Here is a 144,179-nt window from a genome sequence, read left to right as displayed (position 1 = left end):
CTGGCAACACAGGTCTGCTGGCATTATATTTGTTTCTTACTCCATGTGGTTTTTGCAGGCATCTAATTTGACAGATGCTATAAAATGTTCATTTTTTTTAACATCAGGACATAGCAGATGAGAACAGCAGAAATACTAATTAATATAATATTAACTCAGATACTGTACACTAAGCCACTCAGATATTGTATACTAAGCCACTGGCCATGGTTTCCCAGACATTCTGGATATGGCTACAGTAGTGAGTTTTGTAGACAAAACTGGTGGAAAATCCACACACAAAATGTGTTTTCTTGACAGTATGTTGCAAAAGTGGGCACTTCTTTCTGCCTCTCCCAGATGAGGAAGAGTGCCTTTTGTCAACAAGTTTTGTTGACAAAAAAACTGTGCGCACGTGTATGTGTGTGAGTGGGGGAGGCTTTGCTCAACAGACAGGGCATCCAGAACAATGGACAGCCCTGTCTGCTCTGCCTGTTTTGTCAAGAGAGTGGCTGGGCAGTTTGGCTGCTCTGTCAACAGAGTGGAGCACTATCCCAATTGGTGTTTTCACATGGCTGCACTCTGTCAACAGAAGTTTTGTGGGGAAATCTCTTCCGGCAGTGACTTCTGTTGCCAGATTGCTGTAGTGTAACCATTGCCTCTGAAAATAAACATGAAGTCTGTGTCTACACTGGCCCCCATCTTTGAAGGTGGCATGTTAAAACACATCAGACTTGCCTACACTTGCCCCCAACTTCAAAGGGGGCATATTAATCAGGGTGATGGGAGATTACTAATTAAGTGCTGTGATAAATGTGCAGCACTTAATTAGTAATCTCCTGTTGCTCTGATTAACATGTCCCCCTTCGAAGTTGGGGACAAGTGTAGGCAAGTCCGATGTGTTTTAAAGTAGCAATGTTGGTTTTACCTGTTCTGATATATATCATTCAAGAAAGCTGCAAGTTAAAATTATTCATTATGGGACAGAAGCAGCTTTAGGAAATCTGCTTCCTCGTGGCTCCATACTGTAACTAGCCATGTATTAGACAACATTCTTTCAAAATCTAAAATTTACCCAGGAAGGTTTCTCATGTCAAGGTGGGAATTTCAGGGAGAGATAGAGAAACACATTGACCCCAGAATAGTCACATATTTAGGCAGGGCTGGCCCAAGGAATTTTCATTACCTTGGAAAACTGTGACTTTAGTGCCTCCTCCACATTCAAAATAGAGAAAAATGAGAAATTCTATGCGTGTGATACCATCATAGAAACATAAATGCGCTAAAATTTAATATGTTTAATCATTTCAATGTTCACTTAAAACCATTTAAAAATTTAAAATAGAAGGCCAGAACTTCTATTATTAATGAACATTATTGCAATTAGAACAGTAAGGAATGAATATGTTAAATGGTTTATGTTAACATTAGCCATCAGGTGTTCGAAAATCAGGACTTTACTATTACTTGAACAGTAATAGTCTACAGTAAACACACAAGTTTAATCTTACAAATAGTTGTGATTCTCTTTCACAATCTTGTTAAAACCTCTCACCAAATTTTTCAAGTTCAACACAAATATTCTTCACTGGCACTGTGTCTTCAGGATCATCTCTGGTAATATGTCAGAACAGATGCTGTGGGTCCCTAAGCAGCCTTCACTAAGTTGAGAGCAACATTCACTCTGTATGTCTGGCCAACACCAGGTTACTAAGAATGACTGGACTTCCAGGCCCCACCGAAAGTGATGCTGTTTTAAAGCTATGCCATGACACATTTTCACTCTCTTTACAGACACAGCCATCCTCCCCTATGGCTACGTCTACACTAGCCAAAAACTTTGAAATGGCCATGCAAATGGCCATTTCAAAGTTTACTAATGAAGCGCTGAAATACATAATCAGCACCTCATTAGCATGCGGGAGGCTGCGGTACTTCGAAATTGACGCGGCTCGCCGCCACTCATCTTATCCAGACGGGGCTCCTTTTCGAAAGGACCCCGTCTCCTTCGAAGTCCCCTTATTCTTATGAACAGATAGGAATAAGGGGACTTCGAAGTAGGTGAGGTCCTTTCGAAAAGGAGCCCTATCTGGACGAGCTGCGCGGCGGCGAGCCGCGTCAATTTCGAAGTGCCGCGGCCACCCACATGCTAATGAGGCACTGAATATGTATTTCAGCGCTTCGTTAGGAAACTTTGAAATGGCCATTTGAATGGCCATTTCGAAGTTTTTGGCTAGTGTAGACACGGCCTATGTGAAATAAATAATAAAACTCTACCTCTTACATGGGAAAGAAGTTTGACAAGTTCATTTGTAAGAGATAACATATTTTTAAAAAGAGAAAAAAAATCACTTCCATTAAATCTGGCACCCCTTAAAGCCTGTTACCCTACACAATTGCCTAGTTTGATTTTATGGTCAGGTTGGCCCTCTATTTAGCGTAATCCGAGAGGAACACAGGAAATGCAGATTCAGGTCCTTATACCCAGTTTTCTATATTCCTTATGAGTACTCTGACCACTTTGCTGTCCTCGAATGGCATAAACCAAGACATATCATGTGCTCTTCATTGAAAAGTGATGCAAGATCTTGTTTTTCATTTTGCATCAGAAGAAAAATATATTTTGAAACCTCAGACACTTTTTTAAACGGAAGTCTTTTTTAAGTCTCCTTTGTTTGGCCCCTATATAGCACAGCCTCTACAAATAGAGTAGTTCCTATTTCTTCCTGCATAACCTCCAGGAGATCATTAATCATAATGTTAAACAGCTGGGCTGACAGGATTCCTCTGTAGGGTGTCATTAGTAAATGTATAAAAATTTCACAGAGCTGTCCCTATTCTTTTTTGCATGGTTCTATCATTTATGAAGTTTCTTATTTACCGGGATATTCTTCTTTTTAATTCAGTTGTGATTAGTTTATAGAGTAAGCTTTCTCTCCACTGAATGTCGTACACAAAAGTAGTGATAACTCTGCTCCTCATGGTGGTTGTTTGTTTGTTTGTATTTCTGCTTCCAATCTTAAAAAAAAAGATCAACAGTGCATCTTCCTTTTATGTAATCGTATTGTATACAGTTTATAATATAATTATTTTCCAGGTAATAGGCATCCTTGAGTCTCGAGAGACCATGGATATGCGATGAATATCCCTCATTCATCATTCTTTCTATAACTTTGCCCACACACAACACAAAAGCCTTTTCTACACATGACACTTTTGGAAAAAGTGGAATGCTAATAAATGGCCCGAAAAATGCAAATGCTAATGAGGTGCGGATGTAAATTTCCAGTGCCTCATTAGCATACGGTTACGTGATTTGGAGTCCAACACAGCATGTAGGGAGATCCCCGGGTGCCGCACCTCTACGCACTGTTTTGGAGTCCGGAAGAGCTTCTTCCAGACTCCAAATCATGTGGCGATATGCTAATGAGGAGCCAGACATTTACCTCCACACCAAATTAGCATTTTTGGGCCATTTATTAGCATGTCACTTTTGGAAAAAGTGGCAGTGTAGAAACAGCCAAAGGCAATAGGTCTATTTGCATCACCAGTTGTTCATAGTTTACCATGTTTTCCTATCAACATAATCAACACTTGCTTTCATTATGCTGATGGTATGCCTTTCCCCCACATATTATGTAATTTCAATGTAACTCTTAAAGTACTTCTGAAGCATTGCATTACCTATGTACTCTTTACCTGGGGATGATTTTTTTACTTTTGTCTGTACCTTTTTTGAATTCCTGAATGCTAAACTTTTCATTCACTACATCATGTTTATTTTATACCTAGATATATAAAAGCTCACCATTTTCTTCAGCAACCCTTCTTTCTTTTTTTTTAACCGAGCTCTTTACTTTGTATCACTGCATACTTTTTGGATCTCTTTTTCTAAAATGTTTACTTTATCCTAAGTTAGAACACGCAGCTTCCTCACTTACTGCGAGACCAGACAGAGTAAAAAAAAAAAATCTATCTATCTAGATATATTTATATATACACGTGTGTGTGTGTGTGTGTGCGCACGCGTGTAGGATTGGTAGAGGTTGTTTTAACCTTGTCTGTCACCCTTGGTACCTGAGTGATCCTGAATGAGGGAATTTGCTGGTCCAGGGGAGGTCAGGCTTCCAGGGACACCTGGTGTCCGGGATCCCCTCCTCACCACGGCCCACTTCCTGTCCTCATTCTGCTGGAGCAGAGAATTTCCTCCCCTGGCCAGGCTTCCCACTGCATGGCTGCCGGGGAAGGAGTAGGGCAGCGTTCCCTGCCTGTTGTCCTGGCTCCACTGTGTGGCTGCAGCAGGGGACTCATTGATTTCTGCTTTACTATCCCAGCAGGGCTTTCTGCTGCCAGCTGCAGGGCTGTGGGGCTCCCTGACCCCAGTGGGGCTCCCTACCACAAGCCCACCAGCCCACTAGCAGGGCTTCACTTCCAGCCCACGTAGCACTGCTGGGGCTCTTTGTTCCAGCAACATCTATGGTCTGAATGTTGCCAGACCAGAGAGCTTCAACCTGTATATTATTTATAAAGACTTCATGGGGAAGCATGAAAACTGCTCATTGTATAGCTATAGCAGTAGCCATCTATCTATCCCATTAGTTTTAGTTTGTGTATCTCTGAAATCATGGAATCTTGTTAAGTTTCCCACTATATTTTCTCCAACTGTTTCTTTTCCTTTTTAAGAATTCTTTTTGCCACTGCTTTACTTGTATATAGTTCTGTATGCCACTGCTAGTCATTATATTTCTGCCTGTTAGAATACCTTCTCATTCTTTAATTGCTGTTTTACAGTCTTCATTCCTTCAGGGAACTGGATTTCTGCATTTGAGATAATTCAGTGTCTGGCATATATCTAGTTTGGTTGCTGTTATAACTCCCTTTAGTACGTTATTATGAAATTCATCTAGATTTTCTCTTATGCAAATGGTATTTTGACATTTAGGACATTTACTCTTCAGCATTTGCCTGTTTGCTTTTCTAAGGCTCTAGGCAGGAATTTCTTCAGCAATTTCAACATTACCTTGGCCTTGAAGTACAATTAGCATGTTATGGGAAGTGAACACTTCCCATGCAATTTTCTTTATAGATTTCCCAGCTGCATTTGCTTGCTGTATTGGTTGTTTCAATTCCCATAACTAAACATAAAAATATTCCATCCATTCATTTAAGTAAACCCCAGTATTCAGCAATAACATGTTTTGCACACCCATGAACTGTTGCAGGCATTGTGCATTATGATCACTTTTCATTCCTCCTCATAATTCAGTGTCACAATCAAAGTCTGTATAAATAATATACGAGTCTTTGATACCCTCAACTAACTTTTTTAATTCTAGATTGCCTATTTTTTACATAGACTTTAAATATTATAGACTTTTGAAAAATGCTATTATGATGTGAGGAATCTCAAGAGCAAAACACTAAAACATCAGATTCCATACATCTATATCAGTGCAAGTATGACCTCTTTTATAAATAGAGCTCTGTAAATCTGCACATATCTGCATTATATTCACAGTCAGTTTTTGCATATAACAGATTGGATGTAGATACAAATATTGTATGCATGCAGCGCTCTTATTGGAAATATACCAGTCCCTCTTCTTCTCTGTCACATCTGATTACATCCTCCCCTGAGACTCTAAATATGAGTTTACACTAAATATGTTTGTATAAAATACAATGAATTGTGTCTATCTAAATTCTCCCATATCATGTTTCCTGCCCTGAACAGCATGTTGTCTTATCAGTAGTTCTTTTTTCTCAGCGGCAGGTTCCCCTTTCTCAGCATTCTGCTGTGAATATCTCTTGGTAGGTTATATATGGGATATTTTATTGATAAGAAAATCAAAAATCTCTTTCTCGCTCATTCAGCTGCCACAAGTCTTTGTATGCTGCACTGTGCTTACCCATCAATGCTGCATTCGAGTTTGTTCCTTCCATATTATTCTCATATGAGTGTTTTCCTCCACAGTTACCACACTTAATTTTCCCCTTGCAGACAACCAACACATGCTCAAACCTTTAACATTGATATTGGGCAGCTGGAAGAATAAGTACAAAGGGCCAGCTGAACAAATCCTTTTTGCAATACTCAAAAAGAGAAAACTCGTAGGACTTAATGGCTATGTCTACACTAGCCCCAAACTTTGAAATGGCCATGTAAATGGCCATTTCGAAGTTTACTAATGAAGCACTGAAATACATATTCAGCGCCTCATTAGCATGCAGGCGGCCGCAGCACTTTGAAATTGACACAGCTCGCCGCTGCGCAGCTCGTCCAGACGGGGCTCCTTTTCGAAAGGACCCCGCCTACTTCAAAGTCCCCTTACTCCTGTGAGCAGATGGGAATAAAGGGACTTTGACGTAGGTGGGGTCCTTTCGAAAAGGAGCCCCGTCAGGACGAGCCGCATGGCGGCAAGCTGCATCAATTTTGAAGTGCCGCGGCCGCCCGCATGCTAATGAGGTGCGGAATATGCATTTCAGCGCTTCATTAGTAAACTTCGAAATGGCCATTTTGAAGTTTGGGGCTAGTGTAGACACGGCCAATAAGAGAAAAGACACAAACAGAGCACCACAAGATAGGCAGGAATGGTGGAGTATTATTTTGGCCTAAGCAATGCTTAAGGCATGAGAGGATTCAGAATCCACTGAAAGATCCCAGGTGCTATACAGACATAAATGAATTTAATATCACATTTCGCTGAGAAACACAGGATTCCTGACATTTAGAAGGAGTGTCTTTCTGCCTTCCTTAAAACAGGTTCTCTGTTAGCCTTCCAATTTTGTTAGTACTCTTTCTTAATGATACTTGGTGTGACTCTCAATGAGAATTGCCTCACTTAAATTAACTTCTAAAGAGCTTAAAACACTTTAAAATAAAAAAAGTAAAAGGAGGAAAGGAACATTTTTAAATTAAAGCCACCCTCAATTAAGAAAGGATTTGCCTGGTTTATTTTTTTAATTGCCATTTTAGGGAGTAGTGTGCTCCCTCATAGTGTTATGTTTCCATTTAAAAGCTCATTAGTTTAAGCATAAATTAACTAGGAAACAGTTTATATTAAACTTCTGGGTGAGAGATGCAAAGTATGAATCAAGGAAGAGAAGTGTTCATCAGCCTAACAGAATGACCGTCCAAATATCCATTAGTGAACATATTGGGCTTGTCTACATTACCTCCCTACTTAGAAGGGAGGATGGTAAGTAGGGTGTTGGGAGTTTATTAATGAAGTGCTCCACTGCATATGCAGCACTTCCTAAAGCAAATTCCCCACCCCGCCCCCGTGGCAACTTCAAAAATTTAAACTTTGAAGTGCCGGCTCACATCTATATGCAGCTCATCTGTCAGTACTTCAAAGTGCCCGGGGTACTTTGAAGTCCCTTTACTCCTTAAAATTCAAAGTAGGGAGGTAGTGTAGACACAGCCATTGAGAAGAAAGCATTGCTAATTTCAGGTTTCAGGTTTAGAACTGCTGCAGGTAAGAGGAGCTAAAATGTTCCAGATATAGACTGACTAAGAGCCTAAAGGAAAATGAGCCGAGTCTTGTGGAGATTAGAAATAGTTTGAGATGGGGTATGTATAATTTGGCTTCAGGAAATAAGTTTGGTCATTTCCTGAGTTTCAGAGGTTGATACCCTGTGGGAGGGGAGTTTATAATATTGAGACCATTTCTGCTACTTTCTACAATGAAATCTTTCTCCAAAAGTCCTGTCACCATAAAAGAATGCTTGCATATTCCTTTCTTCCCCAAATAATCAAACCACCATTTCCATTTACCTCCTCAATCCCCCTAAACTAATCTCTATCTTCCACACCACACCTCACAACCACCTGTGTTTGTCTTTGTTCAGTTAACTCCAGGTAGTTCTCCTTCTATTCTTCAGAGCATTATAAGTGGTCACATGCAGACTCTGTGACTTTTGGGTGAGTTGGGGTTAAGTCTCTTTAGTGATGTGTCACAATATTAGTTGAGGAATGGGTCCCATTTGGTTTTTGAAGTAGGAAGAACCTTCCCTACTTGAGACTGGAGGTGGGTACCAGTCTCTCCAATAGTGGTAGCTTGCAGCTGGCTGGTAGGGGTACAGTACACCATGGAGTACAAATGCAGGCATAAGCTGGGAGAAGAGAGGCCTTCACTGGTTACATTACTCACCCTCAGTGTATTCACTGTATTCTCTTGTCTCCTCCTCCTGTGCTGTGTTGCTGCGTGTGTGAGTGACCTATGTGGCCAACCACTTTTACCCTAATAAGGGCTTATGCAATAAGGAATCTTCCCCTGAAGAAGCTACCAAACTTGCAGACATATGAATATAAACAAGCAGAGGCAGCTTTATCATTTTGGTGGGTGTGAAACAGTGCTTTGCCACCTTTGTCATAGCTATAACCAATTTATTTCAATTACTATCATAACCAATGTACATCACACTTGCCTAGACATGTTACTTTATGTTATAAACAAATTTAGTGGAATAATTTTACATTAAGTGTACATCTACACTGGACTGACTTGTCAATAGAAGTTACTGTCAGAAGATATCTTCCTACAAAACTTCCATTGACTGATTCTGGTGACACATGAAAACAGATCATTCTCTTTATCTGCTCTGTCAACAGAGAGCAGCCAGACTGCTCAGTCGCTTTTTCAACAGAATAACCAACTGGAAGCACAGCAGATAGGACTGACTGATGACTAGGAAGACCTGTTTCTCAACAGACGGCCCCCCAGAGCTTCCACATGGCCTTTTTGTTGACCCAATCTGTGAACAAAAGCATTCTGCCTTGTGGCTGTGTTGACGAAAGTGCCAAGTTCTGTCCACATACTATCGACAAAACACATTTTATGTGTGGACTCTCCATGAGTTTTGTTAACAAAACTCTCTACTGTAAACACAACCTCAAAGTGTGATTGTCCCTATGTCTTTAAGTGTTCCCCATCTTCCCATTTTCCTGTCATACATTGCTTTCCATCATTACAACTGATGAACTCTATTTTATGTTTTCAAGGCTGTCATCATAAGGAAATGTATTAGAGATTGATTTGCTATTTTTACATGAAAGCAGAGAATTTTCTTCAGAGCCTTCCTCCTAAATTAACTCCCTTAACATAAAGATATCAAGCCCTATCCAGTTCATCTGTGAGTAAAAAAGCACTAAAGACATGAATGAATTAAACATTTCCTGCAGATTGAGCTACATTTTTAGAGCTTCTCCCCAACAATCCTCAATTCAATTCACGATTCTGAAATATTTTTCAAGTTTACAAAGTTTTACTAACTAAATTCATTTACAATAATTCTCAGTCATTGGAAGCCACAGTATACAATTACATGTCAGTCACTAGACTGTATACGGATTCAATTTTTAAATAACATTGTAGAGGTTTCAAAAAGAAAAATGATTTCGGAAAGGAATCAAAAGAGGCAGGATTATCAAACTCTCTAGATGCAGTATAAAATTTTGAAATGCTACAGAAGGGACTAGTCCCAGCTGGTTAATTTGTTTGGTTTTTAGTAAATTACTTCAGTGACCTAATCTCTGAGTACTGCTGTGGGAAGTATACTGTATTTTATGTGTACTATTTATTTATAAGGGGTCAATATTTCTTGCTAAGCTGCACACTGGGTTCTATATTTCCTTTCTGCTTTCTTCAGTGAGCAAATGCTTTTATTATTTTTATACTGTAATAGTTGACTGCAGCCCAGTAGCCCCTAACCACCTCAATTCCCTGTGCTTCTCAGCGGATATGATTGGAAACCCATATTGCTACAACTTTCACAAATTCACTGGACCCGAAAGACTACAAAAAACATGTTAAATGCCTCAGAAGCATGCTGAGAAACATCTGAAGGTTTTTCAGAAACATAACACTGAATTTGTGATCATACAATGTGCTAAGACAGAAATCAAAACCAAACTCTCAAAGGGTAATAGCAATAACATTGTGCAATAAGTACTGCATAGCTTGTATGTATGGAAATCTAAGGTTACCACAACTCTGCAACAGCTGCAATGGAGAAAATATGTTCTTTGGTTTTCCATCTGAAAGCTCCAGTATTAGAGGTCACTCTCAGATTTTCTCCTCGTTTCTAAATTGGTTCCAGCTCCCTTGGTTTCACTACCACCACTACCCACCCCCACTTATTTATAGCTTTGATTTCTGTTAGTCCAACAAAGTAATGCAAATATGTTGATGAAATGTCCCTTTTTAGGGTTGTATCTGTAGTCTCGGAATAATAAAAATCTTTAATGATGAAGATGATACAGGCTCCCTAGGCAATTTATTCCAGTGCGTAACCCCCCGATGAGAAGAGTAATGTCCAACCTAAACCTCCCTTGCAGCAGTTTGAGCACATTGCTTCTTATATTTTTAAGGAGAATAACTTCTCTCCATCCTCCTTGTAAAATTATTTTAGGTTCTTTGAAAGCTGATATCATGTCCCCTCTCAGCCTTCTCTTTTTCAGACTAAACAAATTGCTCCTTCAATCTTCCCTCAGAAGTCATTGATTCTAGACTTTTAATCATTTTTGTTGTTCTTCTATGGACCTTTTCCAGTTTACACAAATCTTTTGTGTAATATTGAACCCAGAACTGTACACATTACCTCAGCTGAGACTAATCATCGCAGAACAGAGCAGAATAATTATGTGTCTTGCTTACAACCTTCCTGTTAATAGATCCCAGAATGATGTTTGCTGTTTTTGTACCAGTATCACACTGTTGACTCACATGTAGTTCATGGTCCACCATAACCTCTAGCTCCCTTTTCTCAATTATTCCTTCCTAAACAGTCATTTCCCATTTTGTACTTGTACAACTGATTAGTCCTTCTGAAGTGCAATACTTTGCATTTATAAGTATTGAATTTCATCCTGTTTACTTCCCAACCTTCAAAGCATTTGAAACTCCTGCCAGGTTGATATCATTCAGAAACTTTATAATCATACTCTACTTCCTCTGTGGCAATATTCTTAATTTTCTCTTTGAGTGCTGCTCTGTATGCATTCCCTGTTTCTTCCTCTCCTAGTCTCTCCCTGTCTTTTCTTTTCTTAAACTGTGTCTTAAATCTTCTTTTGAGTTTTATCTTGATGTTTGCAGTCACTAGACTGTAGTCCAAGTCTATATGCGCTCCTTGGAAAGTTGAGCACTGCTGTACTGATGTTACCCATCTTCTTCTTATCAAAATCATATCTGTCATGTTCTTGGACTTCCCGTCATTTGATCGCCATGTCCACTTCCTACAGTCCTTTTGGTGGAATCTCATGTTGCAGATCACCATCTCATGCTCTGAAGCAAACTCTAGTAGCTTCTCACCTTGTTCGTGTCTTTCTCCATAGCCAAACCTTCCCATGACTCTCTCCCAACCTTCGTTATCTGTTCCAACCTTCGCATTCCATTCTCCTCCAATGATCAACACACCTTTCTTTGGTATCTTCTCCACCGTCTTTGTCAAGTCTTTAAAGAATAGCCCAATCTCTTTGGGCATACTGTCCAATGTGCATGCATACAGCTGACTAACTGAGATGTTGAATGGTTTTGCGTCAAATCTCGCTACCATCATTCTTGCACTCACAGATTTGTATCCTAATAATTCTCCTCAAGCTATTCTGCTATGAAGGAATCCAACTCCTGCTTCACGCTTTGTTTCATTTCCTGACCAAATGACTTCGCAACTGCACATCTCTCCACAAGCCATTGAAAGCATATCTGCCGGTCCAAGTATGTTGCATTAATATCTCTCCATTTCCTTCCAAAGCAGCTCTAAGTTTCCAGTTGACCACAGTGTTTGGACATTCCATGTTCCAATTGATAGCATATGTGTTAGCTGTAATTTTCTTTTAGTAGCCAACTTATCGACAACCCAATCACCCAATTGGTGTCTCAGACCTTGTTAATCTGGGTGATGTCAAAGCCGGCAACTTTTATCATTTAGCTGGCATCAGATTTCATTTGGATTGTTGTTTCACAGTCAACACATCGACACTCATCTGACTGACCCTCCTCCTTCATCCAGGCTTGGAACTGGCATGGAGCTCATAGTGGCTTCATAGTGGAGTTGCACTATATTTGCCTTTTTCAATCTTCTGCAATCTCCCCTGTGTTTCATGATTTTTCAAAAACAATAGCTAATGGCTAGATATCTCCTCAACCAGCTCCTTAAGTATTCAGCTCTAAGCTGTAGTGTTCTCTAATGGTCAGTAACCATTTTAGAAGTTGGAAATTTAAAAAAAAAAAGAGAGAGAGAGAGAAAAGTGTACAAAAATAGGAGAATTTCCCCTAGCCTGTTCATGGAAAATGGGTCCCTAGTTATTCTATTCACAATCACTTGTTGCTCCGTCTAAAGGTTGGGAGTCTCATAAAGAACAGTGAACCACTAAAGGGCTTTGGCCCAGGCCTTCGTTCACAAATCTTGAGGCTTCTGCTGTCTGGATCCCGAATTCAATATCATAAAGCCTCATGGGTACCGTTTTCTCATGTTATCTGAACTCGTATCTTCCCTTCTCTCCCCACATCTGTAATTCATTTTTCTCTCTTTCCACATTCATTCTTTATTTTAAAGTCATAGAAATTTTAACTGCTTTTGGACACAGTAGCTGTGTCTACACGTGCACGCTACTTCGAAGTAGCAGCACTAACTTAGAAATAGCGCCCGTCACGGCTACATGCGTCGAGCACTATTTCGAAGTTAACTTCGACATTAGGCGGCGAGACGTCGAAGTCGCTAACCCCATGAGGGGATAGGAATAGCGCCCTACTTCAACATTCAACATCGAAGTAGGGATCGTGTAGTCGTTGCGCATCCCGCAACGTCAAAATTGCGGGGTCCTCCATAGCGGCCATCAGCTGAGAGGTTGAGAGACGCTCTCTCCAGCCCCTCAGCTCAATGGTGGCCGCGTGGAGCGGCCCGTTAAAGGTCCCCTCCCCCTCCCTTCCTGTGCAGGAAGCTGAGGGAACGTGCAGGCTGCAGCCCAGACACGCAGCCAGCCTGCACGTCCCTCAGCCAGCACAGCCACCCACCCAGCTGCGATGGCTGCCTGGCAGCACCCCCAGCGCCCCCAGGGGACCCCCCCCAAGGGGAGCCAGGGCAGCCAGCCCAGCCAGGCGGGCAGCCAGGCTGGCAAGCGGCAGCGGGGCCCCTCCTGGACGGAGGCCGAGCTGCGGGACCTGCTGGGGCTCTGGAGTGAGGAGGAGGTGCTCCAGGTAATGGGGAGCAAGAGGCAGAACGCGGATGCGTTCGCTCGGCTGGCCAACGGCCTGGCTGCCCGGGGTCACCCTGCCCGCACTCCTGATCATGTCAGGAGTAAAGTGAAGGAGCTGCGGCAGGGTTACGCCCGGGCCCGGGATGCGGCCAGCCGATCTGGGGCCACCCCCGTCACTTGCCCCTTTTACAGGGAGCTTAGGGACATCCTGGGCCCCCGGCACACCTCCTCCCCTCCGGCCACCCTTGATACTTCGGCCGAGGAGCACCAGCAGGCCCTGCAGCCGGAGTCCGCCCCGGAGGTAAGCCCCGCACCCTGGGGCCCCCCCCCAGAGCCCACCCCTGGGACATTGCGGCAGGAGGAGGAGGAGGAAGAGGAGGGGGGCTCCTCCTCCGCAGAATCCAGGCTGCAGATCCTCCTCCTGCCATCCCGGAGCAGAGGCCAGGCCTCCGCCCCCCCGGGGATCTCCAGACCGTGGGAGTGGACCGACAGGTATGTACCCCCCTCTGGTGTACACCCCTGGGCTTGAGGGGCGGGGGGTAATAGATATGTGTCCAGGACCCCCCACATGCTCACATGGCCATGGCCCCAAGGACAGCAGGGCCATGTCCCTTACAGCAGTGCATCAGCCCCTGCCCCCCACCACCCCGCAAAACAGTGCCATGCCCCATCCCCGGGGCAGGGGGGAGCGGAACCTCGAGGGGCCCCCGGGAGGAGGGGGTGGGACACCCCGCAGCAGCAGCAGCAGCAACAGCAGCAGCATGTGATGGAGTGGGGGGAGTGCAAAAGGGAGACTCAGGCTACATATGAGCAACAAGAGCCGAATAGCTCCCAGGGGCAAAGGATGATCCTGGGGCTACGGCTGGCAGGTGACACCTCTGCCCTGAACAAAGAGGAGGGAGGAGCCGAGCTGGCTTGGAATTGCGGGGGGAGGGTGGGGGCCACAGGTAGAGGCTAGGGGAAGGGAGAGCTGGAAGGTAGCCAGCCTGAGGAGGGGGAAACCTGCATCCCTGAGGGGCACCCTTTGGGGTCTTCTCCCCAGGACGGGTTGGAAGGACTGTCTCTTCCAACAGCTGATGCTGTCACTCCTGGGAGAAACTGGGCATCTGTGGCCTAAGAAACCTCTCCTGCTGTCAGACCCTGAGGAGTGAAGTGAGAGTCGCTCCCACCAGGGGACGGGGTGCAGTGCAGGGGGACCCCTGAACCCCATCCATCACAGCAGCATCTCCTGGGGATGGGGTTGGGGAACCTGCAGCACAGGGCTGGGGAGACAAAGGCCACGGCTCGGGGCCCACACTAACGCCTGTCTCCATTCTTCTTCCCCTCCTCCTCTCCTCTGTCCCGCACCTGCACCATCAGAAGGACCAGAAGAGAGCCCCGGCAAGGCATCAGTGGTCCCAGAGAGCCCTCCGGGACCATCGCTCCAGGCCAGCCCCTCGGCCAAGGACCGACCGGCCCCACGGCGGGCTAGACGGCGGACCCTGCACCACCAACAGCCGACGGCGACGGACCCCCAGCTGCTGGTCATCCACCGTCAGCAGCTGGAGGTCGCAGAGCAGCACCTGCAGCTGCAGGAGCGGGCGCTGGCCTGGCGCCAAGAGGCATGGAGGGCCTACATGGAGACTTTCAATCGCCTGGTGGACTACCAGGCCCCCCATGCCGCGCCGGTCGCCGCAGCACCCGCCGTGCCTGCTCCACCAGCCGCACCACCAGCTGCTCCGCCCATCGCCGTCCCGTCCACCGTCACCCCGCCACCCACCGCCGAGGGCCGGAGCACCAAGGGACCCCTGGAGCCAGCTGAGACTCGCCGGGCATATCTTCCGGTCCGGCCCGCCCCCAGCCAGCCCCGGACAGGGCTGCGCCCGCGGCGGGGCTCCCGGCCGCCCACGCCCAGTGCTGGACTGTAGGGGCAAGGGGCCCGGGACGTGCCCCCCGCCTTGTATATAGTTTGAACTTATTATTTTGTGCCCCCCGTTTGCCCCTTCCCCCCCATGTAAATAGTTCTCCCCTTTATCCTCCCTGGTTTTCTTTTTATTAATGAGGACACTTTTTTCTTACTATTGTTTTATTTGTACATATTACTTTGGTTCCACGTGTTGTATATAGTTTGTTCTTCTTTTATATATTTATAGTTAAAAATAAAAGTTCTCAAAGAAAAAGCAGTTTAAGTTCAGCCACAAGTGCGTGCTGTCATTTGTCCAGGAAAAGTGGGAGGGGGGGTGCGGTTGGGTGCTCCATGGTGTGGGTGTTGGGGCAGGAGTGTGGTGGAGGAAGGGGCGGGCAGTGGGGGGCCTGGCAGAGTTCACCCCGCAACCTCATCATCGAAGTGGGCCCACAGGGCCTCCCGGACACGGGTCCCTTCGGGGTCCACTTGCCGACTGGGGGCAGCGGGTGGCTGCACGTCGGCCCTGCCGGCCTCCACAGCCCAGCCCTGGAAAAAGGCCTCCCCCTTGCTCTCCAACAAATTGTGCAGGGCGCAGCAGGCACCCACAATCAGGGGGATGTTGCTGGGGCCCGCATCCAGGCGGGTCAGGAGACATCTCCAGCGTCCTTTCAGGTGGCCAAATGAGCGCTCCACCACCTGGCGCGCGTGGTTCAGGCACTGGTTGAAGCACTCCTGGCTAGCGGAGAGATGGCCCGTGTATGGGTGCATGAGCCAGGGCCGGAGCGGGTATGCCGCATCTGCGATGACACAGAGGTGCATGGTGGTGTCCCCCAGAGGGATCTCCCGCTGGGGGATGTAGGTCCCCGCCTCCAGCCGGCGGCACAGGCCCGAGTTCCGGAAAACCTGGGCGTCGTGGGTGCTGCCAGGCCAGCCCACATAAATGTCCTGGAAACATCCCCGGCTGTCCACCAAGGCCTGGAGGACCACAGAATGGTAGCCCTTGCGATTCAGGTATCGTCCTCCACTGTGATGCAGGGCGCGGATGGGGATGTGAGTCCCATCCAGAGCCCCAAAGCAGTTGGGGAAGCCCAGGGTGGCAAAGGCCGCGATGGTGGCATCTGGGTCCCCCAGCCTCATGAGCCTGTGCAGGAGCATGGCATTGATGGCATTCACAACCTGCAGAGAAAGCACATGGGACAGCACCAATGAGGGGTGAGCAGGGTGTGCGTGGCCCTGCCCTGCCCTCCCCTGCCCTCCTCTGTCCTGCGCTGCCCTTCTCTGCCCTGCCCTGGCTTCCCCCCGCCCTCCCCTGCCCTGGCCTCCCCTCCCCTCCCCTGCCCTCCTCTGCCCGGGCCCCCCTCCCCTGCCCTGCCCTCCCTCTGTGGGTTCTCTTACCTCCATGAGGACAGCCCCGAGGGTGGCCTTGCTGACACAAAACTGCTGTCCCATGGATCGGTAGCTGTCGGGAGTGGCCAGCTTCCAGACAGCGATGCCGACCCGTTTCTCCACAGGGAGGGCACGCCGCATGGCGGTGTCCTGGTGTCTGAGTGCGGGGGTGAGCCACTGGCACAGCTCCATAAACGTCTGCTGGCTCATTCTGAAGTTCCTGAGCCAGCGGTCGTCGTCCCACTCCCCAAGCACCAGCCGCTCCCCCCATCGGTGCTGGTGGGGTAGCTCCACAGCTGCCGGCGTGTCAGGCGGGGGGGGGGGGCGGGGTGCTGCAGGGTTGGGGGTTGAGCCCAGCTGCCCTGGGGGCAGCTTCTCCTCCGGTGTAGCAAGGAGGTGCTCAGCTGCCTCCCTCATGGCATGGAGCAGGGCAAGCCCTGCTCCTGCCGGGACGGTTGGGTGGACCTCTGGCTGCTGCTGCTGCTGCTGCTGCTGCTGCTGCTGCTGCTGCTGCTGCTGCTGCTGGGGGTCCATGACTGCGTCCCCTGGGGTCTGTGTGTCTATGGCTCCTCAGACCGCGTGCTGTGCAGGCTGAGTGTGTCTGGGACGGGCCCTTTAAGGGAGCGGCTAGCTGTTGCCCCGGAAGCGCTAGTCCGCCCTGTGACCCTGTCTGCAGCTGTGCCTGGCATCCCTATTTCGATGTGTGCTACTTTGGCATGTAGACGTTCCCTCGCTGCACCTATTTCGATGTTGGGCTGCGCAACGTCGAAGTTGAACATCGACGTTGCCAGCCCTGGAGGATGTGTAGACGTTATTCATCGAAATAGCCTATTTCGATGTCGCTACATCGAAATAAGCTATTTTGATGTAGGCTTCACGTGTAGACGTAGCCAGTATGATTCAGAGATTAAACACTAATGCACTACTGCATTATTCTAATTTTATCCTGGTGGGCCATGACTGATTTCAGTGCTCAGTGATGTTTTGTCAATGCAAGCCTGGAGTAACCCAAGATTTCTGTTTTGCCACATTATTCATAAGCACTTCCATATTGCAACAATATGACATGGTTTAGACATCACTGAGAATATTCCTGAAGCTGCAGAGACAAACATTTTAATCTAAAAGCATTATAAGCTCCAGTAAATTGATTTAGAATTTTATCAGACAGTAGTCTAAAATATTCAATACCTTTCTGATTAGGTCACAAAGTGTGGAAATGACTCTTAAATTGGTGTGTAAAATTGTTGCTAATCAATTGTTGTTCAATCTTGTGTGTATAGGTTCCAGAGGTTCCAGGAGTAACTAAAACATCATATTTATTTCCACTCTGATCATTGATTAGTATCAACATACTATAAAGAACAATGTAATCCTTTCATGTAATACTTATAATTCGTAACTGTCAATGATATTTATGTCCAGAGTATTTTTAAAGTCACCATTATAAATTATTTATTAAAGATCTGCAGGTTTTATGAACTATTTCAAGAAGGTGATTCTGTCACATTCTTTTCTCCAAGGTGAGCAGCAACATTACTCTCAGTATATTAGGCCAAGCTAAAACTAAATTGATTCATACTGCAAAGGAGCTAGATTAAGTGCTCTTCCACATCACCTTTTTGACAGGTTAACTGATGAGTTATATTTTCCTGTCGAAATTTAAAAATGTATCTGCGTTTGAAGCACAGATCTCTATAATATCAGTCTTTCAGGGAAGCTGCTTCAGAAACAATATTCACACTTTTGTAGAATTAGGTTTTTTTTACCTACTCTATGTGCACCTTATCTGAACCATTACAAATTATTTTCAAGAACTCATGGAGGATGAATGAGCTCCAAAAATATGGAGGGAACTGGAAACTTAGTGCCAATCTTCAAAAGGGATAAACAAAGAGTACACAGAGATTTATAGACCAGCCAATGTTAATATTAAGACTCAGAAAACCATTGAGGTGAGTTTGTTGAAACCTAGAAGAAACTATGTTGAAAAATAATAACATATATTGAATTGGAATAAATAATTTCAAGCCAATCTAATTTACTTCTTTGATGTGGTAATTGGCCTAGAAGTTAGCTGAGGGTTATAGCTGAAATTAACAAGATGTCTGACACAGTACTACATGAGTTTTTCATTACAAAGCTATTGAAATATGGTCTCAATGAAATTGCTATAAAGGAGGCATGCAACCAGATGAAGAACTGTTCTCAAAGTGCAACTATCAATGATTAATTATAAAAGTTTGGGAATATTTCTATGTAGATATATTTAATGTTATGCCCTTGCCATTATAATACACTTTTGTCTCACTGTGAAATCACTTGGACGTTTACTAAAATGACAACCACTGCTCAGGAATTTAATAAAATACCCCAAATAAATTTAAGAAGTAATGACCAAAAGACACACAATGACACACAACAATGCACCCTTTAGTTACAGTTAAATTTTCTACAATTTTGGAGGTCCAATTTAATGTGATTTTTACTGTCTTTCATGTATATCCTCTTGATTTTTAGCATGTGCATGTTGAAATATCTGTCTCTAGAATTGATAGGTACTGAAATGTGTATTTTCACTCAACTTTCCGAATAGCCATAAACATTCAAGTTGCATAACTGAATAATAAAAATCCAAATACCACAAAAAAAGAATTCCATTTGACATTAGTGAGGTACGATGTAGTATACCTCCACCATGGACTAGAAAAGATCAAAGGCTGGTTAGGCAAATTTCTGTCACTTAGGAAGTCATTTGATAGATAGTTATCAACCAGAGAGGTTGAGACTTAAAAAAGGATCATGTGATACCGCAGACACCTGGACTTTATAAATAGGGTGAGAAAGAGTTCTGTTGGGGTCTGGGGACATCTCACAGGAAAGCCGTGTTGTAGGTGTGAAATACCAGAGGTTTCAGAAAGTCTTAGGTTGGGCTGGACAATTTGCATTCTGAAATGAACTCATTGGATAAAATATTGGACGTGATAGTTTCAGAACACATTCTGTGGGTTTTACTAGCTGGATACCTGAACATTTTGACCACACTTTACAGAAGAGTCTGTAGAGAAAACTATCTAGAAGGTGAGGCACTGAACAGCCCAAGCAAAGGCCTAAATTAAGATTACTTGCAATGAGATCAAACAAGAATTGTATCAAAAAAAGTAGTCAAGTAGCACTTTAAAGACTAACAAAATAATGTATTAGGTGATGAGCTTTCATGGGACAGACCCACTTCTTCAGATCATAGCCATACCAGAACAGACTCAATATTTAAGGCACAATACTATACTCTTTGAGGCAGGGACCGCACACCCATTTGTGTTTGGAAAACACTTAGCTGATTTTGTTGGCTACCAATCTATAAATTAAAAATAAGTAATAATAAAAATAGTTGTCTAAAAGGCATCTTCTTAAAGTTTGTAGAATTTTAAGAAATAAAATTACAGTGACTTGGAAAAGTGGTGTTCTTTATTGTGGGATGTCATGTTGGAGAGGAATACTGCATTAGTACCTCCTATTCTTCATTCGCATCATGTACCTTATAACAATCAATACTCTGTTAGTTCTATTGTATTTTTAAAAATAAATCATAGTGGAAATGCATGAGGGAAAAAAAAGAACAAGCTGTTGCCTCCTGAGAAAACAACACATTTGAAGCTGAGGAGGGATCTGGGAAAGGGAGACAAAGAAAATGACAGGAGAGTGCTGATGTTGTTGAACATGGGTTTGTTCCTTGCCATAAAACAGAATCAAGTATGAGCAAAAGTACTTAAAGTATATCTATATACCTGGGGAATTCTAGTAGGGAACTTAGCCTCACCTTACTTCACAGTAAAATGTTGTCAGCAAATTTCCAGTACTAATCTTGTTGCAGTTCCAGAAGCTAATATAAAACTTAATTTGTTAGATGGTTTGAGTTGCTTCTAAAAAGGCATTTTTCAATCACTAAAAGTCAAGCAGGTATTTTACTGTTATACAAGTAAGATTGTAAGAACACAAAAATAGCCATACCAGGTCAGTTCAACGGTTCATCCTGCCAATATACCATCTTCCTGCTGTGGCCAGTGGCAGATGATTCAGAGGGAATGAACACAGTGACCCTCCTGATTGCTCAGGCTTAGCTTCTCACAGACAAAGATTTATAGAAATTCAGGACATGAGGTTGTTTCCCTGACAGTCAGTCTTTGCTAATTGCTATTGATGGCCCTATCTCCATTAACTTAACTAATTCTTTTTTTTTTTTTGACTCCACTTATACTTTTGGCCTTAACAACATCCCCTGACAATAAATTCCATAGGCTGACTGTGTGTTGTGTGAATAAGACCTTTCTTTGGTTTGTTTTAAATCTTCTGCCTGCTAATTTTATTGGGTAACCCTAGTTCTTGTGTTAGGTGAAGGGTTAAATTATATTTCCTAATGCACTTTATCCATAACATTCCAGATTTTACTGACCTTTATCACATTCCCCTTTAGTCATGTTAAACAGTCCCAGGCTTTTTAGTTTTTCCTGATATGGAAGCTGTTCCATACCCTAATAATTTTAGTTGTCCTTCTCTACAACTTTTTCCAATGCTAATAAATGTTTTTTGAGACGATTGATCAGAATGGTATGCTGCATACAAGGCATACCGTGGATTTTTATAGTGGCATTATTATAATTTCTGTCTTAATATCTATCCCTTTCCTAATGGTTCCCGATATTCTGCTAGATTGTTTGACTGCTGCTGCTTATTGAACAGATGTTTTCACAGAACTACACACAATAACTTAAAAAAAAAGTCTGTTCCTTGATGGTAACAGTTAACATAGACCCCATCAAGGACTTATACTTACACCATATACTAAGTTATAGATCTTTCTCTTTTGAGTATGGTTATAAAATACGGTTTAACTCCTTTAATCTGTACTGAAAGTAGTGACTATGTTAGAAATCATATGAACTTGCATATGGAAATATATTGATACAAAAGAACTTTCGTTGATAGATAAATTGAATTTATGATAGCTTGTCTACTGCACAAAAAATCCAATATTCTGTGTAGACATTTAAGGATAACCGTGACAACCAGTAATTTTTTTAATGTATTTCTCTCTGTTCCCTATTCCTCCTTCATAGTTTGTACTCGCAGCTCCACTGTTTTCAAATAAATTTATTTTCTCTTCCTTAACTTGTTCCACTTAATAATTACTGGCATGATAGAATGGAGTAATATCAGGTACAGTCTACCCCCACCTTACAAGGGTAATTCATTCCTGAAAAACCCCTCTTAGGGTGAATTCTCATAAGTCGAAAATGTAATTACCATTAATTTCAATGGGAAAAAATGTATGTGTTCCTGGGCCTCAAAATGTACACCCATTTATGCTAAAACAACACCAAATCCCATTAAATCTGATACAAGGGAGCAGGCAGGGCACAGCAGTGTACGGGGAGGCAGCCCAGCCTGAGTGCAGTTTAGGTTAAGTGGGGAGGGGGTGCTTCTAGGGGCTGGCCGCTTGGGGAGCTAGGCAGGCACAGGGGGCCTCTGGCTGGCAAGGGGCAATGCCTCTCTTGTGCGGGGCTGAGTGGCGGAGAGGCCCAGCTGGCAGCAGCTGAGGTGGTAGCAGCGGGTGAGCCAGGTGCTAAATGGGAGGGAGCGCCACAGACAGCGAGTGGCACCCGAGGCATAGCTGTGCAGGGCAGGTGGTGGTGGCCCCTTATCTGCCCGGGAGGTGAACAGCAGCAGCGGGGCTGGGATGGGCTGCGTGCCCAGCATCCACATCTTGCAGAGCAGTGTGCTCTACTGCCAGGACTCAGATGAGTCTACCTCCCCGCAGCAGACTGCCGCCCTCTCGCAGGGCGCCACCACCCCTCCGCATGGCCTCTTCGTCAAGACCAACGCAGCCGACTCCATCCCCTCGGTGCTTGCCTACCAGAGCTGCCAGCCTCCAAATTGGTCCTCGTAAATGCAAGGAAATGCCTCGTAAGCTGAAGTAGAGGCATTAAATGAAACTCCTCATAAAGTCAAATTCTCATAACTCAAATGGGTGTACCTTGGGGTATGACTGTATTTATACTTTGATAAGTCCTTGGCATGTTCCCTCTTGTCATATATTATGACATGTTCTCCCTGCAGGTTGACTACAGAAGTGGGGTCTGGCTAGGCCAGGACCTCCTACTGGGGTCAAGCCTAGAAGTAAGTAATGAGAAAAACCCACAACTATGAGTCACATAGGTTGTTTCTACACATGCCACTTTCAGAGAAAGTGGCATGCTAATAAACAGCATGGAATATGTTAATAAGGTGTGGATGTAAATTCCCGAAGCCTCATTTGCATAAGGTCACATGATTCGGAATTCAGAAGATGCTCTTCCGAACTCCAAAATAGCGTGTACAAGCGCAGTTCCCAGGGGGAGGCGGGGTGGGTTCTTTCCCTTTCTTCCTGAAAATTTTCAGGAAGAAGGGGCCTCCGGAAGGAGGACTTCCTTCTGGAAGATCCCCTAGGGGCTATGCTTCTACATGCCATTTTGGAGTCCAGAAGACCTTCCGAACTCCAATTCATGTTACCTTATGCTAATGAGGCACTGGAAATTTACATCCATGCCTCATTAGCATACTTTGGGCCATTTATTAGCATGCCAAAACAGCCACAGTGTTGGACGGGGAAGATACCAGAAGCTTGAATGAGGGGTAATATATGTGTGTTGTCCCAGAAGTGGACTAGAGACAACAGTGTGATTGTGAGTCACAATTCATTACCTGGTTTCCCTTTGCTCTAGAAAGGAAGAAGTTAGTATGCTTGTATGGTATAAACAGTTTACTTCTCCGCACTAACTAAGCTGCTTTGGTTGGTTCCTTAGTGAGACAAAATCAAGATTACACCCACTCCCTTTCCATCCTTTTTTCTGTTTGTATTGAAAGTGTGGTATAGGCCAAGTACAGGCTGCTGTCTCCTTTGAGCAGGTAGTCTTTATGGGTATGATATGCCCTCTCATATTATTGTGTGGGTGTGGAAAGCAGATCCTAGTCTGGTACTAAATGGTTTTCAGTTATTGCTATCTGCAATTTAAAAGAAAACAACCTTTTGTTACAGAAAACTATCATTGAAATGGTAAGCTAAGGTCATGGTTTTCTCATTGTCAATGTCATTTTGCAGGGAATCTTAGAGAACACACAGATTTTCACCTACAAATGAAAATCTTTTGATACACAGTGTACTTCTTTTTTTAATGGACAGAATGTTTTTTATACAAATATCAACTTCAGTATCAACTCTTTTCAAAGAATAACAAATGAGTTTGAGAGTAATGGAAATGTATTAGCAAATGTCTGTATGTTTTAATTGATAAGGAGAATAGCAACAATGGTAACAGGGAAACGTAACACGTTTCCCCCAGGTAGTAAACTTCAGTCTCTGTAGGTGTCCCTCTTGAAAGCTATGCACCACTCAAGCCCTGCCTTTGAGGACTAAGTGTGAAATATATGAATTTCACAGATATGAATATGCAGATATATGAATGTGATCTAATATTAAAAAAGTCAGCCAATCCTAAGTCATTCATTATGATTTTGGTTCATTTGTTGACATGTCCCCATATCTGTGTTACTACATACTGCATCATCTTTTGTAAGACTCTGTTTTAAATTATTACCAACCTGAGTAGAAATTTTGCCTGTATTGATTACATTTAGTCACTATCTTCTTGTACTGTGGAATGCTAGACTCTTCCTAGTGTCACATCCCAATTTGGTAGCAGGGCTGAGCACACACATGTTATCAGTTGTTTGCCCCGGAGCAGAGCGTAACAATGGTCTTTGGGAGGTTCAGTTCACTTCTAGCAGGGCTGAGCAAGTGAACAGTGTGTAAGGGACTGACCTGGAACAGGGCACAGTGACAGGCACACCAGTGAGGCAGTGTGGGCGAAGGGCTAACTCTCTGGGGAGAAGAGGGGGAGGGGTGCAGTCCTAGCCACTCCACTGTGCCCCAGCCTGGGGCCCTAACAGCAGCCAACACCAGTGGCCGGTCAGTGGGAGTCCACACCTCAACACACTGACACAGGCTCTGGTTGCATGTCGGGGGGTCCACTGGGAAACTTCTTACCTCCAGCTTCATTGGCGGAGTGTCCATCTCAATGTCATCCAGGAGGTGGGGCAGATCCAGATCATTGAGGTAAATGGCCAATGGCATATCCAGAACCTTTGGCATGTCCATGCCATTACGGTAGGTGGCTAGTGGCAGGTCTGTAGGCTCAGGCAATTCTGGGGCTTCTGGGTAGCTGGCCACCAGCAGCATCGTAGGCTTGGGCAGGACAGGCCCTTCCAGGTCAAGTGATCACAGCAAGCCAGGGGGCCCAAGCTAGATCAGGGAATGCCAGGCAGTGGCCAGTGGCAGGCCTGGAGGCCTCTCTGTGGTTTGGTCAGGGTGGCTTGCTGACTGGTCTGCAGTCTGGTACTCTGGCTTTTTGGCCCCTGCTGCCAGGAGCCCAGCCAATTACCTTTGCTCAGCTTGGAGGCTACCCTTTTAGTAAGCTCTGGGCCTCACCTTCGGCACCTCCTGCTGCTGGTGTCATTCCCTGGGGGTTGGGGCACAAGTGCTCTGTGACCTTCCACTGAGGCCTCTGGGAGATTTCCTCTGCTTCTTCGTTTGGGGAAGGCCATCGCGTCGTGCTACAAACTGCTGAAATATATGTTGTCAAATCACATAAGAATATGCGAAGTAAATATCCTTTGTAATATCTAATTAGTTCTGAAATAGAATTTTTCCTATTTTGACTTTGCAAATTTAATTATTGATGAGAATATTTGTTCACCTTTGCCATGTATACAGAGCCATGTATACATATCATTATTTATTAATAAAAATCTTACCCTTTCCAGTCTACATATTGGAAATGGTCTTTAGCATTTGAATTATTACTAAAAAATCATTTCTTTTGGAAGATAGGAGGGCTCCAAACTTTTTTTGTGGAATCATGAGACCTTCCTTTTACATTCTGTATCTGAGTTTAGAGCTCATTCTTTTCTAACACCCTCCATTTATATATTAAATATGTCTTGTTATATTCTCATTTTCTCATGCAAAATTAATTTTTTCATTCATTTTCTCTAAGTTACAGTGCAGCTACATATGCATGCTAGTAACACAACACAGCAAAATGTTCATGGTAAATCTGATGGAATTGTAATTATAGCAGTTTCATCTATAGCTCATGTATATTCCTTCTGTTCTTCAATCAATTCACTTTCAAACTCATTTTTATTCTCGCCTTGCTATTTCTCATTATTGTTACTTTGATTTCAAACACTAATGGGACATACACGGTGTATTAAAAAGAAACAACATTTCAGCAATAAAAGAAATCAGTGTGATATTGCAGGGATGATGATGAGAATGGATGTTTCTCTTTGGAAAGTAGCCTGAATTCAAAAGCACAATAATTTTTGCGTGCAGGTAGTTCAATATATTGTTCCAAGCAACACTTGGTGAACATAGCTGAAACTGAATTCTGTACCCGATTGACTATAACTATCCCTGATGAAAGATTGATTTCTCCTCTGCTCGATGTGAAAGGAAAAAAAAAAGGGGGGGGGGATCTTGAAATTTCAGAAAAATAGCTTTTAAATCTCATGCACAATATTATCTTAATGTTTTAATTTAAAGCTCTCCAGATATCTTTCTTTGAATTTATAGTGTTTAAAATGTGTGTCGTATCATCCATAAATATCAAATACATCCAGAAGAGCTTAGCCTTCTGTAACAGATATTGCTCACCCTCTAGGACCTCTTAAGAACCAGATGTCTTTGTTATAGGTAAGAGAAACTTTTCAATACATAAGGTTTACTTTGTTAGCAATGAAGCTACTTTATGGTTGACACTAAATACTACTTTAAACCTCTTGACCGTAAAAAGGAGCACAAAGTAATTTATAAGCGTGGTTATTTCTTAGTAAAGGTATTTACTACAGCTTTATAGGTTGCTTAGCTCTAATAGTAATAAAGGGCAATGTGTTTGTTGTGTCTTTAAAGTTACTTTAAATAACTTTTCTTGAGGTTTTAGATACATATTTTAAGGTTTATTTCAGGCTCTGTTCCCATTTCAGGTACTGCTTCTGTTTCAGATAATGATTCTGATAGCAAGTACTGCATTCATTGTCTTCTTACTTCTCTGATACTCAGTATATAGTTATTAAGATGGCACGTATATGGCTTTCCTCATGTTAGACATCGCCATACTGTAATCAGGCCTGCCAACGGAGTGGCAAAGGAAACAGTGGCAGTGACTGGAGCTCTGCACCCCTTTGAAACTCCATGGAGCTCTGTGCTGCTGCTGCATGCATGGTGGTGGGGGCCCCGGCTGACTACCCTAAGTCTCACCCCTTCTGTTCTTGGCCCCAACCCTTGTGGGGGTAGGGAGCCAGGCCCCCCTCCCACCTTGCCCCCAGGCCACAGTGGCTGTTGGCACTGCTGACTGTAATATTCATCTGGCATGGTAGAAACCATGTAAAACAAAGTGACTGATTGCACACTAGGCATGTGTTTACATGTGACAATAGACATTTTTTTCACATATATCTGCTGCTAGGATGATGAATACTGACCACAACTAACATTTCAGGGTTTATGAATCCTACACATGCCTATCACAGCTTGTGGTGTACCTCATCTAGAGCACTAAATGTCACAATAGCAACTATGTGAGTGAATTCAGATAATCAAAGCACTCTTAAAAGCTAACACAGAAAAACAATGAAAGACAAAAAGTATTCTATCATCCATGGGCAAACACCTTTTACAAAGCAATTACTCCATATCTGATCTGTCACTCCCTGTCCTCGCAGGATATTCTCACAGTATCTTCAAAAATAAGCCTGTGAATTTAAATTCCTAAATCTGCTAGACTCAAGAATTCACAGATTCAGAGATACAGATTTGGCAAATTATTATGACAACTGTCACCCAATAATCCTCTTCTGTCCCACTTCCTCTTAAATATCTCCTGCAACACGTGTTTACCCTTATGCTACACAATCTGTTCCACCTTGTGTTTAGCTGTGATACTTGGATTACCATATCCACATCTAAAGAAGAGCTCAGTGTAGCTTAAAAACTTGTCTGTTTCATAGCACACTAATTGGGTGAGCCTAGAATTTAAAGAGGAAGCCATCATGGGAAGTTGACTAACCTACAATCCAGACTTCCTGCCTGATTCTGCTCCAGTTTCTGGATATCGGCTCATCTGTCTCTGGTTCATCTTTGAATTTGCTATTGGCTTGACTGATTCCTTCCTTCCTTTCTGAAGGTACCTTGCTCCTTACTTTCTAATTTCTTGACTGGCTCAATCCCAACCCAGATATCTACCTGTCAACTGAAACTTAGTGTTTGACCCTCCCATCTCAATATTCTGAGCTGGTTCTCTCCTAACCCTGTTACTCATCTCTTGACTGCAATTAACAGCTGACCAGTATATAACCTCCCCACAGACCAGTCCTGGTACCTCCATTCACAGAACTGCAAATCAAGTAGAGTCATCTCTTTACATGAAAGTTACACATTTCTACAAAAAAGGTTTGATAAAATAGATAGAAGAGTTTTATGGAAGTTGATACATCACTGTGGAATTCCCCAGAAATTTCTGAACATTGTTCTAAGCTTATATGAAAATATGATGTGAGAGTATTACTTGACACGCCTAGACTGATTGGTAATAATGAGTGCCTACCAGACTCCCAAAACTGATCGTGTGTTCTATAATTAGATTTCACTAACCCAGCAGCAAATATGAACTCCTAGATCACTATAACAGTATGACCAGGGAGTCACAGGCAGTCCCTCTGGGCTCTCCTCTCTTTCTTGCCACCTAGGAAAGCTGGACTTAATGATAAATGGTCATTTACACCAAAATCACAAAATATTCAAGTTCACTCCCAGTGCCAAGAGACCAGTCACTTACCCCAGATCAATTTGCACCATAGAGCTCACAAAGGCAAAGCTGGTAGCTAATCCTATAGTAAACCAATTAAAAACCCTAACTACAAAAAATAAATGAGTTATGTACAGGTCATAGCACACAACATATGTGCACAGATGACTTCAGGCTATGGTTCACTCTGTGGTGGAGAGACGTAACACTAAATGTATTTTCATGGCTAATGCCAGCTGACACTGGGGACTTCTGCTTCTTGCTTCTTGTTTCTTAGCTCTGGACCTTTTCAGAGTTCAGTGAGAAAAGAGAGAGAAGAATCTCCACATCAATATTTTTATTTCCCTCTTCCAGAATTTCCTCCAGCAGGACATGGCTTGGTGCATGTACTTTTCCACAGGTTAGATAGATATCTGTCGGTGATGGTTTAGACAGTACTTGGTCCTGCCATGAGGGCAGGGGGCTGGACTCGATGGCCTCTTGAGGTCCCTTCCAGTCCTAATATTTGATGATTTTATGTGTAGATGGGGCAATCAGCAATGCTTTTGTCTCAGAGGAGCACACTTAATTTTGATACCACAGTTGGGTTATGTCTACACTACAAGATAATATTGATTTTAAGGCATTTAGCCTGAATTTACCAAGTGCCTATCTTCACTGTAAATTCCATTAGCTCAATTTATGGTGCACTAAAATCGACGTAATATCGATATCATAATATCGTAGTAACCTCACAGATGTAGCATTCAGATCAAATTTAAAATTCCAAATGAAAAGTAGTGAGGAAGAACCATGTCTTTAAACTAAATTCATTAGCCTCCAGAGATGTTCCGTAACACCCCACAGTTCTCTGCTCTAGCCTCTTCCGCCTCCACTGCTCTCAGGTGTGGAGAAATTAGGCAGAAGAAAGATTGTTTCATTCTGGCACCTGGAAGCCCATGGCTGTAGGGTTATGAGAAGCAGTCACGATTTTCAGGGCTGGCTATAGTCAGGGGTGTTTTATCTGCCACGGGGGAGTCTCTCTGGATAGTCACAATTTTTGGGGCTGGCTATAGTCAGGCATCTTTTAGCTGTGGGAGGTGGGGAAGTCTCCCTTAGCAGACACAATTTTTGGGGCTAGCTATAGTCAGAGGTCTTTTAGCCATCAGAGGGACATCTTCTTTGGCAGACATGATTTTTGGGCAACAGAAGAAAATATTTTGTCAAAAGAGTGGCTGTCTTCTCAGAGCAAATTCTTGTATGGGCTTTATCTAGAGGATGGGGGTCAGGTTATAGTCGGGGGTCTTTTAGCCACCAGGGGGAAGTCTTCTTCAGTGATCATGATTTTCAGGGCTGGCTACAGTCAGGAGTCTTTTATCTGCCCAGGGGAAGTCACCCTGGGTGGTCACAGTTTTCGAGGCTGGTGATAGTCAGGAGTCTTCTAGCTGCCCAGGAGAAATCTCTCTCAGCAGACATGATTTTCAGGTCTGGCTATAGTCAGAACAAATTTTTGTACGGGCTTTATCCAAAGGCTATTGAAGGCAATGCAGTAGCTGTACAACTACCACCGCTCTCCAAATAAGGCTTTCATTGACCTACTGAGCCATAACTGGTTTTATGATACTTTGCATTTTCAGTGTTGTGCTTGTGTCTACTAAATTTACAAGCATTTCCAGGTTTTGCAGTGGTTGCAAGGATAAAAATTCTTGTTCTGAGGGTCTCCTTTGTCATGTCTAAACCTAGGTCTAAGCCTGGGCCCACTGGTAATAAGGGTAGGTTGTGGGTCCTGCCCTGGAGTGTTGGACAGGATACTGGTCAAGGATGTAGGACTGCTGGAGCTCCTTCAACTTTGCCTGGACTTCCTCCATGCTGCTCATTCCTCCAGGGTAGTGGCCATCCAGCGTAGGCATTATGGTGTTTTACCTTGGGATCTTGGAGTAGATCCTCTTCACCACACAGGTCCAGGAGAGTCTGCACCTTTCACTCAGTCCAGGAGGGACCTTTCTGTTGGTGCCCCAGACTGGCTATTGGGCCTTTGAGACAAAATTATTGATCTGAAGATCTTCTTTGAGAGGCGGTGTAAATCTAGATTCAATCCTCCAAAGATCGAGTGCTTTTGCATCCTGTTTGGAAAACCTGTTGGCTGGGAAACCCAAACTCTTTTTCTAACCTTTCCTAAGCACTTTACTACCCCACCACCACCACCACTTCCCCTCAATTATAAAAAAAGCACATCTCTTATAAAGGCCAGCCAGATCCCTCCTGGTTAACATGGAAGGGGAGTGAAGGAGATGAAAAGTAGGAAATGAAATGTGGCAAGGTGTCATGAGATTGCCACAGCCACTTTTGGGACTTTTGTTTCCCCTTACTGCACCAATGAAAATATCCAGAATGTTATGGGGCTCAGGGGACGCTGGGATAGGTTTCCACAATACACTGCTGCAACAGTTGATTTAGGTGATAAGTATGGCAGCAATAGTTTGATTTTTGTGAGGAACATATGGGCAAGTGACAGTGCTCAAAACTGAATTGATAAAATACAGCATTAATAAATCAATTTTAATAAAATCCTTATTAGCTCATAATATAGACACAGCCTTGCATATGTGGGAGGGCCATTCTTCCCAATCTGAGGTCACAGGTTCAGAGCAAGTATTTATACATTTAAAAATAAAGCTATTTTACTTTTATTTTTTATTTTATTTTAAACTTATCTGGTCTATAAAATTTAATTTTAGCATGTAATACAGACATTACAGGTAAGATTAATGAATGCAGCAACTTACAAGCATATTATAGAGTCTGAACACTAAGAAATCTTCCTCTGATTTTGAATAATATGAATATGTAGGTGAGCGGGTTTGGTTTCCAGATATGAATTTGCTGAGCTGTTGCCTGCAGAGTTGTCAACAGCTGGAACCTGGCTTATAATGGTCACATACATACATGACTATCAACTAGCTAAACCGATAGAAGTTGCAAAGAGTACTAGACAAGGATGTCTTCTCACTCATTATCGTTTTACCGGTAGTGGCATGGGTTAATGAGAGACAACAGAATATGGAGCATTTTTATGGGATGTACAAATTCTGCATGGTCAGGAAAGGAGGTAGAGAGGCTCTCCTGTGCTAAAGCAGTCTTGCATCTGCACCCCTCCTAACCATATATGGTATAGAGGGCTTTAAAAGGAAGAAGCTGCAGTCACAGGGAGAAAGCTATTGTTATTCCTTGTTTTTCAGTTGTTTCTAACATTGCAAAGCTTTAATGGAGTAATAGAAAGGTAGGACCTGCAGAGACCTTAAGAGGTCACCAAGTCAACCCCCCGCTCCCTGTGTTGACACAGGATGACATAAACATATACCATCCCGGTCAGGTTTGTCCAACCCGTTCTTTTAAAAAAGTAAAATAAAATAAAATAACCAAAAGATTTTCAATGATGGAAAATCCACATTTTCTTAGGAGACTATTCCAGAGCTTAACTACCTTCATAGTCACCAATGTTCTCCTAATCACTCACTAAATCTCCTTGCCAGCAAATTAAGCCCTTGTTGGAACAACCTGAATGAATATAACAACCATGAACATATTTGAAGCCTGTAGCCAGGTGCCCCCTCACTCAGGGCTTGTCTATGCTAGCTCCCTACTTTGAAGGGAGCATGGTAAGTAAGGTGTTGGCAGATTATTAATAAAGTGCTGCGCTGAATAGGCATCACTTCATTAAGCTAATTCTCCCCCGCGGCAACTTTGAAGTGTAAAACTTCAAAGTGCCCTCTCACGTGTTGCCGCGGCTAACCTGTTGGTACTTCAAAGTGCCTGGACAACTTCAAAGTCCCTTTACTCTTCAAAATTTTGAGTAGTAAAGGGACTTCAAAGTTGCCCAGGTACTTTGAAGTACCAGCGGGTTAGCCACGGCTACACGCGAGACAGCACTTCGAAGTTTAACACTTTGAAGTTGCAGCAGGGGAGAATTAGCTTAATGAAGTGCTGCATATGCAGCTGAGCACTTCATTAATAATCTTCTGACACCTTACTTACCATGCTCCCTTCGAAGTAGGGAGCTAGTGTAGACACAGCCTCAGTCTCTTTTCTCAAGACTAAGTGTGCCCAGTTTAATCTTTTCTGATAGGTCAGGTTTTCTAAACCTTTTATCAGTATTGTCACTATTCTCTGAACTTTCTCCAATTTGTCTACACCTTTCCTAAAGTGTGGTGCCCAGTATTGAACACACAAGCTAAATGAAGCCTCACGAGTGCAAAGTAGTGAGAGAGGGACAACTACTTCCTGTGTCTCACATATCACACTCCTGTTAATACACACAGTAATGATATTACCTTTTTTACAACTGTATCACATTGTTAACTCATATGCAATTTATGATCCAATACGATTGTAAAATACTTTTTAATACTACCACCTACCCAGCTGTTCATCATTTTATAGTCAAGCATCTGATTTTTTGCCTTCCTAAGTATAGTAGTTGTTTTTATTGAATTTTAACTGGTTGATTTAAGAACAATACTCTAATTGTCAGGGTAATTTTAAATTCTAATCCTGTCCTCAAAAATGGTTGCAACTCCATATTGGTATCATCCACAAATGTTACAAGCACACTGTCCTCTCCATTATCCAAGTCATTAATGAAAATGTTTAACACCCAGAAGACGCAGGATTAATCCTGCAGAAGTCTTCACGGTATGTCCTCTCAGACTGACAGCAAAACAGTAATACCTACTCTTTTGGTAAGGTTTTTTTTTTTTTCAACACCTTAGGGTAATTTTCTCTAGACCTCATTTTTGTAGCTTGCTTATGATGATATCAGATTGCATTTTTCCAAAACCTTTATTAAAATAAAGGTATATCATGTCTACTCCTTTTGCCGCATCTGTGAGGTCAGTAACCCTATCAAAGAAGGAAATTAAGGTAGTTTGACATTAGTTCTGGACAAATCTATGTTGGCTATTCCTGTTTTCCTTTGAGGCTTATAAATTGATTATTTCATAATTTGTTGCAGTATTTCTATATCAAAATTAGGCTGAGTGGCTTATATTTCTGCTCCCCACATCCTATTTATTCCCTTTTAAAAGATGGGTACTATGTTCGCCATTCTTCAGCCAATGCATACTCTAGGATGAATGTCATCAGGCACTGCTGATTTGTATCTAAAGAGCCATTGACCTGTTTGTTCCCTATTTTGACTTGTGTTTCTTTCTTTCAGTACCAGGCAAATTAGTAGAAACAATAGTAAAGAATAAAATTGCAAGGCACGTAGAAGAGCATGAATTGTTGGGCAAAAGTCAGCATGGTTTCTGCAGAGGGAAGTCGTGTCTAACTAATCTATTAGAATTCTTTGAAGGGGTTAATAAACATGCAGACAAGGGGCACCCAGTGGACATAATATACCTAGATTTCCAGAAAGCCTTTGACACGGTCCCACACCAAAGGCTTTTATGTAAATTAGGCAGTCATGGGATAGGAGGAAAGATCCTTTCATGGATCAGGAATTGGTTAAAAGACAGAAAACAAAGGGTTGGAATAAATGGTAAATTTTCATATTGGAGGGGGGTAACTAGTGGTGTTCCCCAGGGGTCAGTCCTGGGACCGATCCTGTTCAACTTGTTCATCAATGATCTAGAAAATGAGGTAAGCAGTGAGGTGGCAAAGTTTACTGATGACACCAAGTTGTTCAGGATAGTCAAAATCAAAAGGGATTGTGAAGAACTACGAGAAGATCTCAGCAAACTGAGTGATTGGGCAGCAAAATGGAAAATGAAATTTAATGTGGGTAAGTGTAAGGTAATGCACATTGGAAAAAATAACCCAAATTACACGTACTACATGATGGGGTCAAATTTAGCTACGACAGATCAGGAAAGGGATCTTGGAGTTATAGTGGATAGTTCTCTGAAGACATCCACGCAGTGTGCAGTGGCAGTTAGTAAAGCAAATAGGATGTTAGGAATTATTGAAAAAGGGATAGATAATAAGACAAAAGTTATCATACTTCCCCTATATAAAACTATGGTACGCCCACATCTTGAGTACTGCGTGCAGATGTGGTCTCCTCACCTCAAAAAAAGATATATTGGCATTAGAAAAGGTTCAGAAAAGGGTGACTAAGATGATTAGGGGTTTGGAACGGGTCCCATATGGGGAGAGGCTAGAGAGACTGGGACTTTTCAGTCTGGAAAAGAGGCGATTGAGGGGCAATATGATAGAGGTATATAAAATCATGAATGGTGTGGAGAAAGTGAATATAGAATAATTATTTACCTTTTCCCCATAATACAAGAACTAGGGGACACCAAATGAAATTGATGGGTAGTAGGTTCAAAACTAATGAAAGGAAATTTTTCTTCACACAGCGCACAGTCAACCTGTGGAACTTCTTGCTGGAGGAGGCTGTGAAGGCCAAGACTCTATTAGGGTTTAAAAAAGAGCTCGGTAAATTTTTGCAGGTTAGGTCCATAAATGGCTATTAGCCAGGGGTAAAGTATGGTGCCCTAGCCTTCAGTACAAGGGCAGGAGATGGATGGCAGGAGATAAATCACTTGATCATTGTCTTCTGTTCTTCTTCTCTGGGGCACCTGGCATTGGCCACTGTCGGCAGATGGGATACTGGGCTGGATGGACCTTTGGTCTGACCCAGTATGGCCATTCTTATGTTCTTATGTTCCATTGTTAATATTGTATTGAGTATCTGTTTATTAAGCTTCATCATGAAGACTAGAGCAAAAGAGATATTCCACCTCAGCCTTTTTCATGTCCTAAGCTAAAAGCTGTCCTGTCTCTTTAAGTGCAAGACTTTCCCTTTCCTTCATCTTTCACTAATGCCTATCTATGTAAAGAACCATTTGCTATTCCCTTTTATGTGTCTTGCTAGGTGTAATTCATTTTCAGCTTTAGCCTTTCTGATTTTTTCCTTCCTATCCATGCTATTATGTTGTATTCCTCTGTAGCCATTTGTCCCTTTTTTCACATTTTGTAAAACTTCTTTTGATTTTTCTGGTACATAAAGTGCTCCTGATGAAGCCACACTGATTCATTTACTTTTCTTCTTATCTTTCTTTTGCATTTGGAATAGTTGGCAAATGTGTGTTAAATAGTGTTTCCAGGAGAAATTGCCAGATATCCCAAACTCCTTCATTCCTTAGATTTTCTTCCCAAGGGCTCAATGTTTTATAATAACTACCTTCTCATGCTAAATAGGGTTGAAAATTTATAGCCAAGACTGAGAAGTTATTTCCAACAAAAAGGCAAAGGAAAGATGTCCTTAAAAAGAAGTCTTGAGACTTTTCTTTTGAAAATTGAGGTTTACCTTATTTTGAAACTGTGAGATGACACTTGGTAGGGAACACTTTTGGCAGGTATGCACCTTTAGTCATCCTCTGTAACCCTCCTCCCCCCACACACTCCCTTCCAACTATTTATAAGCAATGGTGGGAGAGTGGGCAGGGGGAGAGGAGGGAAAGCAGGAAAATCACAATTTGGGCATGCTCAGTGAAGACTTCTGTGTTTATCAGTGAAAATCTCCAAAGATTCTATGCTCACTGAATGAACTTAAGTCTTTCACAGCTTCTCATGCTAAATGGACTGTGCAAGCACCAGCCCCATAAAACAATTGAATATACTCAAGCCCAAGACTTTACTGGAAAACCTGGACATTTCCAATAATTTCAACTCTGAGTTACTCTGGGATGGGCAGGATGCATATTTGTCTTGTGCTGTTAGTGACACCGCTGCTGATACCTGGGTAGCATGGTGGTGGAAGCCACCTCAACTGTATGTGGCAGGGACAGAAACTAGAAAAGGTGAAAGGGAAAGAAGGTTATAGAGACGAGGAAGCTAGTGACATGGGGACTGGAGAGGATAAGGGAGAGAAATTGACTTGGAGTTTGTGAGACGCTGGATGATAAGGCAAAGAGACTGGGAACTGGTGAAGGAAACAGGATTGGGACTGGGGGATAGCTGGCTGACGGGGGGATGTTCTGAGAGTGGGTTTATGAGCCAGCAGGGAGTGGAATGGTGTGATGGGGAGGAAAGACATATACCCAGGAGCCGGAGGTTCTGAGGGGGACATGGGATTAGCTTAAGATCCAAGAAATGGTGAGAATGAGGAGCTCAAAGAAGGAGACTAAGACAGCAAAGCAGTGGGTGGCAGTGGGGAAGAGACAGAATGGATGAGGAGTCAGGAGAGGGAAATTTTGGGTATCTGGATATGGAAATTAGTACTGTCCTGTGGGAGAAGGAAAGATTTGAAGTGTTGGGGAGAGAATGGGACTTGAACAGCAGTACTTCATGGGGAAACAATCTAGGGAAGCAGAGCAGCAGAGGGGTAAGAAGTCTGAGGAATAGAAACTGGAATTGTGCACATGAGGAGAATGGGAGTTGAACAAGGAGCCTAGAGTGGGGCAGGGACAGGACTGGGACAAAGACAGGTTTGAAGGGAATGATGACTTTATGCCCACAGACTTTATGCCCACCGAACAGTTCCCTCAAGATCCTGAAATGCATCCTAAGACTGCCGAATGTCATCATTTCTTTGCTCTCAGGAAATATCTGGCACAGTGAGTGTCTCAACCCCTCTAGCACTAATTGCCAATTATACTGTTAGGTCAAGTGGAAGAGGTGTGGTCAAAAAACACAGTAGTTGATTAGGTAGCTAATGTTTTTATCATAATGAATACACACAGGCAGGGGTCAAATTAAGGCAGCACAGCTTTAGAGTGTTTCACCTGCCATTCTGTGCCAAGAAGAAAAGCTCCCTCTCTTAGGATTATAGTAGGGGTGGGCTTTGGGCCTTGCAAGGGGCTGCATGCTAATTGTTAGAGTGGGGCCAGAAGGGAGCTAGGAAGGACTTTTATCTTTATTGCCATATTGTTCTGGGCAGAACAGAGCTTTTATACTTTCTCTTAGAAACCTAGGACCCTGTGAGTACATGGGACTTTTGTCACAACTTGGCAGTTTCTTCTTCAGTAGCGTGTCTTGTTCCCAGATTAACCAGAATTTAAAGTGGATTAGGAGAAAACATCTGCCAAAAAGGTAGGGAATTGCCCAGGGGAATCTGATGTTCAGTATGCTGAAAACACAAGTCTGTTCTCACCCTTGTGTGTGGGGAGGACAACAAGGTTCCACTAATGATGCTGGGATCAGGCAAACTGTGGAGGAGGGGCACTAATGGCAGCTCTTCACTAGCTAAAACAGATTAGAAGAGGAAAGATAACCTGCACTGTATATATTATTGCCTACTATTTCCCAGATTTGATGCTTAATCAATTTACAGCCTAGCTAAACCACATTCCTGGCATCTTGTCTTTCTTCCTGTGTCATCCAAGATCAAACTAATTTTAGCCTTATTGTATCAATGGGGAAAAAAGGTAAAAAGACTTGTGTAAGTTCAAAAAAGAACATCTCATACTGAGAAAGGCTTTAAACACAGCACATCTGAGTTTTGTTCAAGTGCCTTAAATGCAAAATTGTATCTTGTCCCAGAGCAAATCAACAAGAGTGGGTTGACTTACTGCTTAGCCCAAAGTCTATGGCTGCATCAACACTTGCATTCCTCTTTCAAAAGAGACGTGCAAATGAGGGAAATTGAAAATGCAAATGAGGTACAGATTTACATATCTGATGCCTCATTTGAATATTTTTCTTTTGAAAGAAGAAAAGTAGTGTAAACACAGTCTTTTGAAAGTAAACTCCATCTTCACAAAAACCCTTCTTCCCATAGGCCATTTCTACACATGCCATTTTTTCCGCAAGATGATCCTCTGGAAGATGAAAACTTTAGACTCAATCTTATTCTTACTGGCCATGGTTACCCTAGCATCCCCCTTTTGAAAACCAAATGGGAAGAAGGGGCTTACAAAATCTGAGGGTCCTTTCGAAAGGCCCCCATCTGCACTGGCTGCACTTTCAAAACATGCATGGCTGACATTATGCTAATGAGGCACTGCATATGCATAGCAGAGCCTCATTAGCATCTCCTGAAGTGGCTCATTAACATTCCCCTTTCAAAAGGGGAGTGCAAATGTAGCCATGGCCAGTGGGAGTGATATTGGGCCTAAAGTCCTCATCTTCCAGAGGACCATTTCTGGAAAAAGTAGCATGTGGAGAAACAGCTAATGGGAAGAAAGGTTATTTCGAAGATGGAGTTTGCTTTCATAAGAACATAAGAACAGCCATACTGGGTCAGACCAAAGGTCCATCTAGCCCTGTATCCTGTCTGCTGACAGTAGGCAATGCCTGGTGCCCCAGAGGAGGTGAACTGAAGACAACGGTCAAGCGATTTGCCTCCTGCCATCCATCTCCCACCTTCAACAAAAGGCTAGGTACCATACCTTACCCCTTGCTAATAGCCATCTAGGGACCTAACCTTCAAACATTTATCGAGCTCTTTTTTAAACTCTGTTAGAGTCCTCACCTTCACAGCGTCCTCTGGTAAGGAGTTCCACAGGTTGACTGTGTGCTGTGTGAAGAAAAAAATTCTTTTATTAGTTTTGAACCTGCTACCCATTAATTTCATTTGGTGTCCTCTAGTTCTTATATTATGGGAACAAGTAAATAATTTTTCTGTATTCACTTTCTCCACACCATTTATGATTTTATATACCTCTATCATATCACCCCTCAGTCTCCTCTTTTCTAGACTGAAAAGTCCCAGTCTCTGTAGCCTTTCCTCATATGGGACCCATTCCAAACCCTTAATCATTTTACTTGCCCTTTTCTGAACCTTGTCTAACTTCAATATATCTTTTTTGAGGTGAGGAGACCACATCTGCACGCAGTACTCAAGATGTGGGTGTACCATAGTTTTATATAGGGGAAGTAAGATATTCTTTGTCTTATTCTCTATCCCTTTTTTGATTATTCCTAACATCCTATTTGCTTTACTGACTGTCACTGCACACTGTGTGGATGTTTTCAGAGAACTATCCACTATAATTCCAAGATCCCTTTCCTGATCTGTTGTAGCTAAATTTGCCCCCATCATACTGTGTGTATAATTGGGGTTATTCTTCCCAATGTGCATTACCTTGTACTTACCCACATTAAATTTCATTTGCCATTTTGCTGCCCAATCACTCAGTTTGCTGAGATCTTTTTGAAGTTCTTCACAGTCTGCTTTGGTTTTGACTATCCTGAACAGTTTGGTGTCATCTGCAAACTTTGCCACCTCACTGCTTACCCCTTGATCTCTAGATCATTGATGAATAAGTTGAACAAGATTGGTCCCACGACTGACCCTTGGGGGACGCCACCAGTTACCCGCTTCCATTGTGAAAATTTACCATTTATCCCTACCCTTTGTTTCTTGTCTTTTAACCAGTTCCCAATCCATGAAAGGATCTTTCCTCCTATCCCATGACCACCTAATTTATATAAGAGCCTTTGGTGAGGGACTGTGTCAAAGGCTTTCTGGAAATCTAAGTATACTATGTCTACTGGATCCCCCCTGTCCGTATGCTTGTTAACCCCTTCAAAGAACTCTAATAGATTAGTAAGACACGACTTCCCTTCACAGAAACCATGTTGACTTTTGCTCAACAAATCATGTTCCTCTATGTGTCTGACAATTTTATTCTTTACTATTGTTTCTATTAATTTGCCCGGTACTGACGTTAGACTTACTGGTCTATAATTGCTAGGATCTCCTTTAGAGCCCTTTTTAAATATTGGTATTATATTAGCTGTCTCCCAATCATTGGGTACCGAAGCTGATTTAAAGGATAGGTTACAAACCACCGTTAATAGTTCTGCAAATTCGCATTTGAGTTCTTTCAGAGCCCTTGGGTGAATACCATCCGGTCCCGGAGACTTGTGACTATTTAGCTTATCAATTAGTTCCAAACCTCCTCTAATGATACTTCAATATGGGACAGTTCCTCAGATTTGTCACCCATAAAGGACAGCTCAGATTTGGGAATCTCTCTAACATCCTCAGCCATGAAGACTGAACCAAAGAAATCATTTAGTTTTTCCTCAATGGCATTATCTTCCTCGATTGCTCCTTTTATGTCTATATTGTCAAGGGGCCCCACTGCTTTCTTAGCAGGCTTCCTGCTTCTAATGTACTTGAAAAACATTTTACTATTGTTTTTTGAATTTATGGCTAACTGTTCCTCAAAATCTTTTTTGGCTTTTCTTATTAAATTTTTACATTTAATTTGGCAGTATTTATGTTCCTTTCAATTTTCGTCACTAGGATTTGACTTCCACTTTTTAAAAGATGCCTTTTTATCTCTCACTGCCTCTTTTACATGGTTGTAAAGCCATGGTGGCTCTTTTTTAAGTCTCTTACTGTGTTTCTTAATTTGGAGTATACATTTAAGTTGGGCCTCTAATATGGTATCTTTGAAAAGTTTCCACATAGCTTGCAGGGATTTTACTCTAGTTACTCTACCTTTTTAATTTCTGCTTAACTAACCTCCTCATTTTTGTGTAATTCCCCTTTTTGAAATTAAATACCAGAGTGTTGGACTGTTGCGGTGTTCTTCCCAACACAGGAATATTAAATGTTATTATGTTATGGTCACTATTTCCAAGCGGTCCTGTAATAGTTACCTCTTGGACCAGATCCTGTGTTCCACTCAGTACAAAATCAAGAATTGTCTCTCCCCTTGTGGGTTCCTGTACCAGCTGCTCCAAGAAGCAGTCATTTAAGTCATGAAGAAATTTTCTCTCTGAATCCCTTCCTGAGGTAACGTGTACCCAGTCAATATGGGGATAATTTAAATCCCTCATTATTAGTGAGTTTTTTATTTTGATAGCCTCTGTAATCTCCCTTAGCATTTCAGCATCACTATCACTGTCATGGTCAGGTGGTCGATAATATATCCCTAGTGCTATATTCCCATCAGAGGAAGGAATTGCTATCCATAGTGATTCTATGGAACATTTTGATTCATTTAGGATTTTTATTTCATTTGATTCTATATTATTTTTCACATACAGTACTACTCTGCCACCCGCTCGACCCATTCTGTCCTTCCAATATATTTTATAACCTGGTATGATAGTGTCCCACTGATTGTCCTTATTCCACCAGGTGTCCGTGATGCCTATTATGTCAGTCTCCTCCTTTGATATGAGGTACTCTTGTTCACCCATCTTATTAGACAGAATTCTAGCATTTGTGTAAAAAAAATTTAAAAAACTACCACTATTTATATGCCTGGCCTTCCCTGACGTATTGGATTCTTTTACATGTGATTTTTTCTCATCTGATCTGGCCTATACTCTATCATCTCCCTTCTTCTCTTTCTGACTGAATTTTAGAGAATCTCTATCAATGGAGTCTCACGTAAGAGAAGTCTCTGTCCGATCCATGTGCTTCTCCGCACCATTCGGCTTTCCCCCATCTCTTAGTTTAGACACTGCTCTATGACCTTTTTAATGTTTATGCCAGCAGCCTGGATCCACCTTGGTTTAGGTGGAGCCCATCCTTCCTGTATAGGCTCCCCCTACCCCAAAAGTGTCCCCAGTTCCTAATAAATCTAAACCCTTCTTCCCCACACCATCATCTCATCCACACATTGAGACTCTGAAGTTCTGCCTGCCTGCCTGGCCCTGCGCGTGGAACTGGAAGCATTTCTGAGAATGCCACCATAGAGGTCCTGGATTTCAAAAGAGCTGCCTCTACACTGCTTTTCTTCTTTTGAAAGAAGCTCTTTCGAAAGAACAATATGAAATTCAATGAGAACTTTACCTTGATTTCATGTGAATGGAATTGTAATCATTACAGAAACATATTTGTTTATAACCAGAGCACATAATTCATTCATTTTGGTTTCAAATAAGACCTTTTGTTAAATTAGTATTTTGTTTTATATTAGTTTTTTTTTAACCAAGGACATGTATTTAGGGAAATTAGTTTAAAATTATGAATATTGAATGTAGTAGACCTACAGTTCAGAATTCCATTAATATTTCCTTGGGATTTATTATAGTTTAACAAATGTTTCTGCTTCTAATTAATAGTGATTAAATAAAATGGCAACTATCCAGCAGTCAGCTTATATTGATAGGTTTCCAAAATTCCAAAATGAATGGCTGAACAACCATGTGAATTAAATGCCACTTTTCATTAATATTCAAGTCATTACAGTCTCTGTAAGAAAGAAAGAAAGAAAGAAAGAGGGTGGGAGAGAGAGCGAAAGAGAGAATGAAGATCACCTTCTTTCCAGATACACACACACTTTAGATTACTGAGCCATTTAAAGATTGTGTTATATATAAATTTGTAAGGGTTAGATTGTTATCAGCAAATGTTGATTTTACCACTCTGATGGAATACATCTTCACACTAGAGTAATAATCTTTGTACAAGGTGTATGTTATATGATAAGCTACATAAGAATGGCCATACTGGGTCAGACCAAAGGTCCATCCAGCCCAGCATCCCATCTGCCGACGGTGGCCAATGCCAGGTGCCCCAGAGAAGGAGAACAAAAGACAATGATCAAGTGATTTATCTCCTACCATCCATCTCCTGCCCTTGTTCTGAAGGCTAGGGCACCATACTTTATCCCTGGCTAATAGCCATTTATGGACCTAACCTGCAAAAATTTATCAAGCTCTTTTTTAAACCCTAATAGAGTCCTGGCCTTCACAGCCTCCTCGGGCAAGGAGTTCCACAGGTTGACTGTGCGCTGTGTGAAGAAAAATTTCCTTTTATTAGTTTTGAACCTACTACCCATCAATTTCATTTGGTGTTCCCTAGTTCTTGTATTATGGGAAAAGGTAAATCATTTTTCTATATTCACTTTCTCCACACCATTCATGATTTTATATACCTCTATCATATCGCCCCTCAATTGCCTCTTTTCCAAACTGAAAAGTCCCAGTCTCTCTAGCCTCTCCCCATATGGGACCCTTTCCAAGCCCCTAATCATCTTAGTCACCCTTTTCTGAACCTTTTCTAATGCCAATATATCTTTTTCGAGGTGAGGAGACCACACCTGCACGCAGTACTCAAGATGTGGGCATACCATAGTTTTATATAGGGGAAGTATGATATCTTTTGTCTTATTATCGATCCCTTTTTTAATAATTCCTAACATCCTATTTGCCTTACTAACTGCCGCTGCACACTGCGTGGATGTCTTCAGAGAACTATCCACTACAACTCCAAGATCCCTTTCTTGATCTGTCGTAGCTAATTTTGACCCCATCATGTAGTACGTGTAATTTGGATTATTTTTTCCAATGTGCATTACCTTACACTTACCCACATTAAATTTCATTTGCCATTTTGCTGCCCAATCACTCAGTTTGCTGAGATCTTTTTGTAGTTCTTCACAATCCCTTTTGCTTTTGACTGTCCTGAACAACTTGGTGTCATCTGCAAACTTTGCCACCTCACTGTTTACCTCATTTTCTAGATCATTGATGAACAAGTTGAACAGGATCGGTCCCAGGACTGACCCCTGGGGAACACCACTAGTTACCCTCCTCCATTGTGAAAATTTACCATTTATTCCCACCCTTTGTTTTCTGTCTTTTAACCAATTCCCGATCCATGAAAGGACCTTTGCTCCTATCCCATGACCACCTAATTTACATAAAAGCCTTTGGTGTGGGACCGTGTCAAATGCTTTCTGGAAATCTAGGTATATTATGTCCACTGGGTGCCCCTTGTCCGCATGTTTATTAACCCCTTCAAAGAATTCTAATAGATTAGTTAGACATGACTTCCCTCTGCAGAAACCATGCTGACTTTTGCCCAACAATTCGTGCTCTTCTATGTGCCTTGCAATTTTATTCTTTACTAGTGTTTCTACTAATTTGCCTGGTACTGATGTTAAACTTATCGGTCTATAATTGCCAGGATCTCCTCTAGAGCCTTTTTTAAATATTGGTGTTATATTGTCCGTCTTCCAGTCATTTGGTACCAAAGTGGATTTAAAGGATAGGTTACAAACCACTGTTAATAACTCCGCAATTTCACATTTGAGTTCTTTCAGAACCCTTGGGTGAATGCCATCTGGTCCTGGAGACTTGTTACTATTCAGCCTATCAATTAACTCCAAAACCTCCTCTAATGTCACTTCAATCTGAGTGAGTTCCTCAGATTTGTCACCTAAAAAGGCTGGCTCAGATTTAGGAACCTCTGTAACATCCTCAGCCGTGAAGACTGAAGCAAAGAAAGAAATCATTTAATCGCTCCGCAATGGCACTTAGAAACTCATAACTTGTTGGTCTGTATTGTCATGATACAATGTATGGTCATGTGATTGTGGGAGCACGAGCACCTGGTGGCCGGGCCTCACTCGCAAGGCAGAATGACCATACACTCCATCTTGGAACGCTATCATACAAAAGCGGGAAGTTCTGAAGTCAGGCCAGGAGAAAGAAATCAGAAAGTTGACAAGTAGTTGGAGAGTCCCCAAAGAGAACATCCTGGCAAGCAGATAGTAAGCCCCCAAAGAGAACAGCTGGGGCTAGTAGCTGGAAGTCCCCCAAAGAGAACATTTTGGTTGTACAACATCAGAGGGTCCCAGGGGAGGTTCAGAAAAAGACCAAGGACAGAGGAAATCTTGTAACATGTTCTGACAGGCCGGGAGGATAGAAAGCCCAAATTAGGTAACAAACGCTTTAATTGGCCAGGTATTGAACCCCCAAGTAAGAAACAGTATACAAGGTGATTTAGCAGGAATAAGGGTGTGGGCTCCTGGACACAAGGCGGAGGCTAGCAACTTCCAGTCCAGACAGCAGACCCCGGCCTGATCACCCGGACGTCACCACCACGAAAGGTCCCAACCAAGCCGTATCTCTGACTTGAAGGACCGCTGTAACGTAGTTATTGGTGAGATGTGGGAGCATTGGATGTTATTGGTAAGTCACATGTAATTATATATAGTTATATGTAACCTAGTATTTAGCCTATGCCAAATAAATAACTATATATATATATATAACAAGTGTTAAGTAATTGTAGTTACGAATAAATGAATAAATCACTATCAGTAAATACCACTAGCTGGTCTAGCTGGGTCTGTATAGAGAATTATTGGGACTTAGAACAGCCACAGGGCATTGTGGTGTTCACAATCGGAGTGTTATTGTTCCTGGTACTCATAATACTGTGGAAACCTAGGTTTTAAAGTGGATACACTGAATCACATATTGCTGCTACACTATATCAGGCTGCTAAAAAGGTGGGGTGGTTGGTCCCGGGCCACCCTACTCCCCCCGCTGTATCGCACCCCACGCGCACCCCCAGGACCCGGAGTAGGTCGGCACATCGTCAGTGATATCATAAGATTACCCTATATGAAGTTATTAACTCCAACTCCCATGTTCCAAATCCCATGCCCCATGCTCCTGCAGAAGTTATCAAATAGGTCAGTCCTAAACAAAGGAATGTGTAGTGGACTTAAATTGAATTTGAATAGGAAACAGAGTCATCAAGCAGGAAGGAGAAACTAACAAATGTCAAACAGGTGAAAACCCAGCTTGGAACATCCTCCCTGATATACACCTTGTCTCTCAGTTCACAGCTGGATTTTTTTTTCTTCAGTAAGGGCAATGAAGCTAAAAAAGCAGAGGCAAATATTCCATGATGCTCTACCTCTTTTTCTTTCTGTCTCTGGCATTGGACTTAAAATGGCAAACAAAAACAGCCATTGGAATCCTGATGGTTCTAGCTTGAAGAGTTTGGTCAGTAACCATACTGAAAGAATATGGTGAGCAAAGTGTGCTTGAATCTGATAAAATTTGTTAAATTACACATTAGTGTTTTTTATTTTTCTTGTAATCATTTCTGACATTTATGCTCAGGTACATTGGAACCTGCTGTCTGAAAGTGATGAGATTTGTATCAGTTTAATCACTGCTTGTTGTCAGTTATCTGCTAATGGCACCCCAAAAGCATATTTAGCTTTAGAAAACACCAGTTCATGATGTTTGGAAAACAATTTTAGAATTCCTAGTTAAGGAAAAATAATTAAAAAAAGGAAGGTTATTCATATGCAGAAGAGACAAGAGGACAAGAGCCCAAATGCAGTCGTAGGAAGATAAAATATACTGGAATACAAAAGGAAGCAATACATTTAGGCTATGTCTTCACTAGAGGACTTTGTCAACAAAACTGACTTTTTTTCAACACCATTTTCTTTGGTTAAGTAAAAAACTAGTTCACCATGCCTGCATACCTATTTATTGGACAGGGGCAGGGGACTGAGGGGGTAGGGCTGTGGGCCTGAGGCCCCTGCTGTTGGGGGACCTGGGGAGGGTTATTGGAGGCCATGGGAGAAGCCCTCTGTCAGAGCCTCCCGGATCTGTACCCCATCCTGATGGACCTGGTGGATGGGAGCTGCTCTTGGCTGCTTGTACACATAGCCAGCATCTGCCCCTCCACTATGCTGCGCAGGGAAGTTGGGGGGCATTGTGTTTGGGGGACTTTGTGTTCCCCCACAGGCAGGTGGATAAGCAGTAACCAAAAGAGTGAAGGGTGAAGGCCTCCATCTGCATCCGGGCCTGGTCGAGGTCGTCATTAAAGATTTCCTGCTTTGAGTCCAGCTGACCAGTGTAAGGCCTCATTAGCCACAACATGAGGGGATTGGTTGTGTCTCTTACCATTCACACTGGCAATTTTATGTCCCTGACTGCTAGCTCATGCCAGGGCATGTATGTGCCCACCTCCATCCTCTGGCATAGCTTGGAGGTGCAGAACACCCAGGAGTCATGTGCTTGGCCTGACCACCCAACATAAATGTCTGTGAACACTCCACAGTGGTTGACCAGGGTCTGCAGAACCATGATGAGGTATCCCTTTTGGTTTATATACTTGTCTGAGATATGGTCCAGGGCACGGATTGGAATGTGGGTCCCACTGATGGTCCTGAAGCCGTTTGGGAACCCCCGGGTGGTGAATCCACCCATGAGTGTGTCCTCATCTTCCATACAGACAACCCTCTGCAGCAGAATGGTGTTGATGGCCTTCATAACTTGCAGAGGGAAGGGACCAAACACACATGTCAGGGACTGGGACAGGGAGTCCTTGGGCCCCAGGGGGATCCTAGGCCCTCTCACGTCCACTCCCTCCTAAGGCTTCTGGGATCCCCCCTGTTAGGCTGCCCCCTGTGCAAGGGTGGGACACCATGATCTCCCAGGGACAGGGATCCCCCCTAACCTCAACTCTGCCCCTCATTCCCACGGCCCCACTTCCCAAGGACCCCTCTTTGTTGGGACACCCTCCTGTGCAGGGACTGTAAACTGAGAGTGTCTTATCTCCATGAGGAAGGCCCCAGTGGTGGACTTCCCCATATCAAACTGGGTGCCTACTGGATTTTAACTGTTGGGGGTGGTGAGCTTTCAGAGTTTGACTGCAAACTGCTTCTCCACAGGGATGACAGGCCACAGCTGGGTGTCCTGTTATAAGAGAGCAGGGGCAAGCCAGACACAGAGCTACAGAAAGGTGTCCTCCCAAATTTGGAAGTTCTGAAGCCACTTCTGGTCATCCAAGTGCCCCATGACCAGCCAGTCCTACAGTCAGAGCTGATAAGGTGCCTCCAGATCCACCTATGCATGTGGGGGAAGGGGCGGGCACATGTGGGACCATCCAGCAACTACAGTGAGTTCCTCATAAGTGGTGTCAGGATTTCACTCCATGAGGAAGAGGAGGATGGTCATGAGGAGTGGCAGCAGGTGCTGAAGCATCTGTACATGGAGCCTGCGCAAACCCAGGGGTTGCTCTGGCACCATGTCTGAACGGAAGGAGCTGTGTCTGCTAGGAAGCATTGAAGCCCTGCTCTAGCAACTGTGCTGTCCCTCATGGTCATGGACACAGAACAGTCATCTGGGGCTCTCAGATGGGATTGCAAGGCATGGGGACCCTGTCTGATTGTTTTTCGGGTGGCTGTTCTATAGAGAGAGCAGCTGGGGATTCTGGCCACTCTCTGTTGACAGAGTCTATCACTCTTTCAATCCGCTTTGCTGTCTGGATGCAATCTGTCCACAGAAGTTCTGTCAGAAGATATCTTCTGACAAACACTTTTGTCCACAGATCACTCTAATCTGGACATAGACCTAGATACTAGTTTTATATATATAGATAGAGAGAAAGAGAGAGAGAGAGAAAGAGAGAAAGAGAAATTTTGACATTTTGCTCATGCTGATCACTATCTTACATTGATTTCTATGGGTCTAGTCACATAGTAAAAGTGGCAGAATATGGACCCGATTTATTTGAAACAGTTAATTTTTTAAAAAACGTAACGTACATACATGTGCAATGTCATTTAATAATAGCATAGCTGATAGAGTGTGAAGAAAGAAAGAGTGTATTGATCTTGGAATTAAAGAATACTATAAGTAAAATACTGCTGCCAATATTAACAAAAGCAAAGTACAATTAATTCATTTTTAAAGGCGTACACTGATTAGACAAAAAGCAAAAAAGGATTAGAATGTCTTTGCAGAAATCAATAAAACTGATTAATTCAGTATAACATTCTGATTTTCATTGCCCGTGGGTGGCTTCTGTTGACAACCTAATAGCTGAATGTTTTGGAAGTACAAAGGCTTTTAGAGACATTCAAGACTCTGATTAGGGAACATTTGTGTTTTGCCATATCTTTTGAAGATTTCAATTTCCTTAAGTGAGATATTATTGCTGAATCCATGAGAACAAAACTGCATTTTAAAATTCCTAGCAATATTTTCTACAACATAAATGTTTGTGGAGGAATAAAACAATTCCCTTGCTATGGTTTTCACAAGAGATCATAACAACACCAATTTAATGTAGAGGAATGAAGCATTTGTTCAAGAAACTGGCAGAGAGACATTTACAGTTAACAGGAAAAAGTTACAGCAGGAAACAGCAAATTAAGCCGTGTCTACACTTGCACGCTACTTCGAAGTAGCGGCACTAACTTCGAAATAGCACCCGTCACGGCTACACGTGTTGGGCGCTATTTCGAAGTTAACTTCGACGTTAGGCAGCGAGACGTCGAAGTCGCTAACCACATGAGGGGATAGGAATAGCACCCTACTTCGACGTTCAACATCGAAGTAGGGACCGTGTAGTCGTTGCGAGTCCCGCAACTTCGAAATAGCGGGGTCCGCCATGGCAGCCATCAGCTGAGGGGTTGAGAGATGCTCTCTCTCCAGCCCCTGCGGGGCTCTATGGTCACCGTGGGCAGCAGCCCTTAGCCCAGGGCTTCTGGCTGCTGCTGCGGCAGCTGGGGATCCATGCTGCAGGCACAGGGTCTGCAACCAGTTGTCGGCTCTGTGGATCTTGTGTTGTTTAGTGCAACTGTGTCTGGGAGGGGCCCTTTAAGGGAGCAGCTTGCTGTTGAGTCCTCCCTGTGACCCTGTCTGCAGCTGTGCCTGGCACCCTTATTTCGATGTGTGCTACTTTGGCGTGTAGACGTTCCCTCTCAGCGCCTATTTCGATGTGGTGCCGCGCAACGTCGAAGTTGAACATTGACGTTGCCAGCCCTGGAGGACGTGTAGACGTTACTCATCGAAATAGCCTATTTCGATGTTGCTACATCGAAATAAGCTATTTCGATGTTGGCTTCACATGTAGATGTAGCCTATATGTGCTGTTGGAAATAAACAAATAATCTGGACCAAGTGGGATTTAGCCACGATTTTAAGGAATATAATAAAGCATTAACATTTTTAAAATATATATCATGAATAGCTAGTAATTTTCTGTATCTGTATTTATAGTTAGGGTGTGTGTAGCTTACACACATATGAACAGAAGAAAGACAATTTCAGATTATTAAAAGAAAGCCAACATATGCATACAGTGGGGCTTATTCCTGGCATGGCCCAGTAGAAGATTACTTCTACCTTGTATCCAGGGGCAGGAAAAAAAAACATATAAGAGAAGCAATTTACACTGAGCCAAAATTCGCCGGTACTGCTTCCAGGCAGTGTAAATGAAAAAGACTGCTTAATACAGACTAAACAATGGATCAATACAGCCCAAATTACTTACAGTAATCTTTTCAAATAGACTAAAAAAATAAGAAACAGTTTGTCACACCTGCCAGCATGGACCACGTCAATTTATTTTATTTCTTTTTTTCTCACAGAATTACTATTTCATTCTCTACTGCCCTTTCCTTCTCCAGCAAGATTTTCCATTTTTCTCCCCACTGATTTCATTTTCAGAACATACTTCCTTCCCATAAAAAATTTCTAAAAAGACACTTCTATGTAAAATGATTGTATGTCTGAAATACTCCCCATTCCCAAACCAATAGCAATCTGCCTTCATATGTCACCTCTATAAAAGCACTAGAGGTAAGGTAACCACCAGGGCTAAGTCTACACTTCAGCAATCTGTCGACCGAAGTTACTGTCGGAAGTGATCTTCTGACAAAACTTCTGCTGACAAATTGCCACCACACATTAAAGCAGATTGCTCTTTTGATCCACTCTGCTGACAAAGAGCAGCCAGACTGCCCAGCCATGCTCTCAACAGAATGGCCAACCAGAAGCACAGCAGACAGGTATGCCTCGCATCTCAGAAGCCAACAGATTTGGTTGAGAAAGGCATTCTTCATGGGGGAATGGCAGAACACTGACAACAGAAGTGTCACCTTTTGTAATGTGGATGCTCCATGAATTTTGTTGACAAAATGCCATTTTTTTGTTGGAAGAACAAAAAGCTGGAAGAAAGCAGCACAGAAAATTTCTTTATCTCCATACACTACCAAAAAGACACTAGCACAGAATATTAGAGCAGGGCCTGCAGACAGAAAGAGAAGCCGCTTCCCAGCCACCTGTAGACAACGAAGCCCTCCCAGACTTTTGACTGGGAAATGAGTATAAATTAAAATGTACACTAACACATGATTACTTAGATATCTGTGAATAAATGAAGTGATTCTAAGTGTCTGGAAAGCTTCCTGACATCTACGTTACCTCAGCTCTATTCCTGAATCTGGCTCAAGCTACACTGTAAGAGAAAGAAAAATGCAAACTATTCAAAAGGGTCTTTTCACATACTGGCATGGTAACACCACTGAACTCTACCGATAGATTCTGTTTTTTATTACTTATAAAATGCCATACATATGGATTTTGCTTAGTGGAGTAAAGCAGAGGGCTAAATTCTCTGTGGCAGTGACTTGTTACAGCACCGTTGAAATCAGAAGTGTTTGCATATGGTCTCGGTTCGTCAAATACAAATATAGGCTACGTCTACACTAGCACATTACATCAAAGTAGACTATTTCAAAGTAAGAACGTTGAAATAGGCTACTTCAATGATTATCATCTACACGTCCTCCAGGGCTGACAACGTCGATGTTCAATGTCGAAGCAGCGATGGGGAATGTCAAAAGGAGCCGCCCTGGAAGGAAATGCAGAGCGTCCACACACACAAGCACCCTCTTTTGAAATAAGGGGCCAGGAAAGACCGCGGACCGGGTCACAGAGAACACTAGCCCTTCCGGGGCAACTGCAAGCCACTCCTTTAAAGGACCCCTCCCAGACACACCCGGCCTGCACAGCACAAGGTCTGCAGAGCAGTAGCCACTCTCTCGCAGACCAAGTCACAGCAGATATGGACACGCAGCAGCAGCAGCAGCAGCAGCTGCAGCAGCAGGAAGCGGAGGCCCTCCAGGTAGTCATCCAGTGGGCAAGCGCCCTGCTAGGTGCTGCCTGGGAGGCCGCCCAGTGTCTCCTGCCAGAGGATCCCACCCCGGAGTCAGACAGGGATGCCCCTGACCACCAGGCTCCCCTCTTCCTCCCTCAACGGCTGCTGCCCCACCTCTGGAGCTATCCTATCAGCTCCGAGTGATGGGAGCAGCTCATCATGCGGGAGTGGGACCATGATATGTGGCTCTGGAACTTCCGCATGCACCGGCAGACCTTTCTCAAGCTCTGCCAGTGGCTCACCCCAGCACTGAGGCACCACAACACCCGGATGCGCCACACCCTCCCCGTCGAGAGGAGGGTCGCAATAGCCATCTGGAAGCTGGCCACTCCAGACAGCTATCGCTGTATGGGACACCAGTTTGGAGTGGGAAAGGCCACGGTCAGGGTCGCCGTCATGGAGGTAATGAGGCCCGGGCATGCACCCACTCGGGGGGCAGGGGAGCCGGGTGTGGGGCTGGAAAGGGAGGAGTACCAGGAAGGGATGGGCTGGGCAAGTGGGGTACCCGGGGAGATGCCTGGGAGGGGGGCCTTGGGGGTAAGGGCCCTGGAGCACCCTGCACAGCATTATGGGCATCTGTGTTCCCTCCCAACAGGTGTTCCGTGCGCTTAAAGTCATGTTGCTCCAGAGGGTTGTCCGACTCAAGGACCTGGCCGCAGCCTCGCTGAATTCGCCTCCATGGGGTTCCTGAACTGCTTCAGGACCCAGGATGGGACCCACATCCCCATCCATGCCCCGGACCACAGCGGAGGAAGATACATCAGCCGCAGGGGCTACCACTCCATGGTCCTGCAGGCCATGGTGGACAGTTGGGGCCGCTTCCAGGACGTGTACGTGTGCTGGCCCGGCTGCACACATGATGCCTGTGTTTTAGGAACTCGGGCCTGTGCCGCCAGCTGGAGGTGGGGACCTACATTCCCCAGAGGGAGATCCCTCTGGGGGACACCACCGTGCCCCTCTGCCTCATGGCGGACGTGGCCTACCCCCTCCAGCCCTGGCTCATAAGCCCGTACACCGGCCACCTCAACGCCAGCCAGGAGCTGTTCAATGCCCACCTGAACCACGCCCGCCAGTTAGTGGACAGAACATTTGGCCATCTGAAGGGCCGCTGGATGTGCCTCCTTTCCCGACTGGACATCAGCCTCCAGAACATCCCCCAGGTTTTGGGCACATGCTGCACATTCCACAACATTGTTGAGAGCAAGGGGGAGGCTTTTGTCCAGGGGTGGGTGGTTGATGCCAGCACGGGCTTCCCCCAGCTGACCGCCGCACCCAGCCGCCAGGCCCACCATGAGGGGGTACGGGTCCGTGAGGCCCTGCAGGCCCACTTCGATCAGGGAGACCCCTGAGCACCTCCCTGGCCTTCCACAGAAGACCCCCCCCACACACACAGCCTGCAATGCCCGCACACCGCCCCCAACAAGCACACGCCTCCAGCTTTTTGGAAAATAAAACCTTTTTTTTTAAGTGGATAACTTGTTTGATTCAACAAAGAAACTGCAACTAATCCACACAAAGGGGGACAACTATATACAAAAAGGGGGACAACTATGTACATGGGCCAACAGCCGAGCCGTCTGCCAGGTGGGGGTGGAGGGGCACGAGCACCAGCAGGTACGGCTTGTATACCTTCCTTCCCGTGTCTGCAGTGCCTGGAGTGGCTGGCTGGGGGTTGGGAGGACTGGCAGGTATGGCTGGGATGCCTCCACTGGCCGGTCTTCAGCCCCAGTGGGCTCTGTGGAGTTTGCCAGTGGTGAGGTGGGTGGGGCAGCAGGAGGTGAGGTGGGTGGAGCAGCAGGTGGGGTAGCAGGCGGCGAGGATGGTGGGGCGGCGGGGAGGGTGGCCCGGGGGGTACCGGGGGGCGGGAGCCGGGCAACGGCCTCCCAGATTGACCCAGCTATGTCCCTGAAAACCCCCATAAAGTCCTCCCATGCCACCCACCACTGGGTGGACTCCTCCCGCTCAAAATGGAGTCTTTCGTCCGCCACCTCCTTTTGCTGCCGGGGAGCTGCCAGGAGCTCAGGGTCCACCGAGGCCATCCCCAGAGTCCGGCTGTTGCCTCCTTCTTAAGGTGGCACAGTGGCAGTTTGTGCCCGGTATGCAACGCTGGCCCAATAACACACCGAGAGTGGAAGAAGAATCTTTATTTGGCATGCCAAGTAAGGTGCAGGGGGATCTCTCCTCAAAGCCTGCACACCTTGCAACAAGCAGTGTGCAATACTTATACCTCTTTCCTCCTTTGTTCACCCCCTCCCAACAAACCAGGGGATAGTTTCTCATAATTCCCTTATCCACTCCCCCAGCTCAAACTGAATTTTTACTGGTCTTGTGCCATTTCGCTCTGGTAATTCCCTATTGAGCAGGAGGTCAAGTACCAATAGATTATTAACAAAAAGTAAATTACAGGAAGGTAGAGTTATTCGGTCGTATAGAACATGAACAGGATCTCATTAACAAAACAATACTGAAAATTAAGGAGGATTTACTAACAATGCTAAATTTAATATTGAACCTTATGAGAACATCAATAAGCATTCATTTACAAAACAATGTCTCTATGAGATTAGAATATAATAACGTTTCCCGTGCCAACATTTCCCCCCTTTGAGAACACTCAAGATGTCCCATATTGAGTCTTTTTATATTTCTTACTTAAAACCTGATTCATAGGTAGCATTTTCATTTTGTTATTTTTTAATACATGCATTCCCACTGATTGGTGGAAAAAGTCAACACACCCTTTAAATAACGGCAAACCTACTTGAATTCTAACAAACAGTTACATATTAGCAAATAACGCATTTTGCTACAGCATACAGAATTACTTTCGCTTAAACAACAATTTCAGTTCTAAATCCTTTTCAGCTTCTGGGGTGACATGGCTTATAGTCCACTCCTTTTTTTTAGCCGGTTTGACCTTTTTTAATTAAGTGAAATGGAACCACAGTTTGACTCCTTCTAGTTTAGCAGCAGTTTTTGTGGTTAATAAAACGAGGTGGGGTCCTTTTCACTTCTCTTGAAGGGGCTTCTCTTTTCACGTCCGAAGCAAGACGCTGTCTCCTGGCTGAATATTGTGAAGGGTTTGGTTCAACGGAATGGGCTGATTGTCACGAACAAACCTGTGGATTGAAGACATAACAGACGACAGCGACAGCAAATATTTCCTTAAAAACCCCTCCCCTATCCCCCATTCTATACCTGTACCAGGCACCCCATTCATTGGCCATGGTCGCCCAAACAAGATTTTGAATGGGCTTAATTTTAACCTTCCTTTGGGTAATATTTGGGTTCTTAAGAGGGCTAAGGGGAGGGCCTCTGGCCACTTAAGCTGAGCTTCCTGGCACAATTTTGACAAATGTCTTTTTAAAGTCTGATTCCCTCTTTTCACCACTCCGCTGGCCTGCGGTCAATATGGAGTGTGGTATTTTCATGGAATATTGAGTTTATTTGCTACTTTCTTCACACATCGGGCCGCGAAATGGGTTTCTTGGTTTGATTCAATCCATTTTGGTACTCCGAACCGGGGGACTATTTTCTTTAAGATTTTAGCGCCTGTGTTGGCCGTACAATTTTTACATGGAAATGCCTTTATCCATCATGTAAAACGATCCACAAGTACCAGTAGGTACCGAAACCCACTGGCGCGAGGTAGTTTAGTAAAGTTAATTTGCCACACGAGTCCCGGTCCCGGGGCTGATGGTAGTGGGGAGGGTACCACGGGTCTTTCTGCTTGGGGATTATTTTTCTGACATACCATACAGTCTTTAACCACCCGTCTGGCTTCATTTTTTATTCCATCTCCTATAAAGTACTTCTCTAATAATTGGATTAGGGCCTTTTGACCTGCATGTGTTTCTTGAACCGTTGGCCTTATCAAGGGTCTGGGAAGCAACACTTGTCTTTTTTCACTTACATACCATCCTTTTCGCAGGTTCAGCTGTAACTGCTCAGCTAACTGCTGTTCTTGGGCAGAATATTCTGGCTTTTTATGGGGATTTGGGAGAGTGGGAATTAGAGGCAAAAGAGCAATATTTTTTGTATTTGCTACCCGTTTGGCCTCTCGGTTTGCCCGGGCATTACCTCTAGTTACATCTCCATCCCCCCTTTGGTGAGCTCGACAATGGACAATAGCTACCTTCTTTGGTTCCTGTATAGCCTGGAGGAAAGCCTGGATTTGTTCTCCATATTTGACAGGCTCCCCTTGTGCTGTGAGCATTCCCCTTTCTCTCCAAATTCCAGCATGGGCGTGTGCTACCCCAAATACATACTTAGAGTCTGTCCAAATTGTAACTCGCAGATCCTTAGCCATTTCCAGGGCTCGAGTGAGGGCTATAAGTTCTGCTAGCTGAGCTGATGTACCCACTGGTAAAGGACGGGCCTCAATAGTTTTTTGCAGGCTGACTATTGCATATCCAGCTCTCCTTTTCCGTTTATCACCTGGGAACTGCCATCTGTGAACCACTCTAAGTCCGCACTTAAAAGTGGTTGGTTCTTAAGGTCAGGGCGGCTTGAATATTGAGTGTCAATAGTTTCTAAACAGTTATGCTTAATTTCCTCTGTTCCCTTTTTAGGTAACAGGGTGGCTGGGTTCAAAGTTGGACTGGTTACCAACATAACTTCTGCACTCTCTAGCAACGACGCTTGGTACTTTGTGAGTTGGGCTTGCGTGAGCCAAAGCCCTCCTTTTGCCTCCAGCAGGTCTTGGACAGCGTGTGGGGTGTTGACCTTAACTTCCCCTCCCAAAATGAGTTTTTCTGCCTTCTTTAAGACGATGGCTGCAGCCGCCACCGCCCGCAGGCACGCTGGCCAGCCTCTAGCAACAGTATTTAATTGTTTAGGGAAGTAAGCCACAGGTTGCTTCCAACTTCCCACCTTTTGAGTTAATATTCCCAGGGCCACTCCCTTTTTTTCATGCACATACAGCTGAAATGGTTTAGTAATATCTGATAGACCTAGGGCTGGAGCTTCCATTACACGCACAACAATTTTAAAGCTTTAAATGCATGTTGAGCCTCTTTTGTAAAACGGAACAAGTCTCTGTCACTTTCTTTAACACACTTGTACAGAGGCTTAACCAGTACCCCATAATTAGGTATCCATAATCTGCAAAATCCTGCCATTCCCAAAAAGGCACGCAGTTGTTTCCTATTGCTGGGCTCAGGGATTTGACAAATAGCTTTTTTTTTTTTTTCGCTCCTGCCAAGTTCATGCCTTTGTCTTGCTTCCTCCCTGGCTTTTGTTACAACCTGGTTACGCTCCACTTCAGACAACAGGGTTCTTATTAGGACCTGACAGTCATTCCAATCAGGCTTGTGACTGGCTAAACACCCTTTGAAAATTGAAATAAAGCGGCTAGGATCCGTGGAAAACTCCCCGGCTTGGGGTTTAAAAGTTGCCAAATCGATTGGATTAAAGGGCACATGGGTCTACACCTGCATAGTAGTAGCCTGTCAATTTGCAGCTCCCAGTCTGTCAACCACTGTTTTAGTCACTCATAGATACAGTTTAACTGAGGGGGCTATTCCCAAATCATGGGAAACCCTTTCCCTGTATGGAGGGGGTGTGGGTGCAGAAGCCGAAGGGGGGTCCTGGTGACAGTTTACATTAGGCTTATTTACAGCTGGTTGTACTGCACATGATAATCCACACATTTCCTGCAGGTCTTGTCTATTTTTAAGATATTTAAAATATTGGCCATACATATGTTCTTTCCATTTACCGGTATGTTGTAAAAACAAAAGCAGCTGCAATATGGTGTTATAATATAGGGATCCCTCTGGTGGCCACCACTCCTGCCCTTCTAAGTTATACTGTGGCCACTCTACTGTGCACCGTCTTCTTAGTCTAGATTTGGTCGTGGGGTCCCCCCCTATAATTTTCCAATGTTTCAAAACACAACCCAAGGGAGTATTATCCTTGGGGCTACTTTGACCTAGTCCCATCCTTATCACAACCTATTGCCCCAACCCTGTATTGGCCGTCCGGCGTCCCGGAAGTCCCTTTCACAAAAAGGGACTGGGTCTTACCTGTCCAGAGGTCCGGCTCTTGCCGCTCCACCCTCTGTTTCCTCTCTCTCTTCCACGTTGCTGCGTTGCACCGTTGTGTCGTCCCCAGCAGGGGCTGCAGAACCCGGACGCCGAGTTCCCCGGTAAAATTACCGGTGTGCGCTGGAAGTCCGACGCCGTCTCCCGCTACCCCCACCAACAGGCGAGCTGGGCAAGGCTTTGATTTAGAGTGCCCACCCAGGGACGCCAAAACTGTTGCCTCCTTCTTAAGGTGGCACAGTGGCAGTTCGTGCCCGGTATGCAACGCTGGCCCAATAACACACCGAGAGTGGAAGAAGAATCTTTATTTGGCATGCCAAGTAAGGTGCAGGGGGATCTCTCCTCAAAGCCTGCACACCTTGCAACAAGCAGTGTGCAATACTTATACCTCTCTCCTCCTTTGTTCACCCCCTCCCAACAAACCAGGGGATAGTTTCTCATAATTCCCTTATCCACTCCCCCAGCTCAAACTGAATTCTTACTGGTCTTGTGCCATTCCGCTCTGGTAATTCCCTATTGAGCAGGAGGTCAAGTACCAATAGATTATTAACAAAAAGTAAATTACAGGAAGGTAGAGTTATTCGGTCGTATAGAACATGAACAGGATCTCATTAACAAAACAATACTGAAAATTAAGGAGGATTCACTAACAATGCTAAATTTAATATTGAACCTTATGAGAACATCAATAAGCATTCATTTACAAAACAATGTCTCTATGAGATCAGAATATAATAACGTTTCCCGTGCCAACACGGCGGTGGCAGGACCATCCCTCTGGCCTTGGGGGTGTCTCCGGGCACTGGCGGTGGCTAGCCTCCGGCTGGCTGTCAGGGAAAACAGAGGGTGCCTGGCTGCCTGGAGCATCAGATGCTGCATCTGGTGAGAGGGAGGGGAAGGCTGTTAGTACAGTGCCCTGGCCCATGGCCTGTTCTTCCCTCCCCCCTTGGGTGCTCAATCTCCATCCCCATCGGTGGGTTTGATGTTCCTGTTGGCTGTCGCCATGGCATTGTCTCCCGGCCCCCGGGGTCAAGACTGAGTTCTGTCCATGGGTACGGGTGCTGATGGGCTCTGATGGCCATGCTGCCATCCTGGGATGATACTGTGGCTGGGCATTCATGGGTTGGGGTCCGTTGGGGGTGTGTGAGGCTCCTGGTCATGGCTGGTGCCCCTGCCCTGTGGCCCATGGGTGTGTGCTCTGTGGGGTACGTACCTGACCGTCCATTGCTGTGGTCAGGGGAAGCCCGGTGGGCAGAAGCCCGGCTGGTGCTTTGGGAGGGGAGGTCGATGATGAGCCCCCCCCCCTCGCTGCTGGACCCCTCCTCCATTGTCTCGAGGGGGTCTCCTCATGTGGGCCCGGGGGTGTGGGGCTGGCCTCCGGGCCAGACTCTGGCTCCAAGGCCTGCTGAGGCTCGTCAGCCGTGGTGTCAAGGGTAGCCGGGGGGGAGAAGGTGTCCCGGGGGCCCAGGATGGCCCTGAGCCCCCTGTAATAGGGGCAAGTCACGGGGGCTTCCCCAGACTGGCTGGCCGAGTCCCGGGACTGGGCGTGCCCCTGCCACAGCTCCTTCTCCTGACTCCGGACGTGATCCAGAGTGCGGGCAGGGTGACCCCATGCGGCCAGGCCCTCGGCCAGTTGGGCAAAAGCTTCTGCGTTCTGCCGCTTGCTCCCCATCACTTGGAGCACCTCCTCCTCCCCCCAGAGCCCCAGCAGGTCTCAGAGCTCGGCCTCCAACCAGGAGGGGCCCCGCCTCCTTTTGGCCCCCCGCCTGGCTGCTGAGGGTGCCTGGGTCCCCTCAGGAGCAGATCCCTGGGGGCGCTCGGGGGGCTGGCTTGAGGCCATGGATGAAGGCAGCAGGGATTGGGGCCTCTGAGACGAGTGCAGGGCTAGCACGTGCCTGTGCTGCTGCCTGCATCCTCTCAGCTTCCTGCCACAGGAAATCCTGGTCCACGGTGCCTTTAAGGCTGCTGCGCGCAGGGACCATAGAGCCCTACAGGGGCTGGACAGAGTGTCTCTCAACCCCTCAGCTGATGGCCGCCATGGAGGACCTTGCAATTTCAAAGAAGTGGGACGAGGATCGTCTACACACACCCTACTTTGACGCTGAACGCTGAAGTAGGGTGCTATTCCCATCCTCGGATGGGAATAGCGACTTTGAAGTCTCTCCGTCTAACGTCGATTTCAACGACGTAGCTGGCTAGTGTAGACACACAGTCTTAAAAGTAAGATTAGCAAAATGCCTAAGCATCTGCTTAAGGCTCTCTTGCCTTCAATCAGCAAAGAAGTTAAATATGGGCTTACAGACTTCATCAGATCAGTTATTATCCTTCACAGAGTTGCTTAATTTGTATAGTTTATTCATTACAGCTTTGCTAGTTGTAAGTCTAATGAGTTATAAGTCTAAGGTTCCCCCATCAAGGAAATTAGCAGACGGAATAATCACATAAAGTGAGGAAATTCTACTCTCTGTGAACAGTTTACAAGCATATGATTTCAAACTATGCTTACAGTATTGCTTTTAATTACCATAAATTCAGAATCAGAAGTGTGTATATCAATCTTGTTGTTGGGTTACAAATAATAGTCCCAGCTCTGAGCTCATTATTCCAGACACACTGCCAATGATATGTTGGAAAGAACGCTTGAATCGTTTGAAATCATTCTTTCTACACTGAGATCAACAAGGAAATGGTGACATTTATAACATCTGAAACAATGTGGGAATGAGTAATTTGCAAAATTTAACTTCAGATCTTGAGATTTGACAATCCTAACTTGTAAAGGGAAAAATAATCTTTAAAGGACTTTATCCAGTAGTATTCAATCCTACTGTATTGAATTAACACATTAACAACAACAGTATAGTAAATCTGAAAGAAAAAACAAAATAAGAGGAGAAAATGATGATTTAACATAAAACGTTAGCAGAATGAGACGCATACCATCAGGCAATTTTTATCTGCAGAAAGAGTTTAATAAATTGTTTGGCATGGAAATGTTATCATTCTATTAACATCATTCAGATTTTTCCTCATATTATTTTCCATCAGGTTAGTTTTCAAAATATTGCATTTAATGGAGCTCTCTTAAACTAAGGGGAAGAACCATAGAATCATAGAATATTAGAATTGGAAGGGACCTTCAGAGACCATCAAGTCCAGTCCCTTGCATTCCTGGCAGAGCCAAGAACCATCTAGAAAATCCCCGAGATATGTTTATCTAACCTGATTTTAAATATCTCCAATGATAGAGTTTCCACTGACTTCCTTGGCAAATTATTAACCACCCTGACAGTTAGGAACTCTGTCCTAAAGTCCAAACTAACCTCCCCTTGCTGCAGTTTGTGCCTATTGCTTCTTGTCCTACCCTTATAAGTTAAAGGGGGATGTTTTTTCTCCCTCCTCCTTTTAACAACTTTTAGGTACGCAAAAGCTGTTATTAGGTCACCTCTCAGTCTTTTCTTTTCCAAATTGAAAAACCTAATTCTTTCAGTTGTCCCTTACAGGTCTTGTTTTCTAAACCTTTAATCGTTTTGGTCGGTCATCTCTGGATCTTCTCCAATTTCTCCACTCTTTCTTCAAATGTGGTTCCCAGGACTGAACACTATACTCCATTTGAGGTCTTAGTAACAAAAAGGTAGCTACGTTAGTCTGTACTCCAACAAAACAAAACAGTAAAAATGTAGCACTTTGAAGACTAACAAAATAATTTGAAGATCATCGCCGAATAAATCATTTTGTTTGTCTTTAAAGTGCTATATTTCTGCTGTTTTGTTTCATTTGAGGCCTGTCAGTGTATCCCAGAATGATTGGATTTTTTTGCAATAGTGTCACACTGTTGGTTTATGTTTAGCTTGTGGTCCACTATGAATTCAAGATCCCTTTCTGCAGTACTCCTTCCTAGACAGTCACTTCTTATTTTGTATGTGTGAAACCGATTGTTCCTTCCTAAGTGGGGTACTTTATTTTTGTTGTTACTGAACTTCATCCTGTTTTCTCAGAATATTTTTCCAGTTTGTCCAGATCATTTTGAATTGTAATCCTATCCTCCAAAGCACTTGTGACGTCTCCCAGCTTGGTATCATCAGGATTTTTTTCAGTGTACTCTCTATGCCATTATCTAAATTGATGAATAATATATTGAAGAGAACCAGTCCCAAAACTGATGCCAGTGAAACCTGCTATATACCCCACTTGTTATGATCTTCCAGCATGACTGTGAACTATTGATAAGTACTTCCTTGCTTTTGAAAGAAGAATGCAAATGAGGAAATCAAAATGCAAATTAAGTGCAGATTTACATAATTTGCACCTCAGTTGCATATTCTTCTTTTGAAAGAACTTCTTTTGAAGAAAGAAGAACAGTGTAGACATGGCTCTTTCCAAAGTAAACCACATCCTTCAAAGAACCCTTCTTCCTAAAAAAAAATAGGAAGAATGGTTCTTTCGCAGATAGGAATTACTTTAGAAAGATCCACATCTACACTGCTTTTCTTCCTTCAAAAGAAGCTCTTTCAAAACAAGAATATACAAATGAGGTGCTAGATTTGTAAATCTGCACATCATTTGCATTTTCAGTCTCCCTCATTTGCATGCCTCTTTCAAAAGACATAGCCTCTGTGAATAGTTGTCCAACTGGTTATGCATCCACCTGATAGTTGTCCCTTGTAGGCTGCATTTCCCTCAGTTGATAAGAAGATTGTGTGAGACTGTATCAAATGTTTGACTAAAATACAGAATTGCTAGTCTACTGTGCTCACCTTATACACAGGGTTTATTATCCTATTGAAGAATGCTTTCAGGTTGCTTAATGTGATTTTTTGACAAATTTAAGGTGTTACTTATCATCTTGTTGTTTTCCAGACAGTTGAAGATGAATTACTTAATCATTTGTGTACTTTCCTTTGGTCTTTCTTTCAAAAAAAGCATGGCAATGGATTTTTTCAATCTCTGGCCCATTCTTTTGAAAGAGCGGCAACTGTGTGGACACTCTTTATTGAAAAAACAGATCAATATTTCATTTTTTGTGTGTGTGTGTGGATGAGCTCTTTCAAAAGAAGATCTTCTGGAAGAGAGCTGGAAGATCATGTAAGAGAAAACTGCCATGAGTAAGAAGTACTGCAGGGCAAAACTGTTGCAAGAATTGTACTGGGAGAAAAGGCAAAAAGAAAGAGGCCATAGGCATGATGTCTCTTCATCTAACTACAAAAGTGCGAGAAAATGTTCCAGAAAACTTCTTAGTCACTAAAACCTAGTAGAATTTTTTCCCTCTAGGTTAAATCCAGCGAAATGACTCTGCAAAGCCAGCATGGCATACTTAATATACCAAATTATGCAGCCACAAGTGGAAGACATCTGCTCAGTTTCACAGTTTCCCTTCTATTTATTATTCTGCTTTTTCAGAGTGCTGAAGTGCTCATGCAGCATGTATGAAGAAAGAATGGAGGATTATTTTAACATACTGTAAAGGTCATATTCTCTAGTCATTCCATGCACATAACTTTGGTATGAGTGCAAAATGAACAAAAGGATACAGAGGAGTACATGACGCTAAAAAAAAATCAAGCTACTGCAGCACTAGCAATTTTGCCATAAATCTTTCTTTATATATGTAAGGAAGGGTATATTTTAGGTATAAATTGTGCCTCAATAAAGCTTATTCCTGCAAAATAGTTGCTAAATTATTTTCAATATTTGATTTTTTAGTAATATTTCTACTGCTTCTTTTGTACCACATCTATAACTAATTTTTACTTCTAGTTTTCCCTGACTAGGAAGGCTATTTCTATATTAGGGAAATAAGTCAATTTCAGATACACAACTCTAGCTACTGCATTTGCATAACTTGAATAGATGTATAGGAAATAGACTTATTTCCCTAGTGTAGACCTAGCCGCTAGTATTCACCCATCTACCTCCCGTACTCCACATGATAGTGTGGAGTGCTGGGGTTAACTGCTAATTCCAGAGAGATCAATTGTGCATGTCTTTACCAGACATGCAAAATTGAATTCAAGAAGAATAACCCCGACCAGGGTGATCTTCCCAGAAGTATAGACCAGGCCTAATAGTGGTAGTAGTTGAGAAGATGCTGATAGCTATGCAAGTTCACTGAAGCTAATAACATTTGAAAAGTGCTGCTTTCCATTGTAAAATGTCTTTTGATTTTCAGTTCAGAAAAATATGCAATTTAGTGGTTGGAATAGTGGAGTCATTATATAATTTGTACCGCATTTTCGGATTCTTCTGAAGCAGGGAGATTTGGAAATGCACATTGTTTTAAGTTACAATAATTTATACTTATAAAACAACTTTCACCTGAGGTTCCTGAAGTGCTTTATTGTTATGTAATAATTTCCCACAAAAATGCATATAGATAGGCTACATTTATCCTCATTTATAGACAGAGAAGCAGAGACACAAAGAGGATAAAAATAACCTATATCCACATTTGGAAACCCTAACACCATTAGTAACCCTGTGTGTCCCCTTCTGGTTTTTTCCAAGTCTCCATAATGGAGGACCTGGCCCTCCTGCTAGATTACTTTTATTCTTCTAAGTCCTGGCACAGACTCTGACTGTTTCTACACATGCCACTTTCAGCGAAAGTGGCATGCTAATAAACAGCCCGAAATATGCTAATGAGGTATATATGTAAATTCCCAGTGCCTCATTAGCATAAGGTCACATGATTTGGAGTCTGGAAGACCATCCTCTAGACTCCAAAACAATGTGCAGAAGTGTGGCCCCCGGGGGGGGTGTTCTAGAAGGAAGTCCTCCTTCTGGAGTCCCCTTCTTCCTGAAAATTTTCAGGAAGAAGGGTCCTCCGGAAGAAGAACTTCCTTCCAGAAGACCCCCCAGGGCCATTCTTCTACACGCCTTTTTTGGAGTCTGGAAGACCATCTTCTGGACTCCAAATCACGTGACCTTATGCTAATGAGGCACCCGGAATTTACATATGCATCTCATTAACATATGTCGGGCTGTTTATTAGCGTGTGTAGTCTCTGAAAGTGGCATGTGTAGAAACAGCCTCTCTCTCTGATACCCTCCTATAAATAGAGTGACCCCAAATTTTTGCCTCATTAGACTCTGTAGCCAGCATCTCATTTCTCATCCACCAAACACCTAGGCCACGTCTACACTAGCCCCCTCCTTTCAGAAAGGGCATGATAATGAGCAAGTTGGGAAGATTCAAATGAAGTGCTGCTATGAATATGCAGTGCTTCATTAGCATAATGGCAGCCACATCCCATTCAAAAGTGCAGCTTTAGAATCACATATTGCCCATGTAGATGGGGTTTTCAAAAGGATCTCCCAGACTTCAAAAGCTCCTTCTTCCTATTTGGTTTTAGGAAGAAGAGGCTTTCAAATCATGCATAGCTGCCATTATGCTAATGAGGAACTGCACATTCATAGCAGCACCTCATGAGCATCTTCCCAACTCACTCATTACCATGTCCCTTCCAAAAGGAAAGGGCTAGTGTAGACATAGCCCAAATGGCTTAGACTTATTCTCCCAGAGTCCACCTTGCTGTGAGAGTTTTGGTTTATAATTAAACCCTTCAAGCAACATATGGAAGGAATGCAAGCAATTTGAAGGAATCGCTTATCCACAGACACTTTATTTACAATATATTTTAGAGAGTTGGTGTGTCTGTCTGTCCCTCCATGAGTCTTTTTCTTCAAGAAATTCTCCTAAATAGTAAGAGCTAGGACCACCAAATTTGGTATACAGCTTTCTCTTACCAAAACTTCAAGCAAGTTCAGAGCTTAGATGTGCAAAGACAACGGGATGTTGCTGGAATCTGATTGTTTCTCATCAAACAGAAAACGGAGACTACTGAAAGCAGAGATGGTTAGGATATGTCTACACAGCAGCCTTATTTCAAAATAAGTTATTCCAAAATAAGCTATCTCAGCGTAGTTTATTTGGAAATAGTTCTGCTACACACAAAAATGTATAAGCTACGTTTAAACTAGAGAGTTTTGTCAACAAAACTGGGGTATTGCTGACAAAACTTGTGGAGTCTCCACACTAAAAATGTGTTCTGTCACATACTGTCGACAAAACTCAGCACGTTTGTCGATAGCTTTCTGCCTCTCCCCTGTGACACAGAACACTTTCTCAACAGAATCTGTTGACAAAAAAGCCATGTGAATGCTCCAGGGGGACCCTCCGTCAACAGACAGGACTTCTGGGTCACCAGGCAGCCCTGTCTGGTATGCTTCCAGTCAGTCATTCTGTCAAGAGAGTGGACATTCTGTTGAGAATCTGGACACTCTCTGTTGACAGAGTGGATTGGCAGACCAATCCACTTTGCTGTGTGGCCACACTCTGTCAACAAATATTTTGTTAGAAGATACCTTCTGAGAGTAATTTTTATTGACAGGTTGCTGTAGTGTAGACATAGCTATTGAACTGATAAATAGAAACATTGGATGACTCAACAACATCAACAACAACCTTAGGTTCAGGGCCCATTGGTGCCTGATACCTCCCTCACTATTTCCTTCCATCTTTCCCTGTCTAGTGCAGAGTGGCTAAGCTTCTGTAGACTAACTCTGCACCAATCTACTGTGTCATCTACCCATTCTCTGTGGGGTCTGCCTCTCCAAGTCAAATCATCCATTATGCTGAATACCAGGATCTTGACTTTTCACTCATAATTCATTCTCCAGATATGCCCAAATAGTTCTAGCTTCCATTGTATAACCTCAAGTTTACTGTGGTCCCATAAAGTTTATTGCCAGACACCAGTCCTGGCTCTCAGTGTTCTGTGATGTTGTTTAGCTCTAATTTACACCTAAATGTCTTCTAATAGCTGTAGCAGGGCCAGGGCAGAGGGCCCCTTCAGTGGGGGCCAGCTGACTCCATGACTGGGGTAAAAAGAAGCCTTTAAAAATCCTGCACAGTGGGAAGGGCAGGGAGAGAATGTGAGACGCGAGTAGAAGGAGGTGAGGAGAGCCAAGTAGTGGAAGAGAGCAGGTATGAGAGGAGCTTCAGCAGCAAGTATGTGGGCTTCCTGGCCTTGGTGAACCTGGACTCAAAGTTAGCCTGGGAACAACTGGTCACCCAGCAAGAGCAGCTGCAGCCTGGAGGAGGTATCGGGGGATGGCTGGGGAATTGTCTCAGGGAGAAGACCTGCTGCACTAAGGGCTAAGGGAGTCATCCCTTCCCAGTAGCAGCCACGTAGGGTCCCTGGACCGGAACCTGGAATGAGTGGGCAGGGGCCAGGTTCCCCCATGAGCACCTCTCACTCCAGCGAGGGCAACTGGGCCCTTCAGTGGGACCAGTGGACTGAATAGAGGATGGTGTTGATGGCCTTCATAACTTGCAGAGGGAAGGGACCAAACAGAAGCCACAAGCAAGACTGACTTTGTCACAGAGCCCCATAAGCAGTGAAAGTATTGGTAATGCTGCTAGACAATATTTACCTCCCATGGTCTGGCAAATTCTCTCATCCAGCACCGACCAGGTCCCAAGGATGCCAGATTAGAAAGGTTCACCCTGTATGACCTTGTGTGAAATAGGCTGACCTTGTCAAGATTAGCCTGGTGATCAATGCAAACTGACTGTCTTAAACTAACATGGAGATTACAGTGCAAAGTGAAAGAACTAATGAAGGCTGTTCCCAGTTTGATACAGGCATGTTTCCAATTTGCCACACTGAGCATAGTCAATTAATTTTGTCCTTAATTTTAATTAGTGTTAGAACTGGGAATAAACTTGGAACTGAAAACCACTGGTTCTTCTTCGAGTGCTGTCCCCATCGGTGCTCCATGGTAGGTGCAGGCCTCACCCACCATCGCAGCACTGACACTTTTGCCAGAAGCACTGAATGGGTCTGCACATGTGCTATCTCAGCGCCCATTGTCCAGACCTCTAGGGATCATGCCCACAACCCCGCTGTCTCCTCAGTTCCTTCATAGCCGCTCATGGCTGCAGACTGAGCATGGCTCTGTCCTCTCCGCTGAGACCTGTAGATAGAGATTACATAGCAGAGAACTATTAGTTCATAGCTTCTATATAGGCAGTTCTTGTTTATAATACACTTACTTGAGTTACAAAAAGAAAAAGAACAGAAACAAAACAAAGCTAAAGCAGTGCAAGAAAGAACATATATTGTCTCTAACATTCACATTTAAAAAGATGTCTGAAGTGTTGTGATCTGTGCCCATCTCAGACGGGCACTCTGAACATATTTGCTGCCTTGGACAGGTACACACTCCTCAACAATGCTCTCACGGTAAAAGCTTAACTGCCAGAACCAGAAAAGACAGGGAGCTGAAATTAAAAAAGCTCCCCTTTGATAAAGCTTTGGAGCCACTGCCAGACTCATTCCCTACACCAGGTAATGCTCCTTCTGTCAGGGATGCTATCCTTTTTTAACTGGAGTCTCAGGCAAAGACTAAGCCTTCCCCTTTATGCTGCCTGCCCAGAGTGAGCACAGGAGATAAACCGAGTGCTTCTGGCACACAAAAGCCCAAACCTGTGTCTACCTCTAAACCTAAAAGACACACCTCAGGAAAAGTGGCTTCAGCGCCTGCTGCACCAGCAGTGCCTGAAGTGGCAGCGTGGCCATTACTGGCACTGGCAGACCAAGCGGTGGCTGCCATGTCAAGGGTGCAGCCGGCACCAGCTGAAATACAGCTAACTTTCCCGGCTCCTGAAGAACAAATTCCAAGCCTGCTACACGACAGCTCTTACCTGCAGAATCACAGAAGGCCAGGGCTAAAACAAACAGAGGTCCCTCAGGGAACCATGGCTCTTGATTATTAACCCAAGTCACCATGGGGACACTATGTCAGATCCCCCAGTCCACCCTTCCATCCAGGGATCCTGGGAGTGGATACCCACGTTACTACAAGTGACTGAGATACTATCATTCCCCTCACTGCTACTTCTCTGCAGATTACAGAGGCCACCAACCCAGAAGGGCCGGTCAATTTCCCTTCTATGTTCTTCTAGGGCTAATAGATATTTTGACTAATAAAATGCCTTCTCTTCTCGACATTTATCCCCAAGTCTTACTTCTCCAGATCTTGATCACATCAATTGCCTTGCTACTACAAGAGTCCCATTAGGAGTCACTCAAAAGTATGCTCTCCTGTGGCACAGGACCAGCCATCCCCTGTCTTGTCAGCTTCTTCGCACAATGAGAAAGAAATAGAATTGTATGATAACCATATGCAGGATGATATTTAAAACAAAAAAAGCAGTCCAGAATTAGATAAAGCCAATTATGCAAAAGAGCCCCTATACTTGGCTTTATCTAATTCATGACCCCCGCCCCCAGTCTTCTGCCCCTCTGCTCTCTGATGTGTACACCTTGATTATATTTTACTGATTTGTCAACCTTGATTACTATGTTTGGTTCTCTGTGACTTAAATATTGAGTCTGTTCTGGTATGGCTATGATATGAAGAAGCGGGTCTGTCCCACAAAAGCTCATCACCTTATATATTATTTTGCTTGTCTTTAAAGTGCTGCTGGACTGCTTTCTTTTGTTTTGATAGTATATAGACTGGTATGGGTATCTCTCTGTTACTCTTCAGGATGATATTCCATTGTGATTCCCTCCTGACTCACCTCCAGCTGAATCTGTCATTTCCTATGGAGAATCACTCTCATTCATACACCATTCTTCTCCTGATGACCTGAAAAAATTCATAAAACTGCCACACATTCTAAACAAGGGTGTCCTAATCCTCACAGACAATATCACGACAATGTTCGAAATCTATCGTCAGGGATGAGCCAAGTCACAATCCCTTTGTGCAGACACCGTGGAACTGCGGAACTGATGTATCGGTCACAACATCATTCTCACAACATCATACCTGCTGGGTATGAACAACACACTCACAAACTCCTTAAGTCCCATTTCTCCCAGAACAATGGGTGGGAGATTAACCATGAAGTGACCCAACATGTCTCCCAGATGTGGGGCCACCCCACTGTAGATCTCTTCGCAACGCAGGAAAATTCCAAATTCTCTCAGCAGAGCTCAAGAGCAGGCTAAGGATACAAGTCTCTAGGGGACACCTTTCTCCTCTCCTGAAATACTCCCTGGATGCCTTTCCACACATTCCTCTGACCACCAGAGTCCTCAGGAAAATCCAGATAGACAGAGCACGAACCATCCTCATTGCCCCAGCATGGCCCAGATAGATCTGGTTTCCTTTACTCTTTTATCTATCCTGTCATCCTTGTTACTGGCTTCCTAGCCATCTGGACCTGCTCTCCCAGAACAGTGGCTCCATGCTTCACCCCAGACTACACACCCTCCATCTGATGGCCTGTATCTCTCTGGATCCCAGAGTACGCACTCCATTACTCTCAAAAAGCGAGAGATATGCTGTTACAGAGCAGACAAGAAACAACATGGAACACTTACCTTTCCAAGTGGAACCGCTTCTTGTTCTGGTGCTCCCAAAGGGGCATACAACCGACAAAAGCCCTTCTGCATATGATCCTCATCTACATCCTTTACCTAAAAGATACTCACCTATCTCTATCTTCACTCTGAATCCACCTTTTGGAGATCACAGACTTCCATCCCCCTGTAGAAAGTGCCTTGGAGTTCACTTACCTGATTGTAAAAAGGTTTTGCAAAGGCTTACAAAACATTTTGCCTCTTCACAAATCTATACCTCCAGCTTGGGTCTTGGAACTTGTCCTTCATACATTGATGGGAGCAACATTTGAATCAATGGCCACATGACCCCGAGGTATGTTGACAGTGAAAACCTTGTTTCTAGTGGCAATAACATCAGCTCGAAGAGTGAGACAGATAGCTGCCCTGACCAATTTTCCACCATATACAACCTGCCACAAAAAACAAAGTGTTATTACAATCCCACCCTGCCTTTCTAACAAATGTGTGCTTTCAAGCCTATATCAATAAACCTATAATCCTACCTGCCTTCTACCCTAAACTGCATGCTTCCCATGTAGAGGCCAAACTGCACACTTTGGATGTCAGGAGGGGCATATCTTTCTACAGAGACAGGACACGGTACTTTGGAAAATCACAAAGATTATTTTTTGTCCATTGCAGAAAGATCAAAGCGATTGTCCCTGTCATCCCAACGTATATCAAGACTCATAACTACATCCATAGTGCAATGCTATTTTATTTGAAACAAAACACTTTTGGCATTTCTGAGGGAACATTCCATGAGATCAGTAGCAACATCCACAGCCCTCCTTAAGGGAGAGCCCTTACAGTGCATAAGTCATGCAGCCATGGGGTCCTCTAGCCACACATTCATGACACACTATACAAGGCAGACTCATGAGGACTAAGATATGGCAGTAGTTCAGGCAATATTGTTCCCAGTAGATGCACCAAATTAAAACCCACCATCCAACTAGGGAGGTACTGCTCTACAGTCACCTACCATGGAGCATCCATAGGGTCAGCACTGAAAGAAGAAAGAGAAGTTACTCACTTCATGCTGTAAGAATGGTTCTTTGAGATGTGTGTCCTTGTGGGTGCTCCATGTCCCACGTGCCTCCCCTCTACTCAGTACAATAGACATAGTTAGGGCATCAATGAAGTCACTGAAGAGAGATCAGAACCGTGTGTGCTATCCCTAGAGGCATGAATGATGCATGCTGGGATAGTGCATGTACAGCCCCACCCAAAGCTTCTTGGAAATGTCTCCGTGCTGTGGTAGTGGGTACACCTGTCACCTACCATGGACCACCTACGGGGACACACATTTCGAAGACTGACAGCTACTGCAAAAAATAACTTATCCATCTCAGTACTTTCAGATTAAAGTCAGTATCTTTAAACCCATTTTATAGATATGAAAACTGAGGCAGAAAATGATAAAGTGATTTACCCTTTATAATTCAAGGGGCAAGGAGTATGGCTAGCATTAGAGCTAAGTCTCCTGAATTCAAAACTATTGCCCTAACACCTGCACTATTCTGCCTCCCTGATAACATGAGAGAGTTCCAGAACACACTCTTTTCAAGCAACTAGAAGTGCACACGAAAGCTATTCTACATATTTGCAAAATTTGTTTTCTTTAAAAGAATGAAGCACTTTCCCTTTCCAAAATGTGCTATATTCTACCTGTCTGCCTGAGATAGGAATGAATTCTTGCAGTGCACTTGTGATGTCTCATGGTCACTGCATGACAAATTGTGCTACATCAGTTTATTTCACAGGACAGCAACTACATTCATTCTGTAATAAACGACAGTCATGTATAGCATGTCTCTGTTTCCCGATAAAGCATTACTTTTAATGCTATAAGGTCAACTTGTTAATACTTGAGAAAAGAGGGGAAATTAATGTTAGCAAGAGAATCATCATTTTAATGAAAATGTTTGGAATAAATCAAAGTGCTGAAGTGCTTTAATGTTGATTTTTTTTATGAGCAGCATGGAATGCATTGTATTAGACACAAACAAGTAAATGCAAAAAGAAACGCTGCTGCCCCTGTCATTTTTCTCTGCCACAATTTGGCAGTGTTTACTAAGAACATTTGTGTAAGGTCCCTCGAATATTGTCTTGTACAGATTGAACCTCTGTAGTGTGGCAATATCTTGTTTGGTATCATCTGTAATCTGGCAATGGTCAGAGGTAAATATGTGGTTGCGTAGGTGGTGTATCAGGGAAGGATTTGGTTTCTTGACCATGGGATTCTGTTTTGTGAACAGGGATTGCTGAGAAGAGATGAGATCCACCTCACTAAAAGAGATAACAGCATCTTTGCGGGCAGGCTTGCAAACCTAGTGAGGAGGGCTTTAAATTAGGTTTGTTGGGGGAAGGTGACACAAGCCTGGAGGTAAGTGGGGAAGGAGGAGGGAACAATCAAGTGGGTTTCCTGGGTGAAGAAGAGAAAGTGGGGCAATTGGCCCCTTCTCTAAGATGCTTGTACACTAATGCCAGAAGCCTAGGGAAGAAACAGGAAGAATTAGAGGCCCTCGCACAGTCAAACAAGTATGAGATGGTTGGAATAATGAAGACTTGGTGGGACGATTCACATAACCGGAGCACGGTCATGGAAGGTTATAAATTGTTCAGGAAGGAGAGACGGGAGAAAAGGAGGAGGAGTTGTGCTCTATGTGAGGGAGCAGTATGATTGCTCAGAGCTCCAGTATGAGAAAGAAGAAAATCTAGTTGAGTGTCTCTGGGTTAAGCTTAGAGGTGGAAGTAACAGAGGTGATGTTGTAGTTGGTGTCTGTTATAGACCACCAGATCAGGGAGATGAGATAAATGGGGCTTTCTTCAGGCAGCTAAGTGAAGCTTCCAAATCACAGGCCCTGGTTCTTATGGGAGACTTTAATCATCCGGACATTTGTTGGGAGACCAATACATCAGCACACAAACAATCCAGAAAGTTTTTGGAGAATGTTGGGGATAACTTCTTGGTCCAAGTGCTGAAGGAACTGGCCAGGGGCCATGCGCAACTTGACCTGCTGCTCACAAACAGGGAAGAACTAGTAGAAGAAATAGAAGTGGGAAGAAAGCTGGGCTGCAGCGACCATGAGATCATAGATTTCATGATCAGGACAAAAGTAAGAAAGGTGAGCAGTAACATATAGACCCTTGATTTCAGAAGAGCAGACTTTGACTTCCTGAGAGAACGGATGAGCAGGATTCCTTGGGAAACGAAGATGAAGGGGAAAAGAGCTGAAGACAACAGGCAGTATTTCAAAGAAGTCTTACTGAAGATACAGGAACAAACGGGGAAATCCTTAGCCAGTTTAAATTCAAAAAGGACACATACAAGAAATGGAAACGTGGACAGTTGACTAAGGAGGAGTATAAACACAGGGCTGGAGAATGCCAGGCAGTAATCAGGAAAGCGAAAGCACAATTGGAACTGCAGCTGGCAAGGGATGTGAAGAGTAACAAGAAGGGTTTCTACAGGCATGTGAACAATAAACAGGTTATCAGAGAAGGTGTGGGGCCATTACTGGATGAGGGAGGTAACCTAGTGACAGATGATGCAGGAAAAGCTGAAGTACTCAATGCTTTTTTTGCCTCAGTCTTCATGGAAAAAGTCAACTTCCACATGACGGTCCTAGACAATGCAGTATGGGAAGGTGGAGGGCAGCCATCTGTGGGAAAGGAACAAGTTCTGAGCTATTTAGAAAGAACTAGATGTGCACAAGTCCATGGGTCTGGATTTAATACACCCCAGGGTACTGAGGGAATTGGCAGAGGTCATTGCTGAACCTTTGGCCATTGTCCTTGAAGACTCTTGGAGATCAGGGGAGATATCGGATGACTGGAAGAAGGCAAATGTAGCGCCCATTTTTAAAAAAGGAAAGAAGGACAATCCAGGGAACTATAGAGCGGTCAGCCTTACCTCAATCCCTGGGAAAATAATGGAGGGAATCCTCAAGGAATCCATTTTGGAGCACTTGGAAGAGGGGAAAGTAATCAAAAGTAGCCAACATGGATTCACCAGAGGCAAGTCCTTCCTGACCAATCAGATTAGCGTCTATGATGAGGTAACAAGCTCTGTGGACATGGGGAAGTCAGTGGATGTGATATACCTTGACTTCAACAAGGCTTTTGATACTATATCCAACAACATTCTTGTCCATAAGTTAAGGAAATATGGATTGGATCATTGGACTATAAGAAAGCTGGCTTGATGGTCAAGCCCAACGGGTACTGGTCAATGTCTCAATATCTGGATGGTCGTCTGTTTCAAGCGGAGTGCCACAAGGCTTGGTTCTGGGGCCAGTGTTATTTAACATCTTTATTAATGACCTGAATGAAGGACTGGATTGCACCCTCAGCAAGTTTGCAGATGACACGAAACTAGGGGGAGAGGTAGATTCATTGGAGGGTAGAGAGAGAATCCAGAGGGATCTGGGTAAATTGGAGGACTGGGCCAAAAGAAATTTGATGCAGTTCAATAAGGAGAAGTGTAGAGTCCTGCACCTTGGGAGGAAGAATCCTAAGTATTGTTACAGGCTGGGGACCAACTGGCTCAGCAGCAGTACGATGGAAAGGGACCTAGGGGTTATGGTGGATGAAAGGCTGGATACAAGTATCAGTGTGCCCTTGTAGCCAAGAAGGCTAACGGCATACGAGGGTGCATTAGGAGGAGCATTTCGAGCCGATCTAGAGAAGTAGTTATTCCTCTTTATTCGGCACTGGTGAGGCCACATCTGGAATATTGTGTCCAGTTTTGAGCCCCCCAGAATAAAAAGGATGTAGATTTGCTGGAGCAGGTTCAGCGAAGGGCAACAAAAATGATTAAGGGTCTGGAGCACAAGACCTATGAGGATAGGCTGAGGGATTTGGGCTTGTTTAGTTTACAGAAGAGAAGACTTAGAGGTGATTTAATAGCGGCCTTCAACTTCCTGAAGGGGAGCTATAAAAAGGAGGGTGAGAAATTGTTTTCAGTGGTGTCAGATGGCAGAACAAGGATTAATGGTCTGAAGTTGAAGAGGGAAAGGTGTAAGTTAGATATTAGGAAAAACTACTTCGTCAGGAGGGTGGTGAAGCATTGGAATGTGTTGCCTAGAGAGGTGGGGGATTCTCCATCCCTAGAGGTTTTTAAGTCCCAGCTGGACAAGGTCCTGCCTGGGATGACTTAGTGGGGGCTGATCCTGCTTGAAGTAGTGGGCTGGACTAGATGACCTCCTGAGGTCCCTTCCAGCCCTGTGATTCAGTGGCATGATTTTAGTCAGCCTGAGTGCCACTTATCATGGGTGTGGTCAAGTTTCCCGTAGCCTCGTAGAATTTGTGTACAGACATCCTCCCTGGTTCTCAGTGTTCAGTGCTGTTATCAGCTGTAATTTAGCCCAAATGTCTTCATTTAGCAGTGGAAGTATTGTTAATGCTGCTAGAGGACATTGACCTCCCATTGTCTGGCCAATTCTCTCATTTGGCACCAGTCAGTTCCCAAGAGTACTGAACCAGTGACATTCAACCTGAAATATTGAAATACTGGGTTTTAGAGCTAATGGTCTTTGTCTCTTTGAATAAAAATCTAATGGATTGGGTTTATGTACACCTCACCCATATTAGGTCAACATTTATTAAGTTATAGAACTAACATATACATGAGTTGGAAGTTAGGCATTAATGTAATGCCAGTATTAGATTTTGATTTTTGTAAATGTCAGAACGATGGTGGTATTTACAGCTCATGCAAATGTATTTTATTGTTGGTACAGTGGTTTAAAATAAGCTGAGTAAGAGGAACAATCCATTTTATCTCTAAAATCATTTAAAAACATTAAAATGACAGGTATCAGAAGGGTAGCCATGTTAGTATGCATCTGCTAAAACAACTAGAAGTCCTGTTGTACCTTATAGACTAATAGATATTTTGGAGCACAAGCTTTTGAGGGCAAAGACCCTCTTCATCACATGCTGTTAAGATTACAGTATCACTTTTACAGGAACTCAGTATATACAAGAGTATACATCTATGGAAAGTCCTTCACAATATAATAGAAAGGATGGGTAGATATTGTTCTAATAATATGTCTACACTACAAACCTCAGACAACCTCCCAAGGTTGGTGGTGCATACCCTCTCCAGGAGTACTTCCTCTAACTTAAGAGGGGCAGTGTGGGGAGCTGACAGACCAATCATTCAGCTATGCTGACAGCTCTCTGTCAGGACCCTGGCAGCCTCACGAACTCCTGGCCTGCATGAGGGCTGCCTTCTCCAATCTTCTCATTTCCTCCTGCTAATGGGGGGAAGCCACCAAGGGCATCTTGCTCCACAGTTCCCCGCCCAGAGGTGACATAACTAGGTAAGTAAATTAGCAACAGCAATATTTAATAAATTCTTCAGGAAACCTAGAAAAATCCTCAGGTGTTAAAGTATCTTTTACTTTTCCATAAGGGTTATCAAGTAAAGTTTGACACTTGAACTCTCTTATCTGGCAAACTCCATAACCCACCATGATGTTAGTTAGCGGGATGATCACTTATCATGAGCATGACTAAGTTTCCTGTGGTTCCAGAGTTAATTTCCAGCCATAAGCCCTGGCTCTCAGTGTTCTGTGCTGTTATTTAGCTGTAATTTACCCCTCAATGGCTGTGTCTACACGTGCCCCAAACTTCGAAATGGCCATGCAAATGGCCATTTCGAAGTTTACTAATGAAGCGCTGAAATGCATATTCAGCGCTTCATTAGCATGCGGGCGGCAGCGGCGCTTCGAAATTGACGAGCCTTGCCGCCGCGCGGCGCATCCAGACGGGGCTCCTTTTCGAAAGGACGCCACCTTCTTCGAAGTCCCCTTATTCCCATGAGCTCACGGGAATAAGGGGACTTCGAAGTAGGTGGTGTGCTTTCGAAAAGGAGCCCCGTCTGGACGCGCCGCGCGGCGGCAAGGCTCGTCAATTTCGAAGTGCCGCTGCCGCCCGCATGCTAATGAAGCGCTGAATATGCATTTCAGCGCTTCATTAGTAAACTTCGAAATGGCCATTTGCATGGCCATTTCGAAGTTTGGGGCACGTGTAGACGTAGCCAATGTCTTCTAAGAGCCCAATAAATAGTGGAAGTGTTAATAATGTGCTAGAAAAGATTGACCTCGTGTGTTCTGGCAAATTCTCTTGTTTGGCATTGGTCAGGTCCCAAGGGTGACAGATGAAAAAAGGTTCAACCTGTATTGTCCTCTCCTTGTGAGAATTGCATAAGTGACTATTTTGTCTGTAGGAAATAATTAGTCATTGGATATATAGTATTTTGTGTCCTTTCCCTTTGATATTTTTGTTATTGGATGAAAATAAGATTTGTAGACCTCTGACTATGAGATAAGATAGCAAACAGTAACCTGGCACACATGTATGTCAATAGGAGACATAAGTGCACACAATTTTGCCAAATGTGATAACTAAATTGTTTATGGCAAGTAAGCCATTCGATAAATCAGATACTGACTACAACTATATATACACACCATTTTTCCTACAATCCTTAAGTGAGCATAAATATTTACTTATATTAGTATTTTCAGAGTACCAGCAAAAGGAATTCTGAATATGGTCAAAGTGAATACAAGGTATTGTTTGAGTGCACAATCAAATAATGGTAGACCCCCAAGAGACCCCAATAAAGAATAAAGCACCAGCATTGCAGACACATAAAAAAGTACTCTGAGGAATGTTTCAGAGAAGGACCTTATAGTGCAATCTAATGCAAAACAAAGCATAGCAAATAAATGACAAATAATAGGAGGCGTGTAGGAGGAAGAGCAAACAAAACTGAATACACATGATACCTTAGGTTTGTTTGACATGTGCTGTTTTGACATAAGTACACTTTGGTTCAATTCAGTGGAAGTCTTAATGAATTACAAAAGAGTAATGAAGATCACTAGGGAGCAAGTATTAGAATATTTTGCTTCCATTATTTTCTTTCTTATTTTCTAATGCTTATGGATTTTTCTCTTTTGTATGTGCAAAGGTGATTGGAACTCTCTAAGGCTACGTCTACACGTGCACGCTACATTGAAATAGCTTATTTCAATGTAACGACATCGTCTACACTTCCTCCAGGGCTGGCAACATCGACGTTCAAATTCGACGCTGGGCAGCACCACATTGAAATAGGCGCTGCGAGGGAATGTCTACACGCCAAAGTAGCACACATCGAAATAAGGGTGCCAGGAACAGCTGCAGACAGGGTCACAGGGGGGACTCAACAGCAAGCTGCTCCCTTAAAGGGCCCCTCCCAGACACACTTGCACTAAACAACACAAGATCCACAGAGCCGACAACTGGTTGCAGACCCTGTGCATGCAGCATGGATCCCCAGCTGCAGCAGCAGCAGCCAGAAGCCCTGGGCTAAGGGCTGCTGCACACGGTGACCATAGAGCCCCGCAGGGGCTGGAGAGAGAGCGTCTCTCAACCCCTCAGCTGATGGCCGCCATGGCGGACCCCTCTATTTCGATGGTGCGGGACGCAGATCGTCTACACATGCCCTACTTCGACGTTCAACTTCGAAGTAGGGCGCTATTCCCATCCCCTCATGGGGTTAGCGACTTCGACGTCTTGCCACCTAACGTCGATTTCAACTTCGAAATAGCTCCCAACACGTGTAGCCGTGACGGGCACTGTTTCGAAGTTGGCGCCGCTACTTCGAAGTAGCGTGCACGTGTAGACACGGCCTAATAGTCATACTCAGAGTTCCAATGCCAGAATTTGAAGCTTGAAGGTGAATTATGTGAGTTAGTCTTAATACCAAGTCCCAAAGTGACTATTTTTAGATACCACTTGCAAAAAGAAAAACTTTCTTTTCAATGGAAGGCTTTTAAGTTTGTTGGAGGAACAAATTACTGTTAATATATGAAATGAAACATTGCTGCCCACTCTGTGCACAGAGGGGCAAATCATTAAGCCCTGCATCAGTTTTTACTCAGAGCTTAAAATTAATTTTCATTTGCTTTAATGACAGTTTTATGTAAAAAAAATGCTATTTTGGTTTTTGTTAAGTCAGCAGGTGATTTTCTTAAGGATTGGGAAACGTGTCATGTGATTTCACTAAGACACAGTGTCCTGAATGCTTCCATCAAATAGCCAGTCTCTAACTACTGTTAATCACCATTTAGGTTTTAAATGCCCTGATAAATGCCCCAATCACAGCATGAAAAGGAAAAAAATGTAGAGAGTTGTTTCTTCTGAGGAGGTATAATGGGTAAGTTTCTGCTTTAGTACCGCAGTTCATTTGTTCAGTCATCCCTTCCTAGTTAACCAAATTAAAGTTCTGGGGTAGGGAAAAGGCTTTTTTTATATACTCTAGTTTCCAAAATCAGAAGGCTCCATTTTGACCATCTGGTCTGACCTCCTGTACTCCTCCTAAAATAATTAATTTTGAAGTAGAGCATATATTTAAAAAAATCCAATTGTGATTTAAAGAAAAAAAAAAGAAGCAGCCCTGTGGCACCTTATAGACTAACAGATATTTTCGAGCATAAGCTTTCCTGGGCAAAAACCCACTTTGTCAGTATCTGTTAGTCTATAAGGTGCCACAGGACTTCTTGTTGTATTTGAAGATACAAACTAACTTGACTACTTCTCTGATACTTTAAAATAAAATGTCATTGAGGAAGCATCCACTACAATCTTTCCCAGCTACATCAGTTGTTAAATACTCTCACTGTGAAAGTAAACCAGTTCAGCCAATACTTTAAATCAAGGGCCAAATTGTATTCTGATTTGCAGCCCATTCAACTTTTCTGTGGCTGAGCAAAGGATTGTGTGTTATATACAGCCTCTGGAACTTCTCTTCCCTATGAAAAAGAGGTCTGCATCTACACTAGCAAGTTCTTTCAAAATATTTTTTCGAAAGAAGGGGGCTCTTTCGAAATATCCCTCAGAGCGTCTATACACAAAAAGTGTTCTTTCAAAAGTAAATCAAAAGAATGTCATGGTCCTATCAAAATTGCTTTTCCTTTCCTGTTTCAGGGAGAGCGCCCCCTTTTGAAACAAAAAGGAGTCAAGTAGCACTTTAAAGACTAGCAAAATAGTTTATTATGTGAGCTTTCGTGGGACAGACCCACTTCTTCAGACCATAGCCAGACCAGAACAGACTCAATATTTAAGGCACAGAGAACCAAAAACAGTAAGCAAGGAGGACAAATCAGAAAAAGAAAAGCAAGGTGAGCGAATCAGAGAGTGGAGGGATGCGGGGGAAGGTCAAGAATTAGATTGAGCCAAGTATGCAGACAAGCCCCCCTAGCGACTCAGAAAGTTCCCATCACAATTTAAACCATGTGTTAATGTGCCAAAGCTTCTTTTAACAGGAAATGTGGAGATGCTCTGCAGACCCTTTTTCTCAAAAGACCAGTTCTTATGGGGCCTGATTTTTTGATTCCTGGCCTGTTTTTTTATTGTGTATATGCTCTCATTCGAAAGAGTAGATCACTCTTTTGATCTGCTTTTGTGTGTGTGCGGATGCACTCTTTTGAAAGAAATTCTTTCTAAAGAGATCTTGTGGAAAAGCTTCTTTCAAAAGATCTCTGTAGTGTAAACATAGCTTAGGAGTGCTAAAGCACAGAGACTGGTTCAGCATTAGGCTGAAGCAGCCTCCACACAATGGCTGTGTCTACACGTGCCCCAAACTTCGAAATGGCCATGCAAATGGCCATTTCGAAGTTTACTAATGAAGCGCTGAAATGCATATTCAGCGCTTCATTAGCATGCGGGCGGCAGCGGCGCTTCGAAATTGACGACCCTTGCAGTCGCGCGGCGCGTCCAGACTGGGCTCCTTTTCGAAAGGGCCCGCCCCCTTCGAAGTGGCTTTCACAGCCCACGAGCTCATGGGAATAAGGGGACTCCGAAGTAGGCGGGGCCCTTTCGAAAAGGAGCCCCATCTGGACGCGCCGCGCGGCGGCAAGGCCGTCAATTTCGAAGCGCTGCTGCCGCCCGCATGCTAATGAAGCGCTGAATATGCATTTCAGCGCTTCATTAGTAAACTTCGAAATGGCCATTTGCATGGCCATTTCGAAGTTTGGGGCACGTGTAGACACAGCCAATAGGTTTATTCCTAAGCCTCGTAACAGACAGGCCCCAGTACTCAATCCAACTGTTTGGGATGAGAGTTAAGAAGGTTATTTCTCCCTAAAAGCACGTTTTCTGGATAGATTCTGCAGTTAACAAGGCCCATGAATTTTCATGGTGCTGCAGAATTTTTTTCTGGTTCACCCACAGATCAGGAATCATTGTCAGAGGGTGTTTTTATACCATGGTATAGAATATACAGAGCTCTGAATATAGGAGTCAGACACTGACATTAGCAAGATGGCATAGCTAATACTAAAATTAGCAACTTGTCTATGAGATTTATATTTATCATGGCAGATGCTTGTGTTTTCAATAATTGGCAAATAGTCTAAAAAATATTGTTCTTTTGATATGTCTTATTGGTTTGTCATACAGTTCTGAAGTGACATCACTTCTGACAGATAAGACATGATACAATTTGACATATTCTAACCAAAAATGCAAAATGACTTTATGTGAAGTGTCAGAAATTTATATTAAACACATGATTTGTTTTGAACTATCAATTTGGATTTCAAATATTGTGTCTGATTCAAATGTGCATTAAAGCTGGAAATCTGACCATTCTGCTGTTTAACTAAATACTTGATACCATACTGGCTAGTCACCTGATTTCCAGGAAACTTAGCTCATTAAGCGTCACAAAGATAGCACCATCGAAACAATGATGGAAGTATCAGTTATGGCTTTGCTACAGAAGTGATCAAGTATTTTAAAGGAATAAAAAAAGAACTATCGCCATCAACTTGGTAGAGTCAAACCTCTGCCTCTGCCTTCAAGGATTTACATCATTGGAAACTTTTAGGAACAGCCTAGACATATACTCAATAGGACATGTCTACACTTGCATTCCACTTTCAAAAGATGCATGCAAATGAAGGAAATCAAAAATGCAAATGAGGTGCAGATTTACATATCTAACACCTCATTTGCATATTCTTCTTTCAAAAGAAGAAAAGCAGTGTAAACACAGCTCTTTTGAAAGTAAAACCCTCTTCAAAAACCCCTTCTTCCTGTAAAAAAGGGTTGGGATCCCCAAGGTGGATGACCCTCCACAGGAGGATGGCATTGATCGCTCAGACAACCTGTACAGAATGGAGGGTGTGCGTACTGAGAGTGAGTATTGGGGTGCCCCAGAGTCTCCACTCCCTGGCCCATGCCACCCTGAGTCCCTCCCCTGTGCCCTTTCCAGGCCCCTCACCTGTGCCCAACAGTCCCCCTTGCCTGGGAGTCCCCGTTCACCCCAAAGCTGGTATGTGACCAGAGGGCCACTTACCTCCAGTATGATGGCCCCAATGGTGGCCCTGCCCACCCTGAAATGGTGGCCATCTGAATGGTGGCTGTCCATGGTGGCCAGCTCCCATATGGAAATCTCCATTCATTCCTCATCCTTGTATCCTGGTTCTGAAGGGTGGGGGCCAGCCAGTGGGACAGCTCCAGGAAACTCTCCTTCCTCATACAGAGGCGCTGGACCCATCACTCATTTTCCCACTCCTGAATCACCACTTGGTCCCACCACTTGGCACTGGTGGGGTAGTGCCACAAGTGCAGGATGGCATGAGAGATGAGCCGCAGACCTGAAGGACTTGGGGTCAGGGGATCAGCCTCCAGAAGAGGTGGATGGCTGCAAAAACAATTATGGCCAGCAGCCTGACCACGTCACTGATGCCATCCCTATCGGGAAACTGGATGGGATCCATGGGTGTCCATGGGATCCTGGCATAGCTCCAGGCACAGGGTCTGCGAGGCTGCGTCTTCCAAAGCAGCCCTCAGCATGTGCAGGCCAGGGGTGTTTGAGAGGAGCACTTTAAGGGAGTGGCTGGCTGTGGGGCATGGAAGGTCTTGTCCCACCCTGTAACCCCATCTGCTGTGTTTCCTGGCTTGTTCTTTTGTAAGCGCACTCTGGTGTAGACACAGCCAAAGTGTTCTCCTAGTCCTCAGCACTGTTCTGTTTCCTAAGTAATAGCCTTACATGACCAACATACTTATTATCTAACAAGAGGTCAGCTGAAGTCATTGACATCAGTAACCTTTGAGGCAGATATTTCTTGAGATATTGTATTATAAGAGATGTGTGGTCATATTTAAGACACTTTATTCCGTTTTGTTGCCTGGCTTAAACTATATTTCTGAATGCTCTGGAAAAGAAAAGTGCAAGGTTTGCATTCACTGATATAGAAGTGACTATTTGACCATTCTTTCCCCATTCTCTGTACTACTTTGATGCCCTCCTGCCCTTTTCAGCATGACTCTTGTATATAAGAGTCTTTGTGAAGGTGAACAGAACAGAAAGTCCTTAAAAGGGCACTAGCAAGTAAGTCTGACATGGCTTAGAAAACTGAAAACTTTCATCTTAAATAGAAAATTAATGCAGCATTTTTAGTTAGATAGGTTTTCAAATATCACACGGACAACACGTGTGTACAGAAAGATTAAATCAATGCTGAGGAGTTAAAGGCATTTCTTTCAAGTATTGCATCTTCCCATCACCACCTGCGATCAGATCTTTTAGTTTCATAATGCTTTGCCCCTTATCACTTTATAGGTGAACCTGAAAAGACTGCATGATCATCTGCTTTTCTCTAACTTTCCCTTTTCAAGACATTACACAGGCTACTAGTGTGCCTTCCACTACAATATTTCTTCCATGTTTAATGGCCCCAGTAAGTAGGAGAAAATTAAAATCAGATTTAAATCTGTCTTGTACTAATTGCTGTACAGTTGCTTTCTTTTTATTTTACATTACTTAAGTTTTAAATACTGTTTGTAAGATTTTTCATCTTCTAGGAGAGTATCTATTAATCTTGTAAAAACGTTGCTTCTGGATACATGGAAAAACTTTCTCTTCCTGGCTTTGAAGATTGCTATTTCTGCCTTCTTTTTCATCATTTCAAAATCCTTGGGAAATTTCTTCTCATATATTCATTCTGTCTTGAAACTGACATAAGAACCCATGCAGAAGCTAGTCTGTGAATACATGTCACATTTATGATATAGTTTGTGTTGGCTTTGAAATAGCATACATATGCATCAAACTGTGGGTTTTTTTATTGATCTGAAAAGCAAATTTGTGCCCAAAAGTTTTTTTTTTAAAGAGTAAAAGTGAGTGAAGAGGGTGAGTACAAATCCGCATCAATCTTCTCAAACAACATATTTTTATTCCAGCATTTCTATAAAGTTTTAAAAGCTTTCTTACTGTTGTTTGCATTTAGGCTCTCTTCAATCTCTAAACAGCAGTTTTTGGTCCAATTTTATTTTGCTGCTTTCATCCGGGTCTTTATTTTGTTGTTAATTATCCTATATTGTGTTGCTCCTTCACCTGATTTTTTTCTTTTTCTTCAGTTCCCTTCTTTGGTCACAAAGGTTCAAAATCTCATTTGTAATCCATTGTTTCTTTTTGGGACAATATGTTCCTAGTATCTCTGTAGCTGTTTCTGTGACTACGTTTTCGAAGCTTTTAGTGAGTGTTTCTAGGTCCTGCTCAAGTGTGATTGGGGAGCAAATTTCTATCTGGTTATGATGTTGTCCATCAGGGCTATGTCAGGTCCAACTTCTTGATCGTTTATAGGCTGCCAATGCATTTGCTACTACTAAGTTGTTGTAGCTGGCAAATTCCAATAATCAGAAACCTCGGTCATTAGCCACTTCATTTCAGGAGGGCCCAATGAGAATCTGCCAGTTGTTTATGGAGTCCATGCCTATTTTGGCATTCCAGTCACCTTGTGCAATTACAATATCTTTTTTTGGGATTGCATCCATGATATCCTGAAGTTGACTGTAGCAAATTTCCGTGTAATCATCGTCATGGCCAGTAGTTGGTGCGTACACTTGAAAGATGGTAATGTTGAATGGTGAAGCTTTCAGGTGTATGGACATGATCCTGCTAGATATCGGGCAGCAAGCTAGAACTGAGTTCTTGTTGTCTCTATGTATTAGGAAACCTACTCCATTAAGGTGTTTATCTTCTTCTCCACTGTAACAGAACAAATGGCCTTTGTCTGTTCTGAGCTCCCCAAAACGTTTCCATATTATTTCACAGAGTCCAAGGATATGCCAGGTATAGTTTTTCATTTCATAGGTTAGTTCTTTAAGTTTACCTGTTTGATTTAGTGATCTTACATTCCATATGCCTATGTTTAGGTATTTTCTTGTGCTCGAGGTTTTTGGTTTTTAGAATAAGCACTATACAAGACAAAACTGGCAACTGCCTCACTGAAGAGAAAGACATTATAAACAGATGGATGGAATACTGCTCTGAGCTCTACAACCATAACTCCAATGGAGAGCCCAACATTCTAAAAGTTAAAAACCCAACAGAAGAAACAAACTTTTCCATCCTACAGGATGAAGTTGAAGCAGCCATTAAATTGCTAAAGGCAGGCAAATCACCTGGCATAGATAACATCCCATCTGAACTTGTAAAAAATGGAGGCAACAATATGGTTGACATACTCATGATGATTTGCCGCAAAATACGGCAGAGTGGAGAATGACCAACAACTTGGACTCAGTCACTAATTATAATGCTTCCTAAAAAAGAAAACCTACAGTTATGTGAAAATTACAGGACCATCAGCTTAATTTGCCACCCTAGTAAGGTGATGCTGAAAATCACACTGAACAGACTAACACCCCAGACTGAGAAGATTATTTCTGAAGAACAAGCTGGTTTTTGATCAGGCAGGAGTATCATTGAATAGATTTTCAACCTATCAGTATTCTGTTAGAAATATAATTTACATCAGCAAGACTCATTTTTATTGATTTTAAAAAGTCCTTCGACAGTTTGGCACACAGCACTGTGGGCAACAATGAAACAATTTAACATCAACAGTAAACTCATTGACATAATTACAAATTTATGCGAAAAGGCCAGTACTGCAGTATTATTCAATGGTGCCATTGGTGCCTGGTTCCGTATCACTGTAGGAGTACGACAGGGCTGCATACTTTCTGCTACCCTTTTCAACATCTTTCTGGAATGTATCATGATAGATGCTCTAGATGACCGCACTGCAACTATAAGTAGTGGCGGCCAATCTATAACCAACTTACACTTTGCAGATGACATTGTTGGACTGGCAGAAGTGAAAAAGAACTAGATAACCTTGTTAAATGCCTAAATAAAACTTCAACAACATATGGCACAGAAATAAACGCAGAAAAGACAAAACTCATGACCAACAATCCTAGAGGAATATCTGCACAAATATCCATAAAACAACAGAAACTGTAAGAAATAAAACAATTTAAATACCTAGGGTCAATCATCTCTGATACCGGTACAAAACCAGATCTACTCGCCAGAACAGCAATAACAACCACAGCAATGGCAAAATTAAAACCCATCTGGAAAGACAAAAACATATCCCTAAAGTCAAAAGCAAAGCTCATGGAAGCTCTTGTACACTCCATCTTTTTATATGCTTGTGAGACCTGGACTCTGACAGCAGAACTAGAGCGCAAGATCAAGGCCCTCGAAATGAGGCTATACCGCAAGCTTCTTAACATCCCCTACATGGCACATATTAGTAATGAAGAGGTCAGAAACATCATCAACTCAGCAATAGGACCTCATCATGACCTACTATGCAGAGTGAAAAAGAACAAACTAAGATGGTATGGACACACAACGAGATCATCAGGCCTGTCGAAGACCATACTGCAAGGCACAGTCAATGGCAAAAGGAGATGTGGCAGACAGAAAAAGCAATGGATAGACAACATTAAAGAATGGACAGGGATGAGCTTTGCCACAGCTCAAGAACTGGCACATGACCGCCAAAGATGGAGAGACGTTATAAGGAATGTTGTCATGAAGGTGTCCCAATGACTTCGGTCAAGAGACTGATGGTGTTGATGATGATGATTTCTATAAAAAAACATACCTCTATTCCAGTTTTATATTTCTGTTCTAATACAAGTGGTCCGTTTGGTTTACTGGCACTTTACCCTGCTTCTAATTCAATCCAGATCCAGATTTCTCAAAAATTAGCAGATATGTAAGTTCCCCACTTGACAACTTATGTTACCTGAATAAACCAAGGTCTGTTGTGGTGTAGAAAAGATGGAGGAGCTTTACACTAAAAATCTATTGATTTTATTATCCATGTTACAACATCTCACTACTGTTTCCAAAGACTGAAAATAGAACTGTGCTCAAAAGCAGACTGCTTACTGAAGCCACTTATGTACTGATGATTTGTTCAGTCTGTGTATCTCCAAATCCATGGGCCATTAGTAGAAGATTTCTGCCATTAAAAAGTGTTGTCCAACACCTCCATTGAAAATTTGGCTCCAGTAAAGTGAATGGTAAAATTCTTACTGATTTCAGCAGAGACAGGATCTTACGCCTTGTGCTTCTCCATCAGAGGCTGGAAGATGTCTAGCCTGAAAGAGCATGAATTGTGAGACTATTTCCTGCTTATTTCTCCATTTCATATCTATATAGTATTCCAAAATCAATTTGTTCTTCATACCTGAGACATTCTTTCTCTCGCTTCTTTTCCCAGCCAGTCTGAGTCATCAAGGAGAATGCTAATATCAGATGTTTTAATGAAATTTAGCCAATTAATTGATTACTCCAAAGGTTTACGTAGAAATATTGTTGAGTCCAGCTAGCCATGCTTTGTCAGTATATTAGTCAAAGGCAAAGCAATACCAGTTGAAAAGGTGCTATCTATACCATCCTTTCTGAGAAGCTCTCTCTCCCTATTAATCTGATATAGAAGATCTGCATGAAAGGTACACATTGAGGCATATATATATATATGTATAGTGATGATGATTATTTACAACTTAAAACTTTTATTATATTTGTGCCATATACATAACAAATATCTATATTGGTTAACAGATTAATTGTAATCACTGCTTTCTGTTATGTATATGATAGCCTCTTCTTTAGAGTAATTGGCCAAAAAGCAAGTAAACATTTCAAATCATGATATCACAGGATATTTCTATACTAGAGTAATCTGTTGACAGAAATTACTGTTGAAAGATAAAACTTCTATCGATAGATCATGGCTAGACTGCAAATTGGATTGAAAAAGTGATCTGCTCGGTCTACAGAGAGCAGCAGGGCTTCCTGGCTTCTCTCTTGACAGAAGGGTCAACCAGAAGTAGTGCAAACATGGTTGCCCGGTGTTCTGGAACATCTGTTTATCAACAGAAGTGCCCCCGCCCTCCCAGAGCATCCAAATGTCTTTTTGTTGACAGATTCTGTCTAGAAATGCATTCTGTCTAATGGGGCAGAATCCCTCAAGAAGCTGGACGTTCCCTGGGTTTTATCAACAAAATGTCAGTTTTATGAACAAAATTCCAGTTTTGTCAACAAAACACACAGTGTTCAGAGCAATTCCTGAAAAACACAGTAGTCTTTCTAGGAGATTTGTGTACTTTACAGTTGCCATTATGCTTCAAAAATCTTACTACAATGTATTACCCAAAAGTTTCATTACTTTATAGAATGAAGGAAAGTAAGAACTACATGCCAATGAACAAAATCTTAATGGTGAAGGGATAGTGGTAGAAGGGGCTGAAAGGCCAGCATGTAACAGGGGGATGGATAACCCAGTGGTTTGAGCATCGGCTCAGTAAACCCACGGTTGTAAGCTCAGTCCTGAGGAGGCCATGTGGGGTAAATACATGTTATTTAATAAATCGGATCTGTCAGATATAGTGCTTGGTCCTGTCAAGAGGGCAGGAGACTGGACTCAGTGACCTCCTGAGGTCCCTTCTAGCTCCATGAGATGTGTATCTTCATATATATGAAGTAATGTAACTGTGATGGGGTTCTGGGGTCCCCCAAGCTCTGCACCCTGTCCGCAGGCAGGAGAGTCTCTCACTCAGCAGGAAAACAGCAGGTTTATTAGCCGACAGGACACAGAATTGTACAGAGGAGTCAGTACAGCAGGCAGAGACAGCCAGTCCAATCCATGTTGAGGAGAGGAGGCCCCGAGGGGCCCCCAGAGCTGGGGCCTTGCCCCCTCCTTTGTCTCTCTCTCCCTCAGCCCAGACTAACTGCTTCCAACTCCCAGTTCCAATTCAAACCCCTCAGGCTCCACCTCCTCCTTTGTCTGCAGTACAAAGGTGTTACCTGGTTGTCGGGGTTACCCTCAGCAGGAGCCCCCCACCCTCTGTGAGCCACACACACACACACAGGTATCCCCCACTCCATCACAGTAACACACACACATATATAGATATGTAGATATATATGAAATTCACTTGCTATGTATAGACATAAAACCCAACATGTTACATTATTTTATGCTTCATTGGTTTTGGTTCTATTGTAGATATTATGTAATGCAGTAGGACATTACTAACATAAATTAATATGACCTGACACAGTGGAACATGTTGGAACTCAATTCTTTATAAACTCAAACCTCCGGTTTATATTACATACAATTTAACCTATCAATGTTTTATGCTTGTTTTCCCACTTACATACTTTCTGTTTGACACAAAAGCAATGGCTAATGTATCCCTATCTCGAAATAGCCTATGTAATTTGTACAATGCAAATTGCATAAACTATTTCAAGTTCATATGGTACCAAAGTTCAAAATAAGTGGCTATTTTGAGGTTTCCACTACCTGTCTCATGACAAGGGGTAGCGGAAATGGAATACTATGCTCAAAATAAGTGCGCTATTTCAAGCATGGCAAGTAGCCATGGAGTTGCTTTTTCAGGATGTATTTGTATCCTGAAATAGCAACAATAGACTAGCCATAACCAAACTGAGTTATGGGAACAGGTTACCCAAAATGTTAAATTCCAGCCACTATACATTATCCCAGAATATATTATTCCAGCATTATTATCCTGAAATAAACTATTCCAGAATAACACTTACACACTACAGGGAAGCTGCAGAATAAACATCGTATTCTGAAATAACATCTCCATGTAAAATAGAGCCTATTTCAGATTAGACCTTCCAGAAACACTCCAAGGAGGGCATCCAAGCAGGTATTTCCCAGAAGCAGCTCTGAAAGGCCATCTCGTGAGCCACTCCACCACTGTCTCTCGTGTCTCAGGCCATAAAGGGGATGCACTGGGCATGTGCAACCTTGTGCTCTGGTTGCCCTTTCGGACACCAGAACACTACCAACATGGAGCCAGATAATCTGCAAACCGCTGCTGGACTCACAGGTTTTCTGCCGCATCTCATGGCAAGCCACCCACATACTGCTTCAGAGGGATGATGGCAAGGACCAGCTGGACCAGGTTTCCTCATGCTGACGATCGGTAAATGGGGTGCCTTTGGCGCTATTGTATGTTATGCCATTTTTCTACATAATGAATTGTAACCTAACTTGACAAGTGGAGTAAAAGAGTTCTTTAGGATTCTGGGTATAACAAGATCATGATTTCTGTCAGAAGCATACCTGGTATTCTAATCTCCAATTTTAGAACTTGATTGTTTTCATTTTAATAATAATGTTATTGTATAACTATTGATAGCTGAGCATAAAGGTTGGTCTCTGCAGAACAGAGATTATGTAAAAATGGGAATTTCTCACTCAGGCTGTGTCTGCACTAGCAAGTTCTTTTGAAAAAAATGGCATATGCACCTCAGCACTTATTAGTAATCTCCCAAAAACCTAATTACCAAGCTCCCTTCAAAGTTGGGGGCTAGTCTAGACACAGCCTGTGGGTTTGAACATGGGTTATAGATATTATGCAGCAGGAACTCATAACTTAACATCTACAGGTGCTACACACATTTGATCATGATATTATTGATCAGTCAGGCAGTAGCATCCAAAACATATCTCACAAGGCATGATTTGTACAAAGATTATTCCAATAGTCTGTAGAGTGTGAAACAAGGGTGCATTTGATCACAATGGCCCATTGACATGTTTAATCTTACAAATAATTGCAGAAACACAGTTTGCAAAGGACATTATACACATACATACAAGTTTGCCATGATAGGGTAGCTTGCTGTTTCTGACAGATTTAATATCAATGTTAATCAGAGATAATTGGCATCAGACAAGTTGATTCAATGTCTGCTACAGTAAAAGTGATATACATAAAGAGATGAATACTTTGTATGTGAGCAGCTAATGGAATCAAGGATTATCTTCAATGAAGTCTGAAATAGTAACAGTTAATCTCATGTTTAGATTGCAGGGATAAGAGGGAAGATAAAATGTGTTTAGTTAGGAGAAAGTAAAGTAAAAACAGAGATATACAAAGCTGCTAACTGAAGTCTGGAGATGGCAGTGGCTTTTTCTCTTTCTTTTTTTTTTTTATCGAAAGCTTCTGATCACTCTAATTTAATGATATGCATATGGGCCAGAGCCCTAACTACTGAAAATCACTTCCAGGTTCTTGAAGTTCAGTGGCTCTATGTTGATTTACATCAGCTCAGGTTAATATCCACTGATATTTAGACTTTTCAGTACTTGAGATGCCTTCTAATTGATTACTTAGATATCTAAATGACGTAAACTGCATTGGGGGAAAAAAAGAGGGGAAATGTGTTTTTTTTCCTTCTTTTTTTATGCTTTGCAAGACCTGTCCAAAACATGAAGAAAAATAAGGCTTAGCAAGCAGAAAATGGAGTTCAAATATAATTGCTGAACACAGCTGGGGAAAAGAGATGAAGAGGAAAGAAGAATGAGCAACAGACAACAGCTTTGTAGGATCAAACATATTGGCCATTTCTACACAGGCCTAATACAGGGAGAGAAAGATGCTAATGATGCATGGATGCAAATTCCCTGTGCCTCATTAGCATAACGTCACATGATTTGGAGTCCAGAAGACCTTTCTTCTGGACACCAAAACACCGTGTAGAAGCATGGCCATGGGGGCAGGGGGTGTCTTCTGGCAGGAAGTGCTTCTTCTGGAGGCCCCTTCTTCCTGAAAATTTTTGGGAAGAAGGGGCCTCTGGAAGGAGGACATCTTTCCAGAAGCCCAGCCCCCGCCCCCCGATGCTTCTACATGGAGTTTTGGAGTCCGGAAGAACTCCAAATCACGTGATGTTATGCTAATGAGGTGAGGGGAATTTGCACCAGTGCCTCGTTAGCATATTTCGCTCCCTGTATTAACATGCCACTTCCAAAGGAAGTGGCTTGTGTAGAAACGGCCATTGATTTTATTATCAGCTGGATAAGCAAAGCTTTGAGAATGTAACTTCTGATATTTTAAGGAAAATTTTTGTCTAAGGAATGACTGAGGGACTTCATATTAATCCAATGAGATCCTGATGAAGAAATCTGAGTAGAGTTGAAATTGCCTGGATCAAATAATTGAGACAGAGAGAGAAATTGACATTTTGAAATGTCAACAATTGGAAATTAAAAAAAAAAAAGGCAAACACTCCAAAATGTTCTCTTTCTAACTTACTGAACTGAAAGTTGGCCTGCCCTAAACTGAAATAGTTCCAGTGATACGTAACCTTCAGGAATCACCTTTCATTTATGAAGGCACAGTTTAGACTAAACTTAAGAATGGCCATATTGGCTTGTATCAAAGGCCCATCTAGCTCAGTATCCTGACCTCTGACAGTGGCAAATACCAGGTGCCTCACAGGGAAGAGCAGAATAGATAATCATCATGATACATTTCATTTTGCCTATTCCAAGCTTCTGGCAAACAGAGGCTCAGGATACCATCCATCCTGACTGATAGCCACCAATGGGTCCTCCATGAGCTTATCTAGTTCTGTTTTTGAACCTTGTTACAGTTTTCATCTTCACACCATCCTCTTATAGGGAGTTCCACTGGTTCATTGTGCATTGTGTGGAAAAATATATTTTTTTTCTAATTTTGAAAAAAATTGGGAAGAAGGGTGCTTTTGGAAGTGGGGTTTCCATTTGAGTGAACCCCTTCTACCTGATTATTTTGGCTTTCGAAATCACCTCTTTTGGAATTAAAATCCTGCACAAGTATGCAAATGGGGCATGAAGCAGTTAAATGCACACTTCATTAGTACTTCTAATCAGCCATATTTGCATGCCCTTCTGAAAGGGAGGGGCAGTATAGCCACAGTTATAGTGTGTTAATTTATCTGTGTAAATCCTACTGAACAATCCCTGATCTCCCTTACTGTAGTGTTCTTTGAAGCAGTACTATGATAAACTGCATTAACAAACATTACAAAGAGATATCTCAATACAATATATCATTTCTGAAATAGAGAGTACATGTAATATGCATTACCTATTACAATATAGTCAAAGAGAAACTCCCCCACCGCACTTTTTGACAGACACATGAAACTCAGAAAATTCCAGAAACAAGCCCTGAATATGTAAATTAATAAACCCTGCAAGACAGAAACTCCAAGGCTGCTGACTCTCCCTCTACTCAATGCTCTTTACACGTATTGTGTAATTAAGTAAAAAACTATAAGGACTTTCCTGTTCAAATGATAAATTTATAATAAAATTGATCCGTACACTTATTTTACATTATTATAGAGCATATATTTCACAATTTTCCTCTCCTCTAGGAATTTTTTACCAGGCAGAGTGAGAAAGAAAACATGGATGCTAGCTATGACAAATTAACCTGGCAATAATAAAGAAGTTCTAAGATCAAGTACCAGAGGGGTAGCCATGCTAGTCTGTATCCCCCAAAACAATGAGAAGTCCTATGGCACCTTATAGGCTAACACATATTTTGGAGCATAAGCTGTTGTGGTCAAAGACCCGCTTTGTAAGATGCACCCAGATCACACAGGAAATGCATCCAGTTCTTCTATTCTACTACATAGTGATAATTATTTTGAAATAAATACTACTAGCTGACATTCCACCTTCCCTGGACATACGCTAGATGTTGCTTGGGATGTGTGTGTGTGTGTGTGTGTGTGTGTGTGTGTGTGTGTGTGTGTGTGTGATTTACAGAGGATGTTACCTTACACTAAGAACAGATCAAGGGATGCAATTAAGTTATTGTGTTCTGAGAAGATAATAACTGATATAGTTAGCACATAGTAATTATACATTTTCAACTTCAAGCACATCAATAGTGCCACGTGATATAGTTTTCAAAGCAGTAATTATTTATTATATAAATTTTAAAAGGAAACAGAAAGATGGATTAATGCCACTAATTCAGTAATCAGTAGCAAACAAAAACACTTTTATTTGGCATTCCAAATAATGAGGCACATCTGATTTCCTACAGAGGAGAGGCTTAATGGAAGTAAAAGGAAACTGAAAGTGCAGTTCTTTGCCATCCTGATCCTGAAGCATTTTGTTGACAAATCCAAAGGAACATCCATATTCTCAAGGCGTTCTGTTGACAGGCATTCTGCCTCCTTTTTTTCTGAGCACATGGGGACACATAGCTTTGGCAACATTGAGATAGGGCAATGGCATCGTTTTGTAGTATTCAGGCTGTGGACATACCGTGGACTTATATAGAGTCAATATTCCCTGTCATGTTATCCATCCCTTTCTTCACGCTCCCCAACATTTGACTGCCAGTGCACATTGAGTGGATGTTTTCAGAGAACTATTCACAACAGCTTCAAAATCTTTCTTGGGACATAACAATTAATTTGGACACCATCATTTTATATGTATAGTTTGGATTGTTTTCCTGACTTCACTGATTTGTATTTATCCACATTGATTTTGATCTGCCATTTTGTTACCCAGTCACCCAGTTTTGTTCTTGTAGCTCTTTATATGACAATTAGTATATAAGAATAATTTTCTCTCTAGATTGGTGAGTCAACTCTGGAGAGAGAAATGAGACATTGTCATATATTTTAACTTCCAAATAAAGAACCAGGAGGATATTTAATATGAAAAGGCTCCTGCGAAGTCAGTTTCCTTTAATTCAGGTTTTGCTTTGGTTATGTTAAATGTAGAATTATTAACTATCAAGTGGCTGCACAATAGATTACGATTTCTTGGTGTTGTCACACACAGGTTTCTCATTATCTCTCTGTTAACGAACTAATAGTACCTGTCTCACATTGATCTAAGTATTTAAGGCACAACCAGATCAATCATTGAACTAAGTGAAGGCAATCCTGATAAAAATCTGCTTGGCTTCATGCAGTGGATTTGGCACATGATGTATTGTACATTCTACCCCAAATATATCAGAATAAAAATAGATAGCCTACACTCTTTTTCAGCTCCTCTAACTTCGTTCTAATTTCTTAATTATTTTATGCGGGCAAACTGATGGCCTGAAGCCTATCCATCAATGTATAACTGCTAACATTACTTTGGTAAAAGCTAACAGGATAGTCATACTTCCATTGATTGCATCACCTTTGCCCTTTATACATTTCTGCCCTCTCTGTCATTTCTGATAAATTTGGCAGTCATTCCCCTAATATGAATGTTGGTCAAATTAAAATTTAGTAAGTAAAAGAACCTTTGTTCTATATAAAATCTTTTTTTCAGTTTTCATAAATGTTAAGTGTGCTTGTTTCAAGTGATTTATGGAAAATTCAAAATAGAGAAGAAAATCTTCTGTGTAACCATGTTTTCAACAAATGACTCAGGGTCATAGTTTAGTGCTTTTACACTTCTGAAAAAGCAAACTGAAATTTACATTAGTATGTAGTGCCTTACGGTATCATAATTGTGTTCGTGTCTCCACGTCAATTTTTATCAACATATTCATTTCTTAATAACATTGTTTCATCAGCTGGCTCATTTTAATATAACACAATTACTGCAGAAAAGCTAATATAACCAGAAATCTATTTGTATCATTCATAAATGGTAGTAAATTATTCAGGGGGTTGTTTATCATATAGACAAATTTCTTCAGCTGTTCATGAATTTTTCATTTTTTTAAAGTACCTTTTGCTGTTCGCATACAATGATTCACAAGGAGGAGAAAGTAACTTATATCAAGACGGAAGTAGTACAGTGATTGGTATTAAAGATTAACTTGAAGTAAACAGAAAAGGTCATCTGGGCTTAATTCTGTCATCAACTCTATATTTAAGAATGTGTCTGTCTGCGTCTGTCCATGGTGCTACATTTGTTCAAGAACATCTCTCAAACTGTAAGAGCTATGACCATGACATTTGGCATTAAGCTTCCTTTTATCTGAACTGAAACCAAGGCCAGGGTTTGGTTGTGCCTGGAAGGTGGGAAATGCCTGAAACCTGAGCATTTCCCAGAACATGGAAAGAGAGGGTCACTAACAGGAGGTAGTGCATACATCAGAATCACCACTGGGGCAGCAAGTGCAGAGGACATCAATACTGCAGAGTGACCACTGGGGGCAGTTGCAAATGGCCAAGTGAGGGGCTCTCAACCCTGACTATCTTTAGATGGAAGCTCTGCTGCTGCCCCAAAACCCCCTCACAGTTAACAACTCCAAAGAGCCCTGTCCTCCTTCAGCTCACCCAGTGTGTTTTATTTCTGAATGATAGGTACCATAAGATATTACGATACATGCTTGGCATGCACTGGAATGGGTGCCATATGAAGACAGGTTAACAAGACTGGGACTTTTCAGTTTACAAAAGAGGAGAATGTGAGGGTATATGAGCTATATGATCTATAAAAAATCTATAAAAGCATGATTGGTGTGGAAAAAGTGAATAAGAAAATGTTATTTACTTGTTCCTACAACATAAGAACTAATGGTCACCAAATACATGTTTAAAAGGAAAAAAATGAAGTTTTTCCTCACACTACACACGATAGTCCTATGGAAATACTTGCCAGAGGATCTTGTGAAGATCAGGACTTTAATAGAAATCAAATAAGAACTAGAAAAATTCATGGAGGTTGGGTCCATAAGCGGCTATTAGCCAGGATAGTTAGGAAGGGTGTCCTTAGCCTCTGTTTGTTGGACTCTGGAAATGGATGACAGGAAAGGGTCACTTGATGATTACCTGTTCTGTTAACTCTGTGGTATCTGGCATTGGCCACTGTTGAAAGACAGGACACTGGGCTAGATGGATCTTTGTCCTCACCAAGTATGGCTATTTTATGGCCTTATATTCTTACAATGTTCATATGTATTGAGCACTTTTCATCAAAGGACCTCAAAGTGCTCAAATATTCATTAAGAGATGGTGCTGCTCTGGCAAATAAGGAGTAATTTGGGCAGAGCTGGAAATAGAGCACAAGTGTCATGACTTCCAGGTTTTTATCCTAAGCATTAGACAACATCCTTTACCATAGAAATTATTTTATGTTGCAAACACTGAAGTATCTGCTTGTAGGGTGCGAGAAGACTTTGTAACGGTCCCATGAGAGCAGTCCGACCCCTCTGTGAACTCTTAGAGGAATCATATACAGAAGCATGCTGCCAACAAACAAGAGATACCAAAACTGGTCTGTGCAAGGTGAAAGCTGCAAAACAACTCACTTCACCTGCAAAACAAGCTGCGCCTGCCAAAACTCCAAGGCTACGCTGGCAATAGGCCACTAAAGATAGTGATAAGAAATGCACAGGCAATTTTAGGCAATCTTATGTTAATGAGCTCAGCTTATCAGCTAGCGTTAGGAGGCCTGTTACAGAGCCTCTCCCCGAGCGAAGCTCCGACGCGTCGGGCTTTCCCCCCTGGTGACTGCAGCGTCTCCGGGGCTCCCGTCGCGGGTGTCACGCGCTTTCAATAAGCCAAATATAGCACTCGCCTTCTGGGTGCAGCCTCGTCTCTGGGGAACCCGAGCCTGGTTGGCTACACTGCTTTATGATGAATATAAGTGAAAACCTCTAGAATTTCTATGTGTATAAAACAAAGATCTCTGTCTGTGTCTAAACCCTGGGGAACTGTCAGAAAAAGATATGCAAATTGTGCACAGTTTTGCCAGGAGAGGCTCTCCTGGTATTTGACCTTTCTACAGGGAGCCCAGTGTTGCGAAAAGCCCCTCTGCCAGGACATCCCTTCTCCCTGGTGGCACAAGGTAAGGAAGGGATGCTGACAGATGCATCCACTTTTCTGATAGTGGTCTTGGAAAAGCAGACACATTGTTTGGACATGGCAGACTTTTGTTGGGAGATCAGAGAGCAGAGGTCTCCAGAAAAAAGCTTGCAATGTAGGCATAGCCTGTGGGTTCTATGCACCCATGGGTAGCCTGAAAATTAAATGTACCTCCAAAATACCCGTTTAACACAATGGATCTCGATTCACTACTATTTCTTTCCAATTTTCTTCTAGTAGAATTCTGGTGATTTATATGAGGTAAAAATAGTAAAGAGGCTAAAGTAAGAAAAATCGGCTTAACAAAACTTCTTGTTTTGCAAACTAGTCCGATAGCCAGATTTACAACAGGCAAAAACAACTGAGAATGTCAGGAACAGTTACACCTGGAGATCAGCCATTGCTTTTATTTAGGTGCTTATTTCTTCATCTGGTGCTTAATGTTTTTTTGTATGAAGACATGAGAAAAGACCAGGAAAATAAACAGATCTGTTCCCTGTGGGACTGTCTTTCACATTTCATAATCAGAATTTTTTGGCACAGACTTCAACATGGCAGTTTAATAAATTCTCTTGTTTTGATTTGTCAATGCTGTCAAAATCCCCAGAGCCAAAAGCATTTTAAAAATAAAAGCTAGAGTAAAAGAGCAGTGGAAATCGACATACGAATAAATGAAAATGCATTAAGCAGTCATTGCAGCCTAGGCAGTTCTCATTGTTTTCTTTTCCTTTCAATCACAAAACAAGGTAGACAATAGTTAGAATAAACACTCTGCTGAAATATTCTCTATATATGGAAATACATGATTATAATTTCACATTTAGCTTTGTGAGTGAAAAGACACTTCAATTCACAAGTGGCAAAGTGATGAAGAAAATTAAAGTCTCTTCAATAGGGAAGAAAAGTGACAAAACGAAGTAGAAGCATCAGCATGGGTGAAACTGATCCTTACACAGAAGGCCTGATTCTTTCTCACAGTTCTATGTCTACCATTCAAGTCCTTCTTTACCTGTTTTTTATTGACAGTTTAACTTGAATTTAAATTGTGCTTAGGTCTTGTGTTGGCTTTCTGTACAGAGTTGAATCACATCCCAAATACTTTAATTCTCTTCTTGGCTATACACCACAATTACCACAATAGTATGTGAGCCCTTTACAGTAGTGCATTAACCAATGGCTCTAACATCTGTCACCAGTTTGTTTTCTCATCTTCTTCTCCGGGGGGGTTTTTGTTTTGGATTTTTTTTTAAATTAAAAATGAAATTGGAACAGCAGGTTGTGAGGTCTGTGACAGCTCTGAATTCCTGTGGGAGTCTTGGTCCTGCCCCTGGGAAAGCTCTGTCCAGACTGAATTCATTCTTCATATATACAGGTACAAATGCAATATACTAAAACCAATGGAGCTGAACTAGTCTACACCATAACTGAACTTAGCCCTATGGATTTTTACTTCATTTAAAATTGGGGTCTTGAAGATTATGACTTCAATATGAAATCTGATTGGGAGGGAATGACTCAGCCTTTTATATTCAGTTTAGCAGCTGTGTTCTGCTGTTGCACTTCTGCAACGTACTAAATACCACTGACCTAACTTTGATTTAATGCAGTGCAGGAGTAACTCCATGGAAGTCAGAGGGATTAGATAATTGTAAAGGTGATAAGACAGAAGGATCAGGTCCTGAATTTTGTTTGGTATTTTTACTTTCTGTTATTATGTGTAAACAATATTTTCATGTACCTAAAATAAAGGCAATTGCAAACTGCATTGTCTCAGCCTTTTCTGCTCTGCTTGACTGGTTCACTTTTACTTGCTCCCTTCAAAAATCAATAGCATCTCTCATTACTTTCTGTACATTCAACGTAAGTCAAGTAGAAGCATGATGAAATATTGGTCAATTAGACTTGATTCATATTACAGAGTGTATTGTATAGGGCATAAAAACAATGTGCTCCTCCCTTCACTGATCAAACTACCTTATTAAACCATTTCAGTGGACTAAATATTGTCCTCAGAACTTTCAGCCATAACTACTGCTAAGCTGTGGTCCAGCACAGTGTCTCAGGATTGCAAAAGGATATGCACTATTTGATAAGTTGTTAACCATTAGTTATATTTAAATACTTAGGGTTGATCATCTCTGATGCCAGTACAAAACCAGAACTACTCGCCAGAACAGCAATAACAACCGCAGCAATGGCAAAATTAAAACCAATCTGGAAAAACAAAAACATATCCCTAAAGTCAAAAGTAAGGCTCATGCAAGCTCTTGTACACTCCATCTTTTTATATGCTTGTGAGACCTGGACTCTGACAGCAGAACTAGAGTGCAAGATCAAGGCCCTCAAAATGAGGCTATATCGCAAGCTTCTTAACATCCCCTACACGGCACATATAAGTAATGAAGAGGTCAGAACCATCATCAACTCAGCAATAGGACCTCATCGTGACCTACTATCCAGAGTGAAAAAGAGCAAACTAAGATGGTATGGACACACAATGAGATCATCAAGCCTGTCCAAGACCATACTGCAAGGCACAGTCAATGGTAAAAGGAGACATGGCAGACAGAAAAAGCAATGGATAGACAACATTAAAGAATGGACAGGGATGAGCTTTGCTGCAACTCAAGAACTGGCACATGACTGCCAAAAATGGAGACACACTATAAAGAACGTTGTCGTGAAGGCGCCCCAACAACCTCAGTCAAGGGACTGATGATGAGTTATATTTAATTTCTGTGGACAGGTAAGAAACTGTATTTCGGGAACTTCTAAACTGCCGGAAGATCTTCTTTTGAAAGAACAAATCCACACACGCACAAAAGCAGATCAAAAGACCCATCTGATCTTTCAACGGAGCGTGTCCACACAGTCCCCTCTCTTTCAGAAGAATGAGGCAGGGATCAAAAAATCTGGTGCCATGAGAACTGCTCTTTCAATAAAAGGGACTGTGGAACTTCTACACATGCTATTTGTCTAAAGAAGCTTTTGAAGGGAGGTACTTTTCTTGATCTGGGAGCAGAAGATGGCTTCTGGAAGAAGAGCTGCATTTTTTTTTTCAGTTTCAGATTGAAAGAGCACATTTTGTGTATGGGTGTTCTGTGTGTTCCTTCTAAAAAGGGCCTGACTTTCTGAAAGAACTTGATAGTGTAGATGGAACCAAAGTCACCAGTCAGCCACACATCTCATTCGTTAACTTTGGAAAGAACACTATCAGGTTTTTCAGGTTGAACCTCTCTAGTGCAGCACTCCCTTGTCCGGCAACATCTGTAATCCAGCAAGATTTTAGTTACCCAGATGACCGTGTTTAGCCATGGGTATGGTGAAGTTTCCCATGGTCCTATAAAGTTTATTTACCATCACTAGTCCTGGTTTTCAGTGTTCTGGACTATTGGTTAGCTGTAATTTACCCCCTAGATATCTTTTAAGAGCCCAGTAAGCACTGGAAGTGTTCATAATGCTGCCAGACAATACTGACCCCCTGCAGTTTAATTTCATATACATTGTATTATCTGCATTTTAATGCATATCATACATGTTCCTTATTCTCATATACAAGTTCCCTCCCTTCCATAACAGGAGGCTGGATTTTCAAGAAAATATATAAAGTTTTCTTAGACAATAGACTGTATACTCTAAGCTAAAACATCAAAAATAAGTTTTGTCATACCTTTGATTAGTTTTTTCTTCAGATTTTCCACTTGAACAAGCTTCTTGTTTTAGATTCTAATCAGATAGATTTATCCTTTTATTTCATTTCTGTTAAACTGCACTGATTTGATAGAAAGGATCACTCCCTATTTTGCCACAGTTTATGGCTAAATCAATATCAGTTTGTATGTTACTCAGTTTAGTTCACACATTCAAAATGAGTTTATATCTAAGACATCTTTAATCTCTGATACTTTAATGGAATAGGTTTCTTTTTTTTTTTTTTTTGTGCTTACCGATTCAATCAGTGTTCTGGTAATCCTTTCTTTCTCTCTTTTTTCCTGAATCACTTTTTTTTCCTAATTAGAAAATCTTTTATGTCAAGCTATATACATTCTACCAAATCACAGATATACTCATTCCCTTTTGTTTTTAAGTATAAGACTATGCAGTATTAATTTATCTTTACCTTATTGAAAATAGCAGTTATATGCCATTAATACCCAGATTTGTACCTTCCAGGCTTTAAACAGCTTTTTGTGCAGATATGTATTGTTTGCGTTTTCCCTTTCCCTACTCTTTAGAACTGTTTCCCGTTGTTTCTCATTCTGTATCTGTAGACATTTAGAGGAAATCAGTATAAACAATGATCATAAAGCATATGTAGAATCCATGTCTCTTTTCCTCCTTCTCCTGTTTCTTATGAGCCCCTGTGGAATTTAGTGGTCTTTAGTTACTTTCAATTTACTCCATACCTGGAGTCTTAACCATCTGACCTTTAAGGAAAGGAAGCAGGAAGCTCTGACTCTTCTACTAGTCACAAATATAGTATTTTCTGCTCCCTTGCTCCCCTTCGATCATGTAAATAACAGGCAATATATCAGAACAGACAGAGCAATGGATGGTGAAGACACACCACAGCATTCTCTCATCCTATCTGGGACCTCAGAGAAGCCACTCAGCAAAAGTGTTGCAGAAGTCTGGGCAAGAATGAGTTAAATGGATGGATTTGAGTGCTATGTTTTTTTCATTGCTTGTGGAACCTACCTCAGGAGAATGATCATGATTACCTGTTCCCACTTAAGAGGTTAAGAGCTGACTGTGGGTGCATAACAAAAGAGGTGCTCCTTTAGCTCAAATGATAAAAGCATATGCTTCTGAGACTGTAGACCTGAATTCAAATCCTGATGCTGGCTCCATGAAGGTCATTACAAGAATGGTGCACCAAAGTGAGGTTTGAATGCTGTTTGACCAAAATGTTTAACATAAGCATGCCCAGGCAAAAGAGTTATGTAACCCACAAAATCCACTAGTTTAAGGATCTACTGCCTATCAAACATTGGGCCTAAGCCTTCCCACTCTTCCTGTCACTCTAATCCCCACTGCCAAGAAGAGTTACTTCAAAGACCAAGATGACAATATAACCAAAAGCAAGGGGTACCATGTGACCCCTCTAAATATGGCCCCCCACACCAGTCTGGTGATTTAATTCTCCATAGGACCTTCCAAGAACATATTTGACCAAAAAGGTCAACTTCCAGAAGAAGGTTGTGTGAGCACCCTCTACCAATAGGAGGGGACTCCCATAAACCCTCCTAGAAGAAAACTATACCACTCAGGAAATGCATAAAACAAGGATGTACAATGAACCCCCCAATCTTTGAAGCTGATGAGGATGAGGAGTAATAGGTTAGGGACTTACCTGTAGTTTTGGATACAGGTTGATCCTCTGTGGTCCAGTCCCTCAGGACCTGAGCTGTCCTAAACGAAAGGATTTTATCAGACCAGGGAACGCCTTTGCTCACTGGCTCCCTCCTTACTATTGGCCTTCCTGAACATTGGGCTTCACTTTGGGTCCAGGAGGGCTCCCTGCCAGGCCATAGATGTTGCTGGACCAGAGACGCCCAGATTTTAAAGGTTCAACCTATATTTCAAAACCTGGGACTCAGAGTTGTTTCTTTCTTAGAATTCTCTCAAGAGCTCAGCAATGTCTTTCTCGAGGATATGGTCACTGTGGACAGCATTGCATCACAAAGCAAAGATGATTCAGACCCGTCTTGGATTTGCTTAGCACTAAGACAAATTACCCACAAGGACTCTGAGCCCAAAAATGATGATAGTTATATGGATTTCAGGAAGGGATGAACGATGTCTTGATCAGCTAATGATGCCTGTAGCATAAAGAGCTATGCAGTCTGTCTGTCTGTTCTGTCCTTAGTCATTGTATTAGTGAGAAATTTTGTGAAGATTATGAAATGCACCTGGCCAGTGCTATCAGGACTGTGTGAATTGGACTTCAGAGCAAATAAACCTCGAGATTCAGGCCATGTGTTTCCTTTTCTCCATTCAGAAAGCTAATTAAATGGGTTATTACTATATCTTATGTAATACAATGTCTGTATTCCAAAAAATATGGATTATTTAGCACAAAGCATGAGCAGACATATTCAAAGCACTCAAGCTCCCTAATATCATTTAAACAAAACTACCAAACAGGAAGATATCCACTTAGTGAACAGTATTGAACACTTGATCAACACAAACAATTGTTTAAGGAAAACATTTGCCTGAAATCTAAAAAGATTAGTCAGTTTCTTCAAGAAGGACAACAAGTTAGACTGTGGAAACAATTGTGACGTTCCTCTTGGCAACAGAAGGAAAAATCTTAGCTTGAATCCTTGCAAACCAACTCTTACCACTCTCAGAAGAAATTCTCCCAGAATCCCAGTGTGCCTTCTGACTATTCTGAGGAACAGGGGACATGATCTTCACTACCCAGCAACTGTAAGAAAAATATTGTGAACAAAACCAAGCCTTATACATGAGTTTCATTGACCTGACTGAAGCATTCAACTCAGTCAATCATAGCATCCTATGGACCATCCTCTCAAAGGCTGGTTGCCTCAAAACATTCATTAACATCTCAAAGCTGCTTCACGACAAAATGTCTGCAACAATTTTGAGCAACAGCTGATCCCAAAATGACCCCTCTGAGGTCAAAACGGGAGTCAAACAAGACTGTGTCATTCCCCCATCACTGTTCCTTTTCTTCATCACCATGACCCTTCATCTCATAGATGGCAAGCTTCCAGATTGTGTGAAGATTGTCTATAGAATGAAAAGGAAGTGAATCAATCTCAGGAGACTGAAAGCTAAAAGCAAGACCTCCATGATCTAAGTCATGGAGCTCCAGTCTGCAGATGACAACATGGTTGCTGTTTTTTTCTCCTGCAGCCTTTCAGACAATCTTAATTGCCTTTGCTGAGGTAAATTAGAATCTTGGCCTCACACTGAATATCAAAAAGACCAAGGTGTTCCACCAACCCTTGCCTATGGGACAGTCTCATGTACCTTCTTTTGAAGTCAATGAAGAAGTGCTGGAATATGTGGCGCACTTCCCATACTTTGGAAGTCATCTTTCTGTAAAAGTTGACATTGATGCAGAAATCCAGCATAATCTGAGCCGTGCAAGCTCTGCTTTTGCCCACTAAGACAAAGGGTCTTCAAGAACCAGGACACCTATCCCAAGACAGAGCTCCTTATGTACCATGCAGTGGTTGTTCCAATGTTACTGTACACACTTGAAACCTGGACAACATCCAAGACTCATCTGAAGGCGCTTGAACAATATAATCAATGTTGCCTCAGGAAACTCCTAAATATCTCTTGGGAGTCTAGGTGCATGAACACTCGCATCCTGGAAGAGTCAAACATGACCATCCTTGAAGAAGGTACCATTCAACAACTTTGTTGGATTGGTCACATGGTTTTGATGTCCTATCAGCATTTCCCAAAACAGATTCTGTGTTTCAAGCAGGAGGACGGACAGAGGAGATTGGGGGTCAGAAGAAGTGATATAAGGGCATGCTGAAGGCACACATAAAAAAGTACAGCATTCGTGTCCACACTAGGGAGAACCTTGCCCAAGATCATCCCCAGTGGAGAACAGTAATCTATGAGGGGGTGGAGAAATTTGAAAGGTCCCACCACAGTGTTGCTGAAGAGAGGCAGAGAAGAAGAAAAGAGCATCAAAAACTACCCTATGCCCCTCCAACAGGTACCAACACCTGCCCCTTCTGTGATAAAACTGTGGCTCCATCACAAATAGGAAGGCGACATGAAGACCTTCTACTTGCTTTCCAGTGAGTGTGGAGAAAGAGTGCTGAAAGGATTAGAAGAAAGATTAAGTGGATACATGTGATATTAAATAAAATAAAATGGGGTATCTGTAAATAAAATATATAATGAAAACGTTTTTGTGATTGTATTCCTGTTATATGTTCTGTGTTATTCTTAAATAAGAAAAATGGTTTGATGAGGCATCTTATTTTTTTTTCAAGGCTGTACAGCTTTTAAATAAAATAGCTGGTGAGAACTCATCTGTTGTGTCTTTAACAATAGAGAGCTATTTCCAGCAAAAATACTGTCACACAGGGTAGTAGAATCCAGGGCAAATAGGTCAGAAAAAATATTTAATCTTGATGGGAGTCAGAAAAATGACCACTAATTATATCTGATAGGTATTCACCCAGACAGGAACAGTGGTGAATGGCAATAAATATTAAAGAAAACTTCAGGATTTTGCAGAATATTAAGGGTCAGTTTAAATAAACACTCTGTAGCCTGTAGAACTCTGTCATAGGCATTGACCCAATGGATGCTCTGGGCCTGGGGCACCTAACAGAAAAGCTTGGTGGATGCTGAGCATCCACCTGTAGCCTCCAATCAGGTCACCCTCTCCTCTTTAGAACCTCCCAACCATCAGAAGACCCTGCTGATCGGTGCTTCCCTTTCCTTTCCCATACCTATCACCAATGAGATCAGCTGTTTTGTTGCCTGCAGGGAGTCTGGGAGGGTGGAGGAGAAGTGAGGAAGTGGAGTGTCCAGGAATAGGGGTGGAACTGAGCAGGAACATGCAGGGTACGGATGGGGCCATGCAGAGAGAGATGCAATGCAGGTGGGGCCTGGTATGGGACTGGGGTGGAGCATCCCCCAGCATTTTTGAAATCACCTGTGTGCTTTGGGTCAGTTTTCTAGTAACACAGCCATTTAAGATATAAGAAATAATGAATTTTCAAAAGAAAATGTCAGTTTAACCCAAAACTGAAATGTTGGCCATAGGTCCCAGAATTCCACCATGCTTATAAAATAAGAATATAATGTAAGAAGAAACTGCTACCTATTAAACATTTGAAAGCTGTGGGTATTTGTGGTGCATTTTCTATGAACGTTACACATTCATTTTATTTAAAAATAAACTAAAAACTTTCAACACAAAAACAAGCTTCAATTGAAAACATATAAATAAATAGACAGACTGCTCAGTGTTAACTGTAAGTTCCTCAGACTGAAGAAGGTATAACAACATTAAGGAGTGTTGTGAACAATTATTTACTGTTCTGTAATGTACTAGCACACTGTAGTGCTGTTTTTATTGGAACAAAAATATATTCTAATTAAAATTTGTTTACACAACAGGGCTGAGTGTTTGGCTATTTAATTTTCACCCACATATCACAAAAGTGACCTCTTTGGGAAAGGCTATACCACTAGATTATTTGTTTAATGAAGAGCTGTCCTACTCACAGCAACCTGCTGCCTAGAGACATTGAAGTTTATTTGAAGTAAAGAGACAAGCTAGTATAAAAAACATGAATTGCTTTTGAAGCTGTCTTTTTACAACAGAAACCACCTTGAACAGAATGACATCAGCTAGACTATACTGCAAAATGCGTTGCTTTGTAACTTGGAAAATGTTATATATTCTTGCTCTTTACACGTGTTGTTCTTACTAATAAGGATCCACCTCAGAACGGGTGTTAGCTCCCTGGGGCCCTAAAGCATGAATATTCCCCCTCAAACAGGCAAGGTTTTCTTTTTCCTTGCTATGTTCTTATATAAAAAGTGAACAGGGGACCACAGAACTATCTGGGACCCTAGATAATAGGTTAGTCTGCATGTGCCTAGTGCTGGCTCTGTCTATGTCTATACTACTGTGTGAGCATTTTAATATGCAAAACAGCAAGTACAAGTTTCACCACAGCTGATTAAAACCCCATTTTATTGTGGTTGTGTTTAGTACTGTTTAAACAAATACATACACACACATACACTTTCAATAGATTCAGTTGAGAAATGACACTAAAGCAAGGGTCAGCAACCCTGGCACGTGTGCCGAGAGTAACACACAAGGCCATTGTCTTTAGCACATGAAGGGAACTCAGACTTGCCCCTACTTCTCCCATGCAGCCTGCTGCAGTGGCTGCCTCCTGGAGCTGCCAATAGCCAGCAGCTGCCTGCCTTGGCTGGCTGGGGTTCCTTACCCCACGCAGCTCGCAGCTCTGTCCCAGGACCAGTCAGGGCTCGGCACCCCAGGGATGACCAGGGCTCTGCGCACAGTGCCACTGCCAGCTGCCTGTGCAAGAGTGGCCAGGGGTCCACCAGAGTCTGGGAACTGCTGTCAAACCCCAGCATAGGCTCAGCACAAGGTAAGTGGGTGACAGTCTCTGCCTTGCAGGAGCTCAGGGTGAGCAAATCGGCACGTCTGGCTTCTCCAGCTCTGATTCCCCCACCCCACACCCCTAGCACTGTCTCCAAGGCTGGCATGTTCCACATGCGTGTCCAGCAGCAGCAGCTCCTCCTAGCACTCCTTCCTGCTGAGGCAAAGGATCCTCCTAGTGGGTTTCCTTCTCCTCCCCCTTGCGGCAGGCAGCTGTACTATGGCAAGGGCTAACCCCTTCCATGCGCATAGGGATGGAAAAGAGACACCGCCCGTCTCAGATCCCTCTAGGCTGGGACCCAGGAAACACTGAACCCTGTGCCATGAGGCAGAGCACTGGGGACAGATGTGGGGGAAAAGGGTTGCACCACACCAGGCCATGGGGTACATCAGGGTTGAAGGGAGCCCCTGTAGAGAGGTACCAGCATTGCTATGAAAATTGCTTCCCCGGCACTCCCAAAACACACCTGCTCATAGGGCAGTACTGACAATGTGCCCAGAGAGGCGGGGCCAGCCTGTCCCAGCAGGGGGCCCAGTCACATGCAGAAGCTGTGGTGGGGTCACCATTGAACCTGCCACCAGCTACCATCTTGCCCTTAGTGTCCAGCCTGGACCAAACCTGCCCAGGGGCAGCCATGAGTGAAAAAAGGGAGATGTGACAAAGTGGGAATTCTCTAAAATGTTTATATGAGGCCTATCTGTGCCTCAGTTTCCCCTAAATTTTGCAGCTACCCTGTCTGGGCGGGGGGAGACAGGATTAAGTTTGCTCCTAGGGCAGCCGTAGAAACACATGGGAAGGGTCACCTACCTTTCTAAGCCGTTCATTAAAGACGAGCAAGGCAGACCTGTACCAGTGGAAAACAATAGTATGGGAAGCAACAGGCAATACAGTTAAAAGCATGACGCTTACCAACCAGCAACCTTGAATGAGGCTTTCTTGGCATCTGAGTGAGGAGTCTGAAGAAAGAATGATGCTGGGAGCTGGAGAAGAAAGGTGGGCTGTGGGAGGAAGCTTGGAACTTTCCCTGAGGAGGCGAGGGAAGAAGGAAGTCAGAGACACAGCCACCAGGTGAGGCCTGGTGAAGATGCCGCGGAGAAGCAGTTGTGGCAGTGTGAGGAGCTCCTGTGTGAGGTAGATGTGGGGTGGTTTGTGGCAGAGAGGGGTTAATCCTGGGGATTGGGGGTGGGTTTGGTGCTGAGAGGGGTTCAGTTCAGTGGGAAGGTTAGGGGCCTTTTTGTGTTCAGCCCCAGAATATATAAAAAATTGCCATGCAACCACCCTTGTGCTAGAACACGGGGAGGTACTTCAGCGACTGGAAATGCGTCTTCCCCCTCATCATTAGGCACAACCCCCACCCACCCACGCATTGTGCCCCATCATAACACCACACAGCAAGCTGATCCAGTAGTTGTGTATTGTGCCATGGGGAGCCCCATCCATCCATGCTGTCCTCCCAGGGCCAGTTGGGTTGCCACACTCCTGAGGCCTGTCCTCCTAGGGCCAGCCTGGGGCTCTGTGCCCTGGGCCACCAGCAGCTCTGCTCCTCCTGACTGCTGGGGAGCTAGAGATGAGATTTGGCCCATGTCTGTTGGTTCAGTTGTAATAAATATCCTTCAGCTTACACATAATTACACTTTCATCTGATGAAGTGAGTCTGTGCTCACGAAAGCTCATGCTCAAAACTTTTCTGTTAGTCTATAAGGTGCCACAGGACCCTTTGTTGCTATAATTACACTTGTAGTTTATTTTAAGCAAGTGAGCAGCCTCACTGACCTCCCTACAGGGACTATTGAGATAGATAATGTTAGGCATGTGCATAAAAGTTTTCAGGAAGCGGGCTTTTTTGTGAAACCAAATATGTAGCAGAGTGGCTGGCCACTTCAAAGGAAACAGGTCCAGCAGCCCTGTGTGTGAATGGGTGATCCCAGTTTGGTCAAAAGAGATGGTAGGCCAGCCCCTGGGTCTGGAGAGCCAAGCAGTCAATAAAGGAAGAGTTAGTGTCAGAGGAGAATAATGGGGTTATAGTCTGAGTCCCCCAGAGGAAGCTGCCAGGGTCACTTGGGAGGGGAAGCAGTGGGAACCTGCCCATCCCCCAGGAAAACAGAAGTTTAACTTGCATCAAAATCCTGGAGCATAAGCTTTCATGGGCACAGACACTTCATCAGATGCATGAGTGGGGAGTGGTGGTTTCAGAGACGTATTTAAAGAGTGGGGTCCCAGTAAAAGGGAGGGTCAGAGCGGACAAGGCCTGTTCAGTCAGGGTGTAAAAGGACCGTTATCAGTGGTAAGTATGAAAAGAGGAAAAAACAAGTCAGATAAGATGGGGGGTATGTGGCCCATTGTCAGTATAATGTGGAGATGTTAACACCTAGGGCCAAGAAGCTCCTTTTGTAAGGTGCGAGCCACTCGCAGTCTCTGTTTAATCTTTGGTTAATGGAGTCAAATTTACAAAGAAATTGCAGTTCAGAGATTTCTCTCTCCATTTGATTTTTGAAATTTCTTTGTTTCAGGACTGCTACTTTTAAATCTGCTACTGAATGTCCAGGGAGATGGAAGTCCTCTCCCACGGGTTTCTGCATATTACTGTTCCTGTTCTCTGATTTATGTCCATTTATTCTTTTACATAGAGACTGTCCAGTCTGGCCAATGTAAATTGCAGTGGGGCATTGCTGGCACATGATGGCATATATTATCTTAGTAAATGTGCAGGTAAAGGAGCCCCTGATAGTATGGTTGATGTTAGGTCCTGTGATGATATCACACGTGTAGATATGCGAGCAGAGTTGGCAGCAAGGTTTGTTACAGGGATTGGTTCCAGGCTTAGAGTTACTGTTTTGTGATTTGTAGTGGCTGGTGAGGATTTGTTTAAGGTTGGCAGGCTGTCTGTAGGCGAGGACAGGCCTGCCTCCCAAGGTCTGTGAGAGTGAAAGATCATTGTTCAGGATGGGTTGTAGATCACTGATGAGCACCAGCACTCTGCCTGAGAAAGGTGTCTGACCCCTGCCATAAACAGTTAGCTCTTGGTGATTTTAATGGTACACTAGTTCTGATGATTTTGTTCAATGACTTACAGAGAGATATAATTTTTAAAATACTTTGTTTTGTAAGAAGAACTAGGGCTGACCTGTCTGCTGAAGATTTCTCAAATCAGGCTACTCAAATGCTATCTAGTAATGGAGATATACTTGTTAATGGAACACTGTGCCACATTGGGACATTTGGAAGAAAACACTGGTGTAGGTGGCTGTAGGGCTTTTAAATTCTAGCCTCAGCAGACCAACCTACCACAAAAACAGCAGAATTTAGTAGACTTGACCTACACTGGTACTAATGTGTGTTTTGTGTGTGGGTTCTTGGCCACCATGTGCACCTATAGATAGGTGGTGAAAATGGGGGAAAAGATAAAGCAGCATTTGAACAGAATTTGCAAGTTGACACACAAGTGATGCTTTTTTGAAGAGAAAGGGGGTGAGAGATTTTTTTCCCAAACATGGGGCTCAGAGTATCCCACAACTTTTTCTAGCCTGCTGCATGATAACATTACTCTGGGGTTGTGGATGTGAAAACATTTGGGCTACATCTACACTAGCACATTACGTCGAAGTAGCCTATTTCAAAGTAAGAACATCGAAATAGGCTACTTCGACGATTATCATCTACACGTCCTCCAGGGCTGGCTACGTTGACATTCAACATTGAAGTAGTGATGGGGAACATTGAAAAGAGCTGCCCTGGAAGGAAATGCAGAGCGTCTACATACACAAGCACCCTCTTTCAAAATAAGGGGCCAAGACAGACCACGGACCAGGTCACAGAGCACACTAACCCTTCCAGGGCAGCTGCAAGCCACTCCTTTAAAGGGCCCCTCCCAGACACACACGGCCTGCACAACACAAGGTCTGCAGAGCAGTAGCCACTCTCTTGCAGACCAAGTCACAGCACATATGGACACCCAGCAGCAGCTGCAGCAGCAGCAGCAGGAAGCCAAGGCCCTCCAGGTAGTCAATCAGTGGGCAAGCGCCCTGCTAGATGCTGTCTGGGAGGCCGCCCAGTGGCTCCTGCCAGAGGATCCCACCCCGGAGGCAAACACGGACACCCCTGACCACCGGGCTCCCCTCTTCCTCCCTCACCGGCTGCTGCCCCGCCTCTGGAGCTACCCCACCAGCTCCGAGTGGTGGGAGCAGCTCGTCATGCGGTAGTGGGACGACCATATGTGGCTCCGGAACTTCCGTATGCGCTGGTAGACCTTTCTCGAGCTCTGCCAGTGGCTCACCCCAGCACTGAGGCACCACAACACCTGGATGCAGCACGCCGTCCCCGTCGAGAGGAGGGTTGCAATAGCCGTCTGGAAGCTGGCCACTCCAGACAGCTATCGCTGTATGGGACGCCAGTTTGGAGTGGGAAAGGCCACGGTCGGGGTCGTTGTCATGGAGGTAAGGAGGCCTGGGCATGCACACACGGGGGGGTGGGGGGGCCAGGTGTGGGCTTGGGGAGGGAGGGATGGAGGGGGGGAGGGAGGTGCCGGGTGTGGGGCTGGAAAGGGAGTGGTACCGGGGAGGGATGGGCTGGACAAGTGGGGTACCTGGGGAGGTGCCTAGGAGGGGGATCTTGGGGGGAAGGGCCCTGGGGCACACTGCACAGCCTCATGGGCACCTGTGTTCCCTCCCCACAGGTGGTTCATGCACTTAACACCATGTCGCTCCAGAGAGTCGTCCGACTCGGGGACCTGGATGCGGCCATCTCCGGATTCGCCTCCATGGGGATCCCAAACTGCTTTGGGGCCCTGGATGGGACCCACATCCCCATCTGCGCCCTGGACCACAGAGGAGGAAGATACATCAACAGCAGGGGCTACCACTCCGTGGTCCTGCAGGCCGTGGTGGACAGTTGGGGCTGTTTCCAGGACGTGTACGTGGGCTGGCCCAGCTGCACACATGATGCCCGTGTTTTTTAGGAACTCGGGCCTGTGCCTCCGGCTGGAGGCGGGGACCTACATGCCCCAGAGGGAGATCCCTCTGGGGGACACCACCGTGCCCCTCTGCCTCGTGACGGAAGAGGCCTATCCCCTCCAGCCCTGGCTCATGCGCCTGTACAGCGGCCAGCTCAGCGCCAGCCAGGAGCAGTTCAATGCCCGCCTGAACCACGCCTGCCAGGTGGTGGAGAGAACATTTGGCCATCTGAAGGGTGGCTGGACGTGCCTCCTTGCCTGACTGGACATCAGCCTCCAAAACATCCCCCAGGTTGTGGGTGCGTGCTGCACGCTCCACAACATTGTTGAAAGCAAGGGGGAGGCTTTCGTCCAGGGGTGGGCGGTCGACGCTGGCACAGGCTTTCCCCAGCCAGCCACCACACCCAGCCGCCAAGCCCACCATGAGGGGGTATGGGTCCGCGAGGCCCTGCAGGCCCACTTCGATCAGGGAGACCCCTGAGCACCTCCCTGGCCTTCCCCAGAAGACCCCCCCACACACACACAGCCCGCACTGCCCCCAACACCCGCACACCACCCCCCCAACAAGCACACGCCTCTAGCTTTTAGGAAAATAAAACTTTTTTTGTTTGAACTGGATAACTTGTTTGATTCAACAAAGAAACTGCAACTAATCTACAAAAAGGGGAACAACTATATACAAAAAGGGGGACAACTATATACATGGGCCAACAGCCGAGCCGTCCGCCGGGCCCCCATCAGTCCGGGGTGGGGGTAGAGGGGCTCAAGCCCCGGCAGGTATGGCTCGCAAACCCCCTTCCCCATGTCCGCGGTCCCTGGCGTGGCTGGCTGGGGGCTGGGAGGACTGGCAGGTAGGGCTGGGATGCCTTCACTGACTAGTCTTCAGCCCCGGTGGGCTTTGTGGAGCTTGCCAGCTGTGAGTTCTGTCCGTGGGTATGGGTGCTGATGGGCGCTGATAGTCGTGCCGCTGTCCTGGGACTGTACTGTGGCTGGGCATTCGTGGGTTGGGGTCCACTGGGGGTGTGTGAGGCTCCCGGTCATGGCTGGTGCCCCCGCCCTGTGGCCCATGGGTGTGTGCTCTGTGGAGTACATACCTGACCATCCATTGCCGCAGTCGGGGGAAGCCTGGTGGGTAGATGCCCGGCTGATATTCTGGCAAGGGAGGTCAATGAGGAGCCCCACCTCCTTGCTGCTGGACCCCTCCTCTGCTGTCCCGAGGGGGGGCTCCTTGGGTGGGCCCCGGGGTGCGGGGCTGGCCTCTGGGCCAGACTCCGGCTTCGAGGCCTGCTGAGGCTCGTCGGCCATGGTGTCAAGGGTGGCCGAGGGGGAAGAGGTGTCCCAGGGGCCCAGGATGTCCCTGAGCTCCCTGTAATAGGGGCAAGTGGTGGAGGCAGCCCCAGACCAGGTGGCTAAGTCCCGGACCCGAGCATACCCCTGCTGCAGCTCCTTCACTTTACTCCAGACATGATGCGGAGTGCTTGCAGGGTGACCCCAGGCACCCAGGCCCTCGGCCAGTCGGGCGAATGCTTTTGCATTCCGCTGCTTGCTCCCCATCACGTGGAGCACCTCCTCCTCACCCCAGAGCCCCAGCAGGTCTCGGAGATCGGCCTTCGACCAGGAGGGGCCCTGAGTCCTTTTGGACCTCTGCCTGGTTGCTGGGGGTGCCTGGGACCCTCAGGAGGGGATCCCTGGGGGCGCTCGGGGGGCTGGCTGGAGGCCATGGGTAAAGGCAGCGGGGATCGGGGCCTGTGAGAAGCGTGCAGGGCTAGCACGTGCCTCTGCTGCTGCCTGCACGCTCTCAGCTTCCTGACACAGGAAATCCGGGTCGGTGGTGCCTTTAAGGCTGCTGCAAGCGGTGACCATAGAGCCCTGCAGGGGCTGGAGAGAGTTTTCTCTCAACCCCTCAGCTGATGGCTGCCATGGATGACCCTGCAATTTCGAAGTAGCAGGACGCAAATCATCTACACACACCCTACTTCGACATTCAACGTCGAAGTAGGGTGCTATTCCCATCCTCAGATGGGAATAGCGACTTCGACGTCTCGCTGCCTAACGTCGATTTCAACGTCGAAATAGCACCCGGCATGTGTAGGCGCGACAGGTGCTATTTCGACGTTGGGCTGGCTACTTCAAAGTAGCCAGCTAGTGTAGACACACCCTTGATGTGAGAAATCATTGTGACTTTTGCCACACTCTGTCCAGTTGTAACACCAACAGACCTTGGCTGCTGGTTCTAGGGATAGAACCTGTGAGCATAGGGTCTAAAGCCCAGTACTCTACCACATGATCTAAAGGTCAGTTGGCTGTCAAGCAATGATTTCACTCACTCCAGAAGAGGTTTCAGTGTCTCTGGGTACTACATGCTTCCCTGGGCTGAGAAAGTACGTCCTGAGCTTCTGAGACCTTCCTGGTTTACGTTACACAGTGACAACCATGCTTGAAGACATCAGGGCCCCCTCTGCAAGGGCACCATGTGTGTAGTGTTATGGGCATAAAACTGAGATACCTGAGGTGTACACTCTGTTGCAAATACCAAAAAGTTTTTAGACAGAGCCACGGACTTGGCATCAAAACAACAAATTGAACATCTGTCAAACTTTATGCCCAGGGCCACAAATTGAAAAGAAGGTACTGTAAGCAGTACTAGGGTTTGATCTCCGGTAATAGTCACCTTCATTTCATGGACAACATAAAAATCCTGATTTACCAGAAAAGGATTTTTTTTTCACAATTTAAAATGAACTGAGTAGACTGTGCCCAGTTACATTTTTTTCTGTCCCTAAAGCCTGAAAAACCTTGGATATTGAGTGCTTTTTACCATTGTTGGGAGACGTATTGACAAAAAATTCCAGGGCTACATACTCACAGCACACAGTTCCAAAGGTTTTGATGTGTGCTCTCTTGTTAGACAGTTACTAAAAGAAAATGTGTGGATAGAAGAGATTACTAACCTGAGTTAACTAATCTATGTGTGCAATTTTTTGAAACTTTAAATTTTATACCTATGAAGATTTAAAATCTCCCACAGGTGGTGATGTTTGAAAGTTATAAAGGTTATTTCCCACATTTATAACATTAATAATGCTCACAAAATTATCTAGTGTGTGTGCCAGGGTGGAGCAATACAACATTGTGAGCATGCTACCTGAGAAGAAAGCCAAACTTTCAGACTGGTATCTGCACAACCAATATACAATACTTGTCTTGCACAAAGAATTCATGTTGTACTGTCAGCAGGATGTCAAATTTTGACAGAGGCCTTTGCAGTGTACTGAAAAGAGACCAGGTAAATGACAGAGTTTGAAAATACTGAAGAGAAATATACTGATAAATTCATGGACATATAAAAGCCTATAGATTAATTCCAGTATGTAACATTGGGATCTATCTACATGGTTACAGCTTTATTTTATTTTTCTTTAAACAGGTCAGCATTTCTCCCTCTGGAGAAATATTACAGACAGAAATAGAAATGCTTGATCCCAATTATTGACTGAGCGTTGCTTTACCACACAGAAAGAAATTACAGGTACAGCATGCATGATATGGGAAATTACAAGTGGGACCTTATTTTCCAGACAGTTACACCATCATTGATGAAAAATGGACAGACTTTGAATTTAACTGTCATTTTTTGCCATGAGTAGATGGCATGTTTTTATGAAAAAATGCAGAACTCTATGACAGGGAAAACTTTTGAGCATTTTTGTAATACAGAATCTCAAGACTGGTTATCTGAAAACATGAAAATATGCAGTCAGTACCATCTGGAAACAATGAGTGGGAGACGATGAAAGAGAGAGATATGGAGCTTGCAGATGTCTTAAAGAAAGCTTAGTTGCCTCAGGCTCTGGGGCCTACAGATGCTCTTTTTCAGAAGGTGGGACTAATCTGATGTATCTAATTTGCACTAAAGTGAGAGACACTCTGTTAAATTCTTCATGCACTAAATTCTGCCAAAGAGCAAACCTATCAAGAACCAGCATCATGAAAGACCCCGAAGAAATTTTCCAGTACCTATTTTTCCTTGATTATAAGGTTTCATCCAGCAAGGTTAGAATCGACAAAACAGCTTGTGTACATTGGTAGCATGCAAAATATTGCTACATGCTCTCTGGCAATATGAGCATTTTCATAGCCTGTTTCATCATTGATTGTTCCTGCTTATAACTATTTGACTGATTAGATGTGTTTCAACAGCAATGCAATAACAATGACTTGATGGTATTTGTGAAAACGGGAGACTGGAACCTCCCTCTTGGGGGCTTATTCAGTGGACCACCGAAGCAAGATTCTCCCATACCAATATATCTCACAGAGTTTATGTGAGCAGGTCCACAAACATAAAAGCACAAGCTGTGTGGCAAAATGTCTATATGAAAGTCAAAGGAATTACCCTGAACTGAGGGTGAAAAGATCGACTATGAAAGTTTGAATGTTTAGTCTTGGCCTGTAGCTTGAACCCAGGGGAGAATACCCCAATAACGATAGAGATTCAGTAGTCTTGTTTTAAAAGAAACAAAAAGAAATGGCAAATAAAATAAAATACCCATAAGAATATACAAAAAGCCATTTGCAACAAGAGCATTTTCAGCTAATGGTTTTAAACCCTGTCTCTATGGCTGTTGAAAATGAATGCATGGTGGAAATAGTCCTTTCTGTAATTTTCACAAAGCCTATCAACTGTGGGGAAAGTTACTTTATAAAAAAATGTGATGGAAAGTGTTGCATGACTGTTGCCTCTTGTGCGTGAGAAGAGTGTCTGGTGTTAAAACTGCTGGCGATTTCTGTATAAAGAACTGTTTTTGTAAATACCTTTTTGTAAATTTTCTTCAGGGATTGCTTGGTGCTTTTAATGAGGACATGTTGTTTCCTACTGGTAAAGTAAATATGCTTACTGTAAACTACTGGATGGACTCAGCCTGTGAAAGCAATTAAATTTAAAATGCCTCTTAGTGGGTACATGGATCAAAGGAACCTGAATTTTCTGTATGCCGTTCACAATGTATTTTGCCAAGGGGCAAAAAGAGTTGCACAATTAACACAATCACAGAGTGTATGATACTGTTTAAATATCCCAGAGATTAATTAAATATTGCTATATTTATTTGGAAAATATGCCCCAGCAAGCCAAAATTCTATGAAGAAGCTTTTGAAAATGCTATCAAAAGACTTATGTGTTACACCTACACTAGCCAAAAACTTTGAAATGGCCATGCAAATGGCCATTTTGAAGTTTACTAAATGAAGCGCTGAAATACATATTCAGCGCCTCATTAGCATGCGGGCGGCCAAGGCGCTTCAAAATTGACGCGGCTCGCCACCTCGCGGCTCGTCCAGACAGGGCTCCTTTTCTAAAGGACCCCGGCTACTTCCAAGTCCCCTCATTCCCATCTGCTCATAGGAATAAGGGGACTTGGAAGTAGCCAGGGTCCTTTTGAAAAGGAGCCCCGTCTGGACAAGCCATGCGGTGGCGAGCCGCGTCAATTTTGAAGTGCCGCAGCCGCCCGCATGCTAATGAGGTGCTGAATATGTATTTCAGTGCTTCATTAGTAAACTTCAAAATGGCCATTTGCATGGCAATTTCAAAGTTTTTGGCTAGTGGAGACACGGCTATGGATACTTAGTGTTGGATTTAAATGCTACCACATCAGAGGTGCATAGATTAAGAACTGGACTATTCACTGTAACTGAGTCATTGATTTACACTTTATAAAGAACGTCAGCTCGATATATAATGACATAATTTATCAGTATCCCCTTTTTAACAGTGAGGGCTGCCAAGCCAAAACATATCTAACTGAGTGAAAAGATGCCTGTCCCTTTTAAAATTACTTAGCAAATCACTCCTTCAAGAGGGGAAGGCTGAACTGTGTTTGGCTTCTGATGATTTAATAGTGGTCAACTCAGAAATAATACCTAACAGGAAGATATTATTTGCAAAGCATCAAGTGCATGTTCTGATAAAGATGAAAAATTGTAAAAACTCTGTGTAATAAAAGGGTCTTAGGAAAGATATTGGATTAAACAGACTAGGGAGGAAGGTTATTGGACCATTGTTAAGACCTACTAGCCCTCTGATAATGGGACTTTGACTAATCAATAGTGGGGAATGAAGAAAAAATGTGCTTGGATCCTAGCCATCAGTTGGAGCAAGTAAGCGTTCCCCCTTCAGTGGAGGAAAATACCAGAACTACAGCAATTCACTCACTGGATGTTGAAATGAAGGTTATTCAGCACTCAGCTGAAAATGAGAAGGCTGAACCTTTACATCCCCATGTTTCAAAGAGATGTACTATACAAGAGACAGGGAGATGTGGATAAAGGGAAAATAAATCTGTTTCTACTGGAGCAGGGACAGAGAGTATCTGACAAATCCTGAGAAAAAACAAAGAATTCTGACATTGCTCAGGAGGTGATAGATATCATGATCAGGCTTTTTGGAAAAATGCAGGAAAATTTGCTTCATGGAACAATAAAAGAATCTTTGGTGTACAGTCTCCGCTGTTAATTGTCATAACAAGCTCAGTTTAGCCTATCTTCAGCCATGGGTAACATGGCCAACAGAGATCTCGTGGAATGACAAGCAAGTCCTTGACCACTATCACCCCCTTTTTTGTCACCTAAAAAACAAAAAATGGCTAAAAGGCCCAAATGAGGTAATGCATAATGTTGTTCATGCTTTAAAAAAGTACATTTAAAAATGATACTGTCTTATTTTAAATAAAATATTTCTAAGCTTTTTGTTAAGAATTACTCTCTGGCTACTTCTACACGAAAAGTTATTGTGACAAAACTGATTTTTTTGTCAGTAAAATCTGAGGAGTATCCACACACAAAATGCGTTTTGTTGACAATCTGTAGACAAAACTTGGCACTTCCACTCCATGTTAAGTTATAACACCTTTGTCAACAGTCTTCTGTCAACAAAAAAGCTGTGTAGATGCTCCAGGGGCCCTTTTGTCAACAGGCAGGACTTCTGGGCATCCCTGTTTGATGAGCTTCTTGTTGGCCATTCTGTTGAGAGAATGTCTGGGCAGTCTGGCCACTTTTTGTCGACAGAGTGGATTGCTCTTTCAAATCTACTTTTCTGTGTGGACATGATCTGTCGACAGAAGTTTTGCCAGAATATGTCTTCTGATGGTGACTTCTGTCAATGCATGCTTTTCACGTAGACCTAACCTCAATATATATTTTTCTGCATTGGGCTGTTGTGAAAACAAGCAAGCAAACATTAAAAAAAAAAACGTAATTTGCCTTTAAGCCCCCACCAAACAATGCTTTGTTGAGAAAAACCTTTATGAAAATCATTGCAAGATATGCCCAACTGGATTTTTCAAAACAGATTTTGAATGAGCTTAAACACACATAATAATGAGATTTTTCAGTTATTTATTTATTTATCTATTTATATTAAATTCATCACCATCTGGCCATTCTGTACTAAACTGTTAGAAAACAATTTTAATATCTGGTCAAAGGATGAACCTTTTCCCACAGTGATGTAAGAAAAACATAAAGTGATAGCCATGGATGACAGGGAGGTTTCTTACCATTTTCTTGTGCAAAACATTGGTAGCATTTTTGTTTAAAAATTAATAATGTTTCTAGGATAAGACACTCTGTTTTGGTGTGTCTGTATGAGTCAAAAGGCTATCTGTAGTCATGCTCTGTCAGGTACAAGGTAAAATGTGTTCTACCGGTTGGCTGAGAGGTGGAATGTTGACCACCAAGTCCAGGTATCTTTGAATAGTAACAGAGACCAAGCCGTGCTAGTCGATATACTATGTAAACAAAAAAGCAGTCCAGTAGCACTTTAAAGACTAACAAAATAATTCATTAGGTGATGAGCTTTTGTGGGACAGACCCAGTTCTTCAGATCATAGCCATATCAGAACAGACTCAATATTTAAGGCACAGAGAACCAAAAATAGTAGCCAAGGTTGACAAATCAGAAAAATGATTATCAAGGTAAGCAAATCAGAGAGCAGAGGGTCAGAAGGAGAGGGGGAAGTCAAGTATTAGATAAAGCAAAGTATGTAAAAGAGTCCCTATAATGAGCTAGAAAATTGTCATCCTGGTTCAAACCTTTTGTCAAATTTGAATACAAAAGAGAGTTCAGCAGCCTCTCTTTCCAAACAGCTGTTAAAGTTCCTTTTCAGTAAAACACAGACTTTCTGCTCATTAACAGAATGGCCCACTCCATTAAAATGATGGTTGACAGGTTTGTGAATCAGAAGTGTGTTTATGTCTGTTTTATGCCCATTAAATCTTTGTCTAAGAGAGTTTGAAGTCTGTCCAATATACAAAGCATCTGGGCATTGTTGGCACATGATGGCATATATGATATTAGTTGAGGAACATGAGAATGTGCCTGTGATTCTGTGAATAACTTGGTTAGGTCCAGTGATGGTATCTCCAGAATAGATACATGGACAAAGTTGGCAATGGGCCTTGTTGCAAAGAAAGGTTCCAGGATTGGTATTCCTGTGGTATAGACTGTGGATATTCGTGAGAATCCTCATAAGGTTGGGAAGCTGTCTGTAGGAGAGAACAGGCCTGTCACTGTGGACCTTCTGGAGTGTGGCATCCTGACTAGGGATAGGTTGTAGGTCTTTAATAATCCGTTGCAGTGGTTTGAGTTGGGGGCCGTAGGTGATGACCAGTGGTGTTCTGTTCTTGGCTTTTTTGGGCCTATCTTGGAGTAGCTGGTCTCTGGGTATTCGTCTGGCTCTGTCAATTTGTTTTTTTATTTCTCCTGGTGGGTAATTCAGGTTAATGAATATTTGGTAGAGATCTTGTAGTTTTCAGTCTCTGTCAGTAGGATCAGAGCAAATGCGATTGTACCTAAGGGCTTGACAGTAAACAATGGATGTAGTTGTGTGTGCAGGATGGAAGCTAAAAGCATGTAGGTAAGTATAGCGATCAGTGGTGTCTGATCTCTGTAACCTTGCTCTCACACACATTTCCAATTTGGGGACAAATTATACCTCCAGATTAGTGGAACTGCTATGGGCATCCGCATGGCCCCACAATATGCTAATATATTTATGGCTGACCTGGAACAATGATTCCTCAGCTCTTGTCCCCTATTATCCCTCCTTTACTTACGATACATTGATGACATCTTTATGATTTGGACCCATGGTATAGAGACTCTAGAAGAATTCCACAGAGACTTTAACAATCTGTACTCCACAATCAACTTATGCCTCAACTACTCCACATGAGAGATGCTTTTTCTGGATGACATTACAGTACAAATCGAGGATGGCCTGATCAGTACCACACTCTACTGGAAACCCACTGATCACTATACTTACCTACATGCTTCTCAGATTTATCTCAGTGACACTGGAAAAAAAAGCTACAAACCACCATATTGACAGTGACTGCCAAAGCCTCTGCAAAAATGTATTTCCTCTTCCTGGTCACAGTTTTACTCAGAGAACAGTGATTGGCATATTCCTGGTCACCTAATGGCTAAATTGAAGAATACTAATGAGGTGCTGAAATGAGCATTCAGCACCTCTTTATGATGCCACTGGCTGCAGTACTTCAAAAGTGCTGCGTTTTGCTCGCCGCTGGCTTGTCCACATGGGGATCCTTTTCTAAAGGACTGTGCAAATATCTAAATCCCAGCTGATAGGAATAAGGGACTGTGCAGGGTCCTTTCAAAAAGCACCCCCGTGTGGATGAGCCGCATGCGAGCAAAATGTTGCACTTTTGAAGTGCTGCAGCCAGCAGCATGCTAAAGAGGCACTGAATGTTCATTTCAGTGCCTCATTAGTATTCTTCAATTTGGCCATTAGCATGGCCATTTCAAAGGTTTTTCTAAGTGTAGACACAGCCTGTAAATCTTGCCCTCTCTCAGAGTTTGTGACATTAAAAAATTGTGCAAGGGCAGAAGACAAGGAATACCCTGCTATCTGGTAATGAACTAAAGCAGGATTAGCTTGTTCAAATAAACCCCGATTTATTAATGTCATAAAAAGTATTAGGTAAATACCATAAAACTTGTCAATGAAAAGTTCACTCATTATTAATGTCATTTCATAACGCAGATGCAAGCAACTAATGCAAAGTTATGGACATAAACGGAAATTATTATTTTTACAATGTGTTTGCCAGTGAAGCAGAAATTACTCCACCCCAGGAAAGGAATATAATTTCTCCACCTGGGAGTTATTTCCCTAGTACTCTGCAAGACAATGAGTATGCATTTACATATCATGTAAACAGACCCAACAAGCCAACAAGGCAAACCGCACATTATCACTGCAGGAAGGAGATTGACACTCAGATGATTAACGTTCATTCAGGTGCACTGGAGGGGGCAGGAACTAAAAAAATTGTATGTTAGCAGACACAACTCCAGCAGGGAAAGAAGCAGCAGGAAACTTCCTTTAAGACAGATTCCATGTTGTCTGTCTCACAGCTGGAAATAGACTTTCATCTGGAAGCATCTTTTGGAAGAATTCATTTAAAAGATACATTTAGTCATGAATCAGAAGAACCAAGAAACATTAAGTTATCTATGTTTAACATGAGAAAACAATATCATCCCTTTGACTTTGGAAGAGAGACCTTGCACCAAGAGTTTGTTCAGCCATCTTGGTGGAAACAGGAGCTGAGGTTTTACTTTAAATCAAGTCTAGCTTTTAAGTTTTAGTAACTAGAAAAGGCTTTATCTTTCTTTCTCTTTGAATAATTTCTCACATAAATTTGATTCACTTAAAAGCTCTCTGGAATTAAAACAGATTTGTTTTATTTTAATGCAAATGAGGCCAGTGCTGTATTTATAATAAACTGTTTGGTAACTCAAGTTAAAGTAACAAACTTTTGGAGATTGATTCTTTAAAGGAACAATGGACCTTAACATTCTGCTAATTGTCCCAGAACAGTGTTGGACATTTCAGAAAACTCAGTTTTAGGGAAATTCAGAACTGGGGAAAGGGTGGCGTCAGCTTATTAGTTGTTATCCAAAGCTGGTGGAGACCAGTGGACAGTATCTCATGCAGGCACCCAGACTCAAAGCATTGGTCTGGGAATACTCAATATAGACACAAATCACATGTTTGTGTCTTAGTGTAGGCATTCCAGGAAGAAAGTTGCAATAGAAAGTAATTGCCAGGCACTTGGTACTATAGGATAAGAGATGATATAAGTGTTCACCGGTCTGGATTGCACCCCAGAACATGACAGGTTAACTCTCTGTAATTCTTCAGGGTAAAAAAGATCCAATAACTGGCTCATCACTGTGAAACTTTTAAATTGGAATACAGGGTGAGGCTTCATCCACTATGAATATCTCACTGTAAAAATATTTGTTCATAATCATTTTCAAAAGCTTCTTTGGATTTACATACTTTCACAGGTTCATCTTTTCCAGATAAGGCAACAACCAGTTTTATTTGAAAATTCTTTCCATAAATGATTTTCTATAACTTCAGAGAAATTTTGGTGTCAACATCAACAGATCTGGGACATATATTTATGTGAAAATTTTGGTTAAACCTCTTTATAAATGCAGATAACATGTAGATATAGCAAAATTTGTTGGGATGTAAAATATATCCAAACCATATTTTTTAAAAATTCTGTTAAACAGTGCCAAAACCTCAGGGTTCACTACACTGTTAGTTAGCACAGAGGTGAAAATCAGTGACCATTAAAGAAACCTTTAGGCAACCTATTAATTTGTAAATGTAAGGTGCATAACATTCACTGAAAATAGTTTTGACAACATTGGATAATTCACCACCCATCTTTTTGTTACAAGCATAAGGCCCAGGCATATTTATATAACATGGCCATCACTGTTATTTGAAACTACTGGTGTGTTTGGAGAACTACAGCTTATCCACCAAATCTGCCCAACATTGTCTTTCCACCTAAGACTATTGTCTTGGTTAATTTAAAAAGTATGTGAGCCACTTATTACATGTCTTCTTTTCAAAATAACACTATACTTTCTGGCCCTTTAAAAAGAGGTTTACCACCTCAAAACTGTCAACTTCTCTGGGTGTGTAATATATTGTCTTTACAGAGCCAACTTTGTAGACATAATTATTAGTTGTAATGTCTGTTCTTAACATTAGTATGAAGGGAAGACATTCACATCCATAATGTAAATAAAAATAAGTATATTAATCAAGTGGTTAACACCCTATTTTACAGTTACCCAAGGAGATTCAAAGCCATGAATTCTGCCATTAAGACGCCTGAATTGGTTAATTCCTCCACTTCGTTCTCATCCCAGATTTGCCTTTCACAATGTGTATCTCAGGCCTCGGCAAAAGCAGGTGATACTTAATAAGTTTGCCCCACATGGCTACTAACGTGTGGCTTCTCAAATTATTCAACAAAAATGTCCTGAGTCGTTGAGAGATTTTCAGAAAATAAAGGGCTATAATTCCCCTGGTTTTAGATTTATGCAATCCCACATGAGTTTTTATCACATAAAACACTACTTTTTACCACAATCTTTTACAGGCCGTTTATGTGAGCAACCCTTTCTCCCTTTTCCTTGTTGCTGTAATAAATTCTACAAACCATGGTTGTCATTCTCCATGGGAATGGAGAAAGTCAAGCCATCAGACAGGCCAGTGTGCTTTCTGAATGCCTGCACCTCTGGGACAAGTTCTGGCATATTCACCAATGGCTGAGCCAAAGGGCACCCCTCAGAAGTTCACTTATTTTCCTCAGAAGTGTCACTAATTAAGTGTTTTCTTTAAAGGAAATGAAGCACACTGAACTAAACTGAATTCCTTAGCTCTCATGGGAGTGGCAAAGTATCCATATTCCCACTCAGGATTCCCAAGATTTTTGAAAAAAAAAATTGCATGCTTTTGAAAAAAGATGGTCCTTCCAATATACACTGATACAGCTTCCAGGGATGATGCTGCCAATCAGTCAACCATTGAGCTCCAGAAATCAGGAATTCTAGCCTAAGCATTGTGCTATTCTGATTGTTACAGATTACCCTTCCAGTGGAACCTATGAGGCTGAAACCTACTTCATTTGGTACAGGACAGTGGAAGGAGTTCTTTGAGGTGAGTTCATTAATACTGCACTTTTACTAGAAGAGTAAAACCTGCTCACTTAGTTGAGGAGGCCCCACCACCTCAGCTTTGCTGGGCATGCTCCAGCTAGAGGCCAGGTATAAAGAACCTCAAAGAAACTCAAACTATACTGACCACTGACGGAGAAAGGAGTGGCATGCTAGGTCTTGAAAAGGAACCACCTGCACACCAGGGCATCAACGCCAGCCGTGGGAGACCAACACAGACACATCAATCTGGGACACTGCTGAGAGAAGAGGAATGGAGAACCCAGAGCTAGAGAGACAAAGAGAGTCAGTTAGGAAGTGATCCAGGGAAGTTTTGTGGGGAACATTAGCCTTACCAGAACAGCTCAGCATGTTTTGGTAACAGCCATGCCCAGCTGGTGTCAGACAATGCCCCCAGCCCATAAAGTCCTATATTGGAACCTGGTGGAGATGGTAGTGTTGGAGCCCTCTCATGTCAATGAGAGTTTTGCAATTCCCATCGTGGAGTTTTAGATCAAATGTATGTGTCCCAGCAGGGGCACAAATTATTGATTTCCCCTTCTAAAAGAAAGATTTAATGATAATTATGTACATAATTTTCAGAATGCCAACATGAATATTAAGTTCATTGAAACAGAATATTATGCAATCCAATAGCTGTCTGTCACAGCACTTCCAAATCTAATTCTTTATTACTGATAGATAAAGTAACCAATGTACTTAACATTTACATTTTCTATTCTGAGCAAATGCTTGTAAAATAATTGATTTTACAAGATATATATGATTGTTGTGTGCCATATATTAGAATCCAAAATACCCTTATGATTTCCCAAGTACCATTTAAAACAAGTTTCTACATCAATGTGCTGTGCCTAAAAATGTTTCAGGGTAATATCTTTTAGCCTTGTTTTGCTAGAAAATGCAGCTTTATCTCACTGAAAAAGGTCAATCTTTAGAGTTGGAAATTACTGACATAATGGACTTGAAAGTAGTGATAGTTTTAGCTATATGGGGTCATTTTTAGAGGTTTTTATGGCACCACTGGAGGTCTAGATAGCTGGATTCATGTGAAATAAGGCTCAGATTTTATAGGCAGAGGGAGATGGTACCAGACAGGGTATGTGGATTCCTATTCTGAAACCCAGTGGAACAATGGAACAACTTCAATCAGAGAGTTCCTTTCTGCTTAAGGAATGCTGCTCCATACCTCTGAAATTATTAGATTTATCATTGTTTATTATTTATTGTTATTTAATAGTTATGCACTCCTGGAAGCCATTTCATCTTTATATAACTATCAGAAAAAGTGGGGGTGGGAGGGATCACATTTGTACCAATAATAAATTTTTGAAACACATTGAAATGAAGTGTTGGTGAATATAAGATACCAGGAGGGATAAGAACTGAATATTTCATTTGGTATGAGAATAATGTACTTGAATCAGCTATTCAGCTGCCTGTAACACCCAGCCAACAGAATATCTTATATTCCTGGATACTATTATATATTGATCAGCATAATATATAGGCATATACTGATAATATATAACCAAATATTGTAACACTGAAACCAAAAATGAAAAATCACATCGTATGTTTAGGCCCACGTTTGCACAGCATGTTTAATCAGAGGTTCAGGGGTGGAGAAGGGGAGGCGTAAGGCTCTTCTGTCCCCCAACACAACCTCCTCCAAACTGGTTTGCACATTACAGTTAAGGACAAGGCAGAAACTGCTGAAGATCATGAACAGGCTGCTCTTTTTGGATTAAACCCCCTCCCACTCAAAAGCACAGCACCCAGAATATAGTTGGGAGAAGTAGAGAATGAAGAACTCTGCGCTCCACCCTGCAAAAATGATCCAGGGGCTGGGACTCAGACAGTGATGGGTGTAAGCAGCACACCATGAAAGTATCCTTATGAACTGACTGGCTGCACCTGAGGATTCTAGGATTCATGTAGCAGCAGGAAACTCTTCATACTTCCTCTGATATCATAATTTGTGACAGTGGATCCAGAAGGCCCAAGTTTCCTGGGGGCACTCTTATGCATGGGATACCAATGGAAACAGAAAATTTTGAGAAGTTAAGCAGGAAGTAGTTCAGCCATATGGATAAAGTAGTGAACACAGTTCTATTTGATCAACCTGATCTGTGTTCATCATCATTCTTTGCGAATGAAATGTGGTGGCAGCATTAGATCTGTGAATTCTCTGAAGTGCAGTAGCTTGCAAGGTGGACCATAGAACCACAGAACTTAGTCTGAAGTCCCTCACCCTCACCCACAACTCCCACTTTCCCGAACTCTAGATTTCAAAGACAAAAACCTAGTGCAAAGATTGAACTGATGGAAGGAGGAGGGTTGCTCTCCCTCTCTGTGAACAAACTACAGCCCTGACGCTGCTTCTCCATGCTCCTGCCCAGTGTCCACTAATCAGTTCCACCTGGCTGTGAGTCATGCCGGCTATTTGAGCATGCTGTTCAATCAAATACCAGTTAAACAAGAATTTACTATGTATCTGTGTCGCACAGTTAGGAAAGGAAAGCAATAAGGAACACTTCCAATCAATGTGTAACAACACTGATAAAAGACCAACATGCTTTGCAATTTCGGTTGAACAGCAGATCTCCTACAGCATGAGTCCTGGGAGATGAATTGGACTCAAATGCCCCCATTACAAACCACAGGCACAGTCTAACACTATGCAAGGAGATCATAATGCAAAATGTTAACCATATAGTAAATAACCCAAAGAACAGCCTTGGTTACCAACTGAAGTGAGTTTTAGCATCTGATAAGCACCACAATCCCCTCTTGGACAATATATCTGTACGAGCCCTGGGTCTGATCACGATGCAGCATCAGCTACAGTGAAAGAACCAAAATGGAAAGTTTTCAGGGCAAGAGAGACAATTTTAAAGGACATGGTGAGACAAAGTCAGACCTGGCAGTTCTGAGAAAGTCCTGGAGTTTTCCTTCCTACAGGGTAAGCAGTCAAGGTACTTTCTGTGTGGGAGAAGGCTGACACCCTGAAGCCAAGCTAATAAGGCAGTTGCCTGTGGAGGAGAAAGGAATATAATTTAATTTGTGATGTGGGTTTGTTCATTTGTTTTGAGGGACAAAAAAAGAAGCCTCAAAAGATATTTCAGAAAAGACTCAACCACGTCCTGAAAGATGGTGTAGGGGGAAAATAATTGGAGATGATGTCCTCATTGTTGGTGAAGGGAGGAATGATACAGAGCTGACAGATAACAAGCTTTTCTACAGCAGTTGAAGGACAAGGACATAAAACGGAGCTCAGGAAAAAAATATTACTCAAACAGCACGCTGTAACAGACATTGAACATCAGCTCACACCAGAAGGACTCAATCAGCACAAGGTGACATACATTGAACATCAACTCACAGCAGATGGACTGACAACAAATGCTAACAAGACCAAGGAAGTCAGACACATGCCAGCTCTAGTGGATGTGAAAGGATTACAATTCTGCATCGAAATGTTAATGTTTCTGTCTAACTTCTGTCCACAGCTGGGTGCAGTAGTGGAATCCACAAATTAGTTCACATGGCACAATATTGAGTGGGACTGAACAAGCACCCAAAAGCAAGAATTGGATGCATGGAAACAAATTATAATGAGTGCCGCGATCATGAAGTGCTATGAGCCAGCAGAGCCACAGACACTTTGATGAATTGGAGAAAGGACTGGTGAGATCTAATGCAGAAGCAGGCAGTTGCTTATGCTTACTGCATAGGCAGAATTATGTCCTGCTAGATAAAGTTTCTGGCTGTGGAAACTGGACTCAAACAACTTTGTTAGTGCACTATGGCCACTGACTAAATGTGCAACTGAACCACAAAGACAATCATGGAACAGTCACTAAATTTTCCAAAAAAACTTGATAAGTGTTCTAATGCACCTCCAATGCCACCAATGCTACCTGCACAGAGCACCTAGCATCAACGAAGGAGAGACAGGGAATCAGGATACTGAATCCATGAATATGCTGTACACTTTTCCCCCAGTGTCAACAGTGAAGCTGATGGAAATCAACAAGGGTATGGAAAAGGACTTCCAACTATAGCAGCTGGGAGAGCTGGGTGACTCAAAGACAACACTCAAGTACAGGTGGACAACAGCCAAGTACAGAAACGTAGGTTTAAAATGCTCAGAGTGTGCCAGATGGACTCAATTTTAAGGCAGAGATTTGTTGTCTCTGCTTCATTACTTAGGGGTGCCATAAAATGCGTGCCTGGCACCTGGACACTAACCAGCTTAAGAGTTTGGTCACTGGCCATAAATGGACACACAAATGTGATCCTTGATACAAGAGCAAGACATCTGCCTGTTGTGTGATAATGGCCATCAGGAAGAGACTGCTGTGACAAAAGCTGTGAACCTACCATAGGAAAAGGTGGGTATGGACCTATTTACCCTCATTGGAAACCTGTGCTTGATTAAAGTGCAATGCTATTCAAATGATTGGGAGATGATGAATAAATGAAGCAAATCAGTGATTGCCAAACTGAAGTCCCACTTTGGGAGAGAGAAAGAGAGAGCTTTCCAGACCCTGTATTCACCCATGGACCCCAATTTACATCAGAAAAAAATTAAGGAATTTACACAGAAATTAGAGTTTGATCACGACACCTCCTCAGCATATCCCAACAGAATGGTGAAATCAAGCTGTGAAACAGCTAGGAGACTTACACATGCTTATTTCTCTGTTTCAGACACATTGCTAGCATTGACAAACTAAAGGTTTTGAAGACAGGCAAACCTTTGAGGATTTGTCCACTAAAGAGATACCCAGAAAGAGTGGAGTAAGTGAATTGTGAGGGTAAAAGTGGCATGCAGGTTATACAGAGTTGCCAACTTTCTACTCACACAAAACTGAACACTCCTGCCTCTCCTCTGAGGCCCCATCCCCTCTCCCTCCTTCCACCCTCCCTCTATTGCTCGTTCCCCACCCTCACTCACTTGCTCATTTTCAGTGGCCTGGGGCATGAGGTCAGGGTGCAAAAGAGGGTAATGTTTCCAGCTGGAGGCATAGTGTCTGGGACTCAAGGATCTGGGGTGTAGGAGGGCACTCTGGGCTGAGGCAGGGGTCAGGACATAAAGGTGTATGAGAGCTCTGACAGGAAGTACAGACTCTGGGCCAGAGCTGACAATGAAGAGTTTGGTGCGCAGGAAAGTGCTACAGTCTAGGACTGAGGGGTTTAGAGGGCAGGAGGGGCTATCAGGAATGGGGTAGGGGTTGAAGGTGTGGGGAGTTCAGGGGTGCAGGTTCTGAGCAGCACTTCTGTCAAGCAGCTCCCAGGAAGCAATGGCATCTGAGTCCTAGTTGACATTAAAGCCAACCAGGTCTGCATGCTGTCCTTTCTGCATGTGCCACCCAGCAGCTCCCATTGGTCACAGATCTTGGCCAATGGGAGTTGTAAAGATGGTGCATGGGTTTGGAACAATACATGCAGTTCCCTTGCTGCCCTTCACTTTGTAGTCACAGGGGGGACAGACTACTGCTTCAGGGAGCCTTGCAGAGCCAAGGCAGGCAGGGAGCCTGCCCTGGCCATGCTGCCTACCATCTAGATGTTTCACATCTAGGGTCCCTTTTTGAGTGGGCATTCTGGTCAAAAACTAAACACCTGGCAACCCTAAGGTCATAAAAGGCAACTATGCTGGAGGAATAAGTTATCTAAAGAAACAGGTGATGGACGCCCACCTACATAACACCCAAAGAGAGACCGCAGAGATAAACACAGAACAGAGAGACAGAAACATTCACGAGCCAACCTAACAAGGAGAGACAGAAGAGACACCATAAAATGATAATTTACTAGATTTTGGACATAGATGACAAAGAGACAGTTATAAATCAGCAATAGGTCTGTTGAGTAGACCAAATTATCTGAAAGACTTAAGCTGTGTCTACACTTGCATTCCTCTTTCAGCGAAGGCACGCAAATGAAGAAAATAGAAAATGCAAATAAGGCACTGATTTACATATCTGGCACCTCATGTGCATATTCTTTTTTTGAAAGAGCTTCTTTTGAAAGAAAAAAAACAGTGTAGACAGGGCGCTTTCAAAATAAATCTCATCTTCAAAAGAACCCTTCTTAGTATTTTGTTTCAGGAAGAAGGGTTCTTCCGAAGATGGGGTTTATTTTCAAAAGAGCTTTTTTTACACTGCTTTTTTTCCTTTCAAAAGGAGAATATGCAAATGAGGCACCAGATATGTAAATCAGTGCCTCTTTTGTGTTTTTTATTTCCTTCATTTGCATACTATTTCAAAAGAGGAATGCAAGTGTAGATGCACCTTTACTGAACATCTCAATCCTGGCACAAGTAAAGCTTCAGATTTTTACTGACATCTAATTTGATAATATTAAATATGTAAATCAACTCCAGTACAGATGTCTCTCTCTGTAACTGGGTGACAAAATTCTTTTGTCAATTAATGCCTGCTTATAAGTCTATTATTGAATGTCCTTGGAAGTTAAAATGTTCCCCTTCAGGTTTACATGTTATCATTCCTGATGTCTGATTTGTGTCCGTTTATCCTTTGGCACAGAGCCTGTCTGTTTTGGCCAATATACATGGTAGAGGGGCACTGCTGGCACTTGATGACAGATACCATATTATTGGATGTGCAAATGTCAGAGCCCCAGATGCTGTGGTTTATGTGGTTAGGTCCTGTGATGGTGTTGCTTATACAGATATTTGGATAAAAGTTGTCAATTTTTTTTTCCTTCAAGAATAGGTTCCTGGGTTAGTGTTTCTGTGGTGTGGTGTGTGGCTGCCAGTGTCATTCTTCAGGTTGGTAGGGGGGACTGTCTGTATGCAAGAACCATGGATTCAGTGGGCCGCTGTTCCTAGGAGACACTGTTATAGACAGAACTTAGGAGGAAACAGAAAACACCAGGGATTTAGGCAGGAAGCAACACAGCCTAATGAACAGAACAGTCTGCAGTAAAGTTCCACCAGTTCAGCTTAACTTGAATTCAGGAAAACTCTGTGAATGAAACTACTTGAGCTGTGTGACTCCTCTCCACTCATGGTTCGGGGTCCTGCCCCTGAATACAATACAGTCTTTAAAAAAAACAAAACAAAACACTCTTGGGCTTTTCAGAGAAGACACATTTAAAACTCCTTGGCAGCATAGGAGGAAACATTCAAATTCCATGAGATAAGATTTGTGTTTTGACCTTTATGTTTGTATAGAATTCAGACTGACAGAACAGAACTTTCCAGACAGCGTGATGTCTCTCAGTATAACATAGCAGTAACCACAAAAAGATTTTTAATTTCATTACTAAATTATCCTCAGTTTGAATTGCCACTTAATATACTTGGAAATTCACTGTCAGGTGCATAAAAGTCAGCACAATACATTGTTAGCAGCTTTATAATCTGACTAAACAAGGATACCTGCACACTGTGACACTATACTTCATTTATCTAGTCACAGCAGGGAATGCCTTCATTAGGTTGCACAGAAACCAATACAACCTCACAATTAGAGTGATTCTGATGCTACCTTTGTTTGTATTTATTTTTATTTTGAGGTACTGGCACTTTCAGAATCCCTCCAGTGAAACACTAGTCTCACTTCCAACACTTTATTCATCATTACTACTATTTATTAATTACAAATGTGTTATAATGGTCCTCTGACATGGCGATTTTCTCAAACATGCGCAAAAACACACACAGCCCCTGTGAAGAGCGTAATTACGACAATTAATATAAAAGAAGTAGAAGAAAGAGTTCCTTGAAAGGTTTTAAACTACATTGCAGGGGATTTTGAGCACATAGGAGAACAACAAGCAACCTGATTAGGGTAATCGCAGGGAAATATCACATTTTATTCTGTAGTTTGGAGAGAATTGTTTATCTCAGGGAACTTGCATACATATTATTTACTATTAAGAGAGGATTTTTAGCGATTCTTATTAGTTCTATGGGGCTCAGATGGTCCAATTCAGCCTTTATTTCCCCTGGATGGTAGTGGCAAGTACATAGGAAATAAGTATTATCATTACATTCCTATTCATCTTCCTTTTAACCTAAGCTGAGCTTCCACAATGCTGAAAGAAAGGCAAAAAAAAAAAAAAAAAACCCCAGCCATTTGGGTGTTTAACTATTGGGTCCTTTGTTCAAAACTTTCTTTTTTATCCTAAAAACAGGGGATCAGTTTGACCCTGGAAACACAGATCAGTGTGCCTATTTGAAGATAGGGAGAAGGGATAGCAAGAGTTGCAAGCGGCTCCTAGATATCTGGGAACCTTTAAATTAAAGGGAAGGGTACCTGAAAGACAATTAGCTGTCCCATACTCCTGAGACTGCCGGAAAGGAGGTTGAGAAGCCCCTTGCCCAGGTACACTTATGCACACTCTGAACAGAAAGGTCTGCGTTCCAGCATATATGGGTATGAGCACTTACCTCTCCCATCCTCTGCAAATGTTGGCTGATCTGATTTCCTATAGCCTGGCTGATATGTGCAAGACTTTCCACCAAAAAAAAATAAAATAAAATAAAACAAAGTTGAATTCTGCACATGCTAAATTATGAAAGACAAAGAACACTGGCTGTAATGTTCCCGTTTTCAAGATGGAAGGGCTTAATACCATTATTAAACATTAAACTTCATAGAAACTGATGCTGCTGAAGATTCAGAAAGGAATTTAGGTGCGCTGACACTGAGCATTGCCCTATGTAACTTCAGGGGCCTCAAAAATCTTTGTGATTCACAAAGGCTGAGTTTGGCTGTGAGGCTCCTGATGGAATAGATGGAGAGAAAGAAGAACCTTAGAATAAACTCACAAGAGCCAGTGAACTAGGTGGTTCTTCACTTAAATTAGCCAATGGGAGGTGCCAAATCTGTCCCCTTTTTTCATAGGTGCCTAAATCTAGAGGGAGATACCTTCCTGTGCTTGGGAGTCTTAGCGGCTGACCTCTGCTTGGGTATAGGTACCTACACGATTTTATCAAGAAGTCTGTGGTGGAGAGGAGGATAATAACTGTCCTAATTGTTTTTAGCCTAGTGGGTGAGGTACACACCTGGAACTGTGAGAGACCCCAGTTTAAATCACATCTCCACCTGAGAGATGAGAGGTTTAAACTGGTCTCTATCACCTGTCTACCATGTGCACCCTTTTGCTCTCTCCTGTTGAAGATGTTCCACTTTGGATTAATAATAATAGAATCATTGAGAGATTGAGAGAGAGAGAGAGAGATCATGACAATGTTTCTGTAGCCTCATGTGTAGTATCCATACTGATGAGGAGGGAGACCCAAGATTCACTGCTCTTCCTCCATCTTTATTTATTTTCCCCAATGCAACAGCTTCAAACAGGAGAGATGAGGAACCTCCTTCCCATCAGATTATCCCTTAGTTGAGTGACTCGGGAACTTAGTTGAGAGGTGGTAGTTCATATATCTTTCTCACTTCCTCTCCCTAGTAATCTCCCACTCCCCAGTGAATAACCTAACCACTGAGCTAAAAGCGACAGGAGAAGTTTTTTTTACTTCTTGCTCCCACACCAATTCTGTCTGAGATCATGTATAAGGGCCCCATACAGTAACCAAGCTCTGAGGATGCTTAGCACATTGGACTCTGAAGGCAATTTGGGCAGAGGAACATTCTTTTCTCCCAGCTCATGCATCACTGTGGTGCTTGGCATGCAGTGTCCATGCATGTAGGCAAAACCCAGGGATTCTGAAGGAATTTTTGCTAACGAGTTTAGACTTTAGGCATTTATAGGGTTCAGATGCAAGTGAACAGGTATTTTGTTAACCACAGAAGGACCTGATTCAAGGATTTAGGTTTCTAAAGTGGCAATATGGATATAGCCCTAAGTGACCTTAGGCTATGGCTAGATTGTATCCTTTTTCCAGGATATTGGCAGTAGCTCAGAGAAGTTCTGCTGCATCTGAGAACACACAGAAAATTAAACACATTGGCTGCGCCTACAATAGCACAAATCTGTGAAATGGCCATGCAAATGGCCATTTTAAAGATTACTAATGGGCTGCTGAAATGCATATTCAGCACCTCATTAGCATGACACCAGACGCAGCTGTTCAAAATTGCCGCTTTTTGCTCCTGCGCAGCTCATCCAGACAGGGGTCCTTTTCTAAAGGACCCCAGGAATTTTGGAATCCCCTTATTCCTATCAGCAGACAGACATGGCCATTTGCATGGCCATTTTGAAGATCTGTGCTAGTGCAGACATAGCCATTCTGTGCCATCCCTGTAAATCTCATTCTATGGCCTGACAGAAAAGATTTTCCCAAAATTTGGCACCATGAAGATAGGCCAAATATCAGAAAACCTCCTCCTGACAGAAAATTATCTTTTTCTGGCATTTACCTGTAGTCTAGCCATAGTACATGTAACAACACCCTGAAAACTCAAGGAAAAATGTTGAGGTAGTAGTCACTCTTTTCGAAAACATCTGCCACCTAGATAATGAATGACAGTGGAACGAGGCCTAAGCTTGACAATTGCTCAGTTAGCTCAAAGAGGAGGTGCTACAATTCTGAAGTAACTCTAAACTGAGTAACCAGGTGGTCAGTTGTCATGATGAATTCCTGCCTCCCTCAAACATTATGAAAGAAAATTACTCTTTAACACCAAAGAAAAACATATGCAATATTTTCCACCCCAGAGCTACCAGTTAGATATGAATACCATTCATTATAAGTGACCCTGCCACAGATTTGGAAAGCAGAAATTGTGTTCTCTTTTTTAGAGTATTGTGCAGCTGTGTTGTGATATAAATAACTGAACAATATTCCTCACTGACTGAGATATGAGGGCAATTTTTAAAGCCCAATACATTGACCAATCCACACTAATATAATGTCAAAAATTACAGTCTTATGTAACCGTATTATTAGCCAAATTTAAAAAGGTAATTATAAAGGGAGATGCTCAGTAAGAAAAATAGATTTCAAAAACATAATGGAGTGGCTCACACATTGAAAGGCTTAGCATTATATTTATCATTACTTTTCTGCATTTGAGGAGAGATAAATCTACCACAGGGAATCTGAGCCTCAAGTCAATTGAGCAGCTTGATCCAGATTAGATTAGGGTTTCCTACAGAATGGGAAATACCACAAAGCTAGCCCGCCTCACTATATTTCTGTGCTTGCCTTTGAGCCCTGGTGGGAAATGATGTTTACTCGTTTGAAAACTTAATCTGGCACTAAGGCTTGATCTTCTCAATGGGGCATTCATTTGTTGCTCACTATATCAGAAAACAAATCAAGCACAGAAAATGCTCACCCCCATCAGCTCTTCCTTTACATTCCTCAGTTTCCCCCAGTTGGTCAGAAAATCAAATAAAACATGTAAATAAGCTGGTTGTAGCTATTTCTCTGTCTAATCAGTTCACAGATCAGTGGGGGCCGGATGAGGTGAACCTATTATGATTACATTGAAGAGAAGATTTGTTTTGCACACACTCTTTAGAAAACATTTTCCTATGTGTGTTACAACAGGCAGCGGGTCAAGCAAACACTTGCAACAAGCTAAGGGATAATATAGTGCCAAGTTTCTCCATAGGGAGAAGATTCCAGATAATAGAGGAGGCTTTGTTGTATCAGATAAAATAAGCTGTGAAGCCTGGAAGTTGAAACCAAACAAATTCAATTGTTCAAACAATTTCACCTTGTTTCAATGCAGGTAATTAACCAATGAAACAATTTAGGAAGAGACTTTATGGATTCTCTGTTACTTTAGGACTTCAAATCAAGATCAGATTTGTTTTTCTTTAAGGTAACCTCTAGCAGCAGGAACTGAAACACTTGAAGAAGGATATGCTGGCTGGAGTTACTTTGCTTGTGTTATGCTTGAGAGCAGACCAGATGATCATTCATTGTCCTTCCAGCCTTATAAGTCTGTAAACATAAACAATTTTTTTTTCTGGAAGCATTCTGGAACATTTGAGTAAGAGTTTTGAGAGTGTGTCATTTACGTGATCAGATGCATGGAAGCTAGAGTTGGATGCATTATGGATGCTCATGTTGGAAGAGAGATGCTGAAGCCAAAACTTTAAAAACAAATGTCACTGAATAGTCAATCATTAGTTGTTAGACATGAATCTTCACTTATGTAGAAGCCAGATAGATTAATATATTTTGAACCATCACATGGAAATTAATAGAAATTCGTATGCCTCATACAGAAAATTTAAATAAAATCCAATAAAATAGGCATCATTGTTTATTCTACTCTGTTGGATTTCATTAAAATGTGTTTGTGTAGAAGCCTACTAAAGGCCCAAATATACTTTGTTGAAATCAGAATGTGAGACTTAGGGCAGATGCAAGAAACAGGGCAGACAATGCCTCCTTCCCTCCAACAAATTTTGTGGTTTATTCTATAAGTAGGTTCACCCAACAAGTAACAAAGGAGTTATTGTAACACCTCACTGGTTAACCAGAAGCCAAACACAGTCCTGTTTGGGTATTCCAGTACTTGCCTTCTAGCCAAACAAACAGGTGTACTATAACAAGAGTTACTGAAACCCCAATTTACCATACATAAGGTTCTGTCACTCCCAAGGGATCAGGCACTCTAGGTCAAATAGTAGCCATATATTACACTGTCAGTGAATCCTTAGAAAAATAACTGAAGACTTATTAATAAAAAGAGTTAACAAATGACAAAACCATATATTTACAAATGATTGCTAAGCTCTTAGATGTTGTAGAATAGTCTGCTGGCTTGCAAAAGTCTTCCTGCAAACTTCCAAACAATTGGAAGGTCCATTGTTCAAACTATTTCATTTAGTTAAAAATCCACATTTTTGAGAATTGGAGCAGGAATGAGGCAAAATGGAGCTGTCACAGGTGTCTTTTGTAGTAGTAGTAGCATCCTTCAGTCTACGTAGACTATGGATCGCGCCCTTCGTAGTTCCGTTTGGCATCCTCATTTGCAGCGTCGGCTGTGACTGTGAAGACCCACACGAGAGTGACAGTCCTTGCTGCATCTGTTGCATATGTAATGGGTGTCTGGCAGGTCCTTGCTGTGCTTTCTGTGGGCTCGCTTCTCCTTTGCTAGCTGTCTGATCCTCATCTCGCCCTTCTGAAGGCCCTTGTGTAACCCCTGCCTCCATCTGCTGCAGTCGTCTGCTAGTTCTTCCCAGTTGTCCAGCTCGATGTCTACCTCTCTGAGGTCCCTCTTGCAGACATCTTTGTAATGCAACTGGGGGTGTCAGGGAGGTCTTTTGCCAGAGGCTAGCTCACCATACAGGATGTCTTTTGGGATCCTTCCATCATTCATCCTGTGGACATTGCCAAGCCAGCGGAGCTGCCGCTGCCTGAGGAGGGTGTGCCTGAGGAGGGTGTGTCTTTTGTATCTCCTGCTATATGTGTCAAATGTTACTGTCCCACACAAATCCCAAAAAGCCTCAGGGAAGTTTCAGACAAAGATGGGGTCCAAGTTCACACTCCCATGTCACATGCCCTTATATGCTTTGCTGAATCACAGAGGTGGCATTGGTTCCTTGTTGTTGGAGGTCTGGTCAGGAAGAATTATCTGGAGAATTCATTATTCTTCATGGCGCATCAAACTAGAATAGTCCATTCACTGTGGCCTGCTGAGAATGGGTACAAACTACATTTTGTGTGTCAATCCAAGGACAAACATATCCGATGTACAAATACATAGCCAATAGTTATACCTTAATATACTGTGGTGATAATGAATTTAATAAGAAAAAAAATACTCAACAGATTGTAACATTTCCATTGACACATTTTATGATACTCTTTGCATAAGATTTGTTGCAGTTGTAGGAATAAAAATACAAATGATCATCTGTGATGATATAGCAGCACAAGTGGCACTGAGTATATCAACAGAAAAAATGAAGTTGAACTATTCAGAGAATAGACCACAGATGCCTGTGTAATGTTTAAATAAAGGAATATTATGCAGTGAAATTAATTTTCCGTCTCAAAAAGCAATTTCCCATACATTCATTATGATTTAATATTTTATTACCAGTCCTGTATCATTAAGTCTGTATGGTGAGAGGTGATTATGTACTTGAAGACCTGATGCTGCCAGAGTTTCAGAATGAGTCCAGAAGGTTACTTCTTGACTTGAATTGTTGTACTTGTATTATTTTTTGCTTCTGCTCTATAGCCTTCTTAAAAAATGACTATTATGTCACCAATGTTTACTCCTTACAAGGCATGGAAATACTTACCAATAATATAATAGGTGAAGAATAATTGCAAGTGACTAAATGAGATTTTCCAGGTATTGAATTTATCTCAAATGCTTCTGTGTAACTCTAATATTGATGAGATTGAATAAAATATAATTATATTTTGAACAGCTCCAAACACTGCACAACAAATCCACAATGTTCTTAGTTTAAATTAAGCTATTTAAATTTGTGCATCTTAGATCATAATGTTATAATAGTAATTTTCCATTTGTTTTAAAACTATATTCTGATTTATTTTTGTCATTAAGAGTAAAGGTGGAAGTGAACTAATTTGTCACCAAAATTTAAAATTAAATAAGTCTCAAATTGGAGAGATTTAAAGAGCAAGATTAAATGATTTTGGAGACTTTACTTCAGAGTTCTGGCTCTGGGTATTTTATTAAGTTCACTTTTATGAATACCTCATTTGCCTTCTTTCCATCAGTCACATTATGCAGAGTGTAATTAAAATGAAACCTTTCATCCCCAAAGACAAAAAGGATAAGAAATAAATCTGCTTCTTGTAAAAGTAGTAGATTATAATTTGTGTTTAATTATTTAAATGTCTCACAGAGGAACTGAAGTCAGAAGCATATCCAAGCCAATCCATACTTTTTGTTGATTAGCAAGATGCTAAACATGTATAAAGGAAAACTAATGCATTTTGAATTTTAAGAACTGAGTAGGGAACAAATTATGTGGTTTTAGAGGGTATTAGTCAAAAGTTTTCACTAATATCTGTAGCAGGAGAAAGAAGCCACAGCTGAGGTTTTTTTAATCTTTAATGGAAGGACAACGTCTCACCTCTGCATTTCATCCTTTATTACTGCTTAACCCTTTCCAAAAAAGATGTTAAACAATCTGAACCACACAGAGCCCATTACTTTTTGCTTTGATAATAGGAAAATGTACCATTCAAATCAAAACTTTGTTATTTAAGCTTTAAACATCTTTTTTTTTCTTAAAACCCTTTTTACAGAATAAACTATCACTTTTTCACAAGTGTAGATTTGGAGAATAATTTTGAGTCTTCAAGTTTGAATGCTAGAGCAAGAGGAAAGAAACTGAGACAACTTTGTGTGTTTCAAGCTCTCCTCCTCTTATAGGTTCATCTCATGAATTTGAGTGCTATATTGGTTGATTAAAAATAAAGTCTCAAAGCTTCTCTAAATTGTCTGCTTTAGCCAGTTCTTATTTAGATTATGTTACATTTCCACAGAAAATGGACATTATTAGCCTGTGATCAATTCCCCTTGTAACCTCCATTTTTATGTAAGCATAGTGCCTCTTTATGAAGTCATGTTATGTTTTCTCCAAAGTCTCCTTCTGATTGCTGTAAATTTCAAAACTAGGATAGCTGGAAGGTATAACTTAGTGTGATTCACCACCACACCACCTCCTCCTGGCTATATACTGGGAATTATCTTGATCCTAAGCAGGGTATCCTTCTCAGACAGAAATTTTTCTGCTCTCTCTCTACTCTCTAGTTCTGGACCATTTCATCCCCTAGACCACAGCATCCTTTTCAGGACACTGCCTTCCAGCAGTGTCCGCTACTTGAATCTCTCACCCCCTTCCGGAATGTAAACTGTACTCAGCCTTGCCCTGTACCACCATGGCTAATTGAAGTGCCAGCCTAACCTCTCACCTTAAGGGGCAAACTGCAGTCTACAAAGGCTACACCTCAGGTTCACTAGGTTTGGTGAAAAAGGAAGACAGGAGTACTGAGGCCCACCCACTACTCTGAGTCCCAATCCAAGGAACCTCTCTTGGTAGTCTTGTCATGCCCTCCTTTTCTCCCCTTAACTGACCCTCACTCTCTGGGCCACTTCCCCTGTGACCCTTGCACCTTCTTGGCCCTTGTGTCAAGGCCTGAAGGCTGGCATGTATCAGTCCAGAGCCTCTCCCTCTGTAGAGTCCCCAAAACTGCCCAGCACTGTTCTATCAAAGGTGCCTCCCCTTCAGTGGGAGTCAGTTACATGCCCTGATGGTCCAGACCCAACTACTTACTGTTCTGCTCCTTATAAACAGGGCCAGTCAGCAAACTGCCCTCTGATTGGCTTCTTACTAGCCTCCAGTTGGACAGGGTTCTGTGCAGGATCCCTCCATCCCGATGTAACACCTTCTGACCAGAGTGGGACAGCTTCCTAAGTACACATGGTCAAATACAGTCAGAGAAGAACTTTCAAGTGTGCCTCAAAATGACTAAAGCTTGTCCATACTTGAAAGATGGGTTGAGCTAAATTGGGAAAGGAATTTTCATTCCTGAATGCATCTCTGCACACGGGGAATTTACATCAAAATAACTATTCTGGAACATAGTCTCAAAAGGGTTTTCTTTAATAGTTGTTTTGGTACATGTCCACATGTAGATAACTAGCTAAGTGTACAAGTCCTATTCACTTTCACTTGACTTGTACTCCTACTTCCATTTAGATGCCTTTGAAAGTCCCACCCTGGCTATGTCTACATTGGAAAGTTTTGTCCACAAAACTTGGGTTTTGTTGACAAAACTTTCAGAGCATCTACACACAAAATGCATTTTGTTGACAGAAACTGTCAAAAAGCTGTTTAGACACTCTAGGATGCCCTTTTGTTAACAGAGCAGATCAAAAGATTGATCCACTTTTATGTGTAGATGCCATCTGTTGACAGAAGTTTTGTCAGAACATCTCTTCTAACAGTAACTTCTGCAGACAGATGCTTCCAGTGTCGTCGTAGCCCCTGAGATTTTCTATTGAAAAGCTGGGTCACCAGGACTGTTTTTCAATTATCTTGCTACTAGCGTAAGGAGGAGTGAAGAAGATATGCTGGGACGGGAACTGAAATTATTTTTGTGGCAGATTTATGTTGGTGATGATGGCATCAAAAGTGGCTTGCTCACAGGATCACCAAACTCACCCAGTCTTTCCTCTTGTACAGTAGTTTAAGCTAATTTGATACTGAATGGAATGAAAAAGAAAAAAAAATCTTCACTGTGTGAGATTAACACAATTCAATTCCATACTATTAATTAACTCTGAACTATTTCTACAGTTCAATCAGAAAAAATCTGTTTTTATTACTTCAGACTATTGAGTTCCTTGTTCACTCCACTCCAGTTTCCGAGATGTGTCAGACATTCGTACATTTAGGAGTTTATTGACTCTTCAGCGTGTACATCTGACTGATGTCAAGGCACAGATGCCTGTGAGGTAACTGCTCTGATGGGCTGATATGAATACCCAGACCTATCTCCATTCATCACTACGGATCAGTTTCAAGATCTAGGCCTCTCGTGACATTCCTGGCTGAACCCTTGGATAATGTCATGGAACAGGGTTCTGTTAGGTCATTGGATGAGCATGAGTAACTTTCTGGATGCATATTAAGGCCCAGACTCTTAGGAAGTTATCAACTA

Source organism: Carettochelys insculpta, chromosome 1, assembly GCF_033958435.1.
Source record: "Carettochelys insculpta isolate YL-2023 chromosome 1, ASM3395843v1, whole genome shotgun sequence".
NCBI lineage: Eukaryota > Metazoa > Chordata > Testudines > Carettochelyidae > Carettochelys > Carettochelys insculpta.
The sequence above is the reverse complement of the archived record's forward strand: the minus strand, read 5'-3'. Positions refer to the sequence as shown.